General features: G+C 41.8%; 1 protein-coding gene and 1 pseudogene across 3 annotated transcripts; one reads left to right on the top strand and one right to left on the bottom strand.

Moving 5' to 3' along the window:
• Nucleotides 1–29,914: 29,914 nt before the first annotated feature.
• On the bottom strand, nt 29,915–111,361 carry SNAP25 (synaptosome associated protein 25). Of its 3 annotated transcripts, none has more exons than XM_020892798.2 (8): nt 111,206–111,361; nt 62,196–62,330; nt 60,229–60,270; nt 53,308–53,356; nt 42,815–42,932; nt 38,792–38,917; nt 36,267–36,411; nt 29,915–31,201 (listed from the first exon to the last, which is right to left on the bottom strand). In XM_020892798.2, the coding sequence occupies exons 2-8, from the start codon at nt 62,265–62,267 to the stop codon at nt 31,133–31,135; spliced, it is 621 nt and encodes a 206-aa protein (XP_020748457.1). In that variant the 5' UTR covers nt 62,268–62,330; nt 111,206–111,361; the 3' UTR covers nt 29,915–31,132. The 3 variants fall into 3 exon arrangements, with proteins under 3 accessions (XP_020748457.1, XP_020748454.1, XP_020748455.1); XM_020892795.2 differs by lacking the exon at nt 42,815–42,932 and adding an exon at nt 42,531–42,648 and having other exon boundaries at nt 111,206–111,354; XM_020892796.2 differs by lacking the exons at nt 42,815–42,932; nt 111,206–111,361 and adding exons at nt 42,531–42,648; nt 111,022–111,045.
• An 11,059-nt stretch (nt 111,362–122,420) lies between these two features.
• Nucleotides 122,421–125,995, top strand: LOC139036538 (pleckstrin homology domain-containing family A member 1-like; annotated as a pseudogene).
• The last annotated feature ends 18,184 nt before the right edge of the window (nt 125,996–144,179 follow it).

Here is a 144,179-nt window from a genome sequence, read left to right as displayed (position 1 = left end):
TCATGCATGCTGAGCACTGCAGAAACACCAGATGCTTGTTGGGGAAAAAAGTCTTCTGGGAATGCACTTCTTGAGCGGAGAAAATGGCTTCATAAAGAATGATGCAAACACTGTACATTGCCCTGCCAGCAACTTCTCTCTTTATTTGCAATTGTAGAATGAAATCTCCCCTACACCAAAGCTTCAGTCAGCTGCAAAAACAATGTGTTGTAATATGATATTTATTTTTGCTGAAATGGAGCCACAGCCCTGCTATTCCAGATTCTGCAGCCTTGCAAAAGCGTCCAGAGAGCCTTCGCTGACCTTGGGAAAGGGCAGAGGCTAATGAAACATCCTTGCTTTTGCAATTTAATTTTTCTTCAAGAATACAAGCCAGAGCTAGATGATTTTCCAGCCAGCTTTTGAAGTGAAAAACAAAAACGAATTAATTAAGATTATGAGACAGCCTTTACAAAATGTAATATCAGCCCTTTATTATGATATAGTATCAGCCAATATTTGCTTCACTTTCCCTGGGAGGAATCGGATTGGAGCTGCTGATCATGGAAGAAGTCATACTTTGTTGTCTCAATGCACATTCAAGCAATTTAAATCTAGTCTCCCAGAGACCTGACATCATAAAAGGAAATTATGTTCAGGTCTTCTAATCTAAGGAAACATTACCTCAACACTGTTCAACTCAGCCACTATCATGATTTTCTCTTTCCCCGAAGCACCAAACTTTTTGGCAGAGACATATTGTTTCACCACCTAATATTTCCTTAATTCTAAGATCTACTGCCACAGAACACTTGAATTATGTTGTTCTTTGGAAGGTCATCAAGGACCTCACCCTCTCTGATCCAGTAAGCATTCTTCAGTCCTGAGGGCTGCACCGTAGGACACTGCTTACCTGCTCCTCCTTTCCTACTGAAGCCTGTTTCCTTGCCTGTGGTGGGCACGGTGATTCTTTCTTCTGGGCATCCTCCCAGGTCTCCCTTGTGGTCTTCTTCAAAGGCCGTTTCTTCCAGCCTCTTGTTCTTTATATTCAATAAGCATCCATTCTCATATTTTTTAGCTATCACCTCCCTGATGGCTGGAGCTTCAGCAGCAATCTTGAATGTTGAGATCCCTTGAGGATGGAGTCCCCCAATATAGGATGCTGAAGAACACTTTAGAAGGAACTGGACTCCCCCGTGACTCTGTGGTCTGTGACATATTCGTTCAGCTTTGCACTTCCTGATTTCTTCTACATGCTAAAATAAACTCTATGTGTTTAAGCCATTGTTATCTCAGATTTTCTGTATATGCCATAGAATCTTAATTTAGGTAATAAAAAATGGGTATAATAATGCTTCTCACAAAGTCAGTGTGAGGTTGACTCGGTATAATATAGGTCATGTGCCTATATTATAGGTCATGTGCTTAGCCAGGCAGAGCCCTATGCAGCTGAAACACTGTAAGTATTATAGACTCTGTGCATGCACTCCCAGTTTCATAATGACCATACCACAGAGCCTTGAGCACATTCAGAACAAATCCCTACCAAACCCAACTCCGCTTCCTGATTACTTTATTCTTTGGTTTATGACTTCACTAATCTCTTGCTGTAAATCAAGGTTGCAATTCGATTCTCCTTATTCTTTCCCTCCTAATATAGAATTAGTTGCTAAATCTTATTGATCTAGTCCTTCAAATTTTCTCCAATTAATTTCCTCATTTTTCTATTTCTGTTGAAAACTCCCTGGTTGAAGCTTTTTATTATCACCTACCCAAACCATTGCAATTTTCAATTCAATTGTTTCCCCACTTCTCGCATATCTTCCTATGGAAGATAAGTTACCTTGTGGAAACCCTAAATGAATCTTCCAAAAACACCACTCTAATCTTATTACTCTTCTGATTAAAAAGCAGAGTGGCTTGTCATTGCCCACTGAATTAGACAGCTCATTCCTCAGCCTGGCACTTGAGACCCCAACCTATCTTCTGATCCTATTCTCCATCTCCCTCCATGCTCATCAATCTAGACTCTTTGATTTGCCTTCTGCTTTCTTAATGCTGTTTCTTCACTTCACTTCACTCACCCAGAATGTCCTCTTCCACTGCACTCCCTACATTTCAATACCTAGCAAACTTTCAAAGCTTAGTAGAAATAGTCAGTCCTGGATGTCCTCCTTGCAAACAGATGTGATTTTTCCTTTACTCAAAGCACTTTGTATCTCTCAAACAGTACGGTGGCCCTATTGCTTTTTAGCAGTGATTCTCAAAGTTTAGAGAGCATAATAATCACATGGAAGAATTGTGAAAATCGATTTCTGTGCCTGCCTCCCAGAGATCTGGACTCAGAAGGTCTCGGGGGGAGTTTGAGAACTTGCATTTCTAACAAAGTCCCAGGTGATGCTTTCTAGTTCTCCTTCCATCTTTGTAAACTTCTTGAGATCAGACAGTATGGTTTATTCTAATCATGTATTTCCTGAGGCTCCCAGCAATTGTAGATAGTTAATAACTTTATTTAAATGGAATCAGAACAAGAAACCAAGTTTCTATTTTCAAAGTTGGCACTGTTCAGAGTTACGTTCAATTTCTGGTATCCATCATTCAGATAGAACACATGTAAGTGCTTTTGCTGAGAGCATAGCCAAATTCTTCCTAGTCTTTGCTGTTGTTCTTGGTCTGGGCAAGTGCGCTCATAGCACATGCTTGGAGGAATATTAGGTTTCTAAGGCAATGACATGACATGGGTTCAGGAAAACAGTAGTTGAAGGGCTCCCTCAAAGGAATAGGATGACAGGAAACGGTTGGGAAATTAAGTATGAAGGTTGCCATGGTAAAGTAACAGCAGATTTCAAATCTATAATTGTACCTAGAGAGAGGCATGTTAAAGACTCCTCCATACACTTTTGTCCCTGCTGATGCTTTTAATGCTTCAAAAGTTAGTCACTCTGAATTCCAGTTGTGCTTCTAATTGCCTTTACTATTATTAGAATGTTATTGAGAACCAACACAATTTTTCTAAAAGGGAATTAATTACACCTTTTCTTGGTTTAGAAATGTGGGAGACTGGGTATTTTGGCAAATTCATGTCCTGTTTTCCTCTTCTATGTAGATAACAGACTGACAATCTCCTTCTGCTTGTCTATTCAGTTATCCAGTAAGGGTATTTTTTCGGGGGGTGGAGGTGAGAGGAAATTTTGCATATGGAAAGTATTTTTGAAATGACAAGAAAATAAAGAACAAGTCAGCCAAAGAAACAAAAACACCACAGTCATCCCCCAGAGGCCTTCATTCTTAGCTTTTAATATTTCACGTCATACTTCTCATGAAATAAACCCTACAGAAAAAACAAAGAATGGATGGAGACCATTACAAGAAAGGATTTATATCAAGGAAGGATATTTTTTTATTTTAAAGAGGCAATTCAGTTATACCCAGATGGAACATTTAAAAAAAAGTCGCATTTATGCATCATCATTTTTCAACAACTGAACAGATGGTCCTTTTTCGTTTGTGCTGGGCGCCAACAGCCAGTGCGTTCAGCAGCCGTCCGCCCCACCCTTACCGTGATTCCAAGTTTACATGGAAGGAGATGGGATGGTTGAGTTAACTCAGAGACCCCTAAAACTGCTGTGCCTGGAGCCCTGACTTTACTGTTTTATAATATTTCCCTCTTCAAGGAAGCAGATGGGATAGCCAGACCATGACTTTTATCTCCTGTTCTTGAGCAAGGTGCCCCAAGCCTTCCTGCTCCTTCCCAGAGACAGGCCACAGATCTACAGTGCTGGAGAGAAGCGGGCAACATCTGCAGACCTAATGTTAAAAGCTCTTGTTTGTTTAAATGTCTATTTATTTCTTTGTTATTTATGCTTCTAGTAATTTTACGGAGATGCTTGCTTATCCTTTCTTGTCCCAGTGAGGTTACATTACAATTGAAGCAGTTAAGGATCTATATACCCTAAGCAAAAAAAAAAAAAAAAAAAAAAAGAATGACAATACATCATCACCACCACCACCCTCACCTGACCGTTGGAATGGTTTGCCTGAGCATAGTAGTAGAAATTTTGCTTCCTCTAGAGAAACTACTATGGGCTTGGTGAGGCTGGGGGTGTGGGACCCAGGAAAATCTCACTCAGGGAAAAACAGTGAAAATCGCTCAGGTGTGTCTGACTCTGGGATCCCATAGACTATACAATCCATGGAATTCTCCAGGCCAGAATACTGGAGTGGGTAGCCTGTCCCTTCTGCAAGGAATCTTCCTGACCCAGGAATCAAACTGGGATCTCCTGCATTGCAGGTGGATTCTTTACCAACTGAGCTATGAGGGAAGCACTCAGGGAAGGCACCAGGTAAATAATAACTGAGAAGGACTTATAGTTTAACTAAAGGGAAAATCAAATTGTCTGCCTGCCTATCTCGTGTTGTCCTGTGATTTCTGCCTCACTGAGATAAAATAAATCTGGTCAGAGAGCAGAGAATACTGAATTTTTGGCATAGCCTTGGACCCTAAGGCATTTCACAGACTAGCATTTATTTAATCACTTTAATCCTTGGCTTCCTAAGTGACAGGCACTTATCACTTTCAACATTTCAGGACTATGCTAACCTCTGTTGTCTCCTGCCTCCAGCTGTTAATGTAGCGTTGCCAGTCCTTTGAAAAACTCTGATCTTCCTATTCTTCAGCCCTTCTGGCGTCCATGCCTTTGGCCCTGTGGTTTCCAGCGTCTTCCTTCCAGAGGCTGAGCTTGCTCCTCTGAGCTTTGACTGATTTCATCCATGTTACCTGACCTTAGCCAATGGGATATGAGCAGATGTGACTCAAGCAGAGGTTTGAAAAGGAGCTTCTTCCTTTCCACTGTGGTTTGTGTCTCTGCTGTCTTCAGAAACATATGCCCAGCTATCTTGCTGGAGAATGAGAGCTGTATGGAGCAGACCTGAGTTGTTACATTTGTCTCAGTTAGAGACAATCGAGATCAATCAAGGGCCGACTGACTCCCATACTAATCTTATATCTTTTAATCCATGGTCTAGTTCTGGTTTTATCTCAATGTCATTCTCAAGTTTGCTCACTCCTTTCCACCTCCACAGTCACTGCCCTAGTTTAAAGTATCTGTGCTAGGGACTCTTAGAAGCAGCCCCACTTCCCCTCACCGTTCCCCACAAGGCTGTTCCCACTCAGTAGCCAAGGAACCTTTTAAAAACCCATTTCAGAGGGTGTTATTCCCCTAGACAAAACTTTTGATTGTTGTTGTTATTCAGTCTTTCAGTCAGGTCTGACTCTGTGACTCCATGCACTGCAGCACACCAGGCTTCCTAGCCGTTCATCATCTCTTGGAGCTTGCTCAAACTCATGCCCACTGAGTCGGTGATGCCATTCAACAATCCCATCCTCTGTTGTCTCCTTCTCCTCCTGCCTTCAATCTTTCCCAGCATCAGGATCTTTTCCAATGAGTCAGCTCTTCTCATCAGATGGCCAAAGTATTGGAGTTTCAGCCTCAGCATCAGTCCTTCCAATGAATATTCAGGATTGATTTCCTTTAGGATTGACTGGTTTGATCTCCTTGCAGTCCAAGGGGCTCCCAAGAGTCTTCTCCAACACCACAGTTCAAAAGCATCAATTCTTTAGTGCTCAGCCTTCTTTATAGTCCAACTCTCACATCCATACATGACGACTGGAAAAACCATAGCTTTGACTATATGTATCTTTTTTGGCAAAGTAACATCTCTTCTTTTTAATATGCTGTCTATCTTTGTCATAGCTTTTCTTCCAAGAAGCAAGCATCTTTTAATTTCATGGCTGCAGTCACCATCTGCAGTGATCTTGGAGCCCAAGAAAATAAAGTCTGTCATTGTTTCCACTGTTTCCCCATCTATTGGCTATGAAGTGATGGGACCAGATGCCATGATCTTTGTTTTTTGAATGTTGAGTTTTAAGCCAGCTTTTTCACTCTCCCCTTTCACCTTCATCAAGAGCCTTTTTAGTTCCTCTTTGCTTTCTGCCATAAGGTTGGTGTCATCTGCTTTTCTGAGGTTATTGATATTTCTCCCAGCAATCTTGATTCTAGCTTGTGATTGATCCAGCTTGGTATTTTGCACAAGGTACTCTGTGTATTATCTAAATAGTCAGGGTGACAATATACAGTCTTAATGTACTCCTTTCCCAATTTGGAACCAGTCCATTGTTCCATGTCCGGTTACAACTGTTGCTTCTTGACCTGCATACAGGTTTCTCAGGGGGCAGGTAAGGTGGTCTGGTATTCCCATCTCTTGAAGAATTTGCCACAGTCTGTTATGATTCACATAGTCGAAAGCTTTCGTGTAGTCAATGAAGCAGAAGTAGGTATTTTTCTGGAATTCTCTTGTTTTTTCTATGATCCAATGGATGTTGGCAATTTGATCTCTGGTTCCTCTGCCTTTTCTAAATCCAGCTTGTACATCTGGAAGTTCTCAGTTTATGTACTGTTGAAGTCTGACTTTGAGAATTTTGAGCATTACTTTGCTAGCATGTGAGATGAGTGCAATTTTGCTATAGTTTGAACATTGCCTTTCTTTGGGATTAGAATGAAAACTCACCTTTTCTAGTCTTGCGGCCACTGCTGAGTTTTCCAAATTTGCTGGGCTATCATCTTAAGATTTGAAATAACTCAGCTGGAATTCCATCATCTCCACTAGCTTTGTTCCTTGTGATGCTTCCTAAGGCCCACTTTACTTCTCACTCCAAGATGTCTGACTTTAGGTGAGTGATCACACCATCATGAGTATCTGGGTCATGAAGATCTTTTTTGTACAGTTCTTCTGTGTATTTTTGCCACCTCTTCTTAATATCTTCTGCTTCTGTTAGGTCCATACAATTTCTGTCCTTTATTGAGCCCATCTTTGCATGAAATGTTCCCTTGGCATAGCTGATTTTCTTGAAGAGATCTCGTCTTTCCCATTCTATTGTTTTCCTCCATTTCTTTGCATTGATCTCCAAAGAAGGCTTTCTTATCTCTCCTTGCTATTCTTTGGAACTCTGCATTCGAATGGGTGTATCTTTCCTTTTCTCCTTTGCCTTTTGCTTCTCTCCTTTTCTCAGCTATTTGCAAGGTCTCCTCAGAGAGCCAGTTTGTCTTTTTGAATTTCCTTTTCTTGGGGATGGTCTTGATCACTGCCTCCTGTACAATATCATGAACCTCCATCCATAGTTCTTTAGGCTCTCTGTATATCAGATCTAATCCCTTGAATCTATTTGTCACTTCCACTGTTGAATCATAAGGGATTTGATTTAGGTCATACTTGAATGGCCTAGTGGTTTTCCCTACTTCTTCAATTTAAGTCTGAATTTTGCAATAAGGTGTTCATGATCTAGCCACAGCCAACTTGTGGTGGTGTTTTTGCTGGCTGTATAGAGCTTCTCCATCTTCAACTGCAAAGAATATAATCAGTCGGATTTTGGTATTGACTATCTGGTGATGTCCATGATGTTCTTAGGATAAAATCCAATATGTTAGCACAGTTCTCAAGACTGGCATACCATTCTTGCTCATCTGAGTTTGTAAACACTGTTCCATCCTTTTACTATAATCTATCCTACTGACCTGCTCTTTTTGTCCTCACATGAGCCCAGCCCCTTTCGTCTCCGAGCCTGTGCCGTGCTGCTCCCTCCGGAATGCCCTTTCCTTAGCAACGTGAGTCACTGTGCTGTCCATCCGTTGTGCTTAGGCATCGCCTCCTCCCGGAGATCCTCACTGTCCTTTATCAACAAGCCTCTCCCAAGCTGCAGTCAGACCATTTAGATCGTTTCTTTCATAACATTAATCACCATCTATAATTATCCTATTTATGTATTTGACTCTTTGTTGGCTGCCTTCTTAGAAAGTACATTTCTCATATACAAGAATTTGATGTTCTTATTTTCACTGATATCCCAGCATCTCACCTATAACCAGTATGTGTGTATGAGAGGTTAAAACTGGAGAACTCTTACACACGCACACACACACATACACAATATACAAGTAATAATTATTTGTGTGTCTATGTTAATGAATCCTTTAACTTCACATAATATGTAATGCATTTGTGGAACACACATAGGCAATGTATACCTATGTGTATAATGCACATATACATGCAACGTCTTTTATTTTTAACTACACACACACACACACAAACACACAATTTACTCTTCAGAATCTTACGTTACATAAAAATACAAGTTGACCATTTTTTTTTATAGCAACAGATATAAGCCCACCTCATTCTTCAGGTTGCACAGTATTCCTCTGTACCATGGATGAACCACAATTTATTTATGCAGTGTGAGCTAGTACTGAGATTATTCCCGTTTCAGTGATGAGAAAACAGAGGCAGAGGGAAGTCATTTGCTGAAGCAGCCTGTGTTGAACATGGGGTCTGAACCTCGGTGGCGGAATGGGGCGGCACTGGCCTGGCCCAGTACTCTTAAGGCAGAACACAGTTGGAGGCAAGTTTGGGGGCAGGGTCAGCTCCTGCTGCTCTTCACTTCTTTGTGGCTTTCTGTCCACAATTGTCTCTCCAATCTATCCATTGCTAGTGGTTTCCTGCTGGTTCTCACTCATGCAGATCTGGGCTGTGGGCTGAAACTCTCCATTTCTAACAATCTCTGAGGTGAATCTGGTGCTACCAGCCCACGGGCCACCCTCTGGGTATGTGAAATGGTCTGTAAACTCTAAAGCCCACGTAAACTCAGGTGGATGTGAACTTTGAGTGTTAGTGAAGCACCTGATTGAATGGCAGCTATGGTGACAGGCATTATGGGGGAAAAACCCTACCACATGGCCCTCATCCACAAAGACTTAAGAATTTAGTTACTGAAAATGAAACATGTGTTGCAAAAACAAATTTTCAGTGCAAGAAAGAATGAGATAAGTGCCAAAGGAATAGACTTTAATTAGAAACCAGTTATGGGGGAAAGGAAAAAACACTCTACTTTGTGCAGACCATCAAATTTTTGGTATCTACTAATACTTACTGAATAGCAATTTTGTTGCTAAAACTTTATTCCCTCATTTTAGTGGGTATAGAATTAGCATTCTCCCAGAAGTCATTGACAACTGTTTTGAACTTCTGCTTGCTGACCTGTTAGCTAAGATCCACATCATCATAAGGGGAAGAAGCTATCTTAGGTTGAGTTTGAGATGAGGATTCTTACTTAGGGCAGGCGCTAAGGAGGAAACTGACGGAGTGAGGAGAGCAGGGCAAAGCCAGGCAGGAGTGGGACGGGGATGTGGTCTCATCTGTAGCCTCAACCTGCGCCCCAGGGAGCTCTGGGGCAGGAAGAGCACTGAGAGACGTGCCACTTTAAGTCAGGGGACCACCCTTTAGTACCCCAATGTCACTCAAGCCTTGGGGTGGATTGCCCTGGGTCATGTGGCATCACTGGGTGGGGCACCTCCCATCAGGACTTTCAGTAAGAATTTGCAGGCCCTGGGGCCCCTCCACTGAGGTTCACTGACCTCCTAACTTTCCCCGATGTCCTTGATCTTTGTAAATACGTGCTTCATGCTCAGATGTCTGCCTTCCGCATTGCTCACTCTTCCTTCAGCTGGAAGGCTGCTAAAATACCCACTCATTGTGGTCTTAGCACATGTAGGTCTTTGGTTGTCGTAGCACATGGAATAATGGTTACTTGAAGATGTTAAGTACTAATCCCTGTAAACTGCTAGTCTTACAAGGAAAAGGATCTTTACAGAAATGATTGTTCAGGATCTTGACATGGATGATTATGTAGATCATTCAGGTGAGCCTTAAATGCACTGGTGTGTCGTTATAAGACAGGTAGAGGGAAATTTGACCCTGTGAAGATGGAGGCAGAGACCAATGTGGCCTTAAGCCAAGGAGCGCCTGCAGCCACCAGCAGCTGAATGGCGCCTCTGTGAGGGGCATGGCTCTGCCAACACCCCGATTTCAGACTTGTAAACTCCAGACCAGTGAGACAATAAAACGCTATGGTTTTAAGCCATCCAACTATGGTAATTTATTATAGAAACCATAGAAAAGTATTGCAACTGGAATATTACCTTTTTCTGGCATTACCTGTCCCCCCAACACACACTCCAAAAGAACGATGCCTCTCTGCAGCTCAGGTGCTGCCTTTCCAGGTAAACTTCTAGACCTCTCTTCTCACCACCTCCAGGCCCCAGTCTGAGTAAACATACCTCCTCTGTGTCCCACAGCTTCTTTCTTTTAAAAAAAAAAAAAATATTTATTTATTTGGTTGCACTGGGTCTTAGTTGTAGCATGCAGAAACGTCTATCTTTTTTATGGCATGTGGGATTTTTTTTTTAAGTTGTGGCATGTGAACTCTTAACTGCAGTTTCTGAGATTTAGTTTCCCGGCAGGGATGGAACAGGCTCCCTGCCTTGGGAGCACAGAGTCTCAGCCACTGGACCACCAGGGAAGTCCCTCTGACAATTCTTTGAACAATCCTCTCTCATCGCTCTTGCCCGATTATTTTCCCCCCATTCTCGTGTGTGAATATCCCTGAGTCAATCTCTCGGTTAAGTTCTGAATCCCCAAGGGCCTTATTAATTTTTATATTTTCTGGGTTAGATACCACACTGAGTGCAAAGGGGCATCTTAGCAAATGTTTGTTTCTTGGCGTGAGGTAGATGCTGCTGCTCTGGGGCTAAAGGGGAGATCTGAGGGTCCCCAAGGCCTCACATAACTGGCCAGAGCTGGCTGTACGTGGGTGGGTGGCAGCTGCCTGTGAACCTGCCCGTCAAGACCCCAGCTCAGCCTGCTTGGAAGCTTCCCGAGGCCTCTGACCTGGGGCTCCCCTCAGCTTTGCGCCTACAGAGCCTGCCTTTATTGTCTGCCGTCTCTTTCTATAGTCTCTCCTCTGTCTGTTTTCCTTCTCCCGCCTCCGAAACAACCGTGACTCACAACCACAAACGCGGATCCCTTTTCCCATTGTTTTTAGGAGCTTCACGGTTTCCCTCATTATCACCTTTGGTTTAAAACAGGCATTCTCCTGCAGCATTTCATCTCAGAGCCAAGCTAGGGAGCACAAAGCATGTGACAGTTCAATAAACTGGGCGTCATCTCAGAGTTCTGGCAGTCTAGTTGTTCTGAGGGGGTAGTGCATAAATACGGAATCTGCAAAATTAGGAACTGGGTTTCAGTCAAAGGGATGATGCTAGAGTTTTTTTAGTTCTTCTTCTACAAATTCAGTGCCCAACTCAGACTTCCTGGACAGTGTTTGCAGTCAGATTTAACAGTCCCTCCTAAAACTTGATAGTTTTCCATTAGCCTCCAAGGAAGGTAGGGAGATGTTTTCTCTCTCTCTCTCTCTCTCTTTTTTTAAAAAAATATTAGGTAGAAGTCTTCCAGAGACTTCCTAGGTGATTTAGCAGTATAGAATCCACCTGCAATGCTGGAGACATAGGAGACTCAAGTTCGATCCCCGGGTCAGGAATATCCCCTGGAAAAGGAAATGGCAACCCACTCCAATATTCTTGCATGGGAAATTCCATGGACAGAGGAATCTGTTGGGCTACAGTCCATAGGGTCATAAAAGAGCTGGACATGGCTTAGTGACTAAACAGCAGCAGCAGCAAAAGAGTGCTTCCAAGGTAAGGGTTTTGCTGCTGTGTTTTCTCCCCTTTATGCTGTTTAGAAGCCACCATAAGGTCGCAATTATGGAACCTGGTCGTTGGGGGAAGGTGCAATAATTTATTCATAATTATTTGAATTTGTTATTCAAATAACAAATATTTGTTATCTGTTGCTGTGTTACAGTTCAGTTCAATTCAGTTTAGTCGTGTCCGACTGTTTGCAACGTCATGGACTGCTGCACACCAGGTCTCCCTGTCCATTGCAAACACCTGGAGTTTACTCACACTCATGTCCATTGAGCTGTTGATGTCATCCAACCGTCTCATCCTCTATCATCCCCTTCTCCTCCTGCCTTCAATCTTTCCCAGCATCAGGGTCTTTTCTAATGAGTCAGTTCTTCATATTAGGTGGCCAAATTATTGGAGTTTCAGCTTCAACACAGTCCTTCCGATGAATATTCAGGACTGACTTCCTTTAGGATGGACTGGTTGGATCTCCTTACAGTCTAAGGGACTCTCAAGAATCTTTTCCAACACCACAGTTCAAAAGAATCAATTGTTCGGCGCTCAGCTTTCTTTATAGTCCAAATCTCACATCCGTACATGATTACTGGAAAAACCATAGCCTTGACTAGACAGACCTTTGTTGGCAAAGTAATGTCTCTGCTTTTTAATATGCTATCTAGGTTGGTCATAACTTTTCTTCCAAGAAGCAAGCATCTTTTAATTTCATGGCTGCAGTCACCATCTGCAGTCATTTTGGAGCCCCCCCAAAATAAAGTCTGTCACTGTTTCCACTGTTTCCCCATCTATTTGCCATGAAGTAATGGGACCAGATGCCATGACCTTCGTTTTCTGAATGTTGAGTTTTAAGCCAACTTTTTCACTCTCCTCTTTCACTTTCATCAAGAGCCTCTTTAGTTCTTCACTTTCTGCCATAAGGGTGATGTCATCTGCATATCTGAGGTTATTGATATTTCTCCCAGCAATCTTGATTCCAGCTTGTGCTTCATCCAGCCCAGTGTTTCTCATAATGTACTCTGCATGTAAGTTAAATAAGCAGGGTGACAGTATATAGCCTTGACATGCTCCTTTCTTGAATTGGAACCAGTCTGTTGTTCTGTGTCCAGTTCTAACTGTTGCTTCCTGACCTGCATACAGATTTCTCAAGAGGCAGGTTAGGTGGTCTGGTATTCCCATCCCTTTCAGAATTTTCCACAGTTTGTTGTGATCCACACAGTCAAAGACTTTGGCATAGTCAATAAAGCAGAAGTAGACATTTTTCTGGAACTCTCTTGCTTTCTTGATGATGCAATGGATACTGGCAATTTGATCCCTGGTTCCTCTAGTGTTTCTAAATCCAGCTTGAACATCTGGAATTTCACAGTGCACATACTGTTGAAGCCTGGCTTGGAGAATTTTGAGCATTACTTTGCTAGTGTGTGAGATGAGTGCAATTGTGCGGTAGTTTGAGCATTCTTTGGGATTGCCTTTCTTAGGGATTGGAATGAAAACTGACCTTTTCCAGTCCTGTGGCCACTGCTGAGTTTTCCAAATTTGCTGACATATTGAGTGCAGCACTTTCACAGCATCATCTTTTAGGATTTGAAATAGCTCAACTGGAATTCCATCACCTCACTAGCTTTGTTCCTTGTGATGCTGTCTAAGGCCCACTTGACTTCACATTCAAGGATGTCTGGCTCTAGGTAAGTGATCACACTGCCATGATTATCTGGGTCATGAAGATAATTTTTGTACAGTTCTTCTGTGTATTCTTGCCACCTCTTCTTAATAGCTTCTGCTTCTGTTAGGTCCATACCACTTCTGTCCTTTATTGAGCCCATCTTTGCATGAAATGTTCCCTTGGTATCTCTAATTTTCTTGAAGAGCTCTGTAGTCTTTCCCATTCTATTGTTTTCCTCTATTTCTTTGCACTGATCACTGAGGAAGGCTTTCTTATCTCTCCTTGCTATTCTTTCGAACTCTGCATTCATAAGTATATATCTTCCCTTTTGTCCTTTGCCTTTCACTTCTCTTCTATTCACAGCTATTTGTAAGGCCTCCTCAGACAACCATTTTGCCTTTTTGAATTTCTTTTTCTTGGGGATGGTGTTGATCCCTATCTCCTGTACAATGTCAGGAACCTCCGTCCCTAGTTCTTCAGGCACTCTGTCTATCAATCAGATCTAATCCCTTGAATTTATTTGTCACTTCCACTGTATAATCATAAGGGATTTGATTTAGTCCTATCTGAATGGTCTAGTGGTTTTCCCTACTTTCTTCAATTTAAGTCTGAATTTGGCAATAAAGAGTTCATGGTCTGTGCCACAGTCAGCTCCCAGTCTTGTTTTTGCTGATTGTATAGAAATTTTCCATCTTTGGCTGCAAAGAATATAATCAATCTGGTTTCGGCATTGACCATCTGGTGATGTCCATGTGTAGAGTCTTCTCTTGTGTTGTTGGAAGAGGGTGTTTGCTATGTTAGAAACTCTCCCCAGTCCTAGCAGGTTAAAACAACAAGCATATACTGTCTCACAAAACTTCTGAGAATCAGGGGTTATTCTGGCTCAGGGTCTCTCGTGAAATTCCTGTCAAAATGTTGTTTGGGACTGTAACTGAGCAGGACGCTATGGGACTTTCTGGGATAGATCCCACCCCCTTATCCTTTGCTGTAGCGCCTCTCTGAAGTACAACAGATAATAGTGCACACATGTGTGCTAAGTTGCTCCAATGTCTGACTGACCCCATGGACTGCAGCCTATGAGGCTCCTCTGTCTGTAGCACTCTCCCAGCAAGAATACTTGTGTGGGTTGCCGTGCTCTCCTCCAGGGGAACATCCCAACTCAAGGACCAAACCCATCTCTTTACAGTCTCCCTGCACTGGCAGGCAGGTTATTTACCGGGGAAGCCCACCCAGATAGTCATATCTCATGCATATTTCCTGAATTTTTCAGATGCTAAAACCACCACCAAGTGGAAGAAATTAACTACTTGAAGATCATGAGCACTTAGCCCCCAGACCTTCGGGCACCTAAGGATTAACAATGTTAATTGCCCAGTTACCTCACCATCAACCAGAGAATTGTGCACGAGCTGATCACAGGCCTGGTGGTGCCCCTCCCTCACCTGGCCTTTAAAAATGCTTTCCTGAAGCCTTTCCAAGAGTTCAGAGATTTGAGGGACATGACCACCCATTTAACCTTGCATTGCATGGCCCTGCAATAAATCTTTCTCTGCTCCAAACCCCAGTGTTTTACTGTTTGGCCTCACTGTGCACCAGGCACATGAACTTGTGGTTGGTAGCAGGATACTGCAGGCTTCAGAAGGAGCTGGGGGATCTGCTTTCAGGAGGCTGACTCCTGTGCCCCTGGCTGGAGGCCTCAGTTTCTGGTCACGAAGCCCTCTCTACAGAGATGCTTGAGTGCCCTCATGACCTACCAGCTGCCTTCTACTCCTAGAGCTGGTGATCCCAGAGGAAACAGGGAAGAAGTCACAGGCCTCTGACAAGCTCATCTTAGAAGTTACACACTAGCACTTCAGCCTTATTCTGTTCCTCGGCAGTGAGTCACTAAATGTCCACTAAAAGGGAAGAGAATTAGGCTTCCCCTACTGGAGGGAGCATCAGGGAATTTAAACCACCAGAGTGGCTTTCCTTCCAATAGCTCCAGAGAAGGCAAACAAGTCCTTGTTACCCTGTGGATAAAATACCAGAATGTGGGTAAAATACCGGTATGTGAATGTTCTGCTGAGAGGTTGCAAGGGGTAAAAAGTCTTACATCATAATCATGGAAATAGTGAAAAAAAGTCATACTTATGAGAATAAGAGTAGGGGGTACCGCTGGCTTCAGTTTAGTGCTTTCTGTTTAACATACTCAATATGAACTAGCTATCTTGCTATGTCCTTCAATTCAGCAATTCAATATCAGGTGCCATGATGAATGAAATCAAATCCTTACCTTCAAGGATAAGATGCAGATACAGATGGAACAGTGCTATCCCAGCTAAACTGTCCCAGCCAAAGTAAGCCAGAGGGAAATGCAACAGACCCACAGAGGCATGAGGGAGCCCAGCAGAAACCAGCAGAACCACCCAGCTCAGATCTGCCGAACTGAGTGTGAGACATTAATATTTATTGTTGCACGCCACGGAGCTGGTGTGATTTTTGTTACACAAAAATGGTAACTGATACAAGTTTATAGTGTCAAGAAAGAGACAAATACAAAGGCAAATTTTGCAGTGCAACATGATGCATGTCATACGTGAAGATTTAACAGGGTACTCTGGAAGAGTGAGAAGGCAGTGCCTCAATCTCCCTCAGAGCAGTCAGGGCGGTGGAAGACTTCAGCTCATGCCTGAATGAAGTCCTCAGCATGAGCAGGTGTTTTCCAGAGTGGGTTGGGAGATTGAGGTAGGTGCAGGGGAAGCACATTTTTTTCTGGAAAATTTAAGCATCTTAGTAAGCTAGGGAGCAATAATAATAAATGAGTCCTAATTCTTGGCAGCCACTGGGTCATGAGTAACTTCCTATGTCCTGTCAAAAACCTTGTTCTTTATCTCAAAGGTAACCGTTGAAGGATTGAAGGTACATAACATGAACATATTGATGGTTTTTTAAGTTCACTCTGGAAGTGATATGAACCCAAGCAACTATCCCCTGGGGGAGGCTAGTCTTGAATAAGTGATCTTCTAGATATGGCCACAGATAAGAAGAGGGCAAGAGAAGGGAGATATTAGGAAGTGGTGTAAACAAGGCTTGGCAACAGATTTAATGAGGGAGTGAGTGGTACCTGGCTTCAGTCCCAAGGAAGAAAACTTTGTAAGGGGGAGTGGCAAGCATTTCATTGTGGGTCATGACAAATTTGAAATGTCTGTGGGTGAGCTGGGAGGAGGTGTTTAGTAGGCAGGCAGATATGTGATTTGGAGCTTCAGAAGAGAAGCCCCAGTTTTAAACATCTAGTTTTAAACATCTGCCTGGAGGCTGTAGCTGAAGGTTTTACAGGGAAAGTTGGCTTTATGTAGAGTGAGAAGCGAACCAAATTTAGCACATTAGGGAAACATCAACTCCTAAAAGATGGGCAGAGGAAGAGAACATTCAGACACTGAGAAAAGAGAAAGGAGACTGAGAAGGTTCAGAAGAATGTGGTTTCTTAAAACAGAAAAAATTGAGTTTTGAAGTCAGAGGTCAAAAGTATCAAATATTCCAGAGAGGCTGGAGCATTGCAGAGTTTTTTTTCTTGGTTTTGTATCCAGAAACTAGGCTGAATTTCATGGTGTTCCTGCCCAAGAGTTGAGTTCAGGAAGGGTCACAGTTATACTGCAGAGAGTAGGCAACAAAATGGAGACAACAATGGTTGTTAACTATTCCTTAGTAGAAGATCCATCCATGGTCTCTTGGCCTCAACTTTGACTGCAGCCATGGCTGGGTCGATAGTCCTGTATGGTCTTTTCGAGCAGGCATTATCTTGCCTCTAGTTTCTACTTGGAGTATTCCCTTCTGTCCAGGGCTTTTCCAATGCCGTGTTCACCAGTGAGAGCTTGCTCAGTACAAGCAATCTTAGAAGGATTGGGGAATTAACACCTCTGTGGGGGAATCAATCACACCCATGTGAATGTGAACTAATGAATTAAAGGCTTCTGCTTGCATTATTCATAATTCAAGACATGGAAAAAATCCTAAGTATCCATCAGCAGATGACTACATTAAAAAATGTATTTATGCATAATGGAATATTATTCAGCTATAAAAAGAAGAAAATCGTGCTAATTGTGACAACATGACTAAACTTTGAGGGCATTATGTTAGACGAAATAAGCCAGATAGGAGAAGACAAATACTATGTGATCTCATTTATATGTGGGACCTGAAAAAAGCTGAATTCACAGAAACAGAGAACAGAATAGTGGTTGTCAGGAGATCCAGGTGAGGGTAATCAGGAGGTCTGGTCAAAGGGTCCATCTTGCCAGTTATAAAATGAATATATTCTGGGGATATAATATTCAGCATGGTGACTATAGTTAATAATACTGCATATATGTTTGAAAGTTGCTAAGAAAGTAAATTTTAAATGTTCTTACACACACACAAAATTATAATTACGTGAGATGATGGATGTGTTAATTAACTTCATTGTGATAATCAGTTTGCAATATCAAATATCACCTTGTACACTTAAACTTACAAAATGTTGTATGCTAATTATATCTCAGTAAAGTAGGAAGAAAAGAAAAGAAAAAACAGTGCTACTGCCTCTCCTCTTTTAGAGTGGAGGATTCTGAGAGGCATTCTGTAAACTTTTCAGAGGTGCCCATGGGACTGAGCTCCATTGTTGAGAGCGGTGATGTTGACAACACATGCTTGTATCGGCTTTTCTTCCTTACCAGATCCCTCAGTCCTGCTCATTGGGATGACCTCCCAAGTCCCTGACTCAGACTCTGTTTTGGGAGAATCTAAATTAAAAAATAAATCTTTTAGACTAAAGATTTAAGGTGAATTTATAGATATAAAAATAAATTGGGACTTCCCTGGTGGCTCAGATGGTAAAGCATCTGCCTACAATGTGGGAGACCCGGGTTCAATCCCTGGGTCAGGGAAGATCTCCTGGAGAAGGAAATGGCAACCCACTCCAGCACTCTTGCCTGGAAAATCCCATGAACGGAGGAGCCTGGTAGACTACAGTCCATGGGGTCGCAGAGTCGGACACGACTGAGCGACTTCACTCCCACTTTCATAGATAGAAATAGGTACTCACTGCACTGCACCCTCTTTCCTTAAAGCTCCTGCCACCTAGGTGGCCGTGTTTGCATCATGTGATCTAACTCCCCAGTAATGGCTAAGTGGAGCAAGAGCAAGCATGTGACTTAGCTCAACCAATTCAAATGTAGATGAGTTAGCAACCCATGGTGCTACTTGTTGTAAACATAAGAGAGAAGGTAAATAGATCCCCTGTTTTGGGAATCTTACTAAAAAGACTTAGAGAACGAAGCACCAAGTGATGAGGGCAGAAGCTGAAGGGTCGAGATGCAGGTTGGTCCCCGGCAGTAACCTTCAGTTTAGCCGCTCGGCCGTGTCCGACTCTTTGAGACCCCGTGGACTACAGGGCACCAGGCTTCCCTGTGGTTCACCACCTCCTGGAGGTTGCTCAAACTCATGTCTGTTGAGTTGATGATGCCATCCTCTGTCATCCATTCTCCTCCTGCCTTTAATCTTTCCCAGCATCAGGGCCTTTTCCAATGAGTCAACTCTTCTCATCAGGTAGCCAAAGTATCGGAACTTCAGCCTCAGCATCAGTCCTTCCAATGAATATTCAGGGTTGATTTCCTTTAGGAGTGACTGGTTTGATCTCCTTTCAGTCCAAGGGACTGTCAAGAGTCTTCTCCAATACCACAGTTCAAAAGCATCAATTCTTCAGCACTCAGTCTTGTTTATGGTCCAACTCTCTCTATACATGACTATAGCTGTGACTATACGGATCTTTTTCAGTAAAGTAATGTCTCTTCTTTTTAATACACTGTCTGTGTTCATCGTAACTTTTCTTCCAAGGAGAAAGCGCCTTTTAATTTCATGGCTGAAGTCACTGTCAGCAGTAATTTTGGAGCCCCAAAAAATAAAGTCTGTCACAGTTCTCATTGTTTTCCTGTCTATTTGCCATAAAGTAATGGGACTGGATGACAAGACCTTAATTTTTTCAATGTTGGGTTTTAAGCCAGCTTTTTCACTCACCTTTTTCACCTTCATCAGGGGTCGCTTTAGTTCCTCTTCACTTTCTGCCATAAGGGTGGTGTCATCTGCACATCTGAGGTTATTGATATTTCTCCCCGAAATCTTGATTCCAGCTTGTACTTCATCCAGCCCAACGTTTCACATGATGTACTCTGCATATAAGTTAAATAAGTAGGGTGACAACATACAGCCTTGATGTACTCCTTTTCCAATTTTGAGCCAGTCCACTGTTCCATGTCTGGTTCTAATTGTTGTTTCTTGACCTGCACACAGGTTTCTCAGGAGGCAGATCAGATTGTCTGGTATTCCCATCTCTTGAAGAATTTTCCACAGTTTGCTGTGGTCCACACAGTCTAAGGCTTTAACAAAGACAGTGCAGCAGAATTAGATATTTTTCTGGAACTCTCTCGCTTTTTCGATGATTCAGTGGATGTTGGCAATTTGATCTCTGGTTCCTCTGCCTTTTCTAAATCCATCTTAAACACCTGTAAGTTCTCAGTTCTCGTACTGTTGAAGCCTGGCTTGGAGGATTTTGAGCATTACCTTGCTAGCATGTGAAATGAGTGCAATTGTACAGCAGTTTGAAATTCTTTGGCACTGCCCTTCTTTGGAATTGGAATGAAATCTGACCTTTTCCAGCCCTGTGGCCACTGCTGAGTTTTCCAAATTTGCTGGCATATTGAACACAGCACTTTCACAGCATCATCTTTTAGGATTTGCAATAGCTCAGCTGGAATTTCATCACCTCCACTAGCTTTGTTCATAGTGATGCTTCCTAAGGCCCACCTGACTTCAAATTCCAGGATGTCTGGCTCTAGGTGAGTGATCATACCATCATGATTATCTGGATTGTGATGATCTTTTTGTATAGTTCTGTGCATTCTTGCCATCTCTTCTTAATATCTTTTGCTTCTGTTAGGTCCTTACCTTTTCTGTCCTTTATTGAGTCCATCTTTGCATAAAATGGTCCCTTGGTATCTCTAATTTTCTTAAAGAAATCTCTAGTCTTTCCCATTCTAATGTTTTCCTCTATTTCTTTGCGTTGTCCACTTAGGAAGGCTTTCTTATCTCCTTGCTATTCTTTGGAACTCTGCATTCAAATGGGTGTCTCTTTCCTTTTCTTGCAGCAACATTATGAGAGAGCAATAACAACAGACAGAAGAGGAACTTCCACAGAGCTCATAACTATGCTCCTTCTGAAACTTCAGTTTTTGTCTTATAATAAAAGGTAAAATCATGATAGTAAAAAGGAAAGGAAAAGGGTAGGCCAGAAGGTGTTCATTTATATTTGAAAGACCCTTACAGCTGGAGGAAGAGCCAGATGCATTTGGGGACTGCATTTTGTTGTTTTTATAACTGTTTTGAGACTTCTTGTTGAGGTATATAAAATACGTCCCCCAAATTGCACACATATCATGTACAGCTCAGTGAATTTGTGCAAACTGAATCACGCATGTAACCAGCATTGATATCAAGACACAGGACATTATTAATGCCCTAGAAACTTCCCTGTGTCCTGGTTAAGTTATTAACCCTTCACCCCAAGGGTAATTACTATTCCAAATTTGAACTCTGTGGATTGATTTTTTTTGTTTTTAAAATTTATATACATAAACTCAAGTAAAGTGTTCTTCAGACAGAAAAGAAGCGTATGGTTAGCAAAGGGAAAGAGGGAGGAGGGATAAATTGGGAATTTGGGATTAACGTATATATTCTACTATATATAAAATAAACAACAAAGACCTACAGTATGGCACAGGAGCTGTATTCAAGATAGGCTATCTTATGATAACCTGTAATGAGAAGTATCTGAAAAAAATACATAATATATATTTATATAAATATATATTTTGATTCATATAAATGAATCACTTTGCAGTACACTTGAAATAACATCTGAAACTAACACAACTTTGTAAATCTAATATACTTCAATAACATGTTTTTAATAAAAATGTTCTCTATACTTGGCTTCTTTCATCCTGCATTGAATTAGTAAGGTCCACGCATATTACTTTAGCATGTAGTTGTATCAGTAGTTTGTACATTCCTATTGCTGTAAGAATTCCATGTGTAAACAACCATAATAGATTCCTTCATTCTACAGTTGATGGGCATTTGGGTAAATCCCACTTTGGGTCTATAGTGAATACTTTTGTTATGAATATTCTGGTACATGTTTTTGATCAATGAAGGTACAGTACATATCTGATGGGTAGATATCTAGGAATGGAATGACTAAATCATAGTGTTTTCCTGTGTTTGCTTATGTTTAACTTTTGTAAATATGGTTGTTCCTCTTTATTCCCAGTGGATTTGTTTCAGGACCATGGGATACCAAAATCTGTGGGTGCTCAAGTCCCTTACTGAGAGATTTGTGTTTGGTTGAATCTGCAAATGCAGAATCCTGGATATGGAGGACCAAATATACTGCCAAACTGTTTTCTAGAGTGGTTGTACCAATTGACACTGCCACCTGCGTGCATGAGAGTTCTAGCAGGATCATTTGTTTTCATTGGCACCAGTCCAGGAATTTGTATGGTTTTACGTTGTGTTCCCAAGGACTTCATACAAGCGAGACCAGGCAGAGAACTGTATTATCCAGAGTTTGGGCTTCATTATCAGAGAAGGGCAGGAAATTATAGATATTAACACAAGAGTGGAGAGCATTGTATACCAAGCATCTTGGTGACATTAGGAAGTTGAACTTACTGAGAAAGAACAAAGGAGGAGCAGCTAAAAGTTTAGATGAATTTGAAGGGCATGAGCAGATATGTAAGAACATAAGACAATGACGTGTAAAGTTTTGGGTCAGAGATAAATTTTTCTCTGCTTTGGAGTGATATTAGGTGAGACTGAGGATGAAAGCCGCTTTGCAGTGTAGAAGCTTATATTCAAGGTCACACTGATGGCTGTGAGCATAAAGGTGGAGAAAGACCAAGGACTGCGGGTGAGGTTATTTTCAGAAGATGAGAGAGAAGTGGCAACAGGGACCCGAGTCTATAATCAGCCCCTGTCCTCTAATCCTTCAGGTAATAGTATTGCCTAAAATTTCTCTTTCGTATTTCTTTCTTGTTCCCTTTTGACTAGTTACATCATTCTCTGTCCCCACCCCCTCAATTTCTTCTCTGCTGTCATTTTGCCAGAATCACTCAGCTTTATCTTCTTTGGTGTCACTTTTCCTTATCTCCCTCCTCATGCTAAGCTTCCTGGCCCTTTGTCTTTGGGTCTTCAGGACTCAAAAACAAGCCTTCCTTATTACTTTTCTGCTGCCATCCAAAACCTTTGATCCACTACCAATATTTAGAACTTCATTTTTTCCCCCATTTATTCTTCAGTTTGGTCCTCCAAACTATTTCTGTTGGTCCTCCAAATTATAGTAAAACAGGAGCTTTAAAGACATCATCTTATATTATCTTTGCATTTTTTTTTTAGCAGAGGAAGCTTTTTCAAACAAAATCTCACTTGTGACCTTAATTATAAAGCAGGGAAATAGGGAGCTGCTGCTATGATGTGAAGAAGACCCCTAGAACTGAGCAGTATGCAACACACAGAACTGTATGCAATACACATCAGATGCTTCTTAAACATACCTTCCAATTCTCTCACCACAGCCACGGAAGTGGTGACCAATGTCATGCAGGTTTCAACCAGTTTCACACAAGGACAGACGGTACCCACCTCAACCCCACCTCTCACTTCTGCCTGGAATTCTTTGACCCTCTAGTGTGGGACATCCTTGAAAAGAACCTCTTGACATTCAAGAGCATCACTAAGAAGTACAAGGGAGTTGATGCTCTGCCCTGTGGCTACCCTTGACCAAAGGGAGATGAAAGCTGATGGGCAAATCTCTCCTGCTTGCCCTAAGAAGATGGCCCTGATGTGCATTTCACAGGGCTTCTCAGCTTCCCCATGGAAATCAAACATCCAGGTGCCTGTACTTGGCTAGTTGGTATGCTTTCTGGCATTTGCTTCCCTTTCTTTGCTATTCACTCTCCTATCCCTTTTTCCTGCTCTCTCGAAGCACACTCCCAGATAAACTACTTAGACTTCTGCATCAATCTCAGCTTTGTTTTCTGAGGAATCAGCCTGGAATGCCCCTGATTCAGCCCCTAGAGTTTGGGGGAAAGCATTTCCAAGGCACTTCGTGTTTCTTCTTGGTTTGAAATCACTGCTCTGGAATAATAATTATAATGAGATAGTTGGTAGGGATATCTTGACCGTTGTTCTCAGAGCTGAGCAGTTTCTCCATATTTAAGGTGCAGAAATGAAATTCTGGAGGCTAGGAATTCTGGTGGACCATTGCCATGGTCAAATTGACAAGTATCGAAGATAAAGTGGATTTTTCAGTGGAGACAGATAAAAGCTTAGCCTCCTGGAGAATCTCATTGGTTTAGGCAGGAGTTTTGCCTTTAATAGCAAATGAAGATATGGGTTTAGGTCTCTTGGGCTTTTTCTACCCCAGCCTCTGAAAGTCTAAAAACATATGCTTAGCACTTGCCTCATCTTTCCTGAACTGGTGGTTGTCACAGTTCCCTTAAAGAAGTAAGACAGTGTCTTGGAAGACAGCAGTCACCTCCCACACCCCCACTCCCCTAGACACCCAGGATACATCTTGTGTGTACTTAAGCTGTCTCTGACACACATAATTTCTTTTTCATCCCTGAGTAATCAGTCTTTTTTATCCTCTTAGCAAAGAGAAGAGTATATTTTTGTACAGAAAAGACTGGGAGGAAAGGAAAATTAAAGAAAACACCATCCTCCTGAGAAATTTCGGTGTAAATTCTCACAAAATAGCAACAAATAAAAGATGACAGGAAAAACCACAGAAGTTTCTAGAATAAGGGTATTTGCCAGGTGCTGGCCAAGGATCCAGTTCTATTTTGAACATTTTAAAGTGTTTTCTTTCCAGTTCTGGTGTGTAGGGGTTAATGACGGTGCTGAAACCCTATTGCTTTGAATAGGAGGGATTAGTTTCATTATTTCGGGATTAAGGTCAGTCTTACCGACTGGCTGCCACATCCTGTCATCAGTGCTTGGAACTAGAGTCACTCTGCTCTGGGTTCTCAAATCTTCCCTTGGGCAGCTGCATGCTGAGTCCTCCGTTATTATTATTATTATTTTTTAATATGACTAGAGGGGAAAAATGGGACTTCCCTGTAGCTCAGACGGGAAAGAATCTGCCTGCAAGCAGGAGACCCGGGTTCGATCCCTGGTTAGGACGATACTCTGAAGAAGGGAATGGCAACCCACTCCAGTACTCTTGCCTGGAGAATCCCACGGACAGAGGACCCTGGCAGGCCAGTCCGTGGGGTCACACAGAGTTGGATACGACTGAGCGACTTACACTACTACTACCACTAAAGGGGAGGAATACTGCATGGACCTACCCTAAGTTACACAGAGGGTCTGCCCTGAACTTCTGTTTCTCTGTGAGAGTAAGGATACAGCGGAGGAAAGGAAAATTCCATACACGTCATAGATGGCCAAGACAGCCGTGTTCGCTTCTCTCTGTATCCACACCCTTTGCAGTGTGACTTTAACCTTTTCCTAATAAGAAATGTATTTCCCTATCTCTTGAATCTGAATTGGTCTTGTCACTTGCTTTGGCTAATACAAAGTAGAAGCAATGAGCCTAGATCTCAAGAGATTTTGCCTGCTTCTGCCCTTTTTCTTAAAGGAAAACAATAGAATGGGAAAGACTAGAGATCTCTTCAAGAAAATTAGAGATACCAAGGGAACACTTCATGTAAAGATGAGCACAATAAAGGACAGAAATAGTATGCACCTAACAGAAGCAGAAGCTATTAAGAAGAGATGACAAGAATACACAGGAGAACTGTACAAAAAAGATCTTCACAACCCAGATTATCATGATGGTGTGATCACTCACCTAGAGCCAGACATCCTGGAATGCAAAGTCAAGTGGGCCTTAGGAAGCATCATGAGGAACAAAGCTAGTTGAGGCGATGGAATTCCAGTTGAGCTATTTCAAATCCTAAAAATGATGCTGTGAAAGTGCTGCACTCAATACGCCAGCAAATTTGGAAAGCTCAGCAGTGGCCACAGGACTGGAAAAGGTCAGTTTTCATCTCAATCCCAAAGAAAGGCAATGCCAAAGAATGTTCAAACTACCACACAATTGCACTCATCTCACACACTAGCAAAGTAAAGCTCAAAATTCTCCAAACCAGGCTTCAACAGTATGTGAACTGTGAACTTTCAGATGTTCAAGCTGGTTTTAGAAAACGCAGAGGAGCCAGAGATCAAATTGCCAGCATCCATTGGGTCATCAAAAAGCAGGAGAGTTCCAGGAAAACAACTACTTCTGCTTTATTGACTATGCCAAAGTCTTTGACTGTGTGGATCACAACAAACTGTGGAAAATTCTTCAAGAGATGGGAATACCAGACCACCTGATCTGTCTCCTGAGAAATCTCTATGCATGTCAGGAAGCAACAGTTAGAACTGGACATGGAGCAACAGACTGGTTCCAATTTGGGAAAGGAGTAGTCAGCGCTATATATTGTCACCCTGCTTATATGCAGAGTACATCATGAGAAATGCTGGGCTGGATGAAGCACAAGCTGGAATCAAGATTGCTGGGAGAAATATCAATAACCTCAGATATGCAGATGACACCACCCTTATGGCAGAAAAAGAAAAAGTGAAAGTGAAGTCACTCAGTCGTGTCCGACTCTTTGCGACCCCATGGACTGTAGCCTACCAGGCCCCTCTGTCCATGGAATTTTCCAGGCAAGAGTACTGGAGTGGGTTGCCATTCCCTTCTCCAGGGGATCTTCCTGACCCAGGGATCGAACCTGGGTCTCTTGCATTGCAGGCAGACACTTTACCATCTGAGCCACCAGGGAAGCCCCTATGGCAGAAAGGGAAGAACTAAAGAGCCTCTTGATGAAAGTGAAAGAGGAGAGTGAAAAAGTTGGCTTAAAGCTCAACATTCAGAAAATGAAGGTCATGGCATCCGGTCCCATCACTTCACGGCAAATAGATGGGGAAAGAATGGAAACAGTGACAGACTATATGTTTTTGGGCTCCAAAATCACTGCAGATGGTGACTGCAGTCATGAAATTAAAAGATGCTTACTCCTTGGAAGAAAAGCTATGACTGACCTAGACAGCATACTAAAAAGCAGAGACATTACTTTGCCAACAAAGGTCCATTTAGTCAAGGCTATGGTTTTTCCAGTAGTCATGGATGGATGTGAGAGTTAGACTCTAAAGAAAGCTGAGCACTGAAGAATTGATGCTTTTGAGCTGTGGTGTTGGAGAAGACTCTTGAGAGTCCCTTGGACTGCAAGGAGATCCAACCAGTCCATCCTAAAGGAGATCAGTCCTGAATATTCATTGGAAGGACTGATGCTGAACCTCCAATACTTTGGGCACCTGATATGAAGAACTGACTCATTAGAAAAAGACCCTGATGCTAGGAAAGATTGAAGGCAGGAGAAGGGGACAACAGAGGATGAGATGGCTGGATAGCATCACTGACTCAATGGACATGAGTTTGAGTAAACTCCGGGAGTTGGTGATGGACAGGGAGGCCTGGCATGCTGCAGTCCATGGGGTCTCAAAGAGTCAGACATGACTGAGTGACTGAACTGAACTGTGTTTCTTGGACTTATCTGATTTTGCCATGGGAGCAAATCCTGATTGATGTGGAGAAATGAGAGACCACAGAGAGAAAAGGAAAGCAGCCTCAGCAGACAGCTGCCAATTCACCCAGCTGACCTGCAGTTGACTATAGTTATCATTTTTTTAAAAATAGCATCTTTTCTCCCACCTCCTGCACTCTTTATCTCCTTCAGTGTTTTACACTTCTCTGGCACACTTATCATCGGATATACTTCATATTTAGTGGTTGACTTATCTGAGCAGATAAACCCTCCAGCTTGAATGTGTGTGTGTGTGTGTACTCAATCGCTTCAGTTGTGTCCCACTCTGTGTGACCCCGTGGACTGTAGCCCGCCAGGCTCCTCTGTCCATGGGACTCTCCAGGCAAGAATACTGGAGTGGGCTGCCATGCCCTCTTACAGGGGCTCTTCCCAACCCAGGGATCGAACCCACGTCTCCTATGTCTCTTGCATTGGTGGGTGGATTCTTTAGCACTGAGCCACTTGGGAAGGATTATCTTCTAGGCCTGTCTACAGCTTTGGAGGCACACATCGGCTAGAATCATGCCTACATCACGTATTAGCTTTAACAAAGTAAATCTGGTTCAGGTAATGTATTAATTTCTTCTGTAAAATGGGGCTAACAGTGTCAAGGTTACAGAATTTTTAAGAGAGTTTAATGAGTCATCATAAACGAGGCACTTCACACAGCACCTGGCATGTATTAGCTGATCAGAAGTATGAATTTTCGTCCCTTTTTCTCAGTTTCTAGTGTAGCTGTCAGCGGGCTGACAAAAGAGTGCCATAAAGCCTGCGGCGAGGTGGTCAGAGCAGAGGCCTGTGTGGATGGAGAACCAGAAGAGAGAGGCAGACAAGGGGAAAGGGCTCTGTCACTAGGACCAGGACCACCTTTATCCCTTCTAGTGTTTTTGTAGAGGATTTAGGCCTTGCGGTATTCTGCCTTGCCCCAATAATTGTATTTCTAGGATACTTCCTGAGTTGGTGCATTACCCAGATCTGATTCATCCCTGGGGAATATGTCTTCCTTTAGCCAAAAGGACCTGACTGCATTAGAGCTGAGGCTAGACAAGCTCAATTATCCAAGGAAATACGATTCAGAATGAATTATGTGTTGGACCTTAAAGCAGAATGCCCATGTCCTACTCTTCATGTATCCCCTATGACATTTTAATTATTCAAATGATGTGGAAATGCACTCACTTCACTAAGAACAGAGTTGGGAAAAGAATTTTCTAACACAGCCCATACATCAACCCCTTAGCTGCTTTGACATACATGGTATGTTTATTTTCTGCATCTTTGAGCATCCTCTCTACCACCTAATTTTAAGGCATAAATGTGTTGCTAGAGTTGGTCCTTAGAATAACTTCCCTGAGCATCTGGGTATCCCTAGAACCTGTTCTAAGACTTGGGGAGAAGCCAAAGAACTGCAAATATTTCCTGAGGATGACGAGTTCGTCATCACTGGTTTTACTTCTGAACTGCTCTCACCTAACCTCCGGAATTCCTGGTGAAATGACCTGGCAGCCAACCAAGGTGATCAGGACGAATTCACCAGCATCGTCTCTGCGGGGTAGGAGGGGAAGCAGTGGAGGTGGCAGAAGTGAGGAGATGGCGGTGGTGCTGGTGACAGCGGCGGCGGAGGAGGAGGCAAGGGCTGCGGTGACTGGGGAGGGAGCGGTGGGAAGGGAGGTGCTAGCTAGGATGGTTCAGAGGTGCGAGGTAGCAGCGAGGTCAAGGTGCTGGTAGTGAAAGCAGTGGTGGACGCGGAGCTAGAAGGGTACAGGTTATGATGGAGGTGACGGTGGCAGAGACAGTAATGGCAGTAAGAGTGGTGACATCAAAAGAATTGAAAACACATGTCTGCACAAAAACCTGAGCATGAATGTTCAGAGCCTCATAACTGATAAGAGTCCAAAAGTAAAAACAACGCAAATGTCCAGCAATGGATGAATGGATAAACAAATGTTTTCCATACAATAGATCTTATTTGGCCTTAAAAAGGAAAACTCTGATACATGCTACAACATGGACGAAATCTTGAAAACATGACGCTGAATAAAAGAAGCCAGTCACAAAGGACCACATATTGTACCATTCCATTTATAGGAAATGTTCAGAATAGGCAAATCTATAGACAGAACTTAAATCAGTGGTTGCCTATGGCTGAGGGAAGCGAAATGGGAATGACTACTCATAGGTATGGAGTTTCTTTGGGGGATGATAAAAATTTTCTAAAATTAGATTGCACAACTGTGAATATGCTAAAAACTATTGGATTACACAAATATTGAATATATTGGCTTCCCTGATGGATCAGATGGTAAAGAATCTGTCTGCAATGTAGGAAACCCAAGTTTGATCCCTGGATTGGGGAGATCCCCTGGAGAAGGAAATGGCAAACCACTCCAGTATTCTTGTCTGGAGAATCCCATGGACAGAGGAGCCTGGCGGGCTACAGTCCATGGGGTGGCCAAGAGTCAGACACGACTGAGCAACTAGCACTTTCACTTTCACACTGGATTATACGTTTTAAATGGGTGAATTTTATGATATACCAATGAAGCTGTTAAATAAAGCGGAGGCAGCAGTGGTGGTGGTCGTGGCGGGCTCAGTTTGGGGGGGTGATACTGGAGAGAAGGAAGATGAGAGTTGATTGACACCTAATATACCTCAATCCCTGTACAGCCAAGTCTGAGTACAGATTTTTTCTATGGATTTTTTTTTTTCCTTCGTGCCTTCTGGTTGAATTACATTCCCCCCATGGCCAACACTGAATCTATGCATAAGAATTTGTGAAACAGATTATAAAAATCAAGCCACGTTTCAATTGCCATTGGATCATGTGTAGAAGGGACACCTTTGCTTTTCCCATATGGTGTCCTTACCAGGCAGGACTGACTTCTTAGGAGTGATGGGACTGTAGCCAGATTTCTTCTTCTCATGTGAGTACAAACTCAGACAGGGTCCACGAAGAAATTGAAGCAGACATCTGGGGTCTATAAGTTTTAATAATTTTAAACTAGCTACAAAATGTCAATCACATCACAAACTGACAGAGGAGACAGAAGGAATTTAATATTACATGCCGTAATGATATTTATCTCATAGTTTAATCTATATTTCATTCATTTACATTATTTTTTTAAAGGTTTCTTTATCAGCTACTAAATATCTCAGCAATTTGGTGTGCATAGCTCTAGATTAAGCAACAGAGAATTGTACTGATAACAAACCACAGGGGAAATAGTGATTAATAAGAGTCAGCCTTATAAAATTTACATCTCCACACTGTTTCACAGCAAGGTTGCTTTCTCCAAAACACAGTCTTCAAAAGCAGCAAACAAACTCTATATTACATCCATTGGACATAATTTCGGTCAAACGTGTGTTTTGCTGGAAATGATTAAATGGTGAGTATGTCAAACCCATCTTTTTTTAAAATTATTTTTTTTTAAAAAAGGATGATTATGGTTGATAAGTTTAAATATTGACAGAAAGAAAGTGACACCACTGCAGTTTTGCTGGTATAACTTAATCTCGACAGTGCCTCAATATTGAGCATGCTTTGTTGCTGTTTTCTGTTGTTGCTGTTGTTGTGTGTGTGTTTTCTCATCAGTATGCTACTGTCATGGAAAGATTTTGTTTAAGTAGGAATCTAAAAATCTATTTAGTTCTCATGCATAAGTGCATAAATCACATCACTTTGAGTGCAATGCCTGTTATGTGATTCCACGTTGTCTAATCATGAAATCATAAAGACAGACACCAGCCATGAGGAGCAAAGACAGCGGGTTTTGAGTTTCAGAGCCTGATGCCTGAAGAAAGGACCGCGGCAGCAGCTCTGTGGAATGTCACAGTTTTACAAGAACAATACTGTGGATTGAAAGAATCAACAGCACATTGAGCATTCCTAAATTGTTGTCATTCGGCAAACACCACTGAAAAGAGAAAAGGTAAAATGAAACCCGAGACATCTTACATAAAGTGTTAGAGCCACCAAATGACCACTATATACAGCCTTCGGAAAGAAAGAGACCCAGGAAAAACAGAAGACACACAGTATCGTTGGGCTGATGGACGACACAAGACATTCACAATGGGGAGGGTGGTGTGTGCCTGTGTGCAGACCTACTAGGTTATACCATGAGAAAAGCATGAAGGTGCTAATCTTGCCCAACAGCATTTGGAAGAAGACACAGATGGGCCATTTAACCACTCCCCAGCATCTTTGTTGCACGTTGGTTGGCCTCATCAATTCTGGTTTTGTTGGAATCAGCCTGGAAAAAGGGGGAAGAAAAACAACTCAGTTTACCCATTAAAATGCTATTGGACCCCTTCAGGGTCCAGTTCAAATGCCTCCTATTGGGTGAAGGCATCTTGAAACTTTCCTTTTTATCAGAATGACCCATCCCTTCTTCTGTGTTCCCAGAACCACTGGCTGGACTTGAGCATGATCATAGAAGTTTGACCTCATGACCTAGTTCTCATGACTGTTTTCGCTACCACAGACTGTTCTTTGGAGGACAGACATATCATTTCTCTTTCTCTTCTGGAATGACACCCAATGACTTCTATGGAAGACACTCACATCTGTTAAACTGAGTTGAATTCCTGCTATTTGCACAGTTCCTAGCGTCACTTTGGCCAGGTTACTTAACATTTTGGGGCCTCGGCTTTCTGCGCTGTAAGCTGGGGGCAGTAAAGAACACTGCTGGCGAGCACAGTTCCACTACTATGTTCCACTCATTCAACTTGGACAACATCAAGATAGATATCAACACTGAGGTATATACTGTTACCAGCTCCTTTTTCCAAGTGAGGAAACTAAGCAGAGAGGATTTAGGCAATTTTGTCTAATGTCACAGCACTAATAAATGGGGAAACCAGAGTCAGAAGGCCTGGCGTCAGAGTCCACACGGTAATCACTGTTAGCATTTTACTACTTAGGTTTGCTATGAGGATGAAATGAGTTGCTACACATAATGGTCTTGGAATAATGTTTTGCAAAAATGAAGTGATCAATATATCTTATCTTACAATTACTGCTGTTGGGTGAAAATGTGGTTTGCCTTTGCAATATTAAATATCTTATAGTCCCATTTCTGAAGACTTACTCCTGTGAGCTTGATAACTGGCTTGTTTTAACAGAGACACACTTACTATCATTTTGTATTTTGACTGACTGCCTCACTGCGTGAGTTCTCTTTTGCTCTACATGCATCATGAAACCCAGGGCTACTACCTGGATATACTTTTAACCTTCAGAAAATGAACTATTCCTAACATCACTGAGGAACATATGAGCCAGCAAGCAGAAGAGAAGACAAAAATTCCTTCCTGGCTGTTGTTTTTGCTCTATTGTGGTTGGCAGTGTTGTTTGTCTCTCTCCAGCCTGGGAAGAGGGGAAGGGAACTGAGAGGCAGTGTAGGGAAACTGGGCTGTTTTTATATCAACCAGCACTTAGCCAGTGATTACTGATTTCACATCAACAACTGTGCTTGGTGCTTTGTAATCTCCACCAAGTTGTGTCTTCTTTATCCAGTTTAGTTGTGAATTCCCGGGACACTAGAGTTATCACTATTCAAATAGAGATTTGCCAAATGAAAGAAAAATATTTCTAGACTGTTCATAACTTTGAATTATCTGGCAATAGCTCCTTACCATCTGTTTGGATAGTTAAGAGTTGACTTCAAAACAGATAAGGCAGAACAGTAATTTTCCTTGATGGCTTTGATCTATAGACTCATAATTTTGACCTTGAGGTTTGTAATTTGGAAAATGGGTATTTCTCTCCAGTTTTCCCGAAGGGCTTTAGTATTCCCTCTTTAGCTACAAATCCTATCAGAAATAATAACACTTTGATCCAAAGGAAAATTAGAAGCTCAGATCAATGTGAAATGTTCCTTAAGATTGGATTATGCTGATTATTTTTCCAGACTTAACTTTGAGAACTGCTCAAATAAGGAAAAAACATACATTTAAAAACAGACAGCATTTCTGAAGGCAAACATTCTAGGATTTCTTGCATTACGAAGGCACTGGTGAGTCTTCATGTGATGGTACAAGAGGGTGTTTTGAAGTAGAGCATGAGGCTACTCTTTGGATACCCTCAAAGAATCTGGGAGGAGCTAGAACAGACGTATCGTCAATGAGCATCTGTGTTGTCCACCTCAATTCTTTCTGGAGCATATCAAAATTCCAGTACATATAATACCTGACACCAAAGGAGCCAAATCTTTATTATATTATATAACATATGTGCTTTTAGGAAAAAAATCCTGAGATAATCTTCTTTTAGTTGTCTTCCTGGTATTTGGAGAATGCATCTGTGTTTACTCTATTTATATCCTGTAGGACATATTTATGCAATATATCCCATCTCTGTTTTCACATTTCTATTTAGAGAATCCTAAACTCGCTAATACACTCAAGATACACTACATAACTTGCCTTTGTGAGGAAACCAGGATGCTGATGCAAAGAACCAGTGAAAGAGGTAGAAGGGCTGTTTAGGGGCTGTTCATGCTTCTGAACACTCTGAAATCTCAACTCCAGACCATGGCAAGTAGCTTTTAGAGCACAGCTCAGACTTCCAGAAGAGGATATCTCTAACTTACATGACAGCCTGTTCTGATACCAGATTTTAACTGTTCTCTTATTATCTTTCCCCTGGTGAAGGAAATAGCAACCCACTCCAGGATCAGATGAGGAACCAGGTCATGAGGCTGGTGAGCAGGAAAGCCTTGCTGGAACTCAAGATCTTAGTTTTCAAACACCATGCTTCCATACTGATGGGAGAATGTGAGCAATGCTCAATCTTCAGCTTTACTTTTAACCTATTTTAATGTGTGCATCGCATCTTGCACTGACAATTTTAAATCCAAGTTTGAACATTATTCCTTAGCAACAGTTACCATAAAGACATGACAGAAACTTGCCCCATTTTAATAGATTTCTAAAAGAATCATACAATTTCAACCTTAGAAGATTACCTATTTATAAATACCCTAAATCAGAAAAAATAGGGTTTTTAAAGGGACAAAGTAATTTCTTGACAGTCCATAGGAATGTACTAAAGGCTGCATTATTTTGGATTCCCAAAACTTTACTACTAATTGAAGTGAGGAGAAAGGATCATGATTGGTGGTTTTGGGTGAGGGTGGTTGTTTGGGTCATGAGAGAATGTGGGAGAAACAGAAGATTCTCTTTAGTCCTACAGTATGATTTTAATCCTAGATATGCAGAAGATCTTTGCACACCATTTTCTATGATCAGAAGTAAGAACTTGCAAAAGAAGGTAGAAGTCTACTAATTATCATGTAACATGTATCATTTGGGGCAATGCTGAATTGAAATGGGCTTTATATCAATCATATCCACATTGTTGTTTTGAGGAAAAAAAGGCTAGTTATTTGAAGGCAACTAGACCCTTGCCCCACTTCTTAAGCAATTCAGCATCCAAGGATGAGATAAATTATAATGGCTATTTCCTATCCTCTTGCCTGACTTTTGATAAAACCCTATATCTGCACAAGTCTCGGCTCTGGTAAACTAGGCCCAGAATGAAAACTTCCCCCCTAAAGAACAGACCTAGAAATGTGAAGTGGTAGATTAAGATGTCACCTGCCTTTCCAGGAAAACTGCTTGCTTAAAGCCCAGCTCTGTCAATAAAGATTTGACCCCTCTTTCTTAGTAGAAGTTCTCTTTCTAGGACTCTAATTGAGTTAGAGATACATTATCTCCCTACATCTGTGGGTCAATTGGGTCCTTTGATAGAAAAATGGCTACTTTTCTTTTTTCCCCCCCCAAATCATTTTCCTATTGGAAGGTGGTTCAGCAATTATTTCTTAGTTCATTTTTCTGGGCCATAATGGGTTAGATCCATTTCTGTTGGCTCCAGTACTTTTTGAAAGTCTCAATATTGTTCTAAAAATCTATTGATCTACACAGATTAAAAGCTTTAGCACATCAAAGGCTCTTACCAACAATAAGCATGTCATGACTTGTGAAGTAGGCAAAGCACAGGTATTTTGTCAACTACACTGACATTTGTGTATCTCAATATTGATTAGGCAAAATATTATGCAGTCAAATATCTTTATAAAGTGCATAGAACACAATAGGGCAAAGCGTTCCCTTTATGTCTACTCATTCCTTTCTTAAGTCAGTGGAGGATGTTCAGATACCAAGAAACAGAGTATTTAGCCTTATGATTCAAGAGAGCACAAAAACCATCCTTCCACCCCCAACCAAAGTGGAATGAGTTGTTGAAAAGAAACTCAGGGGTTCAGGCTTAAAATTTCAATATCTTCCAAGGAATAAACTCACATCATATAAGATTAGCTAAGTAGAATTGATTATAGATGCACAATTACCATTAAATTCATAATTCGTCTATTTCTCCCTGTTGGTATTTGGATATCTTAAGAAATTATAAGTAATATTTAGAGTCTATTGATTAGGGAGGGGATGGAATACAAAGACATAGAAACTGTATCAGATTTGCATAGTGTAGAATATCTGGTGTGGGTGCCCCAAATCTTGTTATAAAAGCTTTCCAGTGCTGCTTTCTGTTCCTTCCTAATCTGAAGGCCCCAACCCTATGTTTTACCATTTGACCGTCTGCCCTCTTTCTGACACTAGGGGGCTCAGTCTTAGCGTGACACCTGGTGTCCTTATATGAACTCCATTTCATTGGATTATGTTTTCTACTTTGAGATCTGGACGTGTGCACTCTTGAAATGGAAATGGAATCTGGGCCTTTTTGAACTATCATTTAAGCTTCCGCACTTATAAAATCAAAGCTCCTATTCATCTTAGGGCTAACCTAAAATAACTGTTCTTCCCTCCATTTCCTGATTCTATCCCTACACCATCTCTGACAAGCTCACCAACCTTCAAGACTTGATCCAAATTCAACTTTGTGGGTGAGATTTCCCCATCCCCTGACCCTTGAAATCTTTCCCCATCTAACCTGACTTAGCATTTGATGTGCAACTTTCTTGACAAATTATATTTTCATCTGTATGCTCACTGTATAGGCTGTGAGTTTCTTGGAGTGGAGATGGTGTCTTTCTCATCTTAATATGTCTTTTGAGGCTTAGAACAATGCCCGTAGTAAAGGTGGCCCTGAGGAATATCTGCTAGAGGAAATTCTACCCTATTATTTACTTATCTGTTGCTGTATTTCTGACTGGGAAAATTAAGGGGAAGATGTCTATCTACCAGCACCTGAATCCAAAGTCACGGTTTGCGGGTCTTGTTATGCCCTCCATGCCTCCTCGGTGGTTATTTCAGAGAAGGTGATGAGCAGCAGAAACCTGCTCACTGCCCCGTGCTCACCTTCTCCATGATCCTGTCGATCTGGCGGTTCTGTGTATCAATCTCATTGCCCATATCCAGGGCCATGTGACGGAGGTTTCCAATGATGCCGCTCACCTGCTCCAGGTTTTCATCCATTTCATTTTCTCGGGCATCATTTGTTACCCTGGGCATCAAAGAAGAGGTTTTAGAAGATAAGAAAAACTCAAATGCCCAGGACCCAAAGCTTAGTGAAAACCTATTGATCTCCAGGTATCAATCTGATCCTTTTAAAATCTCTGTTCAATATGAGAACATTTTAGCTTTTGTAGATAGGAAAATAATTTGTAAATGCATTATTGAACACTTAAATTTCTACTTTTAAAGAAGGCATATTAAGCAGATTAATATATCTACTTCTCTCAATTCTACCAACACATCATTTCCTCCCTTTATGATTATCCCAATTTTCATGTTTTAAGGCTAAAATCATTTTAGTTGGGAGGATTCCAGGTCAGAGAATGAAGGTGGAACCAGTTAGAAACTTTATTTTTTTTTTTCTGAAATGTCAATCAAAATTTCCAAGACTCAAATTTATAAGAAAATCTATTGTACTAAGTCAGAGAGTTTCTCCACTCATCTACTTCTCCATTTGGGACCAACATTAATGGGAAGAGTAATGAGAATAACAGTCTGCCCCTTAATCCTATTTGCTCCCCAGAACTCCAAAGGGAGCTACTTTTTCAAGATGACTTTTACTTGCTCAGGTTTCAATGCTATGTGGTTTTTAGTGACATCGTGAATAGGTGATTTCAAGGAAGAAAACTCTGATAAAATATTGTTTCGGCCTAAGTAAGGAGGGAGGAATTGGCTCTCAAAATGCCTTACCCAAAGGGAGTTCCTATTTTTTTCATAACTCAGCTTGAAAGTTAAGAAGGCACTTTTTTTTTCCCTTAAAAAAACTTTTAATTGCAATTTATTTATTTATCATTTTTATTAATAGTTACTATATAGCCACAGTTCACCCCCTGCACTGTATGGATCCATGCACTGCTCAAACTGTCTTTAAGAAAGAACTCATTTTTTTTAAAAAAGAAAGAAAGAACTCATCGCTCAGTTGCAAGGAGTATGGTCAGCTGACAGCTTCTCATTGTTCATTCCTTTAGGTCTGCCTTTGAGCTGAGGTCATGTTCTTCTCAAGGTGGCCCCAGCCAACAAAGCAAGACTTTTTACAAAGACTTAGTCATTTCTACCTACCATGGAATTCCTCCAATGAGCAACTTTGCTGTGGAACTCCCAACGAGTTGGTCGATTGTTTGCCAGCTCGGCCTGATGGTCTGACAGCTCTTCCCCAGTCTTACTTCCCCCCTTCCCCTTCCCAGTGTTACTCTCTAATAAACCTTTTGCACTCTCTCTCATTCTTGGCACCTGCTTTTGACCCAGCTGATGGACAAGAGCACATACAGCACTAACTCTTTATTGTAAATGGTAAATACTTATTTCAAAATGTCTGAGTTTTCCCCACCTCAGATGGCGATGGGCTAAAACTTGCTCACAGGGGTTGAAACCCATCCCTCATGGTAAATCCCAATGTAGACTGCTCCTGTAGGATTTTTAAAGCAATCTAGGCCAGATAAAGTTAAAGGGGAACTTCCCAGGTTTCGTATGTAGAAAAGAAGTTTACATAAATGATTGTCAGCAGCTACGACTTAGCTCTGGTTCCATAGTTCTCAGCCTTCTTTTCATGTTAAAATCTGAGGGGCTCTAAAAACTACTGACACCTGGATCTCACTTCTAGAGATTCTGATTCTGATTCAGTTGGTATGGAGTAAGCCCAGGCATCTCAACCTCTGCCCATAGCCATAACTACTGTTGGGTTCTGGTGACAGTTCTCTCCTGTCCCTTTAGGGTTCTTCCTGCCATTGCTAGTTCATAGATGTTTCACCATTCCTTATTACTGACCCTGCCCACATCTCTGCATAATCTTATAAATTCTGTCCGATCAAAGTTGTGGAGTGAAACATTTGTTGACTGTCACACTGGTGCTGGATGTGGTCACGAGGCTGGCTTTGTCCAGTGAAATGTGGGCAAAGGCTTGATAAGTGCTTGCATATGGAAACTTGCCCTTTGGTGCTGCCACCACCATGCAATAACCATGGACTTTCCTGGGGAGAGGTCGCGTAGAAGAGAAGGGACGCCTCATACCCACGGCCCCAGCCAACCACCAGACAAGGAAGCACTGCTGTCTTAGATCATCTTGTGCCCACTGGCATGTAATGAGCGAGCCCAGGAGATGCTCTCAGAAGATCTGCTCAGTCAACACAGAGATTCAGAAGTTAAAAAAAAAAAAAGGTGTTTTTTTTTCTTTTTTTGGCGGCACCACTCAACTTGTGAGTTCTTAGTTCTCTGAGCAGGGATTGAACCCAGAGCATGATGGTGAAAGCATTGAGTCCTCACCATTGGACTGCCAGGGAAGTTTCCAGTGCTGTTTTAAGAACCACTCAGGTTGGAGGGGTTTGTCACTCAAAAGTAAGCAACTGCCATAGTGCCAGCTGCACAAGGCTCACCTGCGGATGAAGCCACCGCTGATGGCCATCTGCTCCCGTTCGTCAACCACGCGAGCAGGCTGGCTGGCCACAACTCCATCCTGATTATTGCCCCAGGCTTTTTTGTAAGCATCACTTGATTTAAGCCTATGCAAAAAAGAGGGTGAGTGACAAGCAAAAGGGGCGGCGCATCAAGCTCACAACAATCATTACCTCTTCAAGCTCAGAACCGAACCAAGCAAATGAGTTTTAATTCGAGGCATTAGAGAATACCGATATATCATAATCCAGACCCAAACAGTTGGCCACCACCAAGCCTCAGCTACTCAGGATTTCATTTTTGTTAGTTTAGTTGGATTTAAGACAAGGATTAACGTAGTTGGAGGACATTCAATTCTATTTCAATGGTTATATTTTGAGACACAAAACACAGAAAAAAACATACTGGCAGACAGACACAAAACAAGACTGCCAAGTAGAGTGTGTATATCACACCACAGCAACACACTGTCATCAAGAAAAACATCCTGGACCAAGTTTTTACACACCATCATGCAAAGATTCCCGTTTTAATTGTTTTCCCCCAATGCATGTGCAGAACCAGGCATTCTCACTCTGCATGGAGAACATATAGGATTGGTGGCTGGCCAAGGGTGATGGTCTTTGAGTTGCCTCTAGAGTGATTTGAATTAGATAATATATCGGTACTTCCAAACAGTCACCATACATCCAGAGTTGATGTACAAACCTTTGTCCACAGAGACAAAAAGTAAAAGAGGCATAGTGAAATGAATGCAGGAAAATAGAAGAGAGAACAAGCCATCTAGCACCAAAAAGGGAAACCCCTCTATATCTTCTTCATGCACCAGCTACAGGCATGAGTAGAAAGTGAAGCATTCTCATTTAAGCCAAACTACTCCAGAAGTTGACCATTCTCAAAAAAGGCACTAGCAGGACAGTAATAGCCTTCAAGAGGATTTGAAACGCAGGTTCAATAGCTTCTTCGTTGGACTGAGGGGCAGGATGGGAGTGGTTACAGCTGCCTACTTCAAACTATCCTGGGATGTGGTAGGGGAAAGTGGTCTGAAACTGGTGTGGTCTCTGTGGGCCATATTTCACTGAGCTGCCTTGGAGAGAGACTTAAAATCCAGGCATACCTACTGTGCCCAATAGACACGTGTGCAGCATATTTTGGTGGGTGTGTTGTAACTGAGCAATCAAAGATGTTTTTATGTTCTTTGCATAGTAGAAACCACACGCTTTTTAGTCCAAGAACAGAATTTCTTTTGGTCCCTTTTTCACATTTTCTATTTTCTATTATATGACATCAGAATTTAACCTTTTTTTTTTTTTTTCTTTCTTTTACCAGAGGACCATAGCCATCTATTAAAACTGGCACTAAGACTAATACTTGCAGATTAGGGACCAAGAAACCCTGGAGACAAATTGGAAAATTGTACCGATGGAATTTCAGCAACTCCCACATCTAATGTATAATGCCACAGCCTTCAAGCAGTCAGACTTCACTGCTCTAAAGAGCCAGGGCCACTTAGTGGGACAGGATCCAAAAATGAATTTAATAGAGTTTAGAGTATGGCTTTGTTTTTGTTATTTTCCAAATCCCCATCCCCTCCCTCCTCACATTAACAGAAGTTATATGGACCTTGTGATGCTTTCTGCTATGTAAAATGTCTGGTGTACCATCTTTGGCAGTCAAGGGAGTGGGAAAGTTTGCGTTTCTGAACGAAGGCGAATCACTGCACCCACAATGCTGCACATAGACTCACATAAGTGCGGGACATCTACCATAGTCCCTCGAAACATGCCGAGACAGGGCGAAGCCCTCAGGGAATGCAGGGTACCACCCGCCACTGCGCTGTGACACATGGTTTTTAAAGCATTATTTACACACAATAGGGAACACTTCAGTCAAGCTTTGAAGCTCAGTTAGGGTCTCTTGTGTAATAAGGAATTAGCGCCAACTGGTAGGTGGAATTCCCAGGGGTCATGCTTTTATCTGAGCATTAGAATCTGTCACAGGGAGGGAGGGGGGCTGCCTCCACCCTTTGTCCACACACAATTGGTGGACAGGAAAATATGTCTATGAAATTCATCACAAAATACGTAGACATGTCACCTGGGGGCAAGTGGCCACTGAAAATGATGAACAGTTAAATCCTGACTAACTGGAATGCATAGGAATGCTATTTTGGTGAATTACAGGACTTTCTTAACACAGTGGGCCATGGAGGTCAATTTAGTTTCAAGAGTGATGGCTGCCTATCTGTTAGATTCTAGAGCCACTTTCCTGCCTTAGAGTTTTAGGGCAGGGAACATGATCAAAGCATTCCTTGGTTTTGGTTCTTTCGATATGTCTGATGGCCTTTCCCCTGCAGCTCAGCTTTCATTGCTTGGTCCACTTGGATGTGGAATTTACAGAACAAAGACTGAGTGAGAGAATGCAAACTGCCTAGACTGACCTTTAAGAGAAAGGCTTTTAAGTCCTTGATGGGATTTTCCCCTTTGTTTATTTATCTCATTTTGCTAAAAGTTGAAAGGAACAAGAATATAAATATACTTGAAGGTTCCGCTTAGCTAGATTCCAGTTAGTCAGGTTTTACTGTAGATCATTCTTAAAAAAAAACAAAAAACAAAAAAAAACCCCTTAAATTTATTTGCAAATTGAGCCCCTCCCCTCCTAAACAGGAAGTGGGATATTTTAAATCAGCCTCAAAGTTTAAAGGATGTGAATGGTCATATAATCAGCTAGAAATGACATTGATTTCTATTCTAAAAGCTAGGATCAGGAGAGCTTTTAGAAAAAGGCTTCTGTTCAAAGGGAAGTAGGAGGGGTGAGGGGGATCGGGTAATGGGTTTAATTTTCCAAATGCATGTTGGACAATCCGCTCATGCATTTTTTTTTTCTCACTGCTAGTCAAATAAGACTACCTTCCAGAACACTTATTTTCAGGTTCCTTCTGTTGCAAACCTTTATAACCACATGTCACATTTCTGCTACATTCCAAAAAAGCATTGCAGAACCTTAACAGTTGAAAGTTTTCTGATGTCGTGCATGCAAAATCTACACATTTCAACATTTCAGCCAGTGTACGGGGATCTTCCAAAAGGAAGAACTGGAGAGGGATGGGTCCAATTTGGCTAAGGCATGAGCACTTCTTGCTGAAGGACTCATTGCCTCTGCGTTCGGTGCAGCTGCGGCATCTACGGTCTAACCGAGGACCACATTTGGTAACTGGTGGGCGGTTGAAAGGGTGAATCTCTGTCTTACTCTCTAACTTATGGAATGTTTGTTTGGGCCAAATTACCTGTTACTTTTGCTTCTGAAAAATCAAACCTTGACACATATGTGTATCTCAACTTCCAAACTTACCCCCAGTCTTTTCTAAATCTGCAATTTTGGTTTTGGGGATTTAGAGAACATAAAATTCCCTGGCTGGTGCCTCTCTTTCTTGAGGTTAGTTTCTGTCTTGAGGTACACTTTCTGGAAAATGTTGAAACGTTCATCAATAAAAGTTGCTGACAGTGAAGCTTTCACTGTAGTATGCCTGATTTTTAATGCATCAACAGTTAACTCCCACTAATATCATCTATGCTATGAGATGAATGCATTAGATACGGTATTGATCTGTTCTGCATGCCACATACTCATCCTGCCTTTGCACCCAGCAGGAATGAGCTTGTCAAGGCTTGGAGATGGGCCTTGGGAAACCAAAGCTTCAGGCAGGCAGGCAGCACCTACTTGTTACAGGGACACACACAAAGCCCGCAGAATTTTCCTAGATCCGTCAAATTCTTTTCTGCTTCTTTCATGTCCTTATTGATTTGGTCCATCCCTTCCTCAATGCGTTCCAGTTGTTCTGATTAAACACAAGTATTTTATCCCCACAGAATGAAGCGGATGGAAAAGGACAAAGAAAAAAAAGACAAAACTTCAGACATTCACTTTGACATTAAAAAAAAAAAAAAAAGAAAGAAAGAAAGAAAATTGGACGCCACAGATTAGAGCTGGTACCCAGTACCTACTTGTTACAAGGACATATGAAAAGGCCACAGCATTTCCCTAAATCTTTTAAATTTTTCTCAGCCTCCTTCATGTCTTGGTTGATATGGTTCATGCCTTCTTCGACACGATCGAGTTGTTCTGGTTAGGACAAAGGGATGACAGTGTGGAATGAATTTTTTGGGGGTTTTCAACAGAACATGAGAAATGAAACGGAATTTGAAAAAGAGGGAGAGCTATTACAATGCATTGTCTGAGGAGATGCATTGCTAGAATCGGCTGTCGATGCCCTATGCAGCCAGGGGTGGAAGGAAATGAACAAAAGTGATGCTTATATAGTTTATAGTTCAGACATGATGGGATGGGGTAGGTAAGCCTGCTTGATTCTGAATGTCCAGGAAAACAGCACAGCATATTCACTTACTCAAACACCAGTGAAACCCAAGAGAAAGAAAATAGGGTGTTAGTTTATGTTTTAGGCGTTCAAATGCAATGGTACTAGAGAAAGTGTCTGCTTCAACTTTAAAACATCTCTCTCTTTTGGTTTTTAGCATCCTCAACCAGCTAAGGATAGAAAATAATCCACTTTCTCCTTTGGGAAAAATAACAACTATAGTGATAATTAGCAATAGGTACCATATCTTTTTCCCCCTAGCAGTGGCTGTCTAGCCAAAGCAGGCCATAGGCAGTTTTTGGTTTTGAATACTCAATTCACAGAAGCTGTTAAGAAAAGCAATATCAGCACAGCAACATTACAGGTACTGGAACATTAAATTCCTGGAGAAAGGTGATGGATTGGAACATGAAACAGTACTAAGTCATCACTGCCAGGAAAGCTGACCTCAGACAGTATCTTAAGATATAGGTTGATGGCCATAAAAACAAATCATACTTCTAGCTTGCCAGGGTTAATTAATCAACTTGATTAATTTTTCAAAAGTGGTGTCATTAAATTGAGTAAACTATAAGTTCCATGAAGTGATTTTTAAAACAGCTTTTATGACAATTAGGGCTTTCTAGGTAGCTCAGTGGCAAAAAAATCTGCCTGCCAATGCAGGAGATGAGGGTTCCATCTCTCGGTCGGGAAGATCCCATGGAGGAGGAAATGGCAACCCACTCCAGTATTCTTGCCTGAAAAATCCCATGGACAGAGGAGTCTGGTGGGCTACAGCCCATGGGGTCACAAAAAGTCAGACGCAGCATAGCCACTGAGCACATAAAACCATTAAGGCAGCAGTGGGATGTCCTGGCCTTCTATTTACAAAACCTAATTACATTTCTATTCCTCTTTTCAACTATATTTTCATGCATGCATGCCTATGCCTCTGGGAAGAAAGGCATGATTAGAATAAAACTGGTAAATACTTTCCTGTATAAAAGGGCATAAATAGTTACTTAAAAACAATTTCACATTAAACTGTCATTCCAAACTGGAGAGACTGTCTTCCATTTGGAAAATAAGAAGCTATTGTATTGTCCTTTGTGGGGCTGAGGAACAGAATTCAGCTTATTAGGAATCTGCTGTCTCTGCTCTGCTTTTCAAGAGACAGGGGAAAACAAAATGTTTATCCAGTATCTGATAGCCACAGGAAATAACAGTGCAGTGCTGGCAAAACTTTGCTGAATAAATGTAGGTATAGTCATATCTTTAAGAAAATTCTTGAAGGGGCTAAAAAAATGGATGACAACTCTTTACATTCCAGAGAATTTTGTACTTTCCCAAACACTTCATTCCAGTTTCCTTAAGGAATGCAATAAATTAGTCTGTTGATCAAAATAACTATCAAATGAGGGGTTGGTTTGGGGAAGAGGAGCTCAGTATCTTCAAAACACATTAAGAACAGACAGAATAGGGATGACAACCCCCAACTGAGGAATTGCTGGCCTGAGGTGGACTGAAGCACATATCTGCTTTCAGTTCAGTTCAGCCACTCAGTTGTGTCTGACTATTTGCGACCCTATGAACTGCAGTATGCCAGACTTCCCTGTCCATCACCAACTTCCAGAGCTCACACAAACTCATGTCCATAGATTTGGTGATGCTATTCAACCATCTCATCCTCTGTTGTCTCCTTCTCCTCCTGCCTTCAACCTTTCCCAGCATCACGGTTTTTTCCAATGAGTCAGTTCTTTGCATCAGGTGGCCAAAGTACTGGAGTTTCAGCTTCAGCATCAGTCCTTCCAAGGAATATTCAGGACTGATCTCCTTTAGGATGGACTGGTTGGATCTCCCTGCAGTCCAAGGAACTCTCAAGAGTCTTCTCCAACACCACAGCTCAAAAGCATCAATTCTTTGGTGCTCAGCTTTCGTTATAGTCCAACTCTCATATCCATACATGACTACTGGAAAAACCATAGTTTTGACCAGACAGACCATTGTTGGCAAAGTAATGTTTCTGCTTTTTAATATGCTTTCTAGGTTGGTCATAGCTTTTCTTCCAAGGAGCAAGCATCTTTTAATTTCATGACTGCAGTCACCATCTGCAGCCATTGTGGAGCCCCCCAAAATATAGTCTCTCACTGTTTCCATTGTTTCCCCATCTATTTGGCATGAACTAATGGGACCAAATGCCATATTTTTAGTTTTCTGAATGTTGAGTTTTAAGCCAACTTTTTCACTCTCTTCTTTCACTTTCATCAAGAGGCTCTTTAGTTCTTCTTCGTTTTCTGCCATAAGGGTGGTGTCATCTGCATATCTGAGGTTACTGATATTTCTCCCAGCAATCTTGATTCCAGCTTGTGCTTCATTAAGTCCAATGTTTCTCATGATGTACTCTGCATATAAGTTAAATAAGCAGGGTGACAATATACAGCCTTGACATACTTTCCTGATTTGGAACCAGTCTGTTATTCCATGTCCAGTTCTAATTGTTGCTTCTTGACCTGCATACAGATTTCTCAGGAGGCAGGTCAGGTGGTCTGGTATTCTCATCTCTTGAAGAACTTTCCAGTTTGTTGTGATCCACACAGTCAAAGGCTTTGGCATAGTCAATAAAGCAGAAGTAGATGTTTTTCTGGTATTCTCTTGCTTTTTCGATGATGCAGCAGATGTTGGCAATTTGATCTCTGGTTCCTCTGCCTTTTCTAAATCCAGCTTGCACATCTGGAAAGTTCATGGTTCACATACTGTTGAAGCCTGGCTTGAAGAATTTTGAGCATTACTTTGCTAGAGTGTGAGATGAGTGCAATTGTGTGATAGTTTGAACATTCTATGGCATTGCCTTTCTTTAGGATTGGAATGAAAACTGACCTTTTTCAGTCCTGTGGCCACTGACTAGTTTTCCAAATTTGCTGGCCTATAGAGTGCAGCACTTTCACAGCATCATCTTTTAGTATTTAAAAGAACTCAACTGGAATTCCATCACCTCCACTAGCTTTGTTTGTAGTGATGCTTCCTAAGGCCCACTTGACTTCACATTCCAGGATGTCTGGCTCTATGTGAGTGATCACACAGTCATGATTATCTAGGTCATGAAGATCATTTTTGTATAGTTCTGTGTATTCTTGCCCCCTCTTCTTAATATTTTCTGCTTCTGTTAGGTCCATACCATTTCTGTCCTTTATTGTGCCCATCTTTGCATGAAATGTTCCCTTGGTATCTCTAATTTTCTTGAAGAGATCTCTAGTATTTCCCATTCCGTTGTTTTCCTCTATTTCTTTACATTGATCACTGAGGAAGGCTTTCTTATCTCTCCTTGCTATTCTTTGGAACTCTGCATTCAAATGGGTGTATCTTTCCTTTTCTCCTTTGCCTTTTGCTTCTCTCCTTTTCTCAGCTATTTGCAAGGCCTCCTCAGACAGCCATTTTGCCTTTTTTGAATTTCTTTTTCTTGGGGATGGTCTTGATCACTACCTCCTGTACAATATCATGAACCTCCGTCCATAGTTCATCAGGCACTCTGTCTATCAGATCTAATCCCTTGAATCTATTTGTCGCTTCCACTGTATAATTGTAAGGGATTTGATTTAGGTCATACCTGAATAGTCTAGCAATTTTCCCTACTTTTTTCAATTTAAGTCTTTATTTGGCAATAAGGAGTTCATCATCTGTGCCACAGTCAGCTCCCAGTCTCCTTTTTGCTGACTGTATAGAGCTTCTCCATCTTTGGCTGCAAACAATATAATCAGTCTGATTTCGGTGTTGACCATCTGGTGATGTCCATGGGTAGAGTCTTCTCTTGTGTTGTCGCAAGAGGGTGTTTGCTATGACCAGTGCGTTCTCTTGGCAAAACTCTATTAGCCTTTGCCCTGCTTCATTCTGTACTCCAAGGCCAAATTTGCCTGTTACTCCAGCTATCTCTTGACTCCATACTTTTGCATTCCAGTCCCTTACAATGAAAAGGACATCTTTTTTGGGTGTTAGTTCTTGAAGGTCTTGTAGGTCTTCACAGTACCATTCAACTTCAGCTTCTTCAGCATTACTGGTCAGGGCATAGACTTGGATTACTGTGATACTGAATGGTTTGCCTTGGAAACTAACAGAGATCAATCTGTCATTTTTGAGATTGCATCCAAGTACAGTATTTTGGACTCTTTCGTTGACTATGAGGGCTACTCCATTTCCTCTAAGGGATTCTTGCCCACAGTAGTAGATATAATGGTCATCTGAGTTAAATTCACCCATTCCAGTCTATTTTAGTTCACTGATTCCTAAAATGTCAATGTTCACTCTTGCCATCTCCTGTTTGAGCACTTTTAATTTCCCTTGACTCATGGACCTAGCATTCCAGGTTCCTGTGCAATACTGCTCTTCACAGCACTGGGATTTACTTCCCTCACCAGTCACGTCCACAACTGGGTATCGCTTTGGCTTTGGCTCCGTCCCGTCCTTCTTTCTGGAGTTATTTCTCCACTGTACGTATTAGGCACCTACTGACCTGGGGAGTTCATCTTTCAGTGTCCTATCTTCTTGCCTCTTCATACTATTCATGGGGTTCCCAAGGCAAGACTACTGGGGTGGTTTGCCACTCCCTTCTCCAGTGGACCATGTTTTGTCAGAAGTCTTCATTAGGACCCATCTGTTTTGAGTGGCCCTACACGGCATGGCTCATTATACATGCAGGTGTTTTGTGGAAGATGAAAGTGGTTTCTGTGGTGAGATTTCACCTCCTAGAATTATCAAAGTAAAGGTTTCTCTTGATGTGTTCACTGTGGGTGGCATTAATTGTAAAGAATGATTTGAAATACTTACTGGTTTCTACATTGCGTCAAAAATCTGAAGTCTCTCAAGTTCACTTGAGTGGTCTTGGCTGAATCTTAGTTGCTCTCATTGAACTTGTGAGAGACTAGCTGAGCATTCCTCCTCTGGGGGAGCTTCAGTTCCACCAGCCTTCTGGGTTGCTCTGGAGCTCCACATTCTCCCCTTGTCCCTGAAAGTCTGCCCTCATCAGAGAGGAGCTGAAATGGTCCAGCAGAGTGCTTGAAACCAAGAGGACTGTGGGAAGGTAGGCCCACATTCCCGTATCTGGGTACAGAGGGCAAACATGCTGGGCTCAACTAATAAGCGGACACATGCACAGGTTATGGCATGCGACATACATTCAGGTGTTTGCCCTTCCTAAGGAATTTCTCAAATTAATATTTTCAGCAAAATATTAACTTTCCGACATCTCAGGAGCCCCACTCACTGTGTCTCTAGGGATTAGAAAATAATGTAAATAAAAGTAAATTGGTGCACAAGTGTTAGATTTCTGAACCAGAGAATTCAAATTAAAATATACAAACAGGCACGGTCAAATCCCTATTTCTCAAAGTGGACTTCTGCTAGGGGTTCCAGCTTGTACAGCAAAGATCATAGCAAAGTGGAAATCTGGAGCTCTTTCAGAACAGCTGATTCTGAAAACTATTTTATATCTACCAATATTGGCTGAATGTATCATATACAATGTAAGTCAAATCCTGAAAAAACATCATGGAACAATTTTGTCACAGATATTCTAATGATAACATTCTTTCCTTTTCTTGTCCCCTTTTAGAATGTGAATGCTATGAAGTCAGGGACTTTTGCCTGTTTTCTTCAGTGCCATGGCACATAGTAGGTACCCCAAATAATATCAATCTTTAGAGTGTAATTGAGTTATGTTTGTGAATATGTTTGGAGTATAGGGAATTCACAGCACTTCAATGATTTCTGTGAAGATATTTCTCAGGAAATGCTTGAAAGCAATCAATATCTTCATTCCATTCTGACATGGACAACATCTCAGAGACTGATGCAATGCAGTATTCAGGCTTGACTGCTCCTTACCTCCTTAAACTTACTTTCTGACTGTTCTCTGTTTATTCTTGGAGACTGGGAGGGAAATAACATTTTGGATTGGGGAGGTGTTTCAGTACATCACACTATCTGCTGGGGCAAGAGATTGTTCTTTCTTGTTTCTGCCATGATATTTGGATGACTGGTTATTTGTGATGGATACACCAATGGCAGGATGCTTAGGGATCTAAGTTTAGATATTGTTTCTACTAATAGCTCAGTTGGTAATGAATCTGCCTGCAATGCAGGAGACCCTGGTTCAATTACTGGGCTGGGAAGACCTGCTGGAGAAGGGATAGGCTACCCATTCCAGTTTTCTTGGGCTTTCCTTGTGGCTCACCTGGTAAAGGATCTGCCTGCAATGCAGGAGACCTAGGTTCGATCCCTGGGTTGGAAAGATCCCCTGGAGAAGGGAAAGGCTACCCACTCCAGTATTCTGGCCTGGAGAAACTCATGGACTGTATAGTCCATGGGGTTGCAAAGAATCAGACATGACTGAGTGACTTTTGCTTTCTACTAATATTACTTATGTAAAGCAGCATGGGGCCATTAGAATCTTCAATCTAGTAAGAAAAAAATAGAAGAATAGCAAGACCCAATGTATAAGCCTTCATGAGTATATCCAGTTACAGATGCTGAGTACATGATTTTAATTTTCCTGAGCACTGATGAACATATGGTAATTAATTTAAATAAATTTAAATAGTCATTTGACTAGTGGCTACCATATTGGACAATAGCTGCTTTAGTCATTCATAAGAGAGATTGGTGAGGGGACTTTAGCAAGAAGGATGTTTTCATAAATGCTCTCTTGTAGTGCCATGAACCATTTAGAAATGTTGGCAGACTCTCTGGATGACGGTTTACTTTGTCTTTACTCTGCCAGGCAGTGGCCAAAGATTTCACCATCTAGTTTGGAGTTTTTCCCATGGGATTTTCCCAAGAGCTACATTTTCAGCATCTAAACAAACATATAACCCAGCAAAAACCAACAAAGGGGACAAGAGATATGGAAGTGAAAGTTTAAATCATCCCACATTAGAGGTAAGGGTATATCAGGAGGGTTTCTCTTGTAGAACAGGAAAATCCCAGGACGCAGTATATTTCCAGGGCCAGCTGTCATGCTCAGCGTTCCATGGCCTCCTGATACCTGAGTATAAAACAAGAATCCCATAAGGAATTTCTGAGTTCAAGCATTTAGCAGGGCAACCTGGAATGGCTCTTTAGGAGGATGACTGTTTCTTGAGACTTCTGTGCAGCTGAAGGGTAGAAGCAGTCAACACTTTTGGTGTTCAGGCAAAGATAAAATTAGTAGAGCATAAATTGGAGAGAAATTTAAAGCAGTTACTGATCTAAACAACTAAACACAGCATATACAGCATCCAAATACATTTACAATGGCAGAGAAGATAGTTGTTGACTCATTTAAAAAGCTCCTGACCTCTTCTTACAGTATAAATGGAACATATACCACTTAAGACCAGGCAGAAGCCACCTACTTTTGAAGGTTTACAGTTGTGTGTTTCTCATCAATATCAATTATCCATCATGCATCTGGTAAAACCCAGGTTATCCTAGGAAATACGTTCAACTGAGGACTTAGCTGTGTGGCCATAACTGAAAGGTCTTAGCTGAGAACACTGACTGTCTTGTAGGGAATATCTGTACTTTTGCTTTGTTTTTCTGAGAATAATATAAAGATATTCTTGGGAATCATTTATGTTTAAGAATAATTTATTTTTGCATTTGTTTGGAGATTTTGGCAAATTTTGTCTCTAGATTTTCTTCATCAAAGTACAATGTAATTTGTAACTCAATATCTTACTTTTTTTTTTTTACTTCAGATTTATATGTATTATTTTTTATGTCTTTATGTCAAAGTTTTATAGTTAGGGACAAAATGGCATTATCCTGAACCTTTTTCAAACCTTTCTTTCTATCGGAATGCTTCTTTTCTACCCCCTTCATATGCAAATCATTAACTAAAGAGCATTAATAAGGTAGAACTCTATATTTCTTGAGTGTATATGTATCAATTTAGCACTGGAAATGAAGTACCACACTTCTATATGGGCACATGTTGCCTAATTAAATACAATTTTTTAAAAAAAAGCAGTGACAGTGCATCCTGAGTTTCAAAGTCTGGGACATTGTTATACAGATCAAATCAGCAAGTCTTAAAATTTATATCAAATTCATTTGACGAGTTCTGAAGACTGCTATAGCTATTGTAATCCCTTCAAAATACAACTCTACTAGACTTCATTATTTTTGTATTAATTTTGCAATTTATATCTTTTTAAATGGGAGGGCAAGTGTTGGGATTGATGTTCATTGTTTTTTTTAAAAAAACTTTTCTCTTGATTTTTAAAAAATGGTTAGCGTTTGTGTATTTGAGAGTTTTAATACAAATATACTATAATAGTATAGAGACAAATGTCTTTAATGACAGCCATGAGAGTATACTGAGATCTCCTTCCAAGAGGGGCCCTTCAGTTAGCTGACACCCCCAGCTGTCGCTCTGTGATCTCCTGGTATTTACATGGAGGCCACTTCTAGCCAATGACTGGGCGCGACTTACCAGCAAGGAGGCAAATCTGCCCAGCATGGGGTTGCCTCGCTGGGTCGTCTTTGCTCCTGGGCTGCACATCAGTCTGGCTGAGACTTTCTCAGAGCAGCACTGCTGCATGAGATTCCTACCCAATCCTCCGTCCACCCCATCCCCTCTCAAAAGTGTCAGGCTGACATCACAGAAGGCTCTCCCTGCCTACTCCTGCTCTCCTCTTCACCAATGTACTTCTAATTGATTCCTAGCAGTCGTTTCTCAGAGGACCCCTAAGAGTAGTTCAGTCCCTCCCAGTCTCTGCCCCAACTCCTCAGAGGTCAGTAAAGAAAGATTTATATTATATATTGCAATGGTTGCAGACACTTTATGCAGAATTTCTTTCATGGCCGTACCATAGTTGATGTTGTTGGCCTATTCACTGCCAAACACTTAGGCTGTTTCCAGTTTTACACTATTATAGGTAAGGCATGTATATTTTTCTTCACAGATTCGTCAATGAATATCTGCAGCATCTAATTCTAGGAGTGAAACATCTTGGTCAAAAGATGGGTGCACATAAAAATGTGTGTATATTATCAAATTACTCTTAAACGTTTGTATCAATCAACAATGCCCACATGTAGCTTGAGGGTTTCTGTTTTTCTGACATATTCACAGTATTGATTATTATCAGTTAAAAAAAGTTGTGCCAATCAGCTAAACAGTGGCATCTTATTACTGTTGTTGGGTAAACCATAGTTTCATACGTCTACATGTAAGCTGATGATTTACATATTAAGGCAATTTTCCTCTCAATTTGAGGTTTATTCCTGGAGTTTGTTTATGATGTTCCATGTTTTAAATAAATGTTGCCTTTTTATCTTTGACATTTAAAAATTTCTCATGATTGCTGAGAGTTTTCTAATGCTGACATTAAACACAAATAAAGAGAAAATATTTTGGCCAAATCTGTTTGTTATGATAAGAATTTAGAATGGAATCAGGTAACTAACTTATAGCTAGAATTAAAGCATCACTGAATGACTAGATGAATAAGTCAAAGGGAAAAATGTTAGTACTCCCTTCTAGATTCCACCATAGACTATAAAGATGCTATACTAAAATGTTCGTACTCTGATTTTCACTGCCTCTATTTTTATAATTAAATGAAAAAGTTCAAATATTTTAAGTGGTTCAATTTTCCATTTTCCAATGATTTCCCTCAGTTTATGTCCTGTTAAAAAAAGCTTCTAGTTATTTAAGGAACTCTCATAATGACTTATAAATCAAAACTGCCAGATGCTGAATTAGGATGGTCAAAATACATGGGCAATGTGGTACACGATTCTCTCATTCTATCTAGGAATTATTAGAAGAACACCAAATTTATGGGAAAGATTGGGGCTGAGGGGGAGAATCCCCAAACTGTCCAAAATATTAAAAAAATCCAAAAAATGACTTTTGCCTTCAAAATTCTTTTACCCCAACACATATAACAGGGAGTGTAGTACCATTTATTCAACCATGAAGACATTTCTATACATATACCAATTTCTTTGAGAGAAAAAAGAACAAAAAAATAAGATGAAAACTAGAACTCTTACACTTATATATGTGCATAACACATGCAATGAACACCTGTGGATGCACAAGTCATTTTTAAATGCATTTTATTCAGAGGAGGAATTGTTCTTACTGAAGAAATCTGAACTTACCTCCTTGTTCATCCAACATAACCAAAGTCCTGATACCAGCATCTTTACTCTACATTCCAATAATGGTAGCAAAGTGGAAAAAGAGTTAGAGAGAGAGAAAAGAGAGAAAGAGAAATCAGTAAGGCGACAATTGGCCCTAGAAATGGAAAATGAAGAAGGATCAAAGGGAAAAGAGGAAGGAAATATGGCGAAGAATATTCAGGGCTGGGGAGGGACTCAGAGGAGCGGGCCACTTATGGACTTGATCCATCAGTGATTCTCAGATAGAAGATGGGGATACAGCTCAGTCTCCAAGGGGCAGGACTGGGGTTGGGGCTGGACATGCACTTGGAATACACATGTATCATACCGTGATTTTCTGTCTGGAAAATAAAAATGCCTATAGTTTTGGTAATACCAACCACAGAAAGAAAAGTCTTTCAAAATCTTTGAGACTAAAACTTCTCTGGCTTGATATAACAGAAAGTTTCCATCAGTGAACTGGGGAAGGGTGGTCCACTGGGAAGATGTGTGTGGAATCTTGTGTGGGAGGTGGGGTGAGATTTTTAGGGTTATCAAAAAAGATGAATGCATCACAAAGGTTGAGAAATACAGCTCAAAAGGAAATGCAATCTTCCATTTATTTTTCTCTATGGAGAGGTTTTCTACAAAATTTAGAAAAGGGATTGAAAGATGAGAGATAAGGGCTTTTTCTAATGAAATCTAAAATTCTGCACAACAACGTAGTGTGAGAAAATAATTCATCCACAAGTTTTCCTGCAGTTTCTTGGGTCAGGAGAAGTCTATAAAAGGCACCCACACCTCACTCCTTATGATCTCAATATGTCCAATAGCCCTGAACTATTCGGTGGAGGGAAGTGGGAGCTGGTGGTAGGTGGGAAAAGGAGCAGAGATATTTCTATTGCTCATACTTAGGAATCATCACTTCCAGGAATTCTAACTAGTTAAGTAAAGGCCTTCCATTTCACAGGGTGACTGTTGATAGGTATTAAATGGTACTGCTTACGGTATGGATTAATTGGTTTTCCAAGGAACACTCATGACAGCCCTGAGAATATATTCTAAAATAACACAACTCTCATGGCTCCTTTTATTTTCTACTGGCTTACAGTAAACTAAGAGAGGGAGAGAGATGTTACTGGAGGTCAACAGAAGGTTTGGGTTGTTGTTGTTGTTGTCTGAATAGTTCTTCAATGATTCAATACCAATAGTGCTTAAAAAAATTAAAACAATGAAAATTATTTCTGTGAGCTTTTATAAACTCACCATTTCAGCAAATGTGTGCAGTTAACTCTCCCAGACAGAAAAGTCTATTTTGCTTTAAAAAAAAAAAAAATTGAATGAAAGATTCTTTAAAGTGCTGTATAATTTTCACAAGGTTCACATACCTGATTTCATATAGCTCATAATGGCCCCTTTTGCCCCCATCCTTATATGGCCCCTTCCCTTTTCTCACTGGCAACCACTAGTTCGTTCTCTGTACCTGTGAATCTGTTTCTTTTTTGTTCTAGTCACTAGCTTGTTGTGTTTTTTAGATTCCACATAAAAGTGATATCATACAGTATTTGTCTTTCTCTGTCTTATTTCACTCAGCATAATTGTTGCAAATGGCAAAATGCCATTCTTTTTTATGATGAATAGTATTCCATTATGTGTGTGTATACATATATACCATAGCTTCTTTATCCATTTATCTGTTGATGGACACTTAGGTCATTTCCATACCTTGGCAACTGTAAATAATGCTGCTATGAGCACTGGGGTGCATGCATCTTTCTGAATTAGTGTTTGAACACATTTTGATACACTTTAGCTACAAATTCAGGATATAGTTTTGAGAGTGATAGCTCAGCGTGACTTCAAGAGTCATTGACAGCACAGATTCTGTAGCTAGACTCTGCCCTGGAATCCTGGTGATTTTCTTTCCTCGCTATGAGTCCTTGGGCAAGGGTCTTAATTGTTCTGGGCCTCAGTTCTCTCATTTGTAATATAGTGATCATAATAGTTCATATCTTACTGAGTTGTTACTTGAATTCAATGAATTAATAGTCAGCACGTGCTAGAACAGTGCCTGGCCTATACTTAGCATTATAATCGGGTTACTAAAATAAACACCTTCACAAACTGCATCTATAGCAGGATATCTGGGCAAACTAAAATATCATCATTACCAACTACTGTAAGAAACTTCTAGATCACTGCTTCTCAAACTCTGATGTGCATATGAATCCCCTGCATAGGAAACATCTTGTTAAAATACAGATCCTGATTCAGTAGGACTGGGCTAGAACATTTTGCATTTTGCATTTTGAACAAGTTCATTGATGCTGGCTGGTGCAAGGACGTACACTGAACAGCAAGATTCTAGACCCTAGAAGATACTTCAAAACCTTCTTCTTCAATGTGCTATAAATCGAAACTCATCTACACTAGCCTGAACTTTAACAGGGGTTTCCCTTGTAACTCAGTTGGTAAAGAATCTGCCTGCAGTGCAGGAGACCTGGGTTCAATTCCTGGGTTGGGAAGATCCCTTGTAGAAGGAAATGGCAACCCACTCCAGTACTCTTGCCTGGAGAATCCCATGGACAGAGGAGCCTGGCAGACTACTTTAATTTCTGTGCCCCTTTTCTGAAAATTTTAGCCATTGCTTATGAGAAGAAATTTTAAGAAGCAGACAGCTCATTCAGACATACAGATGTGATAATGCAAGTTCTGGTGAGGACAGGGTCATCTTAGGAAGCATCTTCTTTTGCGAGGACCCAACTCAAGGTCATATATGAGATCTCTGTTCCATTCTATTGGGAACAGAGGGTGGGCAACAGATGAGTGATTTCAGTTTAGTCAACCTAGCTCTCAGCTGCTGACCCTTTTTGCTCTACTCATTTATTTTATATGAATCCCTGTAAGTATAATTTCCTTTTTGTTCAATTTGGTGCTCAATATTTCAGTGCAGGAATGATTCACTGAACAATCCAGATTTGCCCCAATTTGGGAGGACAGAAGTGGTGAGTACAGATCAGAAAGTCAAGAATGCTGGACCGAGTTAGCTCAGCCACCAACTGAGACTGGGGAACAGTCACTTGACCTTTCTAGATGCTTCCCCATGTTTTTCTTTAAAAAAGAAAATTAATTAATTTAATTGGAGGGTAATTACTTTACAATATTGTGGTGGTTTTTGCCATGCATCGACATGAGTCAGCCACGGTGCACATGTGTCCCCGATCCTGAAGCCCCCTCCCACCTCCCACCCCACCCCACCCCTCTGGGTTGTCCCAGAGCATGGGCTTTGAGTGCCCTGCTTCATGCATGGGACTTGCACTGGTCTAGATGCTTCCCCATGTTTCAGACAAGGACAGAGATGCTAAATAAAACTGGGAAGTTCCTAGGTTGGTTCATTCACTCATTTGTTCATTTACTAAATGGTTATTAAGCTTCTACTCTGCCCCTGGAACTAAGGTAAGGGCCAGACAAATACACAGCTGAGAAGACAAGTATTATGTTTTAATAGCAAGGAGGGAGAAGAGGTGGTTCTATATTTGTCTTAGTCCAATTCTTGGGTCTTGTTTGAGATTCCTGGGAAACCTGTCTACCCAATGACAGGGGGAGTTGGAGATGTCAGGGACTTTTTTTTTTGTTTCCTTTTATTTAACTTTAGTTCTGTTTTATTTTTTTCTTGCTGATGAACTAAGACAATGTTTATAGAACATTTTATAGTCTTTCTGTTGTCATCCTAAAATGCTTTCTCCAAAGTCCAATATACCTGAGCTAAAACTAGGCCAGTCCGGGCATTCTCTCAACCACTAGAGTTCCAAAACACCCTCCCATCTGTCTACCTGAAAAGAACTGTGCAGCCTGATTTTCCCCCTTTGGTAGAAAGTATGGCATAATAAAGACATAGCTTTAGAATACTTTCTTCTTGTGGCCAAAGTGTTTCAAAAGATAAGTTGGAATGAAAAGAAAAATGCTAAAACACCCATCAACGTTGGGGAGCCCTCAATAACCACCACTGCATGAAGCTCTATGTGGGGCTTTAGGATCAGCCTGCCCTATAGCAGCTTGGTTTTTCCTGGCTTAGTTTCATGGCCTGAGGCATTAACATGTAGACACCATTTCCTGCAGTTAGTATTATGACTCTCTCTCTAGAATTCACTGTCCTCTCCTTTGCGCTCCTAAGACAGGTGTAGTCTTGACTTTGGAGAACTATTTTCATAAGTTTTCCTGCATGATATCCATTTCTATCTTCTACCCCCAGAGTCAGGCATTCCGTAAATACTTGTTGAAATGCAGCCATCAAAACAGCCAGTTCCCAACTCCAGCCTAAGAAGCAAGTGCTATGTGATTTCCAATCTTTTTAAGTGTATATGGTATTCAGCTTTTCTGAACTTTCTCCACTGACCTCCATGTGACTTTACATTGTCCTTGACAGGCACACGGTAGCTTCTATTAAAAAGTAAGCCTCCCTGCTCCCACTCTGATACACCCTGAAGTGCACGAGGGATGGCACAAAGTCCTATATTCCACTGAAAGTGGAACTGCTTACCTTGGGGAGACTTCACAAGCTGAGTAACCTTCCCTGTCTTTAAGACTGAATTTCAATAACCATTCAGCTCAATTCAAATTATATGGCACTGATGTACTTTGGGATCATGGGCAAGATCCTGGTACTCTAATGCTCGAATTTTCCTAATGATTTCTGCCCTTGATGAATATTTAATGATGATTCTCTTTAAAGAGAATTTCCTTCTTGATTGAAAAGCAGAGTATCATCTGACTAGCCAATGCCCTAGACATAAGGGGTGTCTGACCATCAATATAAAATAACCCAGGAGGACATAAGAGCAATCAATCTAGTCTCATTATGCCTTGCTCATAACTTCCTAAGGATCGAAAGTCTAATAGCCTCCTCTCTCTCATTAGATGTAGGAGATAGCATCCATCTGCTTCATCCCCTGATCTAAGATGCAGCTTTATGCTTGATGCAGAGACACTTAGGAGAAACAAAAATGTATGATTTGAGAATCCTACTTCAATCAGTAGAGCTTTTGAGATGTTTTCCTCCAGAATAAATTAGAGAATTAGAGCAGATGCTTCTTTTCCAAGACTGGCCAACACTGCCTGCAATTTAAGAAGACACACAAAAGAGAAGTGTGTGCTGCCCAAAGACTCAGGTTGGGGAGGGGCGGGGGGAAAGGTGTGTTGGATACATTTCTCTATCACTTGTCATGTTCTAGGCAGTGTTCCAACGTTGCACAGGTGGGCAAACTGGTGATAGTTTCTGTAGATTAGAAATTTGCTTCACACGTGCATACACACAAATGAAATGAAATATGAACTTGGAGGCCACAGTTGAAGGTCATACAGATGTATCATTACACATCAAGATAATGACATCAGCTGACTTCCAAGCTCCCTTCCTTCCAGTCACCGTGATAGCTCATGTGGGGATGTTACTCAGATTTGTTCCTTTCACTCGTTCTCATGACAGGTTGAGGGGAAACACGTTTATTCAAGAAAGCCTTGCCAGCACTCTTAGTATATCTGCTTCCTTCTTGGTCCTCAAGTATTTCCACGTGAGTGGTGTTCCCAGGATGGAGCAAAGAAAACATTTCTCTTCATTAAGAGAGCGAAGGTTGCCTCCTTGTGTGCCTGCCGGGGGCCCTTGGCTGGCCTGCCTTCCTGTGGGACCAATTTTTGTTACACTGTAGGCTCACACTATCATTTCTCATGACAGCAGGCTTCGTTGGGCAGCCCGCCCCCACCCTCCCGGGAGTCGTCCGAGCTCTTGGTTGCCACCTTCTCCTTCCCTTCCTGTGACAATTCACATTAGCTTTATTTCATTCTTAGCTGAGAAGCTGAAACTGCAGAAATACAGGGAAAGGATGGCTTCTATAGTGTGAGAGATGGCTGCCCTTCCCTTTCGCCTTATAAAATTTATCTTTTCCTCCTTTCATTCATTGCAGAAGCAATTAACAGCAGCACGAGGCCAGTAGGCTCATTTAGTCATTCTGCTAGAAAACCCCCAAGATCTCTGAAGATGATGACCACACGTGAATTCACACGTTGATAAGCATTTTCAAAGCATAGCTAAAACAGCAACTCACTGAATAAAAATGATTAGACTTGTTTTATTCAGTTAAGATAAATATAGCTCATCCCATTCTTTTTCTACTTCATCTCTCCCAGTGGACGAGTTCAATTAATCCATTTATTCTTCCTGGTTGACTGCTGCTCTCCCAAATTGGAATAAGTGGAGTTTATTGCAAATGCCCTTTTGATTCCATTATTGCTATCTGCCCTATTTTACCCATTTAAAAATAGGCAAGGATTCATTAACCATGCCTTGCAAATGAATGTTCAGTCCAGAGTCAGGAATGAAAAAAGAGCTTCTATATTTACATGACTAGACTTAATGCTTCCTTTTATTAAGGAATTCTCTTATTATTTCATGAATTTTAGTGCCTGACTCTAATTCTAACAATTTTTGAAAATATGATGCCTCTATGGAGACATATTTTTAAAAATCATATGTGTGGCTAAAGTCAGAACAGAAAACCAAGATTAGATGCAATTTAGAGGCATCAAAATCAGTACAAATGAAGATTTTTACATGGAAAATTCTTTTGTATATTAAAAAAAATATCACTCTGATATGTTTTTGAGAGAAATCTCAAAAATCTCAAAAATTTACTTGGAAATACTATTTTCCTCTGCTTTCCAGACTTAGCTTGGGCTGGAGGGAGAGTGAATACTTTGATGTCTACTTGGCAGCTTAAATACAGCATCTCCTTCATTATATGGCTTTCTGGTACCTACGTTCACACTGAAATCAAAGGGACAGTGGCCAAGGGAAAGACAAAGGGCTTAGGCAAACAATACGTCAGCCAAAGGGAATGTTCATCTTAAAATATGCTCACTCCTTACCTCTTCAACCAGTTGTAGCATACGACGGGTGCTTTCCAGAGACTAAGACAAAAAAAACATAAATATTATGAGTGCAGGATCCAGAGGTCAAGGAAAATCAGAAAACTTTCTTCACTTGGGAAACACATAGGGCCATTATCACATGTTCTTTGAAGTTTGTAACAGAAACACAATTTCAATCTCTTTCCTATCAGGCTTTCTACATAATAAGATTCCTTAAAGCAATTACATTAAAGCTGATTGTCATAAAATCAGAACCATATGAAGCTGATCTTGATATCAAAGACAAAGCAATCTGGAAAAGATAATTCTGCATGTGGAGGAGTCATGAAAAATTATCTCAAATACTCAGAAGACTAATTTGATTTCCCTGGATGAAGAATATTGAATTTTAAAGACATTGTTTTTCATGAATTGAGATGAATCTAACATCAAGTTTCTTATTAAGCTCCTAGAAACACAATTGGAAGTTCTTATCAGTACAAATTAAGTTGTTGCCCTAGGGTGGAAAAAAAATCAAGCGTGTTTGAAATGACTAGCCTACAGGAGACAGCTATAATTATCTCTGTCCTGAGATAAGAAAAAATGAATTCTGCATTTTTGCAGAAAAAATGTCCCTTGGGCATAGTGTGGTCACTTTTTTCTCAGTTCTTTTGAAATTATTAGAATTCAGCAACGAGTGTGATTTCTCAAAAGCTGTGCTTTTAAGTGACAAACTTATTTGGAAGAGTTTTCGGGAACATGAAGCATGTTCATTTTCTGGGAAGAACTGTCAGCAGGCTGCTTTTTTAAATAGAAGAGCTGTAAGCAGTGGTGTGCTGGTAAATGCCTAACAGTAGGCTCACCAGAAAAAAAAAAGTGCGTTATTTTAATGATATAAAGGATGGATATAAATGATATAAAGGATGCTATTTATGTAATAGCATAAAACTTACCACTAATAATAAAATACATAATACTCTTCATTGAAAATTCCATAGAGCCAATGGATTTTCCCAGAAAGCTTTGTTTATTTTGCTGAACTCTTATGTCCACAGCTAAGCAGGCAGACAGCAAGCACAGCTCTGGCATGAACACTGGTTGATATTTTCATTTACATTAATGAATAAAAGCAAAGTGAAGGAAGATGTATGTTGCAATTCTATTCATTTGTCAATGATGCAAGTGGCTTCTCTGTTGAAGACAATCATAGTTTTCAAATACTGGAAGATTTTCTCAGTTCTTTTGTGTGTGTGTGTGTATTTTACAGTGTAATGGCTATGAATGTTCCTACTTCAAAATTTAATCTGTTATTAATGTTTTTCCACTTTCTTAAGTCTAGAGGATCAGTAAAACAATAGGTCAAGTCCTGATTTGTAGTGTTTGCAGATTCCATGGTCTGAATATCTTTTCCCTCTCTGATTTCTAAGTTCCCCATGGTGTCACTTGGGAAGTGACACTTGTGAACTTGGGACGGTTCAATGATCACATGCGGGTAGACCATATCCGCACACTACAGATACTGCACATGGCAAGAGCTTAGAAAGCATAGATCATAGTAAAATCATTAGGATGCGATGAGATTTAAGTATTTATTAACTTTGATTTTAATAGAATCTATTTAATTTCAGTTTATATAATTCAATTTTAATACAAGCTTGCAAAGTTCTGGACAATGTAACAACCAGCTTTCAGAAGTGAGCCATCTCCTGCACAGCGCTGGCTGTAAGACATCCACAGGCGTTGCTTTTCTCAGAGGGCCTTGATTTCTCTGGATTTCTACAAGTTGGGAGTTTGGGCTCAGTCACTGATCTGCATGTAAGTTTTATCACCAACCCATTCCTATCTGCAGAGGCCTTAGGTATACAGGAAATCAACGTTTCCTCTTCTGAAACACGAGAAGCAGCTCTTTCCCCACCTCAGCCTCACTAAAACAGACTACGGGGCTGCCCATCTCTTGCATGCTTCCCGGGGCTGGGTTCTGTCACCTCATCGGCCAGCTGGTCAGCTCTCCGCTGCATCTCCTCCAGCTCATTGCGCATGTCCGCGTCCTCAGCCATGGTAGTGGTGTGGGCTGGCGGGGCACCTGGGGCGGGGCGTCAGGGACGGGTTGGCCGCGGAACCTGGAAAGAAGCAGGTTTGACCATATGAGTGTTTCCACGTATACACGCTGTTGTGCCCTATTAGGGGAAGCTCTAAATGGTCCACACTCTCTGTCTCCATGCCTCAGCAATCTTCTGAGTTGGAAGCGGTACTCAGACAGGGGGGCAGAGAATTACACTGCTTCTCCGAAAGCCACGTGAGCGCCTCGCTGCCTACTTACAGCGGAGCTAGATCCCTGACTACCCATGAAGCATCCTGAAAGATACACACCACCCACGTTTGGAAGGGAGGGATGTGGCTCCGGGTTAGAATTCATTTAACCTTGCATTCGTTTATTTTTATTTTATTTTTATCAGCTTTATTGAGGCATAATTGGCATACAATAAATCCCACATCTTTGAAGTATACAATTTGAGACATCTTGATACATACTCCCAAGGAAACCATGATCATAGTTAAGAAGATAAACATATCCATCACCCCATTCCTCTCAGTCCTTTTGTAATCCTACCCACCCACTCACTCCATCACACTGTACCCCGCGTACCCACCTCCCTCCCGGTGCTAAGACAACGGCTTATCTGCCTTCTGTCACTATAAATTAGTTTGCATTTCCTACAATTTTACATAAATGGAATGATACAGCATGGACTTTTATTTGAGTAGTATTCTATTGTATTTAGAAGCAAAAGGCAGAAAATCTTTAGTCTCTTTGTTATTATCACAGATTGTTGGGAGGGCTTATGTGGGGGGTGCATAGGAATTTTTCCAAAGAAGAATGGGTCCTTGGTGGTGAAACGTGACCTGTACGTTTTCCTGGCTATGCTCTTGAAATCCTGTATGGTGCAAATTACAGGTAATCAGACTGCTCCCTCCAACCAATTGGCCCCTTCCTTCCCCTTCCCACCTCTTCCTACATGTTAGTCACCAGGGTAAGTTCTCATGATACCATGCAGAGTTGTAAACGCTTTGCGTTTTAGCATAAGTCACCATTTTAGAAATTAGGGGTCTAGGAAACAGAAATCGGAAGCAATTTTTATACCAAACCACTCCTGAACCTTGAGATGAGCAGAAACAAAATTCCCATGATACTCTGTGGCTGGGATCTGCTCTCCAGGATAAAGTGGTGACCTAGCGGAAACACCGAGTACATCGTAGGTTGTAGCTGTGATGTTGGAAAGGCCTAGGTGGACTGTTGGCTCTGGCACTCAGCTGCTGGGTAACTCTGGGCAAGTGTATCAACGTCTCTGAGCCCCAGCTTTCTCAACAGGGCACATAATACCAGTCTCCTTGGCTTCTGGGGGGGGGGCATATATTATAGGAAGTTCTGATCAACCTCATTTGTAAGGATGTGGGAGCTTAATAATCAGAAACGCTTGCGCCTTCAGGATAAACCTGCAGCCTTTGCCAAAAGTAGAACCAATCTAGTGTTTCTTAATTAGCTTTCCTTTACTGATAGGTGGGCAGGAGGCATGTTGCTGCAGTGCTGAGCACCCATGGAACCAGCAGAGGGCCTGAGCCTCCAGTCTCCAAGCAGCACCTCTCAAAGGATTTCCACGTGGAGACAAACACAAGCGCCTTCGCCCCTGCTCTCATCTTGGTATTTCTGCTACCTTGGTGGAACTTCTTTCAGTCTACGCAAGAAACCTACCTTTCCTTTGAATAGGCCAGTTTGTTAGAAGGCAGAAGTCTGTGTGCTCTCACATCTGTAGCATTGCTGCTGTTTCCCACTCCTCTAATCTGCTTGCTTATGGATGAGCCCTGTCTCTCTCAGTTACACACACACACACACACACACACACACACGTCTCATGTGTTTCCTTGGCAATCTCCTCTTAAAGCTGGTATTCTCAGCACTTGAAGACCAGCTGCAGGGACCACTATGCTCAAGCTCATGGTCACCTTTAGGGATATGGCGAATGGGCAGTTGGCACAGTGGCAGCAAAACCATGTGATAGACACCTTTTTTTTTTTAATCACTTTCACAATCCCCCCTCCCTAGGTGCAACCAGCCCTTGTCTCGCTCTAAAGAGTGTGGGTATGTCTGTGATTGGGGGGTTGATGCATCTGACAGACCTTAGATGCACAGTATTTCAAAGCTGAGATAGCAGTGTCCACTCTCCTGGTAAGAATGGGGGGACGAAAGCATGGCATGAACCTCCAGATCTTCTGTTGGGATGTTTATTGTTGGTATTTGATAAATTGCCCCCCTACACTCCAAACCCATGCATATTAGATTCTAAGAGACAGCACCAGAAGAAGCATAATGATACCGATTAGCAGTAATTTCAGTAGCTGAAAGAATGTTAATAGTGAAGTGGCATTTATTATCCAGGTGACATACAACACTTCACTCAGATTAGCACATAACCTCCATCCTGGGTGTTGCCCGAGTTGGTAGTGTGGCCTCAGCCAGCAAAGCCTGTTTAGTAAGTGAGGAAATTAGAAGCAGAGCCTCTCAAATCTGTTCCCCGGGGCTCTGATGTAAAGTCTCTCTCCCAGTCCATTAAAAGCCCAACAGTATCCTATTAATTAGCTCAAATCACTAGCGTTTATCAAAGGGTCTGGTCCCTCATAGGTGTTCAATTCACGTTAAATGACTTGTTGAATGAATGAATGGACTGTTCTGACACCCCTAGGTGGCAATTGATGCTTTCAAGATAGCGATTTTTCAGATGTGGTCCAGGGCGGTACCTCTAAAACTTCAGTGGACATCAGACTTACCACAAACCTTGTTGAAACAAATCACTGGCTCTCACTCTCAGAGATTCTGAGTCAGTTAGCCTGAGGTAGGGCCCCCGATTCTGCATTTCTAAGAAGCGTCCTGGCGATGCTGGTGTTGTTGGTCCACAGAACGCACCTGGAGTCGCTCTGCTCCTCAGATCACTCCCCCGGAATGTTACCAAGTGTCCCCAGGTGGGGTGGGCAAGGCCCTGTTGTTGTTTAGAGCTGGAGAAACAGTGGACTCAACCAGGGGCTTCCGGAAATCATGCTCAAATCCAGATCGCTGCCTGCTTTTGTTCTGGCTGTGAGTGAAGGGTGGTTTTTACATTTTAAGATGGTTAAAAAGACTCAAAGAAGAAAAACATTTTGTGTATGTCAAGTGTCAGGGTCCATAAACAAGCTTTGCTGGAGCGCTCCCACACTCATTTGCTTCCCTGTCCCCCACGGCCCTCTTAGGTCACTTTGACAGAGCTGAGTGGTTGCCAGAAACAACAGGGCACTCAAAGGTGAAAATGTTTACTCTCTGGTCTTGTATGGAAAACAGTTGCTAATCCCCAGGCTAAATAAAGTTAAACAGAAATCCTCAGATCAGTTCTTGTCCATGGGCACCATATATTTGCCATAGACGGCTACCGGGTGTGTGTGTGTTTCTGTTTGTATTTGTAGAATTCCCTCTACCTGGAGCTTCCTGTGATGGGGTTTGTGCCTCCGGGACCACATTTTAAAACAAGAAATGGTGCATGGAGTAAAATATTAATATGAAAGTGAATTTGCCGTTGATAAGAGTTTTGGGACTGCAAGTCATATACACGTGTGATTAATCTGGGATGGGCGCCCTCATAAAGACGCCTAGCTTTCATGACCAGCTGCAGACCAAGGTTCCTAGCCTCAGCTGCAGCGCTGGTTTGCTTCAGAGACAGAGATGTCTTGAGGATTTGCTGCTGCTGAGGTGCTCAGTAGAGAGTGGGCTGGCTGCAGTTACCCACTGACATCAAATGTAGTTTGAAACGCTCTCATTCTCCTGCATGCAAGTCTGTTTGAGACCCACGCTGGACACAGGACAGGTGGGCTTTGGAGAAAATCTTTCTCTGTCACGAAGGGGCTTACTTGCTTACGTGAGTTAGGTTAAGACTGGACTCAAATATGGGGTTAGGAAGCATGGGTGAGTATGCGTATGTAGATGTGTGGCTTTGATGTCCAAGGCTGACAGAGACACAGATGGCCATTATGCTGGGAACACCAGCTATCAGTCCAAGTGCCAAAGGGCAGCAATGTCATGGAGAAAGTGTGAGGGAGTGTACCCTGAGCTAACATCTATTTCTCTTCATGTTTCACACTTTAATAAAAAAGAAAAACCCTACATACACCAGTATCCATTGGCTGAATTATTACCAAAAGCTGAATCCAACATCTTTGTGTCTCCTCACACCGCTAATCGTTTGAACGAAGCTTCTATAGGACACGTCTCTCTCCTTCTGCAGCTCTTGCCAGGCCAGAATACTGGCGTGGGTAGCCTTTCCATTCTCCAGGGGATCTCCCAAACCCAGGGATCGAGCCCCAGTCTCCCGCACTGCAGGTGGATTTACCCGCTGAGCCACAGGGCGCCTGCTGTTTATCTATTTAATATGCAGCCGTGTGTATCTGTTCATCTCAAACTCATGATTTATTCCTCTCCCCCTACCCCTTTGGTAACTATTAGCTTGTTTTCTATGTCTGTGAGTCTGTTTCTGTTTTTTAAAATAAGTTTCTTTGTATCATTTTCTTTTAGGTTCCACATATAAGTGATATCATAGGATGTTTGTCTCTGTCTGACTTACTTCACTTACTGTGATCATCTCTAAGCCCATCCATGTTGCTGCAAATGACATTATTTCACTCTTTTTTATGGCTTGAGTAATATTCCATATATATGTGTGTGTGTATATATATATGAACATTATATACAGTATATACATACATATATATATAATGAACACTGGAATGCAATTAATTTTTCAAATTAAGAATTTTTTTCTTTTCTGAGTATATGCCCAGTGGTGGGATTGCTCGATCATATGGTAACTCTAGTTTTAGATTTTTAAGGAACCTGGGCTTTCCTTGTGGCTCAGCTGGTAAAGAATTCACCTGCAAAGCAGGAGACCTGGGTTCGATCCCTGGGTTGGGAAGATCCCCTGGAGAAGGGAAAGGCTACCCACTCCAGTCTTCTGGCCTGGAGAATTCCATGGACTGTATAGTCCATGAGGTTGCAAAGAGTCAGACATGACTGAGCAACTGTCACTCACTCACACTCACTGACAGGTATATCTCACATATATTCCAACTTTTGATATTATTTATCATCTCTACTTATGTTTTTAATCTTCAATTCTTTTTTCCCTTACCTTTATTCTTATTTTACTTCTTTTCTTCCTAAGATGTCTTACTGCACTGTTCCTTTTATATCTTCTTGATAAAAGATTCATTTTACATTTTTTATTATTTTTGGTACAGTATACTGCTTATTGCTATAAATTGTCCTGTGTGTTATTGTGGCCCTTTCCTACATGTTTTGACATATAGAGTGGTCTTTGTTATTTATTTCTAAATAGTTTCAGATCTCAGTTTTGATTTCTTTTATAACTCGAGTTATTTGAAAATTTGATTTTAAAATTTAAATTAAATTATTTTTGGTAATTTCTAATTTTACTTTCATTATGATCAATGAAGATGATCCATACAATTCTTGCTTTTTGAAATTTGCTGAGATTTTCTTTGCACCCTAACATATGGTCAATTTCTGAGAATGTTTAATTTGTGTTTGAAAAGAAGGTCTATTCCATATTTGACACTGTTTAGCTACCTACTCCTATCAGATGGAACTGAAAATGAAGGTGTGTAATTTGAACACTCTGAAATTCTTAGTCAGCTTGATCTGTTGATTCCTGTGTATTCACATTCTCCACAGGAGCTATCGCTTTACTCCTTTCTTCTTATGTTTCAGCCCATTTTTGCTTCTTCTGTTTTGCAGCTGTGTTATCATACATATAGACCCTGCCCAATGGCTGCATTTTCATGGTGGACTGCAGCTCTCATCAATGTGAAAGAATAGCATTGTACCTGTGTACCCCATTTCATTATGTTATTTATATTGCACAACTTAGGTCAAACTCAAAGGAGGGACTACATATCTTAGCCCATCCATTTCATCTTCAACAAACAATAAATAAACCCAAAGGGCTACAACAACAAGAAGCCAGTATCACACATCCAAGTGGTGGGAGCTCTCACTCGGCTCAGGACTTACAGTCTACCAGTGGGGCAGCCCTCTGCTACTCTGGGCTTTCTTCCTCCCCTCCAGAAGGGGTCAGTACTTGGACGTGGTTGGAGGCAGGTCTCTCTTCCCAACTGTATAAGAATGTGATCAAGGATGGGCCCAGTGCTATTATCTTCCCAGTTGAAATTTCTCCTTGAGGTTAATGCAGCTATAAGCTCTAAAGTGCTCATTCTAAGAGAATGGTGAGCACAGTTGTTGCTGCTGAGACAAGTCTCTAAGATTCCTCAAGCACAGTGGGAGCATTATTTATTCTGAATTATCTGAATTAAGCCTAGGTTTGAAGCAGCATATCTTGATTAAGATAAATCAGCTACAATTATCCAACATTTTATGTCACATAACTCTTTTGTCAAAATATCAGATGTAATAATAGTCATTTATTGAGAATTTAATAAGTGATAGAAATCAGGCTAGGAACTTCACATTAAACTTTACATGGGGTTTATAAATAGGGCCCCCCAAACCTTTGCTACTCCAAGTGTGGTCCCCAGACCAGCAGCATCAGCTTCGTCTGGGAGCTTGAAGATGCAGAATCTCAGGCTCCACCCAGACCTAGAGAATCAGATCATCTGCCATAGAAGATCACTGAGCATGAAAAGTTTGAGACGTGCTACCCTAAACACACCATCTTCACATTAAGCATGAATGATGTGCCAGCTGATAACCAACCAAGATCAGAGAACTGCAGTGGAAGAGACCGAGAGCCCCAGCTCTGGAGCCTGACCCTGCCTGTCCCTCCATGCAGACTGGATGCATTACTTCACTCTGCTCCGTCTATACAACCTGAATATACATCCAGCAGCATTTGCTTCCCAAGAAGCTTAAAGCTCCATGGGGCCATGGTTCTAAATGTCTCATAGTAGAGTCCTGTCCTTGGAGGTGGACAAACTGGCTGATTTCAATGAGATTAAGTCATTCAGAAAGCCCAGAGAAGATGCTTATAAGAAAAAGAGCACTGGAGACTTTTCATCTTCCCCAAACTAATAGAGTCTGTAAAGGCTAAGACTTATTGTTTAAGATCATTAGAACTCAAAGAAGAAAATGTTGGGGATTTTGAATATTGGAGACTCTATGGATGGTCCTGATAAACTCTTCTTCTTCTTCTTCAGAAAATGATGATAATGCAAATGCATGTCTTAATGCTAAACTCAGGACCAGAGCAAAGAATAATTTCAGCAGATGACAGGCAACAAGATTCTGTTTGCAGTTTTATTGTTAAAAATGGCCATTTGTTAAATCTGCTGGGCCCATGGCTATATAAGTTCTTCAAAGTGTGGACTACACTTGGCTCCCTGTTACTCTGTTTTGAACATTCTTGTGCATGAAATTTAACCTCTTTTCACTATTGGTTTTAATAAATGTCTTAGTTGAATGAAAAGAGTATCTTTCAAATATAAAGAATAAGTGGCTCATGAATGAACTGACTTACTATCTTACGTCCATTTTATATCTATTATGTGGTTCACAGATAAGTCACAAGTGACTTAGGGCTTCTCAGTAGCATAGTCTGAGTTCTCCTTGCATCTAAAACATTTTAGTTGCTTATTGAAATACAAATTCCCAGTCACACCAGCTATGGAACAGGATCTATGAAGGTGGGGCTGGCATATGCATTTTAAAATGTGTACCATTTTAAAAGTCTTTACTGAACTTGTTATAATATTGCTTCTATTTTATGTTTTGTTATTTTGCCCCCGAGCCATGTGGGGTTAGCTCTTTGACCCGGGATTAACTTGCACTCCCACTGGAAGGCAAGATATTAACTGCTGCCAGGTCTCAGAATCTGTATTTCTGACGAAACCACAGGTCCTTCTTATGCATCCAGAATGGGAGGATCCATGTGCAGTATCATGTAAGACTGAAGGGTCCTGCAAGTACTCAATGGTCTGATAGCTCTATGATAAAACCATCTAGAAATGCAAGTATATGGCTGTCCAGCGTTTCAGAGGTCATCTTGATCTGAAACAGCAGTCTTTGCTTCTCCCCACCATGTTCTCAATATTTGATAGCATAGTATGTGCTGGGTTAGATACCATAATACACTCCTTATAGGAGAATTTGACTTAAGAACCATCTCAAGTGACAAATATTTCAACCAGCTTGCAGAAGTGTCATTGTGTCCCTTAGTGTTTCTGAAGGATGGCACTGACTACCATTAGGGCCCAGTTCTTTTTAAGCTTGGTTTATTTATCTTCCAAACCGTTGCATCCCACACTATTCCTAAATGTGACTCTATATTTGTACATCTGGTTATATGAATACAGTCCTGATCTGGTTTCCTTTCATAAGGGAAGTCTAACTTCCCAAATGAGCCCCTTCCTGGCCTATTCTGGAATTAATGACATCAAGGCTGACAGGCGGATTTGGCTTGGTTTTTGTTTTTTTAGGGACCTGGGTCAGGGGTGGCCTGGCATTTCAATGCAGCCAGCTTTGGCATCTCTTAATTGCAACAAGGCAGCCAGCCACAACCAACACTGATTATGCCTAAATTTCCCCTTTTCAAAAATGCCAATGTTTCCTTTCTCTGTTTTGCAAATGTGGTCAGATGGGTATTTAGCAATGAGGTTTGTATTATGCAACAGTTTCTGACTGTTTACGTGGGAGCCACACTGGGAGGAATCACTGACCAGGAGAGAGGGAACGGCAGAACTGAATCTCATCTCATTCATTCACCCTGATCTTGGTCAGAGCAAACCACAGGAACTGGTTGGTCCATTTAACCAGTATTTGCCGAGTGCTCAGGTTAGTGCAGCCACACCCAGCCTGCAGCTGGAGAGGAATGGCTTCCTCTAAAGGGTGGCTGTAGGAGCTTGAGCTGGAAGTCTTCACTTTCAGGTCTCTGCCTCTATCTTGCCTTCAGAAGGAACTGATGAAAATGTTTGTATTACAAGGTATCCGGCTTGGTTTCCAAGGGAAGGATAATATCCATGTAAGACTAATACTTGGCCACATGAAAAACAAAATGTACTAAATAAAACGATCTCACTCAGGAGCACATGAACAAATAGAAGCCAGGACCAGGCAGAAACACCTTCATTCTCATTGGAACAAATTCTTCTTGTGTCCACATGACTAATCAGCAGTTAGAAGGAAGCCATAGTATGTTCTGTCTCCTGACACCTTGCCTTCAGTTGCAGATGCTTTTGGGGCTCTGCTTGTCCCCCCTGTGACTTCCAGCCATTGTTTCCATGTGGTCACCCCTATATCTGTCTGTTTCACTCCTGACTCATGCATGTGACCCTCTTCATAAAGCCACCCTAATGTGGCTTCACCTGATCCGCTTGATCACCTGCAAGTCCCCAGGTCCCTCAGGGCAGACCACAGCTGGCAACCTGCTGGCACAGGAATACAGAAGCCCAGCTTTTTCTTTTTTTGTCCTAAAGCGAGAGACATTCTGAACTCAGTGGATGCTCCGCAAGTTTGCTCAGGGTCGCACCTGGAGACCTTGCCTGCCGTTGTTCCACTGCCAGGCTTCCTTTCCCCGGAATCAAGGAGCCCAAAACCAAGTGGTATCTGTCAAAATTCACACTCATCACTTTGGGGTTAACTTGAGGTTGGGAGGAGTACAAGGGGGTCAAGAGCTTTGAAATCATATTATACTAAGGATGAAGGAAGGCATGAGGGTGTTTAGCTGGGAGAGAAGAAAGCAGAACAAAATGTGATGGTTACAAGGAAGAAATGTGATGATGGTCTTGGTGAACCCCAGAGGCCCACCTTCCTGAAACAGCTCTTCCAAGTGCTTCAGTACTCTTCATCTGGGATCTACTGGGAGGCTTGCTAATTAACATACTGGATATTAGGGATGCTTTTTCATTGGTGAATAAGTGTTCAATATATGAGAACTGGCTAGAAATACAGGCACTAATATCCCACATCATATAAAGTGTGTGTATATATGCATGCTTACTTGCACACATACATACTCACTCAGTCCAGACCTGTGCCATTGGCCTAAGGTTGGAATTTGGTCTTTGATTCTGTTATGGTTAGGTAATTCCCTTGCCCACAGACTCTCACCTGAAGAGCTTGCAAAAACAGCTTGTTGAGGTAGTAAGTAACTCTGGAATAGGATCTGATAATTTGTATTTGTAAGAGACTCCCAGGTGATACTGCTACTGACGGTTCAGGGAACACACTTTGAGAATCACTGATATGGCCTGATTACAAGGTCACGTGAATCCTTCCACTAGAATGTTTGGCAACCTCCTGGATTAAGCTTTTCAGGCAAGGTACTTATTGCAGTGTCCAGAAGAACAGAAAGTTGGGATATGCACTGGTAGAACAGGTTGTCCATCTAGGGTTGTGTCTTTTTTCTGATAATATTTGTAGGAAGAGAACACTTCATCCTGAATCTTGTTTTCTTTCTAATATAATATCTAGTTTCAAAGTCATGTCAGAAGAGACCCACAAGCCTAACTATTGGAGGCTGTGACTATCTACGAAATAATTGTCAGAAGACAATGAGCAATGGACTCCAAGGAACAAAACCACAGCACTGGGGGGAAGTCATAGGAAAAGAGAGTTTGGCTCAATAAAGAACCTTGGAGCCTAAGGTCTGAGTTTGACATCTGGGATGGACTGAATTCCTTTTCTTGGAAATACTCAGGGAAAAGGTGGTGGCCCATGGTGGATGGATTCAATCAAGGGGGAGGACACTAGATTAGGTGATGTGTAAAATTTCTTTTCAAATCTGCATTCTTTGGCTCTATGAGGGAAGTCAAGGTGAATTTATGGTAGTGATGCTGCAAGGCCCGGTCCTTCTCCAGAGTGGGGTCTTTGTGGCCACGGCAACTGGGAGTCACTGATCAGCAACACCATCTGCTTCTGTGTGTTAAAGGATACGAGGTGGGTAGAAACCAGGAAAATATTTCCTAAGTGCTTGAGCTCCCAGGAAGGAGCTGTTTCACTAGCGAAGTCCACTTTATGGAGGTGAGAGAACCCAAAATTCCTACCTAACGGTTATTTCTTAGTTTTGTTGATAATCTCCTATCAAACAATATAGGCATTTTCTCCTGGACTATATAATTTTCACCTCTGATGGATAATATATTTTTTTTGTTGGCCTTATATAAGAGCTCTGTCCCTTCTTGAAGCAGCCAGCATCTTCAAACTCAAGCCCACTCCAAGCACACCCATCACGGACCAACTTACTAGGCAATTAAACTAAGAAACTCATGGAAAATTACTTGTTCTAGAAATGAATTCACTTCAGGGTTTCTTTAAATAGCAAAGCTCCTGGCTTACAGTCTACCATTTTCCAGATCATTAAGTACTTGACAGAGAGAGTGTGAACAAAAAATAAAAAAGTCTGGCCAGAGCATCAGGGATCTCAGCTAAATGCAGAAGGACTCCAAGAGATGGTAAAGTGTCTCTGATGTGGTTGTGTAAGTCTTTGGTTCCCAAAGACTGATTTGTAGTATGAGATTTACTCAAATCTCCAGGTGCTTAGAACAAGTCACTAGAGCATAGATCTGGTTTCTTCAATGACTTGATTTGGCATTCCCTAACATTAATATGGACTTCCCAGATGACTCAGTGGTAAAGAATCCACCTACAATGCACGAGATGCAGGTTCGATCCCTGGGTCAGGAAGATCCGCTGCAGTAGGTCATGGCAACCCACTCCAGTATTCTTGCCTGCGAAATCCCATGGACAGAGGAGCCTGGTGGACTACAGTCCATGGGACTGTAAAAGGGTCAGACATGACTTAGTGACTAAACAATACAACACAACAACAACATTAATATGGAGTGGGTGTAAAAAGCACTTTGGATTAAATCTTGTGGGTAGAGGTCCTAGGAGTTTTTTTGCACATACTGAGAACATCAGAGAGAAAGAAGCTTCCTGTGCCCAAGTACTAAGATATTCATGCTGGATTAAGTCCCCACTCAATGTATTTCCAATGTTCGCTTCTATCATTGAATCTGTGTCTGATCATGGATAAATCCAATGCAAAATTCCAAAAAGTTAAAAGCACAACTCTCATGAAAATACAGAGTAAAAATATGCCAAATATTTATTTAGGGACTTCCCTGGAGGTCCAGTGGTTAAGATTTTGTACTTCCAATGCAGGAGGTGTGGGTTTGATCCCTGGTCAGGGAACTAAGATTCCACATGTTGTATAGTATGGACATAAATAAATAAGTAAATAAATAAATATCATAACTTAATAAGCAATTTTCTAAAAATCCATTTGCTTTCAGGTTTAAAAAACAGATTTACTTAATTCATTAGTGAGGGAACAACTAGATGAAAAAGCTTGTTCACAGATAATTGATATATAATGAGGCTGGATTGAGATTGCTAAATTAGATACAAGCTGGTTTATATCTTATAGGGCAGTAAAACCATAACTTTTATACTAAACAGAAATCATTTAAATCTTTGGCACACAAAAATCTCCAAGCTGATCTTCACAGGGTCTGGAGCCTGATCAGAAGTTAATAGAAAGTCATACAAAGAGAAGTAAGTAATCGTTGGGTGAGTCCCTTAGACTTATATCCAATTTCTTGTCTCATTTCCAAGTTTTGGATAATTTTTCTTATTGAATAGGTGACTTATGCCATGGGCATTATGCCATGAAATCTGTAGCTGCCACCAGATGAATTTCTTTTGCTTTGGAAGGTGGAGTGCTTCCTCCCGGTGTACTTAGTGAAAAGGAGTGTTTTTTTTTTAAGTTTCTCAGATCTGAGGTGGGTGGGGAGGCACATTTGTCTCCTATAGAACTTAAAAAAAATCCAGATGTCTGGGGAACACCGCAGAGCAATCCGATGAGAATCTCTGAGAATGGATCTAGATAGGAAGATATATTAACTCTGTCTGGGTGATTCTAACTGCAGGAAGTTTGAGAGCCACTGAACTACCTAGAATCGATATATATGTTTGTATATCTATAAATAAGTTTACCTTTCGGTTAGAGTATAATGATATATATCATTCTGTTTTTTCTTTTATTAATTATAGTTTGAAAACTTTCAGTAATCATTAAATGTTTCTCAGATATCATTTTAAAACACTATATACTGTGCTTCATCATATAAATATGCTATGATTCATTGGATTTATCCCTAGACATTTAATGCTCTTTACTTTTTTTCTTTTCCTGTTAGACTGTCATGAACATATTTACATAGAAACATACATATTACATACAAACTTTATCTATTTCTTGGATTATTTCCTGATAATGGATTTCTGGGAGTGGGTTTACAGGTCAAAGTAAATAAATAAATGTTTCACAGACACTTGAGACTTATTACCAAAATTGCTTCCTATAAAGTCTTATCAATGTATACTCTTAAACTGATGATCTCTTCAATTTTTTATTTACAAGCTATTTAAATATTCTAATAACAGTCAAATATTCATTTTCTTTCAGTCTTTCTCAGTGGTTATTTTTAACTTTTTAATCCAGCTTAAATTTATGTTAGAGTGTATATAGAAACAGTTAAAACTCTAATTTCATATGTTTTCCAAACAATCCCTTTTCTCAACATTCTTTGTGGAATAATTCATTCTTTCTCTATTAATTTATATAAAATAAAATATGTAGGTTAGTTAACTGTGCTTTGTAATGGGTGATAGACTCACAGATATTCATGAAGGTTTAAACTACTAACAAACTATTTTGACTGTATTCTTGTCTCAATTCTAACCATCACTATTTCTTAGAGATACTGAGTTCTGGTTTTAACGCTCACTCAGAGAACTCTTAGGTGTTGAAAAGCAACTCAAATCTCATCCTTCCTAAGATGGCTTTAATCTGTCTGCAAGCAGCTTGTAGCTTTGCCAGTAACAGGCCTGTCTAAATCCATCTGTTCTACTTTAAATATTCTCCCTCTGAATGTTGGTTATACTCTTGCATTACCTATGAAGAAAGGTTTTACTATGTAATGTCTCTGATTGACTTATTACCAATCCTGAATTTAGTGGGATCCCTTTTCATATATTTTTGTTTACATATATTTATTTTTAATATTATTTCTATAATAATTATAGCCTTGTTGTTCTGTGCATAATAGCCTTATTTAAAATAGTTAAACGAAGACCAAATCTATCAAAGTCATATCACATAAAAGAAAAGGAGTCCAGAATTTTTAATTATGCTCAAGAACACAGAAACATTTCTGATGACTGCAGGACATGAATTTCTCCTTCCTATTCCTTAAAATTCCTCTATTAAATCATAAGAAAGGTAGACTTCCCTACTCAGTCTTTTTCTTTTTTTTTTTTACTTTTTATTTTGTATTGGGGTATAGCCGGTTAACAATGTTATAATAGTTTCAGGTGAATAGTGAAAGGATTCAGCCATACCTACACAGGTATCCATTTTCCCCAAACTCCCCTCCCATCCAGGTTGCCACATGACATTTCCTACTCAATTTTTTAATGAGCTGCACTTCATTAGCAGTATCACTCTTTGTTAGCTTTGTTGAGTCTGAGACACCTTCACTATGCATCTCCTATTTCCAGACATTGTACAGACCCCTAGTGACTGTGTGTTACAAAGAGGAACAGCTGACCTCAGCATACTTCCATTACCTTGAGAAGGCGTGTGTGTGTGTGTGAATCATATGATACTGTTTCAGAAACTGAGACTAGCTTACCCTAACTCATCGACCCTCCCCACCCAGCCTCTATCCTGATCAAGGAGTTACTCGCTCCTCTGAAAGATACACGAAAGACAGTTGCTGAGATTAAAGGTGTCATCTGGGGCCAGGGGAATAAGTATCACTTAGAGGTGCTTCCCAGCACCAAAAAGTCCTGGTGAGACCATCCAGCGTTTGGAAACCTGGCAGGGTGGTGCTCATGGTCATTGCATTAACCCAAGGGCCCCTGGGGATGTGTGATCTGGCAAACTCAACCCAGCAAACTTCCAGGTCTTTCCCTTGCCGTAGGACGCGGGCTTCCCTGAGGTCACTTCAGGGACCCTTAGTTGGCAGATGGCTGGGCTGAGGAATCCCACCACGTCTCAGCCATCCCCTCACTTCAAATGAAGAAACAGTAGGAAGCCCAGACACCCTGCTGTGGCTGAGTTCATGGAGGAAGCTGAACAAACTGTGCCGAGATCAGTGAGGCTCAGAGCAGGCTGCACCTGTTTGGGGAGAAGCTCCTGAGGCTCTGGGCCTCCCCGTGCACGAGAAAAACCCCCCAGCAACGCAGCTCTGAGCAGAAGGCATCTTGCCTTAAGGACACGTCGTCTGTCCCCTGGAGGGTTCTGAATGCTGCACTCTTCACCCACTGCGACCCCAAGCCTCCCACCCTGCTTCTCCTCCTGCACCCAAGGGTTAGTCACGCAGTCGTGCCCGACTCTGTGCAATCCCATGGACTGCAGCCCACCAGGCTCCTCTGTCCACGGGATTCTCCAGGCAAGAATACTGGAGTAGGTTGCCATGCCCTCCTCCAGGGGATCTTCCCGACCCAGGGATTGAACCTGCGTCTCCTGCATTGCAGGCAGATTCTTTACCACTGAGCCTCCAGGGAAGCCTCTCACAGTGCTTTTATAAAACCAGTCTCTCAGAGTGGGGCCAGTTGCTCAAAACAAGCCCTGACTTTGTAGGAACTTCAAAGTTGGACTCCACATGTACACACTGCTACATTTAAAATGGATAACCAACAGGGACCTACTGTGTAGCACAGGGAACTCTGCACAATGTTACTGGCAGCCTGGATGGGAGGGGAGTGTGGGGGAGAAGGGATATATGCGTATGCATGGCTGAGCGCCTTCGCTGTTGACCGGAAACTATCACAACACTGTTCACTGGCTATATTCCAGTATAAAACAGAAAAAAAAAAAAAAGCTGGACTCTCCTCCATAGGGGCCCCACAAGTTCTGGGCAGAAAGACACTTCTATACTGGTGACAAAGGGAGACCGAAGGTGGTCCTGGGCTGACTCCTCCCAGGAGCCAACCCTGAGCCAAGAATCTGTGTACAAGACTCTCCTGGGGAAGAGTCTCAGCAGAGACCTGGGAGAGAACAGAGGGAAGTAGGCTGAAGAAGGGGAAGACGTCACCCAACACAGGCTCACCCCGCAGGGAGCCCCGAAGTGTAAAACCAGCCTGAGATTATGTGCTGCCTCGAGGCCAGGGAGCTGGGCTTTCGGACTCCCACCCCAGTTAGTAATGGGCGAAAGCCTCTGCTTGGACAAGGGGCGCGGAGACTCCGCGGGCGTTTCTGAGACCCTGTCTGACTGAGGCGAGCTTCGCGGGGCTGTACTCGGGGGCTGCCTGCAGCAGCAGAAGCTGCGGACACTGGGTAAGGAGCTGGTGAAAGGGACCCAGGATCTCACGGCGGGCCCGCAGCGCCTGGGCGAGGAGCCTCTGGGGATGCATCTTCCAGCAGCTCCGGGCAGAGCAGTACCCCAGAACCAGCGAGAAGTCATCTGGCCAAAAGCAGGTGGGAAGCCATCTGTGGGCTCTGTGGGAGCACGAGGCGCATCCTGCTTAGGGATCCCTGCCAGTCAGCGGGGGGAAAGCCTGGCCGGCTCACCCTGAGCCTGCCTGCCTGGGCCCTGTGCAGTGTCCACGCCTTTCCTCCGGCGCCGGGCTGTGCATGATCACCAGAACTTCAGTGTCATTAGACTGTATATGCAGCCGGCAGTCTGCGTTGGTAACACAAACACACCTTTGTATCTGTTACTGAATGACAGCCCAAAGGGAAATGGTTCTGCATCTAAAACTGTCTTCAGTCCTCATCCCTCTGAGAAGGGCGACAATGCTCATCCGCTCTGTTAACACATCCAGGACCCTGGGCTGCTCCGCCATTCATTCCAAGGCCCTAATAAGGAGGCGAGGGTCACTGAGCATCTGCCCAGCAGGGTTGAGATGCAGGGCAATAACCGACTCTGTGAGGAGGGTGCTTTATTGCCTCCATTTCACTGATAGGGAACCAAGGAACAGAGGGGTTGAGTGAATGGCCCAGGGTTCCGTGGCTGGAAAGCAGCAGAGTTGAGATTTGAAGCCAGAGAGTCTGAAGCCAGAGTCTTTCCCCTTGACCACCGGCTTACAGCCTTGGGGGCCAACAGTCCTAAGAGCTGCGCTAAGCAGCTCCAGGATGAGAAGAAGCCAGACTTCCTTCAGGATTTGGCCCAAGGCCTGGTAAGTGAGTTCTACTTTAAGAGTTAAATCCAGCTTGGGCGCTCATCTATTCATCTCCCAGTCCACAGGTGAGAAGTGAGACATAATAGGGTGAAGGGAGGTGACGCAGTTCTTTACTCTTGGTGCCTCATTCTTGGTCCGTGTTCTTTCTATCCACCTTATTATCTCATTCAGGCTCCTCAGCTGTACTGGAGTGGGGTGCCATTTCCTTCTCCAGGGGACTTTCCTGACCCAGGCATCAAACCCTGGTCTCCTGCATTGCAGGCAGATTCTTTACTGATCGAGCCAGGGAAGCCCTTTCTTCCTCAGAAACAGTAACTAAAAACAGTGAACATTGACTAGGTCCTCAGTATAATACGTACCAGGTGTTTTGCTAAGCATTCCACATGTATTATTTCCTTCAATCCTAGTTATATAGGAGGCTATTTTTAATCTTCATTTTTTTTTTCCAGATAGAAAGCCTGGGTTTTAGGAAGGTTTAAATATTTTGGCCAAGGTCACACAATTGGCAAGTGACCAAAACCTAAATCTCTTTTATTCTAGAACCAGTTGTTTTAATTGGTGTCAATAAAAATTATCCAAAATTTGGAAATAAAGGAGAATGATCACATCCTTTTCTATCAGACTGGAGAACTGTCTAACATTATAGAGGAATGTTTCTTTGTTTGGCTTACTATTTTTTCTCTTTCTCTTTTAACAGCTTTATTGAGGCATAATTGATATAAAATATATGTACATATTTAAACTATACTGTCACATTGTCCATGAAACCAGCACCATGATCAAGGTAATAACTATATTCATCACCCCCCAAATTTTTACTCTTTCCTCTTAATTAGAGAACAGACTATCAAGTTAAATGGCACTTTATAGACAACTGAGCAAATGAGTTTTTTGTCCAATAGAGATACAAATGATTTCTCTTTAGTAGAAAAGATAATCCCAAGTATTAGTTTTATTGCCCTATAACACATTAATCAGTTTCATACTTAACTGAAAGCATTTATTCTAACATCCCTTTCCTGACTGTTTATATAAATCTTTGTTCCTCAAGTGCTCTGTGAATGTGTTTTCCCAGCCTACTGGTTCTCACTAATGACATAAATAAACCTTTAGAATATAGTTACTATGGGCTGAGAGGACAGTCATGCTTTAACTCTTTGGACACTACTGAGTTTGCACGTGTGATTTGAGAATGTGTTGATGTATCCCTGTGTCTCCAGACAGTAAGTTAAGACACCCGTTTTCTTATCCACTTAAGTATGGTAGAACTCCAGATGGTTCTAGAAGGTCATGGAAGCCATGGCAGAAACAAGGCTTACATTTGTATTTGGCGTGCGCTGGTGGAATAATCTGGCAGACACAAGAGTACTGAGAATGCGTGCCTTGAGCCTCCAGGTTCCTCTTCCTTCCGTTCCTCCAGGTTTGAGATTTCTTTTTCTGGTAGCTGCACAAATACCTAAAATTTCCATAAATTCACTTTCTAGGAGGCAGGGATTACAGGCAAACGGGCTTTTCTGGGCCCACTGTTCAGTTCACTAGAACCTCAAAGGGATGTGATGGGAAATGAAAGATTTCATGAATAACAAAATGGAAACAGAAAAGCCACCCAGGAAAAGGTTGGCCTGCTTTAATCAGAAGTGCAAACATAGATCCTTTCAAATCGACTTACGTGTACCTTTTTGGAGGTGGCAGCAGGTTTGTTTAACATTTTCCAAAGAATCTGTCTCATACTTATTAATCATTGCTCCCTCAGGAGCAAGCTTGATGAAAATGCTTACCTACTTTTACTGTAATCCTCCAAATCCCTGTGATTTCGCTTGCCACAATACCAACTCTAGACTCTGCCCTGCCTGCTTTATTGGGTCAGCTTCTGCCCGGCCTTCAGAATTCAGCACAAGTGGTATCTCAGGGAGGAGGCTGGTAGCCTGGGCCAAGGCCCCCTCTGACTGCTGTGTGCCCTTAGGTGTCCTGTCCTAGTATTTCTCACTTCATGTTACACTGGCCTCTCTATGTTACCGACATCTCCACTACCCTCTCATGGGTCCTCAAAAGCCACCCTTTGAGGGAGGCTAGCACAGAGAAAACATCAAGTGCCTGATTTTGAGGACCAGGGCCAAAGCTCAGCCTTCCTTGTAACAGTCTTGTTGATTGACGCTGGGCTCTCACCCTCGAGCAGGCACTCACATACATGTTGCTTGTTTCCTGCGGCTTTTGGGCACCAGTCTTCCTTTGGCCATTGAAGGCAATATGTCCTTAATTAATTTGAGTATGTTAATATTTATTGGAGAATCCAATGAGCAAGTTAAGAAATCACACACACACATTATCTGACCTCTGTCATAGACGGTGGAGGGACTGTGAGAGACACAGAGACCACTCTTGGCCATCAGGTGTCACTTTTGTAGGGCCTGACTAATGTGCCCAGAAAAGGGAGCGCAGCCGTATTTGCCAGTGACTCTGGTTCTAATGAAACCAGTTGGACCTGGCACCCTTCTACTCACTTAGACTCAGCCAGCTCTTTCAGAAATGCCTCTGGGCACCAGAACTAGCTTTATTTCAAAACAGTTTTTGTAGTCGTTGTTCAGTTGCTCTGTTGTATCTGATTCTTTGCAACCCTATGGAATGCAGCACGCCAGGCTTCCCTGTCCTTCACTATCTCCCAGAGTTTGCTCAAACTCATATCCTTTGAGTCAATGATGCCACCGACTTTGGTTAAAAAAATAAGTTTTAAAAATAAGTGGTTTTCTGAAGAAAGTGAGTTCCCAAATGAAGAAAATTTCCTTTTAAAATGTAACTATAGAATCAGAGATCTCAAAAAGTTCTTGAAAGTTGAGGTCAGTTTTCTTTTTTTTTTTTGGAGAAGGGTGTTGGCTAAAGCAGTGCTAGCTGGAGTGTGACCTAGGGCTGGCAGCATCGCAGCTCTAGGGAACTCGCTGGGAATACAAATTCACGAGCCACACCCCAGGCCAGCTGAACTGGAGTCTCTAAGCACGCAGCCCCCAAAATTATGTTTTCATAAGCTCTCCAGGTGATCCTGAGGGTCACTAGATTAGCAAACTCAAAACTCTCCACAGGATCAGTGGTCTTCCTTGGGGAGCAAATCAATCCATTCTACAGAGCTCTCAGAACACCAGAGCTTCTAAAAATGTAGCTGAGTGAAAATCACCAGAAGAGCTTGTTAAACAGAGATTCCTGGGCTTCAACCACAGAGATTCTAGTCCAGTGGGTTTGGGGTGCGGCTTATGAACTTGCCTTTCTGTCAGGCTGCCCAGTGGTTCTGCCGGTCCCTGGACCACACTTTGAGTAGCAAGGACAGACATCCAGAAAGCCATGAGCTGATCATACATGGCTACAAAAGCCACCTCCACGCAGTCAGCACATAGTGATGCCCTGGCAACCACAAGGAGGGTTTTGATTTTTCCCTTGTAAGAAATCCAGTGAAACAAAAAACAGCATAGAAGGTTTTGGAGCAGGTTCCTTTCTGTAGCTTCAAAAGGCAAAACCTTTATGCAATTTTTTTCTTTCACCTCTTTTGATGAGGGAGGCTGCTGGGAGTGGGGCTCATAAGCTGCACATCTCAGGGCTTCCCAGCTGAGCCCCTCCCCAAGGAAAGGAATAAATAAATGAATGAATGAATAACTACAGAAATCACACATATATACACACACACACTATGTAATACTGTATAACTAATAGTGAATAACAACCTCCACATCTCACAGTAATGCCTGGTTATCAGAGAGCCTGCATATACATAATAAATAATTATTTATAATTATTGCTTAATTATTGCTTCTGGACTGTGAGATCATTGTTGACTTTCTTTTTTATACTTTTCTTTACATACTTTTTCTGCAATTAAAATTAATTGTTTTTATAACCAGAAGAAATATTATAAAAAAAATGATATGCATTAAAGAAGTGAAAGTGTTAACAACTGAATTGGATGAGGTGCTGGGTTGGCTGTGGAGTATTATATGGGTCCTCATGGGTCTCCTTATTCTTAGAGCCAAGCATATATTTTATTGGCTTCTGTACATGTGTACACATGTGTGAGTTTGCTCATTCCTATGCAGTCTCTCAGGAAGAAAAACATCTTAGGCTTCATTACCCATGCGCATGGGCGCCAGATGATTGATTAGATTGGGATGACTTCTATACCTCCTTGTATCCATGCAACCACTATATGAACAAACCCAGGCTGGTCTAGTGGTTTATAAGATAGACCATGTGAAACAGAGATAAGTCATCTCGGCTAAGACTACTCTAGACCAACTAGCTGACCTAGAACTGACCATAGAGTGCGCCCAACCAAGGGCAGAAAAACTGCCCAACTGAACTCAACCCAAACTACTGACTTAGAATCATGAGCTAAATAAATGGTGTTGAAGCCACTAAGTTTGAGGGGGCTATTTGTTACCCAGCAAAAGCTAACTGATACACTGGGTATACCTTGAGTTTACTATAATGCCATCATCCTCTCTCCATACCCAGAAATCATTTTTTTTTTTAACTCTTCTATGTTAGGAGTTTTACAGATAGTGGTACTATCAGGATGAGTATGCAGCAGGCAGCAAGTAGAGCAGAAATAAAGTGTGCTCGGAAGGCACGTCAGTAATGGAAGGTGCTGTCTTCACATCCTTAATAAAAGAAAATAGGCCAAGAGGAGAAAAAGAAGCCTGACTTAATATAAATTTTTCATATGGCATTTCAGGAACAACCAGCCATTCTATTCTTAACCTTTTCCTCTATTGAAGCTGAAATGTATTTCCAGTTAAACATTTAGCTTGGTCTGAAAGGCAATACTGAAGTTGTGGGCCAGGACAGGAAGAATGGAGTTGGGAAGATAAAATGTGATAATCTCCATAGCAACTCCATTATCATTTCCCTATCTCATAAGTGAAGAAAATGAGGAACAGGAAGATTAAATAACTTCCCCCAGATCTGAGGCTGGAACACCCACCATTTAACCCTTACACTAGATGGCAGCCACATGCCAGGACAGTGCCTAGGATGTAGCAGATGGTCAACAAATACTGTGTGGGACTGATCATGTGAGCCCTAATAGGATGTTGCACTTGGGCCTGGTGTAGCAGCTTCTGGAGAATGAATATTCGTGATGAGTATTGATCGACTTGCCTCTTTTATCCCCACCTTTCTCTTTATAAGGACACTTTTAGCATATCTATTCTTTATGGATATCAAAGAGCCCATGAAATTCTTTATGGTTTAAAAAGTGGTGATTTGGTAGGAAGTTCAGGAGACTTGTCTGGAAAGTGAGTTTTCCTAGCACACATACTTTTCACTCAAGTTCAGTGAGTGCTATGGATGACAGCTGGGGGACTGGTGGAGATTTTGGGCATGGTGGGTAGGAAAAGCATCCCCCTAGACACACCTGCCATTGTCAAGGTGGTTTGCCTCTTTCCTCTCGTCTCTATGGTTCAGCCAAACATTAAAATTTCTTGGGTCTAGCTGACCATCCAATCTCCACTAAAAACCTTGCAAGCACCAACTGTTTTCCCTCCCAATAAATTGGTCCGTCCTTCCACCTCCTGTGCCCACCCCACAAACATGGACAGATGTGCACAGAGCATACATCGCATGCCCACCACCCACTTTTTTTTTGCTCTCAATCAGGAAAATTCAAGTAAGACTCTATCTGTGGAATATAACTGCTCAGAATCAGTTCAGCATCAACATGCCCCTAGTGAAAGCCCTAGAATTCTGCATTTTCCCAGTAGGCTTCAGACGGAAGTGGAATCAGCACAGTAAAGTGCAAGATGAATTCCAATGAGCTCCACAAAATAAAGCCAAACCTCGAGGATACTCATTACCTGGGCTGAAGGGCATGAAGCTTTGAAGTCTCAGATGTAGGTAAAGGCATGTTTAAAATTTCAGTCATGATGTGAATTAATATACTTCTATTCCTTGCCAAATTTGGAAGCAGAAAGATGATTTTACATGGGGACAAGAAAGGACAAGAGAAAAGACAGCTTATGGTTTACATGTGCTTCTGTGGCTTCAAATAGGCTGCAGTGGTAAGTAAGCAAATAGACTTATTCATGAGTCTATTTAATTATAAATTCATTTTAAAAAAAGTACCAAGCACCAGCTGTGTGGGAATTGTCAGTGCTGTGTGCGCGAATGATAAACAGGATAGCATTCCTGTCACCAAGAAGTTTGTAGCCGAGTCCAGATGCAAGAACGTGGATCTGGAGACATAACTCAGGGTGAGGGCCTGGCAGTACTCAGAAACCCACCCATCTAGGAAATAATACTTTCTTTAGATTCACAAATTTAAGAGAATATTCATTCTCCTGAAACATAGCAAATCTAAGCTTTCACAATCAGAAATTTCCTTTGTGTAACCAAACTCTTGACATAAAAATGAAAGCCAGATTCACTTTCTTAAATGAGCAAGACGGAGCACAAGGATGCGTTTTGAATGGTCCAGGTTCTTTCATTCTGACCACCAGTTTGAGTTATTGAAAGCAGTGTCCTCCCCACTCCTATCTCCCCAACATTAAAGACCTGCTGAATTTTCCCAAGTGCATACTCAAGAATTGAGAAAGCAAGTCAAAAAGTGAGAAAATAAGGAGACTTCCTGTGAAAAGGATACTTAATGTCAAATGGCCTTAGAGAGAACCAAACCTTACCATACATCTCTGCTCTCCTTCCCCTATCTCACTCCCAACTCACTTTCCTGGTATAAGTTTACCCAAGATTTCACAGGTACACTCCCTGATGGGGTCCCCTTCCCCAACCAGGCCATGCCCCATTTTAAACAGTCTCATAACACTCCATACATTTGATAGTACCATTTCAAATACTCTAGTGGTTTTAAGTATAGACTCCAAAGTCAGGCCTCCTCAGTTCAAATCCTGGCTCTGCCACTTTCTGGCTGTGTCCTTTTAGGCGAGTTGTTTAACCTCACTGTGCCTCAGTTTTTCTTATCTGTAAAATGGGGTTAAGAGTAGTTCCTACCTCGTAGGCTTTTTTTGAAGACCAAATGAGTTAATATTTATGAAAATGATTAATTAGAACAGTGCCTGGCAGATGGTAAATACTAAATAAGTGTTCATTTAATACATAAACATGATGGAATGAATTGTTTAATATATTCCTTTCAAATATAAGTTCCCACTTACTGTTTCTCATCACTGAAGTGAATTACCGTGGTACTAGATATCCAATGCACATGGGCAGAGTAAGGAAGGCATTCCTGCTTCTATTGTTACTACTGATGTTGATACCTAACATTTATGGAATATTTGCTCTGTATCTGGCAGTGTAGTCAAAACTTTGTAGGCATTATCTGATGTAATCTTTACAATAAATCTTAGAAATAGATATTAATACTCATTTTTCAGATGAGGAAACTGAGGCTTAGAGGTTACTAAACAATTTGCCCAAGGTAACATGGCCAGGAAGTGCTGATTCGGTCCCAGGGGGTCTGAGGAGTATGCCAAGTCCTGGCTCATTTGAGAAGTCTGCATGATAGTGACTGGGAACTAAGGCAAAGAGATGAGGGCAGTATGGTGGGCATGGAAGTGTGCCCCTCAGGTTCCTGCTGTGAGTGGGGTCTGGGTACCACACACACACAGACAGCCCCCTTAAGGATGGGCTAGATTCAGTGATGCGTTTCTACAGCGAGCATACGGAAAGGAGAAACGGTGACTCTACAGGGAGAGACTTGCCAAGCACTGCCCTGGGCAAGTGGGCTTCCCCAGAGGCTTAGCAGTAAAGAATCCACCTGCAGAGCGGGAGGCACAGGAGATGAGGGTTCCATTCCTGTGTCGGAAAGATCCCTTGGAGGAGGGCATGGCAGCCCGCTCCAGTACTCTTGCCTGGAGATCCCATGGACTGAGGAGCCTGGTGGGCTGCAGTCCAGGTGGCCGCACAGAGTCAGAGACGACTGAAGCGACCGAGCGCGCATGCGCCGGCCTTGGGCAAATTCTGCAGTAGACATCACCAGTGATACTACGTGGATTTACCGTCCCTCCTGCCAGGAGGGGATGCGCAGGACGCTTCACTTCTGCCATGTTCTTTCCCAAAACGCACAACTCAAGTCTAATGCTAAGAGCAACAGCAGACAAACCCAGATTGGGGGACATTCTACCAGGTACAGCGCAATGTTCCTCAAGACTACCAACGTTTATAAAAATCAAAGAAAGATGGAGAAACCGCCACAGATCGGAGGTCATGGGGGAGACGTAACACCTAAGTGCAGTGTGGTACCGGGCTTAGATCCTGAACCAGGAAAACAGCGTTAATGAAAAAGCTGGTAGGATCCAGATAAAATCCGGACTTCCATAAATAGTAACGTCAGTTTCTTAGTTGTGACAAATGTACCATGTGTCAAACGTAAAACGTGAAAATGTAAGGTGTTAACAGTGGAAGAAATTGGATGGGCAGTGTAATAGCCTTGCGATGTGTCTGTAGACCTAAAATTATTCCTAAATAAAAAGTTTATTTTAAAATGCTTCCAGAAATTGTGACTTCATTGCTCTAAGATATGGCCTGAGCTTTGGAATTTTATAAGAGCCACGGGAATTCTGATGTGCAGAAAAGTTTTAGACACCACTGATCCACACTTTTAGGAGTTGAGCAGTAAAGCTACTTCTTTTAGGTAAAGTCAAAGGGTCAGCTGTCTTAAGGTGACTCTACACTTGAGCTACTGCTTCCTCCTCTGGTATCTCAGTTCGGTCGTGTCCGACCCCATGGACTGCAGCACGCCAGGCTTCCCTGTTTATCACCAACTCCCGGAGTTTACTCAAACTCATGTCCATTAGTTGGTGATGCCATCCAACCATCTCATCCTCTGTCGTCCCCTTCTCCTCCCACCTTTAATCTTTCCCAGCATCAGGTTCTTTTCAAATGAGTCAGTTCTTGGAGTTTCAGCTTCAGCATCAGTCCTTCCAATGAATATTCAGGACTGATTTCCTTTAGGATGGACTGGTTGGATGTCCTTTCAGTCCAAGGGACTCTCAAGAGTCTTCTCCCACACCACAGCTCAAAAGCATCAATTCTTTGGTGGTCAGCTTTCTTTATGGTCCAACTCTCTCATCCATACATGACTACTGGAAAGACCAAAGTGATGTCTCTGTTTTTTAATATGATGTCTAGATTGGTCAGAACTTTTCTTCCAAGGAGCAAGCATCTTTTAATTTCATGGCTGCAATCACCATCTGCAGTGAGTTTGGAGCCCCGCAAAATAAAGTCTGTCACTGTTCCCCTTGCTTCCCCATCTATTTCCCATGAAGTGATGGGACCAAATGCCATGATCTTAGTTTTCTGAATGCTGAGCTTTAAGCCAACTTTTTCACTCTCCTCTTTCACTTTCACAAGAGGCTTTTTAGTTCTTCTTCACTTTCTACCATAAGGGTGGTGTCATCTGCATATCTGAGGTTATTGATATTTCTCCTGGCAATCTTGATTCCAGCTTGTGCTTCCTCCAGCCCAGCATTTCTCATGATGTACTCTGCATATATGTCAAATAAGCAGGGTGACAACATACAGCCTTGATGTACTCCTTTTCCCTATTTGGAACCAGTCTGCTGTTCCATGTCCAGTTCTAACTGTCGTTTCCTGACCTGCCTACAGATGTCTCAAGAGGCAGGTCAGGTGGTCTGGTATTTCCATCTCTTTAAGAATTTTCCAGTTTATGGTGATCTACACAGTCAAAGGCTCAGTGCAGTGGTTCTTTCTGAAATAACACTCCTTGCAAATGTACTGTCATATTTATTCTCAGAAACAGAATCATATCTCTTTGATGGGAGATTCTAATGTACTGGTTAGGTGGACCTAATCCTAATTATGCTGGCTAAATGGGTATTCAGACCTCCCTTTGTAGGACCAAACTAAAATGGGGTTGCTCTTGTCAGGGATGAAATCAAGATGGTCAAAACAGGCATGCAAAGGAAACGTAACAGCCTTACAGGGCTTTACAGCTCTTCTCAGAAATCAGCAGAGGACACCAGCCAATCCCCAAACTCTAGTTCTGTTCCCGTAAGCTCTAGATTTCCTTGTGATCCTGACTCAGCTGCCCTGATCCAAATAACAGTCACTGGGCAATCGATCAGCTGAAAAAGCCAAATAACTTCTGTATCGATCCCATAAATCCCTCAGTCTGTGAGCAACTTAGAACTCTTTGCTCCTGGAGCCTTGAGCTTCCCAGTTCACAGGTCAAAAGCCTTGCGATAAACTCATCCTTCTGCTTTGTTTTATTCAGAGGGTAGAGCTTGTTTTATGACACCATCCAGCATGCCAGAAATTTATTCCTGAGGAGCTGAGTGAATGGAACATCCGGGAATCAATTAAGTGCCTAGTGAGAGCTGACTATTTAAAGGCTTTTTTGAAGAGAACCCATTGACAATGAGAAGTTCCTCCTGTAACAGACCTCCGGTATTAGCTCACTTATTTATATTTGGTTCCAGTATGTTCAGACAGCAGGGCACTTTATGGCCTAGTCACCCCACTCCCTCACTCAGGTGAGTCGTGGCTGCCCTAACGGATGCTGGAGGCGCCCTGCCTAGATCCCAATTACTCTGTACTGGGAGGTGTACCAGTCCTCAGAGGCCAAGCTTGCTGTGCTTACAGCTTACACCCTGACTTCTCCTGAGCCCTGCCCCTGGCTCAGGGGCCACCCCACCCTGAGATGCCTGGGAGTCCTGCCCTGCACTCCAGGCTGCCCAGTGACTGGCTGATACGGAGCTACCTCCGTGCCTCAAGGCAGGATGAACTGTGATGCCACTTGCCCTCCGGAGCTCAGAACCAGGCTGAGGCTGGTCCCCAGCTGAGATGGCATCCTTGCTCAGCTCTTTCCCCTTCCCCATCTTGCTCTCCTCACACTCTTACAGGCTGACCTGAGAATCCCTCCTCTTCAAATCACTTGCACTTGAGTTCTGTTACAACCAGGGAACCAGACTTATATCTGCCCGCTCCCACTCCAAGTGGTGACCAGGGGACAGCAGTTAGGGTCCTCCCACCCCGATGCTGCTCACCAGCCACGGTCCGCGTCTCCCTGGGAACCCCTGGTATGGCTGTCACTGGATCTCAATTTCTGCATCCACAGCCACACTCAGGAGACGCAGCTGCCTCCGACTGGGCTCGCTATTTCCACTCTAGTTTCACCTCAATCCAGAGTGATGCTGGAAAAAGATAAAGCCCCTCCGTGGAACCCTCCAGAGCCTTCCAGTGCTCTCCCACCAAAAGCCGGACCCTCCTCGAGGCTCCGCGGCCCTGGCTGACCTGGCACTTCCCAACCCCCGGCCTCTCCCCACATCCCTTTCTTCTCCACCAGCTTTGACCCCTTGCTGCTGAAAACTTGGCTCCTGGCTCCTGCCTCAGGGCTTTGAACCACCGCCCTGAAACACGCCCCCACCAGGGCTGGTGCCTCCGCCTCTGGGGCCGGACTGCCATCCGCCCTCAGAGAGGCCCGCGCTGACCCCTCTTTCATTTCCACTTCACCCTCTCTGAATCTCCTGCTTAGCCTCTGTGCCATCGGATACCGTTTTTGGTCTGCCTGCTTGTTGGATGCCTGCCTCTTCCTGCTAAAACGTTATGCCCCTGCCGATCTTGCCTGACTCTTCGCCCTGTTCGCCTAGAGGAGCGCCAGGCACCTAACATGCTCAGGAAGTGCGCGGAAGGAGGGAAGCTGAGTCCACGGAGCTTGGTGCTCCAACATCGCGTCGAGGGGATCTAAGCCCCCCGACGACCTCTGAGGCCCAGGAGGCGTTACCACACAGCCTGTAAATCACAGAAAAGGAGGCCACCCTTGCGCGGCGACGGCACTCCTCTGCCAGACGGCCCGCTCCAGGTCTGTTCCAGTCCCCGTCTCTCTGGCCACGTCCTCACTGCTCTTCCTGGCTCGGGGCGCCCCAGCTTTGGTGGGACTCATGTACCGAGGGCCCACAGCCCACCCCTTCGAGCAGGGTGAGCGGCCCCAGATCTTTTGCTCAGCTTCACGGAGGCTTAGCGAGGCCGCGGGGCGTCCTCCCCACCCGCAACAGCTGCTTCGCAGAGGCGTCTCCACAGCTCGCGCCAGCGACCCGAGCGCCTGCCGTGACTGCTGGCTCCACACCGTGGCTGAAGCCTTTGCATCAGTCCCCAGGGCTGCTAATGGCCAACACGGAAGGGCATTCCTCCAGAGCCCCCCGCCTGCTCTTCCAGGGCTCCGCAGGCCTCGTCTCCTTTGGAACAACGACTCTGGACTGAGGCAATCAAGGTCAGAAAAGTGCATGCGGGCCCCAACTCAGGCAGGCTCCAAGTAACCAAATTACCCCGTTCAGAGCGAGAGCGAGCTGCTGAGAAAGGGTTGTTTGGGAGGCTGCTGATGGACGTGGGTCTGGGTGTCCTCAGGAGAGGAGCCTGTGGACAGTTGAAGGGCTGCAGGAAGTGGAGCTGGCCTTTCCCCAGTTTGGGGGCAGGATTCTAAGACAACATTTCCCTGGTGGCACATTCTAAGACCTCACCTTACAATGCAGGGGGTACGGATCTGATCGCTGGTTGGGGAGCTAAGATTCCACATGCCTTATTGCCAAAAAGCCAAAACATAAAACAGAAGTGATATCGTAACAAATTCATTAAAAACTTTAAAACTGGTCCACCTCAGGGGGGGAAAAAAAAGGCAGAGCTGAAGATTCCACCATAAGCTGTGTGTAATCACCTCCCACTGGGCACTGAGTGTGGGCATTTGTGAATGTGATAGGATAACACATAACCCAGTGATTAGGTTATGTCAAAGGAAAAGGTAAAGGGATTCCGCAGAGGTAATTAAGGTCCGTAATTAGTCGATTTTGAGATCACCTGGGGGTGGGCCTGACCTAATCAGGTGAAAGTCCTTAACCCAGGGAGTTGGTTGGCCCTTCCTGAAGAAATTCTCCTACTGGCCTTGAAGAAGTAAACTGCAGCTTTCTGAAAGGGCCTGTGAGGGGGCTTGCAAAGAACTGAGAATGGCTCCTGGTGGCCAGGGAACCGGGCCTCAGTCCTTCAGCCCAAGGAACTGAATCCTGCCAACCACCCAAACAGGCCTGGAAGAGGCTCTCAGGAGGGTGCGGCCAGTTGACCCTGGACAGCAGCCAGTGAGGCCCCAGGCAGACAGCCCAGCTACCCAGCGTCCAGACCCACGGGACCATGAGATGCTCTATGCCACCCAGCGCCCAGACCCAGGATCCATGGAACTGTGAGATGCTCTATGCCACCCAGTGCCCAGACCCACCAGGACCCACAGGACCTGTGAGACGTTCTATGCCACCAAGTTTGCAGTAATAATGTTACACAGCAATAGATAAGGAGTACACCTGGGTTTCAGAGAGGCTGTTGTGGGTTTGCAGGCTGCCTCCCCCAGACCAGAGGGCTTCTGCTCCCTCATCTCCCTCAACAACTCTACTTAGGGAGGGCTCACGGGTACTGCAGTGTAGCATGGAGGCTCTACTCATAACAAAAGTCCCAAACTGTCCTTACTTGTGAGTGAGGGGGTTGAATCGAAGGCTTCTCAACATTTTCTCCAGCTCAACATTCCATGATTCTACGATGGAACCCCACCCTTGGGGGCACTACGTTGAGTGGTTCAGAAGCAACTAGATGGGATTCAAACTAGGCCTGAATGACCCCAGGTGCCCTAGCTTTCATCTCCATATCTCCATTAAAGCACTTTAGAGTATGTCATTTAAATGGGTTCCATGAACCCATGGCATGAAATTTACATTCATTGATCTATACCAGGGCATTTTTCCATCAGAGACCCTCACCCTTCACCACCCCCCCACCCCCCCCAGTTTGTGTTCTTTCAGGTCCAACTTTATCTTGTTTTTGTCTGGTGAGGGGTGGAGAGTTTTAGCCATTCACCAATACTGGCTTCAGAGCAGCACTGATATGCTATCAATAATGTTTTCCAAAATGACAGTAAGGCCCCCCATGAAGTCAGATATGCGGGTTCTAAAATGGAGTTGTGCACCATCATTATGCACCCCACATGCTCCCCTTCCTATTTTTTTTGCCACCTGGAGGCTGACGTTCTGTGCCGGTTGCTGCAGCATCCTTCCTGGGACTGCGAGAGCTGCCACCTCCCTCCCACTCCCCGGCTGGCAGGCTGGAATGAGTTATTCCCTCTCCTGGTCCTCACCCCATGCCATTTTATTTTTTAAATGTTAACAACGATAAAGTGGGACTTACATTTTTGGTTTGATGCTTAAAAACAAACCGTTTGATTCCATCTGCTTGGGGCCCATTGGGTGCAATCAGCCTTAAGATCACAAGAGGCCACAGAGAGATGGTTCTCCGACTCCTTCAGTAGGAAACCGGAAGCAGCAGGACCAGACAAAGCACCTAACAGATGCTGGGTGGGGAGCATAGATCACGGGTGGGTGTGGGCTGGAGAAGGTTTAAGGACCCAGGGATTCAAAGATGTAATGAGCTTAGAGAGAGTGGTCACAGGGCCCAGGGTAGGAGGGCCTGGGAGATGAGAGGCACAGCCCACTGCCCTGAGAGAGAGGTTACCTGGATGAGAATGTTAGTTCTGCCATTTTCAAGTCAAGAGACTAAGGTAATTTACTTACCTTAAATTACTTACTGAACCTCAGTTTTCTCAACTGTTAAATGAGACTAATAATACCTTGTAGTTTATCACGGGAATCAAATGAGATGATGTATGCAAACAACTTAGTGACTAGCACAGAGATGCTGAATAATGGTACCCGGTTGGAATGCAGTGAATACATGTTGAATAAATGAAGGGTTGTAGTATCTATGTGCCAAAGCTGGAGACAGCTGTGATGCTTGGGGTGTCTGGGGATGACAGTTTGCAAAATTGTAGCAGTCATTCTTGACGCTCTGCCTACATCACCTTGGTACTCTCCTCTCCTTTATATTCTAAGAGCCTCTATGACAAGCACTGATGTGCCTTAGGGGATTTCTGGATTCTCGGGAGTAAGCTTGGCATCTCGCAGGGCTGTGGTGCAAGTGTCACTTAGCCACTTAAGGACGGGAGTTGGTACATAAATACCCCCAGGTTCCATGCCCTTCAGGTGGGGCAATTCAGGCATACTGTACACTCCCTCTGAGAGAGGTCCTGCCAGGACTGAACCCCTGCAGGCGGTACTCTGCTCTCTGATGCCCCTTGTATTGGCTTCCTTCCCATTTGAGCTAGTCTCCCCGCACACCACCCTGCTTCCTAGGATCACCTCCCAAATAGAGAACTACATCCTTTTCTCGGGCTCTGCTTCTAGGAGGACACTACCTAAGAAAGCATTCCAATTAAAACAGAGAGCATTCCGATTAAAACATTTAGAAGCCTGTGCATTTTCCTTTTTCTTTCTTTTTTTTCGCTTTGGGGGTTCAGTAAACTAAAGCTGCTGTAAGACTGAACAAGTGGACAGCTCTTCTGCCTGAGGTCTTATCCTCAGGAGCCTGCCATCTGCCATCTGAAGTGGTTTGAGAAAATGAACAGCCAGGTTACAGAATACTCTTGGGAAGTGCCTGACCAGAAAGTGGGGTGAGCCAGACGTCCCCTGCTAATCTGCAGAAGAGCTAAGATGAAGTTTCTGGTGGGGCTGCTGCGAGATCCCGATGCAGGTATCTGGCTTGTTTTCCGTGACGCAGCAGCACGGCTGAAAAGCCTTCAGGGTTTTTTCCACTGCCTCCTCCCTCGGGTTCCCATTTCCAAAGCCCTCATTGGATAGTGGGTTGGCTGAGGGTTGCTTCTACCGTTATGGGGAGCTTTTGCAATTAGAGGACAAAGCAGGGTTTTTTGCATACAGAGGAGACTTCTGGAAGGACAAAGAAAAAACTTCAAATACAAATTCACTGAAACAAGCCCGAGTGAAATTTCAGATAAAGGAACATCATCACAAAACAGTAAGAAACTGATGTTTTTCTCCAGTTGGGCCACAGAAATGCTTACTCATCCTCAATGTTCAGAGCAGAAAATTTTCCCTTTGCCTTCTGAATTGACTAGACATCTGGGTCTGTGACTTCTTGGCCACCTTGGAGAGATGCAGTAAAAGGTTACAAGTACCTTCTTGACCCAAGGATATCCAAGCTTAGGCCAAGGACTCTGGCAGAGGAAGGGACTGAGGCCTACAGGGTGGCAGGGTCATAATCACGCATTCTCAAGTTCCCTGCTTTGTAGAAATGAGTAGAAGCCCCTAGATGGACAGGCAGAGCCTAGAGCCCAGCCTGTGGCGATGGAGGGGTTTCTGTGACTTAGGCTCCCAAGATTGGTGGGGGCTGTGGTTGATAATTTTATAAAAATGGCTGAAATAATTCCCCTTTTGTATCTACAATCTTGGGTGGGCCCTCCCCCACTCACTGTGTTTGGCCACGTGACTTACTTTGGCCAATGGGATGACAGTGAGTGTGGCCTCAATGAACTTGAGAAATGTGAAACATGGCGGCCTGCCCTCTCATGCTGGTTTTGGATGATAGGTGGTCCAGTCACTCCTATTGCCCCAGTCAAGAGCCAGGACCCAACACCATTCACAGAGGTGAAGACATCATGGGCCAACAGGACTCCAGCCAATCTACTAGCTGAATAAGAAACCACTCAGGTCACCCACAGACCCATAAGCGATCAGAAATGGTTGCTGTTTCAAACTACTAAGTTTTAAGGTAAATTGTTTCATAACAAAGACTAACTGCTTCAGGGTCTCCCGGCTGTCATGGGTGCCTCGATGGCATGTAGACCCCCCTTGCTCCCTCCATCAGCCTCCTCCCACCCCATCAAACCCTGATGAGCCACCAGAAGAAATCTTAGGACATTTTCATATTACTTTAAAGCTGTTGAAATTATCTCAGAATATTATATTCTCAGTACCACTTTGAAATTATGGTAGTTTTTGGACCGAACATTGTTACTTAATACTTAAATACTTGAAAGATTATATATTGCTATCCCACAATTTAAATATTTTGATAGCTATACTTTAGTTGATTTCCTATGAAATCCTAAGTATTTCATTTTATGCATGAAAACACGTCACCCTGCAAAGGGATCCAAAGACTTCCTTAGATTGCCAGGAGGGTCAGTGGGGAAAAAAAAAAAAGCTAACTCTATCCAGATTAAAAATCAAAAACAAAAAAACTCGGTTGGACTATTTAATACAACCAATCTAGTCTCCAAATACTGACATCACTTATGAAGACTAGGAAAAGATAACCCAGGAAATTTCTAGCTGTATCTGATTCCGACAGGATCATAGAACCACCAAGAAAACCACAGCTTTTAGGTAGTAGAAACAAAGTCAAACGCCCTTACAGGCGGGGAAGATAATAGATGTGTGAAACTGAAGCAGGTTTATAAAGACATTTAGTGCTAGGCTCTGTGGCAAATTCAAACAGAAATACTCTGTGTTAAGGCACTCAGATTTAAAGTGTTTGCAAACTCAGCATTGGCCCAATAAAGCAGGTCTGTGGACAGTATTAAGCCTAGGGGTCGTTAGCTTGTTAACCACGGATTAAAAGCAAAACCAGCCATCTGATCAGTTGTTTTCCTTGAGCTGGCACTGTCATCTACTTTAAGTAGGTAGCTGATGTTTCCCAGGGTGGTCAAATTTCTGATGCCTCAGTTTGCATAGCTACAAAATGGTTACTTTTTAAATAAACCACTTTCCTTTCTAGAGTACTCATGAAGTTAAAAAATTAGGTCATATCACGGGAAGCAATTTGTAAAAAAAAAAAAAAAGTCTTTAAATATTGGTCTTGGTTTGGTTTGGTTTAGCCGCTAAGTTGTGTCCAACTCTTGCGACCCCATGGACTGTAGCTTGCTAGGCTTCTCTGTCCCTGGGATTCTCCAGGTTTGGTAAGTGACCTGATAAAAATTAAGTCTGATAAAAATTATAGGACACACTGTGGCTTATCATACCAACAGTGAACCCGGTTCTCCCCTCAAATGAATTGTGTGGTTCCAGCACATAAAACATAATCTTGCATGATGCTCACACCCACAATCAATTGATATAAGCTGGGCACCTGGCCCAAGCTGCACCAGCCAGAGTTGTCCTGAGATCTTTTAACAAGGGGTATAGACAATAAAAGGCAGTCTGTTTTCAATAGTGGATGTGCAGGGAGCACACACTAGGCATCCATGTTTCTGCTATACGGAGGGAGGACCTGACTTTTTATGGAGAGAAAGTGCAGTCAGTGTACAGAAGGAAGCACAGACAAGAGGCAGCAGGGGAACCTTGGAGGTTCTTAAACACTAGGTTTGCGTTGTTCCAGAATTCCAGCAACCTCTCTGTCCTTCTCATGGTTTGACTGTTCAACATTTACTCAGATTCTTTGAGCAACCATTCATCTCCATTTTTGCCTAAATAACTTATATTTGGGCTTTTCTGTCATGTGCAAAACCCAAATAGATACAAACAATATAGCCAATCATTTTAGGATGCTCTACCTGGCAGCTCAGAATCCAAGTGTTCCTCAAATGCTTTTATAAATGTTGGGTCAGCATTTGAAGCCTGCGACCTCTGAGGGGAACAGCAGATTGAGACGTCTCCTGAGTGGAGAGGAAATTTGGAAGAGCTGAGGCAGGAGTGGCAAGGAAGAACAGGGCAGGAGAGGAGCACTGAACTGTCAGGGGTCCTGCGTAATGCTCACCCTGTGGCTTGGTAAATAATTTAGCTCTGAGCCTGGTCATTTGTCATTTTTTAAAATGCCATTTGTACGTTCTGCCCTAGCTCAAACCTATGGTTCTATGTGAGCTGAGGACAGAAATCACACAGATCCTGATGTGAGCCATCAGGACCTTTTTCCTAAGGACAGTTGGTGCTCTGATCCAGAGCAGAAAACAAAACATTGCAGGATGAGTGGGAAAGGTCGGGTCCCCTTCTTGCACCTTTGGCAGTTTATTGAGGCACCTAAAGCAAAGGCATGGAGGAGTGCTTTATGCTTTGCACAGTGGGTAGTTTTCTCTCTGGTATCCTTCAGAGGCTGCAGGCTGGAACTACTAGTTCCAGGGGCTAGTAGGAAAGAGAAAGAAGGGGTTACTCTGTCATTTGGCAAGATGTTAAATTTTTCTAAGTTTAGGGAGGGAGAATCTGAGAGCCAGAGATTGTTGCAGGGGGAAAAAGATAACAAAAGAGCCCTATGTTCCCCCCCCCCCCCACCCCAACAACCCCTGTCTTCATTTGGTGGACACTGGTCTTCCTCATCCTTCAAACTCATTCTGATGGGCAATAGCATCCATATATTACTACCTAGGTCAGAAGAGTGAGTGGAGACTTCTAACCAGGGGCCCAGGACAGGACTTCTCTCTCTAAATACCTAGTCACAGCTTTTGTGTGGCAGAGAACAGGGGAAATGCCTCATCCTCATTCGACCCAGTTCAAGATCAGTGTGAAAACTTGAAGGACCTACTAAAGCCTATTGGTTCTCAAACTGCAGCATGTATCAGAATCACTTTGAAGGTGATGAAACAAGAAGACTCTTGCCCCATCCCTAAAGTTTCAGACTTAGTGGGATGGGATGGGGCCTGAGAACTGCATTTCTAACAAACTCGGGGGACGCTGATGTTGCTGGTACAGAGATGACAGTTTGAGAGCCAATGTCCCAGAGTAAAGAGCCATTGACTGTGGAGGGTCAGCAGTATTGCGCTCAGGATCTGAAAACTCGTTTCCTCTCTTATTAGCTGTGCGAAAGGAGGATGCATTCTCTGCCTCTCAGACTCGTTCATTCCTCCCTTGTCCCTTAAAATGGGAACCTTCACTCTTCGGGAAGATAGTTTCCACCACATTCCCTCCACGTCTTCCTTTATGTGCTCTTCCAACACCCAACTTACATGCTTTGTAAGATGGGAAACAGGCAGTGAGCAAGTACAGCCCAGTCCTCCATTTGACTTTTCATTTTCTTATCCATAGAGAGGTTACATTTTGTGCTCCTCCAAGTTCCAAATCTTCTGAGGCACGTTCTGCATCTTGGGAGGGATGAGGGGGAAGGCAGGACCCAAGGTACTCTTGCTGTGCCTGACTACACTTATCTCTGAAGCCCTTCTCCCTTTCATGGGTTTCAATTTGCAAGAATTCCCCCAAAATGTAAGGTCGCAGCTGCATAGAGAATTGCTTTGGGAGCATTTTCCAACTTTGGAGGGAAATCATTCTGTGAATGTAGGCTGGAGCATACATTTTGCAGTTCACATGACTTGTTTTATTATATATTTGATTTTATATTTATTGGTTTTCATGAATAAAGGTAAAAAAGGTTTTGATGAGGTGACACATGTAGGAATCTTGTATCTGGAGCTGGCTGCGAGACAGTCTGTATTTGAACCTCTCTGCCTATATATTATGTGCACATACAAAAACACACATGCTCACATACAATATTTAATAAGGAGCCCAATGGTCCCCAACAAAAAACATTAACACTCAATACAAAATGAAGCCAACAGACGTAGCTTCAGCAACAGTTCACTAACTTAGAGCAAATTTTTTTTCTTAAGCTAAAGCAGAGCAGAGAATCTTACATATCATCTCTTTCTAGCTCCTCAAGGGTCTTAACACCCAAGGCCTTAAGCAAGAGGGGACCAGTGCTTTGATAAAGCATAGCCCAAGTTTCTTCTTTTTCAAAAGCTATCCTGAGACTCACAAAGTCATTCCCAAAGCGGAGGTGCTATTAAAAAGCATTTGAAAATTCCTTCCACAAATAGGAAAACCAAAGACTGTTGGCACGTTTTCCCATTTTACCGTGCAAGTTGCTGAAGCTAAAAGAATAATGCGGTGGTGTGACCTGTTGTTTCCGTAAGCAACACCAACACTACAAAGAGGAACAGAAGCACACGGCCTTTATGTGGCCTGCAGTAAAGAACACTGCACATCTGGCGCCGAAAATGGTGGAGAGTGGAACATGAAGACGGCAGTTCCTTCTTTTCCTGGGGGAGGGAACAATACTTCACAAGCTCAGCGTCACATAGCATCACAAGATGCATGCATGGCAGCCACTGCTTTCTTCATACAGATTTGGAAACTGAGGCTCTGTCCAAGCTGGGTAAGTTGGTCAGGGTGATATAACTGAAGTGGCAGAGATGGGCTAGGTATGCAGCCCTCTGACACTTGATTCAGAGCTTATTGAGTTTCTCCAGTTACTGCGCATCACCATATCTCACCTGAACTTTTTTGTCCAGAGGACAGAATTCTTTGGGTTTTGCTGCCTCATGTTCTGTACATCAGAGCACATTTTCTAAAACAAGATCTCAATGTATTGTGTGTGACTCATGAGACAATTCATGAGGTGGTAGGGAAAAACATGGGCTTTGCAATCAGAGAGACAAAAATTCCAAAGGCTTTTAAGGTTGCCATGGAAATGAAATGAGATAACGTATGCCAAGGCCTAGTACAGTGTACTGTGGGCATTCAACAAGTTAGTTACTTTTTTCTTGTGGTCAGTAAGTGGTACCTTCACTCTCAGCTGGAGAAAGTAGGGCACAGAGTAACTGACTAGTGGTTTTAGACTTGTTTCAAGAGAAGGACTGGCAGGGGAGGGGTAAGAAAGAAGAAAGTGAAGTCGCTCAGTCGTGTCCGACTCTTTGCGACCCTATGGACTGTAGCCTACCAGGCTCCTCCATCCATGGGATCCTCCAGGCAAGAATACTGGAGTGGGTTACCATTTCCTTCTCCAGCGGATCTTCCCAGCCCAGGGATCGAACCCGGCTCTCCTGCACTGGAGGCAGACACTTTAACCTCAGCCACCAGGGAAGCCTGGGCAGGGTAGGGGGATGCAAAACTCAGTGCTTGGTTGGTAATGGCTTTTTCTTAATGATTGTTGCTGCTTAGTTGCTAAGTCGTGTCCACTGTCTTGCAACCCCATGGACAATAGCCTGACAGGTTTCTCCGTCCATGGGATTCTCCAGGCAAGAATACTGGAGTGTGTTGCCATTTCCTTCTCCAGGGGATCTTCCCCACTTAGGGATCAAACCTGAGTCCTGCACTGGCAGGTAGATTATTTGCCACTGAGACACCAGGGAAGCCCTTTCTTAATGATAAATGGGACTAATTTACCACATCATGCCCCAGTTTATTTTTCTCTCCTAGGCAAGAGGACACTGGATATTTGAAAGGACAAGTTAGAAATGATTGTTTGGAGGACATTTTCTTGGAAGTTAACTCAACATAGACAGTTCATATACACAAGGCCACCACTCCATCACAGCAGCGACAAATACGTGGCCTCAAAGGCAAGAGTGGGCTGAAGCCACCAATCTGTCTCCACTGACTATATGTCTCAGTAAACATGCAGAGAGAGACAGCAAAAATATCCTTTCTATCCTAATGAAAAGTAAAGAATTTTAACAACTCATATATGTTAAACAGCTTGGCTATATATGTGAAATTGGCCTGAATCACTCATAGGCAATATTCTTCACATTCTTCAGTGGTTCTTCATATCCGAATATAAACCTGCTTTCAGTAATGTTTTTCTTGAGACTCTTCTGACTCTTCATTAGCATTTTAACCCTTAACTCACAGGTGATAAAACAGCAGTTCAGAAAAATTAATTATTTGCCAAACTTTGGCAGCTAGTTGGGATGAACAAACGTAATTCTCTAGGACATAATTTTATTCCAACATTTAGGGGGAATCTGCATTTCCAAGTTGTTCTGATCATAATATCTGATCAATAAAAGAAGAATTACTTACAGTGGTAGTGCTCTCTACAAAGCGGTAGCTGGCATCCTCATTCACTCATTCTTTTCCTGTGTACCTGGTGTGTGGCAGGAACTGTTACAAGTGCTGAGGATTCAAAGATGGTTAAGACACTGCCCTTGCTCTCAAAGACCTTTATAGTCCGTTAAGGTAGAGAAATGCACAAGCACAGAATTACAAAGCAATGTGATAAATCTTATAAGGAAGATGGGAGCATTGCTTATTGGTAAGGAGAGGTAGATTCTGAAAAGCAAGAGCTGGGAGATCATTACATTCTTCTGTTTGTTCCTGAATCTCTGAAACTTGTTTAATGACAGGGGGTTTTCACAGGAGGGGAATGGATTGGCTTGCGAGGTCCTGTCACCTTAAAGATGTTGTTTTTCTCAGTCACTCTTTTCTGGCATTGTGCCATGAATTTTATAGTTGGGATTAGGTTTTCTGGCCTAGGAAATACTATGTTTCTTTGAAGCCTGACCTATTCTCCCCATGAGTGGTGGGAAATGGTCTATATAGGGAGAGACTGGGGTACTGTAATATAACAGGTATATAAAGGAAATTTAGTGATATCTTAATTTGTTGCCACACAAATAGAGACACATTTGCACACAGGCATATCTTAGATATTTACTAAGTTCCTCAATGGCTGAGGATGGTTCTTAATTTACATTCTGCTTATGATGGCAACCTTTCCACGGACAGTGATCACTACGTAGAAACTTTCAATCAGGTGCATGTTTTGGACAGAGCCAAATGCTTTTCTAAGTTGGGTTAATGTCCTTGAGTCTAAAAGGGAGTCTATGTGAAATGTGTCTTCTAAAAGAAAAATACATCAAGAAGGGATGCCCAGCAAAAATACACTGAAGGCAGAATCATATATGTTTTATTCACTGCTCTATCTTCACTAACCAGTACTGTTTTCCTGGGACATGACAGATGTTCAATAATATTTGTTGAATTAATTAGTGAAGAGTGCTATAATGACAACTGATTTATGTTTGAGGAATACAGGGATAGTCACTCTGAAATTGGAAAAAGTTCATATATTCAGCAACTTCTCAAGCATAAATCAGGAACACTATCTTGCTTTCTAGTATTATAATGAAGTTATAATGGACTTACTTTCCTTTGAAAATGAAAAAATTCACTCGATAGAACTATTGCATATTGAAATCTTTTGCCAGTGTTCTTCCTAGCAGACTTCCTGGCATTTATTTCCCTCTACTTTCTGTTTATGCTGCAGTGTGATTTGCCTCTAACTAACTGTCAGACCAACCTCAGCAAAATTTAAGAAATATACTGCTTCACAATTTGTCAGTCACTACTCTTTGAAACTGTACAGAACATGAATAAAAGAGACCAGCAATTTGGTTTGAGATTCTCCATGGAAAGGGAATTCTGCTCAACTTGCAGGACTCTCTAGGCTGCACTGAGAGATTTCTCTAGAATAGAGATGAGGCAGGAGCACAGGGAAACTCTGGTCTCTGGGGGCAGCTAAGAGGCTTTGTTTTCTTACCTGTTATCAGTAAAGGACAGAAACCACTCACTCAAGCCTGTAGGCATAAAAAATCATCTCCCAAGTTAAAAATCTATAATTAGGGTCATTTGGATATAGAAAATGATGGGGAAACTGGGACAAGATAGGCATTTTGTTGAATCTAGAACCATTCCAGAAGGAAAACAACCTTTTCTTTAAGTATGAAATGGACCATTTTGGAAAATGAGGTGAGCGAACAGAAAGTGCAGTCCCAATTTTAGATATGAGAATTAGCCATCTCTGGGTAATATAACACAATAGTTGCTCAGTTGTGTCTGACTCTTGCTAACCCATGGACTGTAGCCCACCAGACTCCTCTGTCCGTGGAATTCTCCAGGCAACAATACTGGAGTGGGTGGCCATTCCCTTCTCCAGGGGATCTTCCCAACCTAGGGATCAAACCTGGGTCTCCCACATTGCAGGCAGGTTTTTCCCATCTGAGCCTCCAGGGAAGCCCCTTTCGGTAACAGGAACCAAACAAAATCAGTAACAAAAACCCAACAATAGAATAAAAGATAAGTAAGTTGTTTTAATTTTCCCTTCACAGGGATTATACTTCAGCTTCTTTAACTAACTAAGAGGATCAAATTTATTTTTCAAAACCACAGAAAGCAATTGATAAACCTAGCGCAGCTGTCATTCAGCACCAATCCAGTCTGAGCATTGTTAATTCACTTTGAGTTCCTCCAGAATGGTTGTTAAGCATTTAAAAGGAAGCACTAACACTTAAATAGGATTTTTCCCCATCTCTTTTTGGGGATACAGATTTGTTCTTCTCATTAGTTAATTGCTGCTGAAACTAACCTCAGTGAGTCAGTAGTAAGAAAATCAGTTAGCATCTCCTCTTGTAATATCATGCTTTACTTTGAAGGAAAGATGCTGAAGTCTGCAGTAAGAATGAGGTTATAGCAACAAGGGGAACAAGGCTTTCTGGAACTTGTGAATTTAATCCACACGTGACTATGAATTTAATTAACATATATTGTACCACCAACTGTAACCTCTGAACTTGACATCTCATAGCCTTTAAAGGTTCCTTCTCTCCTAGTCCCTCATCCTTGAAACTTTTTTGTAATGTTATTTCACCACCTTCTCCCTATCCTCCAAATTTTATTAGTTTTTGAGCTAGCTACTTAAATCATGTAATTCAGTTCATATGAAAATGTTGCTTTTTAAGTACTTATGATCTCACAGACTCTATAAAAAGCTTCTGTATTCCCTTTTCTAAGAGGTAGGAGAGAAAGAAGAATGAGGATATAACAGCTAATAAATTGCTTTAAATCAGACAGAAGACAAGATCAAAAGGGAAGAAAGAAAACTTTAAAAACAGTTAATTGGGTTGAAAAAAGAGTTATAAAAGGTTTAGCAGGTTGAAGAAAACAGTCTGTGCCAGACAGCAATAAATCTGATTGAGAAGGAGGGGAGATCCCCCAAAGCAGTGATGACTCGGATTAGGGCTTTGAGAAAAAAGTCAGGATTTCTTAAGTCTGACCAGAAAGTCCTCAGAAAGATGCTGTCAAAGAAACTATTGAGGGGAAAAAAAGAGAGAGAAACACTGAGGAGCAGAGGGGTGGTGGATATAATTAATCTTACGCTGAGAGAGGCAGTCAGGTCAGTTACTGCAGCACTATGAGGCAGCAGCCTCTGAGACCACCAGGTAAACCGTCTCAGACGCACCACCTAGACTTCTCACCACTGATTTCATTAACTTCATTAATATGGTAAGGATATTGGAAAACATTCATTCAATTCTGTCATTCAGTAGATGAAATTGAGTTCCAAGTGGAACTCAGTTCCACCATTCAGCAGTGGTTGAATGATTCATTTAAAGAAAATAAAAAGCAATTGCTTTGGGGCTAAATCCAGGTCTCCTGGCTCCTGATCAGCAAGCATCCTTGCCATCATGCTCTGCCATCAAACTGAAAGGGGAAAGATCCTGCAAACAAACAAAAGAATCATCTGTATTCTGTGCCCTATTTGGCCAACATGAAAAATGTAGATGATGCAAGAGGTCGCAGAGTGTATAGCTTAGACTGAAATCACACGGACTGCATTTAAACCCTGGCTCTGCTCTGTCATGTTAGCCAAGTTATTCAGCCTTTCTTTGCCTCAGTTTCCTCTTCTGTAAAACGGAAACAGTAGTGGCACCCTGATTACAGGACTGTTATGAGGATTCAGTGAGCTAGCACAGGTAAAAGCTTTTGGAGTTAGAGGTTCACTCTTCTCCCCCACAGATCTATTCTGGTTAATCACAGCATTGGATATCTCTAGTCTCAGATTTATGGCTTACTAAATGTTATTTAATATCATATATGAACTGACTATGGTTTGCATCATTTATTTAGACATTAGAAACTGCTTGGAGTTTTATACTGGGCGAAGTGCTTTGAGCTCCTTGTGAAGAAAATTATGTAGAAACAAGTAGCAATTATCATTACAGCAATGACAGTAATTCTGAAGAGTTCAAAGTGCAGACAGCATTCTCTGGAAATTTCTCTGAAGCGTCTTTCCTCTTGTAAGATTACTTTTTAAAAAACTCTCCACTCACCATGTTCTGCTTCCCCAGAGCTCTGTCCTGTCTCCTCCCTTCTACTTAATAACTTGGAAGGCCCTCTGCACTCAGTTTAATAACCATCAGTCTGACCTTCTAAAGCATCAAACGTCACTATCTGCAATTTTGCCCCAGGGAGTCAACTTGGAAATCAACATGTTATCCTAAGGATGTCTCTCCTGCCAGTGTTTTGGTGAAGAACAGATGAGGATAGTCCCTTGACACTTCAGAGCGAGAATTGAAATAGCAACAAGATCTATGTCTGCAACTGCCATTTATTCCTCCACATGAAGCCAGGGACTATTTTGGGTTCAGCAGTTCCTTCAGAATTTCGAATTGTGAAGCTCTGCTGTGAGAGTAGCAAGAACAAGATTAAAAACAAAATGGTTATAGCTCAGACCTCAAGCCAGCCCTGGAGTGAGAGTAATCAGCAAAATTCAGCTAGGATGGCAGGGAAAGAAATAGGATATACTGCCCACCTTACCTCAGTTTTCCAAACTTTTATCATAGCATCTTTTATTCCTTCCTTTCTTTTTTCTCCAGTTTTAGCCACTGGGAACTGGCTCTATGTGTCATGCTGCCTGAAACATGAATAGAAAACCTGGCCTCTTTCCCCATCTATCCAGTTAGTGCATTTGACAATACAGAATACTGAGAGTCCATAAGACTGTTCCACATGTTTATTATTCAAGTGTACCTTCTGGATACCTCTCATCCCCAGATTTCTGACCCGATTCTCAACCATCTTGGTAGACACTCATCTTGAATAATTTGTTCCAGTCAGTAATTAAAATTTGAAACTTAGAGTTAACTTCTGGATAGGACTTAGAAGCCCATGCCTATACTGTAGGATGATCTTTCTTAAAATTTCTTATTTTTTGATATCTGGTTTCCTTTATGTTTTTATTGGAGGAAAACTGCTTTACAATATTATGTTGGTTTCTGCTGTACAACAGTGCAAATCAGCCATCATTCCACATATTTCCCCTTCCTCTTGATCCTCCGTCCCCTCCCCCCATCCCACGGCTCTAGGCCATCACAGAGCACCAGGCGGCTCCCCGCGTTACACAGCCACTTCCCGGCTATCCATTTTACACACGGTAGTGTGTATATGTCGATGCTCCTCTCTCCGTTTGTCCCTCTCTCCCCTTCTCCTGCAAGTCCATTCTCTATATCTGAGTCTCCATTCCCTCCATGCAGGGCGATCTTAACAGATGACTAAATGAGGACTGGCTATTATTTTTTAAATTTATCATCCTTTACAATGACACTTTGCTACTGTCTATTTCTGAGAGAATGCAAATTTAATTCCATTCAGTCAACAGCAATTCCAAAGTGCTAAAAAAAGACATGGCTACTTGGTACATCAGCTTCTGCTCAGAAATCATCTTCAAAGGATAAAGCATTAACTCCTCAGTGTAGCATTCAAGGCCTTTCACAGATGGCTCTAACTCACTGTTCTAGCATATTCCCCTTTACAAGCTTCCCACTCCACCCAAATAGATGGGCATTTTTAGGGTTTGCTGACCATAACTTGAGCTTGTTTAACTTGTAGTTCTACCTATGCTGTAACTTTTACTTGGCAGACTTCCCCCCACCTTTCTCCAACCTCCAAAAGCCAGCTCAGGTTCTGTTTCTTCTCTCAGACCATTCTAGTCCACTGAAATATTGTCCTAAGAATTTTCATTCCTTACTTTTGGTCACATTGACTTAGCAAATAATTATATACTCCCTCATGATTTTCCTTCTGCTGTTTTATTTTTTCTTTCTGGTATTTACAAATGTTTGTTGTTTATTGTTTTCATTAAGAGTACAAGATGTTAAACTTATTGAGATCAAAAACCATATAAGCATGAGATTTCATATCTTCAGTGGGGTTCATTTATGTATCTGGTGCTCACTGATTGATCAATATCTTTCAATCAGGTTTGTCTCTGCTGACAAGGGATGACATTGCAGAAATGTACCTAGCACTGAGGCTGAAAACACCAATTTTCTTCCCTTTTAGAGCTGTAAATTAGTTCCATGATGTGAGAAAAATAGTTTATTCATAGTGCATCATATAAAAAGCAGATTCATCTAGTTTTAATCCTTCATGTCTTCTTTCTCAACTTCTCTCTCATTTCTCCTAATTGCCAACACCTACATGATCTGCTGAAGGCTGCCTGCTACAAGAAGAGGTGCTACTGGCAGACACCTCAGTCTTCTGGTTGATGGTCAATACTTAAGACTTTAGAAGTGTCTGTATATAATCTAATTCAGGGGCAGTTTGTGCTGTGTTTGTGCATGTGTGGTCATGCATGTTTAAGAAAGTGAAAATAAAATAGTAAATTCTTGGGAGACTTTACCATGGAGAGGTTAATAAGATTACAAATTGCTTCATGTTCTGAATGCCAAGGTGGTAAAGCAGAAAATTCCAGCAAGCAAACAGGCAGGTACCATCAGAAGGTCTGTGTTAATATTTCCTGGCAAGTCTTTACATCCATCTGCTTCTGCCTCTTCTCACTGTATTGCCCTGGATTTTTTTAATTTAAAACTTAAGACAGGAAATATCTTGATTTTTTTCCCCCTGAAGCTTATCTATAATGTAAATGTTAAAATTCATGTTTCAATTACGTTTCTGTTTAACTTCTCAGTAAGCCATTAGCTCCATAATTGTGCACATCAACACTTCCTCCCAGATCTGTGCCCTTTGCCAGCTTCACTGCAGTCCTCTACCTCTGCCCCCACCGTCCCAGTCTTCCACTAGCAAACAAACCCAGCAGTAATTGCTAATGACCAAGCACGTAATTCTGGAAGCGTTGAGCTTTTTCATTTGTCGCAACAACGCAGAGAGCTGTCTGGACATGCAGCATAAAGTCAAAGCATTTTTAAAGATTCCTAGCCATCTTGTCTCCCCTCCTCCCACCACTAAAACACAGTTGTTTATTTCATCTGTAGACTGCAGAGTTATAAAATTCATCTATGCAGTTACACACACTTAAATAATAATTTTACATTTGTATCCAACAACAGTTGAATATATACTTATATGGAAACACAGAGTTATTCATAAAAAAATGTAAAACAGTAGGAAATAAATAGCCAGGAATGAAAGTACTTTCTCTATGTGGATAGGGTATTTGAGCACCTCTAGCATATAAATGATTGGACTTAATGACTAATTAGCTCCAATATAAGATCTTATTTTAAGGCTTTTCAAGGGATCATGCTAACATTTATTTAATGTATGGTATCTACATTCTTACATATGATGCTGTTACTCTTATTTAACAACTACTTAGTGAGCACAGTTTTGTTCCTGGTTGTTTTATACTGATTTTTGTCTATACCAAATGGCTGGAAGTATCCCTGTAACAATTTTTGTTCACTCAGAGGCTCAAAATGTCAGAATAGAAAATAGTTAAAGTACTTATCACTGCCTCAGCAAAATCCCGCAGTGCTGTAAAGGAAACCGCAGTAGATCTTTAGGTCAGAGTCCAGTTTCAGTCTAACACCACAGTCCTTCCATCTGCATCACACTGAAGGACGCAGTTGGATTCTTCTGAGGAAAACCAGTCTTAATGTTGTCAAAATCAGGAAATTATCCTGAGATAACCAATGTCCATAGGAAACACTTCCTCTCATTCTGAAACCACGGCCAAAGAGGTCAAGTCTATACCCTACAAGACCCATAATATTTCTTAGAGATGTATTTTTATTGGTATGTGCTTATGTTCATGCTTAATTACAAAGATGAAGGAGAGGAAGAGGGATTCACTATTGAAGTTGATTCTGCTCAGTTCAACTACCCCCATATTTTTTTTATCAAATAGATACATGTCAAGATATATAACACTCCTATAAACAGATCGTGTTGGCATCTTCATATATACCCTATCCATGATCACCTAGGATCTGTAGACAGATCTAGTCTGTGTAATAAATACGTAAATAAAACCCCTGACTTCCTACTGGAAGATAAGTACAGATCTTAAAAAATGTGTTTGTTTTCTACCTTAAAAAGGCGGGGGTAAGGAGTGGGAGAGGGCAACACAGAAAATTTTCACAAATAGACTTTCTGAAGCTATACAGGAGCTAAGGATGGGAACTGGTAATTGCCCGCAGAGGGGTCCGGTAGGCAGGATTCATTTTTTCCTTTTAACCTACTATGCCTGCTCTATTAGGGACATCCGAGAGACCGGAGTCTGAGAGAAGCGGTTTGGCCTGCAGCGCTGAAACCTCTCGCCCTGGCCAGGCGTCTCGGCCCCAGGTGGATGCGGCGCTGGGGCCGGACCGCTATCCGCGGTGCTGAAAGGTCGCGGGCGCCCACGCAGTCCCCTGGCGTTGCTGTCCAGGGTGCTGAGCGCCGGCCGCCGCAGTCCCGGAGGCCAGCCCGAGCCCCCGCCCCCGCCAGTCTTCTGCAGAGCCCTCCCACCCAGCACGACCCGCCCGCCTTCCGCCAGCCTGCTGTTGACGTGGAGCAGGCGGCATAAATCAAGTCTGTGGGGCATGGAGGCTGCTGTGGCGGCTGGAGCTCAGCTTGCCCGGGGCGGGAACTCCCCTTTCCTTCGCCTCGCAGCGCCCACACCCTGCCTTCTCCCTAATTCTTCCCTGGATGATAGCACCCTAACGACAGCAGTCCTGATAATAAGGTCAGAACGACACGGTTGTTTGTTTTGATCTACAGAAGGGGAGAAAAAAACAAAAAACAAACAGCAGCCTAAACATCTCTGAAAACTGCATCGCAAAATGGAAGAGACAGAGGGTCCCACTACTGTTTCAAAAGAGTAAGTTATTCCGTACGTATTCTTGCGCTTCCACCCCATCGCTCCATCTGCACTATCCCCATTCACCCCTTCCCCAAGCAGCTCACCTCGAAAATACTTTATAAAGCCCTAGGCGGGAGTCTAGCCGGACGCGCGCACACGGAATACCGCACCCTGGGTGCACAAATTATTGCATTTGCCCACGCTCACTTGCTCTGCCCAGCTGTGGTCCCTTCTGGGTTTGCAGCCAGCCAGTGCCAGAACCACGACCTGGGGAGGGGGTCCCCTTACCTTGTCTTCTCCAGAGGGTGGTGTTCGCCCGGCCCCTGCAGGTTCCAAGTGTGGAGGAGCCGCGGAGCAGGGAGGGAAGGAAAGACAGCGCCTGACCTCCCCGAGGTTTTGTCTTCAATGCAACGTGAGCTCTGCCCTCATCAAAGATGGCCGTCCCTTTTGACGTCAGCAGCTTTTAATAGCCATCTCCTGGAGGGGCGGGGAGGAAGTGTGTTGCGGGGAGGGCGGGGGGAGGACGCGGGCGGGGGTGGGAGGGGAGGAGCCGCGAGGTATGAGCGCTTGACTCAGCTCCCAGCTCGCTTTACTGCAAAGCTTCGTATTTTAGTCTTTTATAGACACCCGAACGGGACTATTCTTATGATTCCACTTTAACACCCGGGAACGGGCAAATTCATTTATCTCGCGACTGGTCTTCTGATACTGTTTTGTTTGTATAGGTGTGTGTCTGTATGTATATGTGTTATATACATGGAATATATGCGATTATATGTATGCAAAAATTTTCCCCTGCTGAGCTGAGTCTTTGGTTGAGTCATGAAACGGAAGGGGAAGGCAGAGGAGGAGTAAGGGGGTGGGGGATTTCAGCTGCAACTTGCTTTTTCTAAAAAAGCTGGTCCGAAGGGGCATCCCTGTCAACCCCCACCAGCTCCATATATGGTCAGGCTACGTGGGTTGCTATTTTTATGAGTGATTTCTTCATTTTATCAAAGTAGCATCGAGGGCTTGGAGTTCACATTAATGTGGTCAGTTGCGGAGAGAGACTAGTACACGTTATTTTAAAGTACGTCAGAGCAATCACCACTGAGAGATTTCAAAGGAGTTGGGGGAAAGGGTAGGGAATGGTAGGTAGTTAACCCAACCAGCGTGGGTTTGCTGAGTTCAAGGCTTGGAGCTGAGAGTTGTTTGAGGAGGGCAAAATAGATGACGCTGTTTGGGTTTGAATTTGCAATCGGAGCCTAGGGTTTGATGTTGAACTTCTTAGGAATAGTCCACAGAGGCGCCGTAGATGCCTTATAGGATCGACTAGGCTTCTGGGGAGCGGGTAGTATGTGGACAGCTACAGGTTCAAGGACTGCTGGGACGCTACAAAATTCTGCTGGTTCATTCAGTGCGCAAACCCTGGGTACCAGACGAGGCTGGCCTTCCGATGCTCAAACCAGGATGTGGGCGAGAGAAGCTAGTAGTGCTGGTCATAGGAGAGATTAAAAAGAATAATCATAAAGCAATAATCTTGGCCTTTGTTGTGTGCTCTAGGCGCGGTGGAGGGCGCTTATGCAAATAGTCCCGCGGTGGCAGCCTCTCGGATGATTCAGAGGTGTTGGGGAGGCTGTCTCGGGGCTCTCCGCGGGGAGGGCAAGCTGGGGAGCGCGTGGGAGGGGGACCTCGGCTGAGGAACTGTTTGTACTTTTCCGGGAAGGATGAGATTAGAAGTCGTGCTTCGCAGTGTTAAAATTTGATGGCCCCTTTTACGCGACGGAAAATCCTTGTCTGGGGGTTGGGTGGGGGACAACGTAAGACTTCCACCCCCCCAGACCCCGCAACACACAACCCCGCTCTGAGGCATGAGAGCCAGCTTAGGTTTTTAATGCACAAGGAGAGAGAGAGACAGAATGAATCCCAGGAAACAAAGGAGAGAAGCAGAGTTGTAAAGGGAACATTTATACCGAATAGAACTGTAAGAATTTAATAAACAATACCTTTAATTGAAATAAGTGGATGTTATTGTCTCTTTAAAGACTTCTTGACCAAAGGGTATTTTGAAATATTAATGTTTTCAACAATAATTAACAAATAGTGTTTGGGTTTTTATTAAAGCTGGATTCTGAAAACAAGACGTGTTGCTGAAATGTGTTTGCTTCATTAAACATTTAAGATTCTCATACAGTTAAGAAGAAAATCTGCCTGGTCCTCCGATACTTGGCCATGAAACTCCTAGTTACAACTGTCACCTTCATTGTAAAGCAAGCTGGTATGGGCTGGGAGAAGTGAAGGCGAATGCACTGCTGTCACAGCAAAACCCTTTATGATCAAGATTCTTTTCCTCTAAGTGTGGCTTTTTTTTTAGCCCATAAAAGTTGAGGGGTTGGGGAGCCTGCAGGGGGAAGAAAGGAAATATGTGTATGGCCTTCAGTCTGAAAGTCATTCAGACAGAAAATTTTGTGCAGGAATGGAGGAGGTGGGGGATTTTCCAGATTAAAAAAATAGTGAGACTGGAAAAGTACCCACGTCAGTGATGAAGGCTCACCCTGCGGCCGACAGCTCTGTGGCAGTCACAGGGGAGGACTGGCTTGGTATTCTGAATTTTCAACTGCGGATGCCCCACACTGACATCTTTAAGAATTACATACTGAGGAGGGAGTCAGGCTGATTCAAAACATCACAGAAAACACCTCAAGCTCTCCAGGGTTATGCTGGGTGGAGGCAGCATTTCCCATTCTCTTGTGCTTCTGTTAAAAATGATGCTGCTTGAGATGTTCTTCATTTTGTTCTGAGAAAAGAATAAATTTGGAAAACGTAAACATTGGATAAATATAAGTCTATTCAGGAAAAACAGGCCTCTTTAAATGCATTTTAATGTGATAATGAGATTTCCCCCCTAGGGTTTTCTCCTTGCTTGATTAAAAAAAAAATCCATAGTCATCCTTGCCAGTAGGGAACCAGCATATTTATGTTATTCAAGATCCGTAAAGGCCTAAGCCATACAGAGAAGGAAAGTGACGGAAAATTTGCTCTGAAATGATTCAGCTGCCTGTGAGTTATTTCTACAAAGATCCAACATGTAGAGTAACGAATGCTTAGGAACTCATTTGATGAGTAATGAGAAAATTACCTGCTCTGCTGGATGGATATTTACACTATGCTAATTTAATCTCTGAAGCTTTTTCTGGTACACCATGCACCAAAGTATCCTGGTTTGCAGTAACTCCAGATGTAAGATATTTAGTTTATATCTCCCCGGTAAGGTACAAGATACAAACTTCCCTGGTGGCTCAGATGGCAAAGTGTCTGCCTGCAATGCAGGAGACCTGGGTTTGATCGCTGGGTCAGGAAGATCCCCTGGAGAAGGCAATGGCACCCCACTCCAGTACTCTTGCCTGGAAAATTCCATGGACGGAGGAGCCTGGTGGGCTGCAGTCCATGGGGTCACTAAGAGTCAGACACGACTGAGTGACTTCACTCTCACTGTCTCTCACAAAGAATAGTTATAAAAAAGTTTTTATAACATGTTATAAGGTCTTTCCAAAGTCAGTTTGCAAGTAGTTTAGAACTAGCCCAGCTCAGAACCCTTTTCTCCAAGATCATACCTATGAACAATATTTCAAAATATTGTGAGTGCACAAGAATACACAATTTGACAGATCAACCATTTTAATTCCTTGGTTTCCTTTCCATGTGGCTTACTTGCCGTTTTCTCTTTATACATTTTTCCAGCTCTGACCCCAACCCCTGCCCCATTTATAGACAATGACTTAATAGTACCTGGGGAAAACGTAAATGCTCTAAATCTAAACTCATTGTTCCCTGAAACCTCTGAGGCAGAGACATATCTTGTAAGATGCAGAAGGAGGACTAAGGAGATTGGTTTCTGTGTCTGGCTTGCTGCGTTGGAAAAAAAAAATAAGACTGAACCTCAAAATTTCAAATAACTACCTCATTCCTCACTAAGAACAACATTGTAGGGTGGAAGGAGAAGTACTTAGCAGCCAGATGTTGAGTGCTTCCAAACTCCTAGTCCTTAATGCATCAAAATTGTAGAGTCTCTTTTGTACATGAATGCCCCCTAGGATGCTCTCCAATACTGAGATAATGAAGGTGGTCAAGCAGGGAGGAAGGACCCTGTGACAGGAACAAAAGGAAGGAGAAAATAGTAGCTGAAATTAGCAAATTTTCAAAGGGCTATTTGAAAGTGATCACAATATTCCTTCAGTAAGTCTTTCAAGAATTTTATTAGGTATTTTATAAATTTATTAGGTATTAATTTTATTAATAATATATTACAAAATAAATTTATTATTTAGGTATTAAATAAATTTTATAAACTTATTTATAAAATTATTTAATTTTATTATAAATTTATTTATTAATTTTATAAAAATTTATAAATTTATTATTTATAAAAATAAATTTTATTTCTAAATTATTTTATCTGTAACTTCTCTGTACCTTGGTCCTCTCAAGGGTTAAATGGGGACAATAATTCTAACCAACTCACAAGGAAATTCTGAGGTAATGATTCAGTAAATCTCTCAATTTGATGAGACTTATAACTTTTCCTCTAAGTAGTGACATAACTCTGCTTTACTATGAAGGGTTGATTTTTTTCATGGCTGCTAATGAAATATGTATCAATTAATGACTCTGGTTTCTTCACCTGTATTGGTTCATTCATTTACCCAACATTTACCTGCCATATGCTTGACACTAGAATATATTGGGGTTTTAGTAAAACAGAGGGGGGAATTGAGGATTAGAGAGGTTAAGTAATCTAACCATAGCTAATAAATGATACAGCTGGAATTTGTGCTTTGGTATAGACTGGAATCACTGTGGTTTAGTACAGATTCTGCCAGGCCCATTGAACTTACTCCATCTGTATCTCTCCAGAGAAACAGAACCAATAGATAGTGAATAAATATAGAGAGAGACATACATTCTCTCTCCCCCATACTACCCTCCTCCTTTTTGCTCTCTAATATGTATGTGTGTGTATATGTATCTGTACTCTGTACATATATGTATGTATGTGTGTGTATATATATATATAAAGACATTTACTGTAAGGAATTGGCCCACATGATGATGGAGCCTGACAAGTCTCAAGACCTGCAGGGTGAGTCAACAAGCTGGAGATCAAAGACACCAAGCCAATGATGGTGTAGTTCTAGACCAAAAGCCAGCAGGCTCAAGATTCATGGAGAACCATTGTTTCGGTTTGAATCTGAAGACAAGGGAAAGCCAGTGTCCCAGTTTAAAGGAAGCCAGGCAAGAGGAATTCTGTTACTTGGGGGAGAAGCAGCCTTTTTGTTCTACTCAGGGCTCTAGCTGATTGGATGAGGCCCACCACGTTAGGGAGGGCAATCTGCTTCATCAGTCTATTGATTTAAATGTTAATTTCATCCAAAGACACTCTCAGAGAAATGTTTGACCAGATAGCTGGGTACCCTGTGGCTCAGTCAGGTTGACATAAAAAATTAGCCCCCATACCCTCCCTTTTCAGGTAACATCAACATATTATGGTTTCTGTATGACTAATTTCTTTAGCAGCTTTAAGGTTCCATCTGCTAATGGGCTTAGCAGGTGGCACTGGTGGTAAAGAAGCCATGTGCCAATGCAAGAGACCCAAGAGATACCAGTTAGATCCCTAGGTTTTGGAAGATCCCCTGGAGGAGGGCATGGCAGCCCACTCCAGTATTCTTGCCTGGAGAATCCCATGGACATAGGAGCCTAGCAGACTACAGTCGCAAAAAGTTGGACGTGACTGAAGCAACTTTGCACGCATGCATGCTGCTAATGGGATGAGTCTATGGATCACTGACCATAGGTTTGGTTGGGATGGATTTCAAGACAAGATCTAGGCTGGAAAGATGATTACTTAGAATAAGCAGAAGAAATGCAGTCCAAATAAAAGGATGCCAAGTACAATCAAGGAGGGAATTCAGAGATCAATACCTAATAAGGAGCGTAAATAAAAATTGGGTCAGAAGAAACACTCAAAATATACTTGAGAGAGTCAGCCAGAAGTCAGAACAGAATGTCGATATCAATGTCAGCTACTGTTTTTCAGGGGATGATATGAGATCTTCAATAAGAATTGATTCCAAGAGCCAGGAACTCTGGCAGTGAAAATCAGGTTGGGATAGGTTGGTTTGAATAATTCAGGATATGGGTGGGATGGAGCAAGGCTCTCTGGGGCCGTTCTGTTAGTGTTGGCCATGAAAAGCAATGCAGTTCTGCCAGCTAACAGGTACCAGGCTGGGCAAGGCACTCTAATATCTCAGCAGATAGCATCAATGATCTATTGCTCATATCCGACGGACTTTCCATCTTTTTTAACCTCTGACTTCACTTGATGATTTGTACAACTCATTCCATTTCCTAAAGTGCTCTCTCATGTGCTCTCATCTGTTTGTACCTTCTCTGTTGACTGCCCATTTTCTGCAGCAGAAGAGTAAAATTGTGGTGTCCCACATGTTAAGCTGGACATTTCCCTGAGCCCTGCACATATACCCATGGAACATGTCCTGACTCTACATCATGAAAACTTTAATACTCTAAGCCAAAGAGAAGAATATTGAACGGTTCACATTTGTACAAATTGTAAAGCACTGTGACACATGTGATCTCTTTTTATTTTCACAATTCTCTGAGATATGGGCTTCCCTGATTGCTCGGGTGATAAAGGATCCACCTGCAATGCAGGAGACCCTGTTTTGATCCCTGGGTTGGGAAGATCACCTGGAGTAGGAGATGGCAATGAAGTCCAGTATTCTTGCTTGGAGAATTCCATGGCCAGAGGAGCCTGGTGAGCTCATGGGGTGAGTTCATGGGGGTCACAAAGAGTCAGACACAACTAACTCTTTCAAGTTTCCAAGTCCCACCTTCTTTCATGATCTTCAGAAACATATTCCTAGCTTCTTATTGAATACTCTGTCATCTGAAGAGGCAAAGGCATTTTGAACTGAACATATTTATGCATCAATTGATTGCATCCACCCTCTTCCTCTTAAATCCTTTTTATAAAATTCTTTTCTTTAAAGAGGATAATATGAAGTATTTATCTGGTCTAGTCTTACATCTGATGCATAGTCCTATTCAGTTCAGTTCAGTTCAGTCGCTCAGTCATGTCCAACTCTTTGCAACCCCATGAATTACAGCATGCCAGGCCTCCCTGCCCATCACCAACTCCCAGAGTCTACTCAAACTCATGTCATCGAGTCGGTGATGCCATCCAACCATCTCATCCTCTGTCATCCCCTTCTCCTCCTGCCCTCAATCTTTCCAAGCCTCAGGGTCTTTTCAAATGAGTCAGCTCTTCGCATCAGGTGGCCAAAGTACTGGAGTTTCAGCTTCAGCAACAGTCCTTCCAATGAACATCCAGGACTGACTTCCTTTAGGATGGACTGGTTGGATCTCCTTGCAGTCCAAGGGGCTCTCAAGAGACTTCTCCAACACCACAGTTCAAAAGCATCAATTTTTTGGCATTCAGCTTTCTTCACAGTCCAACTCTCACATCCATACATGACCACTGGAAAAACCATAGCCTTGACTAGATGAACCTTTGTTGACAAAGTAATGTCTCTGCTTTTTAATATGCTATCTAGGTTGGCCATAACTTTCCTTCCAAGGAGTAAGCATCTTTTAATTTCATAGCTAAAATCACCATCTGCAGTGAATTTGGAGCCCCCCAAAATAAAGTCTGACACTGTTTCCACTGTTTACCCAACTATTTCCCATGAAGTGATGGGACCAGATGCCATGATCTTAGTTTTCTGAATGTTGCGCTTTAAGCCAACTTTTTCACTCTCCTCTTTCACTCTCATCAAGAGGCTTTTTAGTTCCTCTTCACTTTCTGCCATAAGGGTGGTGTCATCTGCATATCTGAGGTTATTGATATTTCTCCCGGCAATCTTGATTCCAGCTTGTGCTTCTTCCAGCCCAGTGTTTCCCATGATGTACTCTGCATAGAAGTAAATAAGCAGGGTGACAATTACAGCCTTGATGTACCCCTTTTCCTATCTGGAACCAGTCTGTTGTTCCATGTCCAGTTCTAACTGTTGCTTCCTGACCTGCATATAGTTTTCTCAAGAGGCCGGTCTGGTGGTCTGGTATTCCCATATCTTTCAGAATTTTCCACAATTTATTGTGATCCACACAGTCAAAGGCTTTGGCATAGTCAATAAAGCAGAAGTAGATGTTTTTCTGGAACTCTCTTGCTTTTTCAATGATCCAGCAGATGTTGGCAATTTGATCTCTGGTTCCTCTGCCTTTTCTAAAACCAGCTTGAACATTTGCAAGTTCATGGTTCACGTATTGCTGAAGTCTGGCTTGGAGAATTTTGAGCATTACTTTACTAGCATGTGAGATGAGTGCAATTGTGCAGTAGTTTGAGCATTCTTTGGCATTGCCTTTCTTTGAGATTGGAATGAAAACTGACCTTTTCCAGTCCCATAGCCACTGCTGAATTTTCCAAATTTGCTGGCATACTGAGTGCAGCACTTTCACAGCATCATCTTTCAGGATTTGAAATAGCTCAACTGGAATTCCATCACCTCCACTAGCTTTGTTCGTAGTGATGCTTTCTAAGGCCCACTTGACTTCACATTCCAGGATGTCTGGCTCTAGGTGAGTGATCACACCATCGTGATGATCTGGGTCTGCTTCTGTTAGGTCCATACCATTTCTGTCCTTTATCAAACCCATTTTTGCATGAAATGTTCCCCTGGTATTTCTAATTTTCTTGAAGAGATCACTCGTCTTTCACATTCTGTTATTTTCCTCTATTTCTTTGCATTGATTGCTGAGGAAGGCTTTCTTATCTCTCCTTGCTATTCTTTGGAACTCTGAATTCAGATGGAAATATCTTTCCTATTCTCCGTTGCTTTTTGCTTCTCTTCTTTTCACAACTATTTGTAAGGCCTCCTTAGATAACCATTTGGCCTTTTTGCATTTCTTTTCTGTGGGGATGGTGTTGATCCCTGTTTCCTGTACAGTGTCACGAACCTCTGTCCATAGTTAATTAGGCTCTCTGTCTATCATATCTAGTCCCTTAAATCTATTCCTCACTTCCACTGTATAGTCATAAGGGATTTGATTTAGGTCATACCTGAGTGGTCTAGTGGTTTTTCCTACTTCCTTCAATTTAAGTCTGAATTTTGCAATAAGAAGTTCATGATCTGAGAGCCACAGTCAGCTCCCATCTTGTTTTTGCTGACTATAGAGCTTCTCTATCTCTGGCTGTAAAGAATATAATCAGTCTGATTTCAGTGTTGACCGGTGATGTCCATGTGTAGAGTCTTCTCTTGTGTTGTTGGAAGAGGATGTTTGTTATGACCAGTGTGTTCTCTTGACAAAACTTTATTAGCCTTTGCCCTGCTTCATTCTGTACTCCAAGGCCAAATTTGCCTGTTACTCCAGGTGTTTCTTGACTTCCTACTTTTGTGTTCCAGTCCCCTATAATGAAAAAGACATCTTTTTGGGGCGTTAGTTCTAAAAGGTCTTGTAGGTCTTCATAGAACTGTTCAACCTCAGCTTCTTCAGTGTTACTGGCTGGGGCATAGACTTAGATTATCGTTCTGTCATTTTTGAGATTGATTTACAATTATTGAGTACTCGCTATTAGGCATTGTGATGTGTGCTTTACATGTATGATAGCTTAAAGTGAACAGTGTTGGATTTGTGATTCCTGAAGATTTAGCTTCGGGATCAGGGACCAGGCTTGATCACTCTAGAGCTTTTGTGTAGCAGAGCTTTATTAAAGTATGAAAGGGGACAGAGAAAGCTTCTTACACAGACATCAGAAGGGGTAGGGAGAGTGTCCCCCTTGCTACTCTAAGCAAAGGAGTTCTATACTTTTTTAATTAGTTATTAAATAAATAAAAAGAATGTCTCAAGGTTTTCAAGATCTGTGGAGACCCACTGTCGTAATTTACATTTTAAGATAACAGGATTAGCCAGAATGTTTTCAGAAAGGAGAAACTGTCCTTAACAGGATACACTGTTGTTATATAATCCTTAGTACAGAGTTTAAACTGAATTGTTTGTTGTGTAATCATCAGTTACAGGCTTAAAGAAAGGAATGTTTTATGTGACTAAGACTAAGGAATGTAGAGAGAGAGAGAGAAAAAAAAAAAGTTTGTCGTTTCCTCCTCCTTGAGAATTCCAGACCCCTTTCTCCATTTTGAGGGCCCTGGACCCCTTTCTTCCCCTTGGGGACCCCGGGCTTCTTATCAATCTGCCTAGGAATTGACTCTTTCATTCCCCCTTTTCTTTTAGGAGAATTATGTTGCCAAGAGAATGGGGCACCATTTTCATCCCATAACTACTTTCTGGTGTTGAGAGGCGTCGTCCCTAAATTGTTTACGCAGCATATTCTCCTAACCCTCATGTCGAGGGTCTCTGATCCAGCAGCCCCAAGTAATAGTTGGAGGAGGTTGTGGCACTTCTAGGAGCCTGGACGACCGTTTGTAACTTAAAAGCCTTCAGACAGTTCGAAACATACCCCATTGTACAGTTACAGATGTAAGGCAAAACAGTCATTAAGCCAAGTTAAAACATAATCAAAATTAAAAGTCACATTATGTCCATAGTTACATCAGTCCATCTTAGGATTGTTAGATGTCATCAGATCAAGAAGAGGCGTCACATATGATTGTTGTGGTGAAGGTATTCTCAGAGTTGAAGAAAGTCCTTTCCTTGAAGTGGAGAAACCCACCATGGGAAGCCTTCAGTTGATGAGGAGGTTGAAAAGCTGAAAGCTGAGTCACATAGTTAATTCTAAGGCTTCAGGATCTATGACAATATCTGTGCACAAAAACTGTCTGCCATAGAAATAGTCCCTTCTTAGCGGCAGTTCGAGCCCTCCTTAAAGCCATGGCTGAAACTTTATTTATTTATTTATTTTTCTGTGTTATCAGTCCTTATATTTATTTTATTTTTTTTTTAAATTTTTTTTTTATTAGTTGGAGGCTAATTACTTTACATCATTGCAGTGGTTTTTGTCATACATTGAAATGAATTAGCCATGGATTTACATGTATTCCCCATCCCAGTCCCCCCTCCCACCTCCCTCTCCACCCGATCCCTCTGGCTCTTCCCAGTGTACTAGGCCCGAGCACTTGTCTCATGCACCCAACCTGGGCTGGTGATCTGTTTCACCCTAGATAATATACTTGTTTCGATGCTGTTCTCTTCAAACATCCCACCCTCGCCTTCTCCCAGAGTCCACAAATCTGTTCCATACATCTGAGTCTCTTTTTCTGTTTTGCATATAGAGTTATCATTACCATCTTTCTAAATTCCATATATATGTGTTAGTATACTGTAATGTTCTTTATCTTTCTGGCTTACTTCGCTCTGTATAATGGGCTCCAGTTGCATCCATCTCATTAGAACTGATTCAAATGAATTCTTTTTAATGGCTGAGTAATATTCCATGGTGTATATGTACCACAGCTTCCTCATCATGGGTGAAACTTTAAACTCACTGTCGGCCGCTCCCGGCAGCTGTGGGTGCCTGTGGGACCACCCCCGCCGCCCCACTCCCCGGACCGTGGTGGCACGGGTGCTCCGGGGGCCGAGGGCCGCCGTTGAAGTTCGGCGTGAGGAGTGTGAGGAGCGGCGCCGGGGCAGGGGTGAGCGGGGCCGGGCTCCCGGAGCGCGGCGCCGACTGAAGCGAGCTGGGAGGCTCGAGGGGCCGGCGGGCGCCGTGTAATGTTCAAGCTCAGCAATGCCTTATGTGGATCGTCAGAATCGCATTTGTGGTTTTCTAGACATTGAAGAAAATGAAAACAGTGGGAAATTTCTTCGGAGGTACTTCATACTGGATACCAGAGAAGATAGTTTTGTATGGTACATGGATAATCCACAGAACCTACCTTCTGGATCATCACGTGTTGGCGCCATTAAACTTACCTACATTTCAAAGTTATGAATGCAGGGATGAGGAAATATTTCCTACAAGCCAATGATCAGCAGGACCTAGTAGAATGGGTGAATGTGTTGAACAAAGCTATTAAAATTACAGTCCCAAAGCCGTTAGACTCACAGCCTCATCCTGATAACCCAAGTCGCCAGGGCGAATGTGGAAAGAAGCAGGTCTCTTACAGAACTGACATTGTTGGTGGTGTGCCCATCATTACCCCAACTCAGAAAGAGGAAGTAAATGAATGTGGTGAAACTATTGACAGAAATAATTTGAAGCGGTCACAAAGCCATCTTCCTTACTTCACTCCTAAACCACCTTCAGATAGCGCAGTTATCAAAGCTGGATATTGTGTAAAACAAGGAGCAGTGATGAAAAACTGGAAGAGAAGATATTTTCAATTGGATGAAAACACAATAGGCTACTTCAAATCTGAACTGGAAAAGGAACCTCTCCGTGTAATACCACTTAAGGAGGTTCATAAAGTCCAGGAATGTAAGCAAAGTGACATAATGATGAGAGACAACCTCTTTGAAATTGTAACATCGTCTCGAACTTTCTATGTGCAGGCTGATAGCCCTGGAGAGATGCACAGTTGGATTAAAGCAGTCTCGGGTGCCACTGTAGCACAGCGGGGACCCGGCAGATCAGCGTCTTCTATGCGGCAGGCCAGAAGGCTGTCGAACCCTTGTATACAGAGGAGCATTCCAACAGTCCTTCCGAGCCCAAACACACTCTCCGCTCTGCCAGTGCCGCAGCAGCCACCCCACATTCCGCAGCCTCTCGCAGCAACTCTTTGGTCTCAAGCTTTCCCATGGAGAAGCGAGGATTTTACGAATCTCTTGCCAAGGTCAAGCCAGGGAACTTCAAGGTCCAGACTGTCTCTCCAAGAGAACCAGCTTCCAAAGTGACTGAACAAGCTCTGCTAAAACCTCGAAGTAAAAATGGCCCTCAGGAACAAGATTGTGACCCCGTGGACTTGGATGACGCAAGCCTTCCAGTCAGTGACGTGTGAGGTGGAAGCTCGTGGAGCCTGACCCGCCTCATCAGCCCGCGGTGTCCTTTTCACAAGGCTTTTCGCCAAAGATGATAAAGGGGAAGTGGGTTTTAACGCGTAGAGTATCCTGCCTCGTCGCTGTCCTCTTTATAAGCTGGTAAGCCAAGGAGCTAGCAAGTGGCCAAACTAAATGTAATTTCTTTAAAAGAAAGAAAAAAGCCCTGTTAGTATCAACTGTCTGAAGCTTTGTTCTCATTGGGATGATAAAAATGTGTGTGTGTGTGTGTGTGAGAGAGAGACACTTTTTCCTAATGAATTTGACAATTTAACCGCTTCACAATTTAAAACATGAAAAATGCTTATTAATTACTTTGGTTGTTTTAAAAATGCTACTGTGACTTCCTATTAGATGTTCAGTCTCTACACATTCTTACTGGTTAATATTATTGATTGAAATATTGTCAGACAAAGATGTCTAAACTCATGACGTCTGTGGTGCTGTAAAATTTATACTACAGTGTGGACAGTTTTGAAACGATAACCATTTTTGATGCTCTCGATCTCAAGGTGAGCAGTGCATTTTGATTAGAGGGTATTATTGAACTGTTAGTGAGGGTTGTGGGTTGTACTGTTGGAGAAAAGGGGAGAATTAGAATTCAGACAGGTATATCTTGGACATTTGTTTGTAAAATCTTAGTCAAGATGTGTAGCACAGTCATTGCTTTTATTCAGTGAAAATTATTTGGTATGAAATTTCTTGGAGGTCTGATTTTCTTGTCAAAATCTTGTAAATAGTTCTATATTTGAATCAGTGGAAGACCTCGTTTATATGTAAAGATACTGCCCTTAGTCATGTGGTTGTAGCCTCTGCTTTTTGTCACTAGTAACCTGTATCCAAGTGTTCATCTTGTTTAGGAATGTGTTGAGATTAATGTGCTCAAAAGTCCTATGTGATTGGTTTTAAACAATTGGGATAAAATTAATTTTTAGTAGCATAAGTTAATGTGTTAAGTAGCATACCATTTTGTGTTAGAGATACCAGAATGTTGTTATTCTACTATCTGTGCAATACATGTTTTAAGCACAAATTGGAGTATACATTTAATCATGAGGATGTCAAAAATACAAGTTTCTCTCAAAAATGTCGTTAGTTTCAGGTGTTGAATAATAGACCAGTTTGACCAAGTACTGTTTCTACGGTTCAGTCTTAAACATTTGCTTTAAGAAAATAGTCTTGAATTTCATATGCTGCTATTTTTTATGATATTTTGCCATATTACAGTACTGTTTTGTTTTGAATTCATACATGTCACTGTTTCTCCTTTTCATTTTCTCAGATGACTTTTTGTTTGAGAGCGAGAAAGTGGGAGTGGATTTCTTAAATCAGAGTGGAGTCCAGAGGTTACTATCTGTTACACTAGAATTATCATAGCATCAGTTTAAAAATCCAAATGCATAAAGAATGCACCACTCAACATTTTTATTCATAAGCTATTATTTTTGAAACTTATATTTAGATTTTTCTTCTTTTTTGCAGCTACATTTGAAAATGATAGAATGAAAAGGTTTTAAGTTGTTATTTTCTCTGCGGATGCATCCATTTCGTCGGCTCTTTTAGAAAGCTCTTTTCTCAAGAGCACACCTAAGAAATCTTGTGCAGACAGTTGGTGATACTCAGGAGCTGAATATTCAGGAGCCTAATGCTGTTTTCTTTGGTACAGCTTCCACACTGCATGTTCATTTTAATATTTTGGTATTGGTAATTTGATATATTTCATAGTGGCAAAATATTAGCTCTATTTTGGGACTTTTTATAGAACTACCCTTGCATTCAATAGCATAGGAAAATGTTCTTGTGATTGTCAGGGTCTTCTAATATTTATCTCAATACTTTTATAATACTATGAAAATTATTTAATTATTTTAAAACATATACTTTTCTTGTAAATATGTCCACATCCGAATTGTCAAAGAATTACTTTGAATACCTTAATATTTGCTGCATTTTTTTCTGTGTATATAACATGTCTTCTCTCAGAATGGGAATATATGTGTGCTTCCTGATGTTTACTTTTATGTCTGGTATCTTTATACATCAAACTGGTTAAACACTGTAATGCTTCAAAATAAACTCAGAATTAATTCTAACTTATTTCTCAGGAATGATTCAGTTCTTGTGTAAACAAAGAAATAAAATAAATACAAAATATGTTTCATTAAACTCACTGTCTTGTGTTTCCAGAGTTAGCTTGTGCAGATGCCTCTTAATAATGTCATTAGCCTTTTCAACTTTTTCTGAAGATTGGGGTCCCCAGGAACAGTGATATTCTGTTCCTCAAGCTTTTGACACCCCTTGAGTTATAGCAGCTTTAAAGGTGGAGTATTGTTGCTCTGAATTTTAAAGTTTAAGATCCCACTTACATCATAAGACATCAGTACAGTAAGATTTTGCCCATTCATTAACCTCAGGCTTTAGTGGATACTGCTTTTGCTATGAAAACAGGTGAGGGTTATTGAGCTTAATAATAACAGGAACAGCATTTTGTGCTCGACCCATAGTTTTTTCATCAGCCCACACTCTAGGATTTACATTTTGTTCAATTAATGGGAGAGAAAGAGCAGGCTCCATGCTCATGAAAACAGGCCTAGACCTTGTTCAGTATGTTTCCCCAGCAGGAGTGAGGGAGACTCCGGCACGAATAGAAACTCGTGAGAAAATTGGTACAGAGTCCCAGTTGCAGCTTAAAGGATGACTGAAATAATAACACTTGGCTCATACAGAGAGTCCCATTACATTACAGTAGTGTATCAGAAGAAAAGTGGGCAAGGGGCTTCAGTGAGGACAGAGGAAGTTGCCCCCAGTGCCCAAAAGGAAATCGACTGGATTGGCCCCCCACCGTTATTAACACCTGGGTTTCCTCAGATGTTATTAGAACAGGGGCTTGTGAGGGGACCCTTGTGCACCTTCAGTCCTGATTATTCTGAGAGTCTGACCCCTGGGGTCTAGGCCTCAGAGGGCTGTCTCTTCTCCAGTGCGGTCCTTTACAGACTGGACATGGAGCCGGGAGCGGCTTCAATGCCTGAGGGCAATCTCGCTTGAGGTGCCCCTCCTTTCCACAGGAATAACAGGTCTGTCCCTTTTCACCTGGGCATTTTTCTCTTCAGGCTGATTCTTAGCAGTTTTCACAGCCATCACTAGAGAATGGGCCTTGTCTTTTGTTCTTTTCTATTGTCATTTATCCTCCTCATATTCTCTACTGTAATATATTGTCTGAGCCAGATTAACAGTTTTTCTAAAGACTGATTTGGTCCGAATGCCTGTTTTAGTACCTTACGGCAGATATTCGGTGCTGACTGAGTGAGAAATTAGGAATCAATGTCAGTAAACTTGTGGAGAGCCTCCCTTAGTCTATCTAGGAATTTACCAGGAGTTTCCTTCTCTCCCTGTTCTACATCAGCCAACTTAGCATAGTTTAAAGTCTTAGTGTGTGCTTGCTTAAGTCCTTTAAGAATACATCCAGCAAAGCCGTTCTGTTATTGGAACTGCTTGGCTCCCAGTAGGAAGGAGGTCTATTTCCCCTTGTCTCATGTTCAAGCCATTCATCTCCAAAAGTAGCAGCTTCCCCCAAAACTTAAGTTTTTGAGTTGGGAATCAGTGTCTGTACCAAGACAAGTGTTCCGCCTCTCCAAGTAGGATCATAAAGTAAAGCTAGTCCTATAAAGCCTTATGTATACTCTTTGGATCCTCTAAATAGCCTCAACCACAATTGGGACTTTGAATTTCTACCTAGACTGAGGCAACCCCTCCTGGAAGGGTGCCCTGATTCTCATCCTGTTCAGTTGGGAACCCCAGATATAGGGGCAAAGTAAGAGGAGAGGAGGGAGCTGAAGGGGTCACACCCAAATCTGCACCCTTAGGACATAAGTCTGGCATGTCTCACGGAGAGATAGAGCAACACATATGGCACTTCTACTCATTTCCCTTGTTTTCTACAGAACTGATGTAATTGTAAAACAGTATTATTATTGAGACCCTTCAACAGCAGGTTAGTGTTCCCAATCTTCCAAAGGATACTGTGGCAATTCAGCATCACAGAAGAACATCAGGAGTGTCTTTTTTAAATTCTGGGGATTAAACTTATCCCAGTTTTTAAAAAAACATTTTAAAGGAGTGGTTATAGAACTGTTAGCTCCCATCTGTAAGAGAGAAAAAAGCGGCATCCCCAGCTGTGGCTTCCTTCCACCAGAGGCATCCCTCCCTGCTCTAGATGGGGGTACAGACAGACTCTCCACCGAAGGTTTCCTCCCCTGGTTGGACTTGGTCTGTCCCTTACCGATGCAGGTGCCTTACTTGTCCCTCTTGGTTCTACCACCGAGGTCTGGTGGAGATGCACCAGGGGTAGAGCTGATGGCGTCCCAGATTGATGTCCAGTGCCTCACCATTAAGAACTTTGTCTGGTTTTTGCCCCCTTTCCTCTGATGCCACCCAGGGTGGAGCAGAGTAGCCTTGTGGAATGTTTCCCAAGCTAGGACTCCTAGGGAAAGCATCCGTGTTCCACATGCCTATGCACCTTCTTGAGTACAGTGCTGATTGCAGTAGAAGTGGTGAGTCAAGCCACATCAGTGTATATGATGGTGAAAGGGTTGGCCAGCGAGGAAAAAGTGATTTTTGTCCTCAAGCTACTAGGACCAATCCTTCCAGTTCATTTCCATAGATTCCACAGAAAGAGTATCTAGGGAGTTGAGACCGAATTCATCAGAGAGCCTCCTCTGGTCTGCTAAGAGCTAGCACTACCAAAGGAAGAAGCCCATTCCGCTTCCAATCTGACCAAGTCCTGCAATTCAGGATCTGGGTCCTCAAAATCCTCATAGTCACCAGCAGTGCTTTCATCCACATAGATAGGAGGCACAGACATGACAAAGACTCACTTTCAGGTCACTGGCCCCTGAGGCAGGCAACCACGAGAGTGACCTCCAGCCTGAGAGACGTTCCTGGAGCTAGAACTCTGCCAAGTTCCCACACATGCTGCTGGAGCTAGAGCTCCACCTCGCCCCAAATGTACTCCTAGTGACTTTCTAGCAAAGCTTGCCTATCTAGCAAGGCTAAGCACGTCCATCCGTGGGGTCTAAGTAGAAGTACACAATAACAGCATGGATCACAAGTCTATGATTCAGCAGATTATGTTAGTAGTTCTAATTCCCCATGCAATCATGAAATGGTCAAAGAGACCAGGAAAATGTGACCAAGAAAGGAAAGTTCGTTCTACATGCTTTGCCCATCTCTGGCTGCTCCCCTTGCAGGGATATTGGGTGTCTCTTGGCATTGGCAGGTCAATATAAACCCTCAACAAGGTTCCCCTTTCTGGGGCTACCTTCAGTCATTACACGGCACTGCGAAACTGCAGAGCAGGGCTCATCACTTGCTTTGCACAGGGCATGTCATTCATTCACACAAGAAGCAGAAAACGTGTATACTGAGAAAGCAGAGAGGCTAGAGCTCTTAGTGTTCTTATCTTCTCCTGAAGATCCGGACAGCTCCCAATATGATAGTTTATGGTGAACAGTGTCAGGTTCATGATCTCCGAAGAAGATGATTTAGCTTCAGAAATAGGGACCAGGTTTGATCACTCTGGAGCTTTTGTATAGCAGAGTTTTATTAAAGTGACAGAAAACTTCTGACATAGACATCAGAAGGGGGACGGAGAATGCCTCCCTCACAAGGGAGTTCTATACTTTTTAAATTAGTTATTAAATAAATCAAAAGAGTGTCTCAAGTTGTAAAGATCTTAGGAGACCCACTCCCATAATTTACATTTTAAGATAACAGGATTAGCCAGAATGTTTTCAGAAAGGAGAAACTGTCCTCAAGCATTGTTGTTGTATAATCCTTAGTCCAGAGTTTAAACTGAATTGTTTATTGTGTAATCATCAGTTCAGGTCTTAAGGAAAAAAATGTTTTATGTGACTAAGACTAAGGAATGGAGAAAGAGAGAGAGAGAGAGAGAGAGAGAGAGAGAGAGATGTTTGTCCTTTCCTCCTCCTTGAGAATTCCAGACCCCTATCTCTGCTTCAAGAGCCCCAGACCCCTTTCTCTTCCTTGGGGACCCCAGACTTCTTATTAACTTGCCTAGGAATTGACTCTCTCATGTATAAGCACGTTACATCCTCACAACAACCCCACGGGAATACAGTTATTGGCCCATTTCAGATGTAGAAACTGAACTGAGACAAATAAGTGACATGGCTAGAAATTGGCTTAGCTGAGATTTGCCCTCTCTGACAATACAGCCATGCTTCTCACCCCTGCATTATAACTCCGCTTCATAAAGATCCTGTGCTAGAGGGCTTCTTAAGCTTTGATAGTCAGTGGTCTTGAGGAGGAGCTTGAAATTCTATCAAGCCCCCAAGTAGTGTCACTGCTGCTGATCCATGGATAACACTTCAAATAGTAAGACTGATTAGTTTGGCCAAGTGGTAGTCCAGCTCGTACTTGAAACCTGCAGTTGTACGGGACTCACTGCCATTTCAGAAAGGCAAGGTTTTTCACACACAGATGGCTTTAATCACTGTGAGACTTCCCCTTTTGCATTTTATTGCTCAGAGTGGCCCAAATCCGGCTTTCTCGAGGCAGCACAGTAGAGAGTCACAAACCAAATGGCCCGTGCTTATACCCTGGCTCTGCTCTCAACTGAGTGACTTTGGACAAGTTATTCAGCTATTTTTTTCTCAGCTTCCTCATTTTAAAAATTAAAGTATCATTGACCCACACTACTATGTTAGTTCTAAGCACATAACGTAATGATTCAGTATTTCTATATATTAAGCAATGATCATCATGACAAGTCTAGTTACCATCTGTCACCAAAGTTATTACAATATTATTGACTGTATTCCTCATGCTATACATTTATTTTGTACTATAATCCCCATGACTCATTTATTTTGAAACTGGAACTTTGTACCTCTTAATCTCCTTCACCCACCTCCCTCTGACAACCACCTGTTTGTTGTCTGTATCTAAGAATTTGTTTCTGTTTTATTATGTTTGTTCATTTCTTTTGTTTTTAGATTCCACATATAAGTTAAATCATACAGTATTTGTCTTTCTATAATTTATTTCACTTGGCAAAATGCCCTCCACGTCTAGCCATGTTGGTACAAATGATAAGATTTTATTTTTTAATGGCTGAGTAATGTTCCATTGTATATATTTATAAAATATTAATATATATGTGTATCATACCTTCTTCATTCATTTATCCATCAATGGACACACTTTGGTTGCTTCCATATCTTGGTTGTTGTAAATAATGCTACTATGAACATAGGGATGCATATATCTTTTCAAATTATTATTTTTATTTTATTCAGGAAAATATCCAAGAGTGGAATTGATGGGTTGTATGGTAGTTTTATTTTTGGTTTTTTGAGGAGACTCCATAGTGTTTTCCATAGTTGCTTTATCAATTTGCATTTTCATCAACAGAAAAATAGGGTTCCCTTTTTTCCACATCTTTGCCAATATTGTTATTTATTGTCTTTTTGATAATAACGATTCTAACAGGTGTGAGATGACATCTCTGTGGTTTTTATTTGTTTTTCCCTGATGATTAGTGATGTTGAACATTTTTTCATATGCCTGTTGGCCACCTTTATGTCTTCTTTAGAAACATGTTTATTAAAGTCCTCTTTCCATTCTTGGTTGCATTGTTTGTTTTTTGATGTTGAGTTGTATGAGTTTTTAAAAATATATTTTGGATATTTGCCCCTTATCAGATATGTCGTATACAAGTATCTTCTCCCCTTCAGTAGACTGCCATTTTGTTTTGTTGATGGTTTCCTTTGCTATGCAAAAGTAGTTTAGTTTGATGTAGTTCCATTTGTTTATTTTTGCTTTTGTTGCCCTTGCACAAGGAGACATACCTCCAAAAATATTGCTGAGACCAAACAGCATACTTAGGTGCTTAATTAACAATATCACAAGATGTCTTGTTTACTAAAGTAATACTCAGACGCATCTTAGTATTCTCCTTTTCTGGCTTTTCTTCATCTTTTCAACTCTCTGGGCTCAGGTCAAGACCTTTCCTGCTCTCTATACACTCATTTCTTGGTGATTTTATCCGATTCTTCACAGGTGGCGCTAGTGGTAAAGAACCTCCCTGGCAACGCAGGACACTTAAGAGACACAGATTTGACCCCTGGGTCGGGAAGATCCCTTGCAGAAGGAAATGACAACCCACTCCAGTATTCTTGTCTGGAGAATCCCATGGACAGAGGAGACTGGAGGTCTACAGTCCATAGGATCGCACAGAGTCAGACACGACTAAAGTGGCTTAGCACATAGCACACATAGCACATAGAACCTAAAGTAGCATTTATCTATTAATGCTCTCATATTTACATGTTTAGTCCTATTTATCTCTTGAACCCCAGCTTGTACTCCACACATGCACTTAAATAAAAAGTAAATATGGATTTATAACCTAGCATGAAGAATTTGTGATTTTTAACTCGAAAATGACTCCTCTCCCTTTGTTCCCTATGTTATACATGGCAACTACATTCACCCACTTTCTCAGGAAGAAGATGAAAAATCTTATTTCACTCATCTCTTTCACATGTACGTCTAACTCGTAAGCAAATGTTCTATGGTCAATACATTTAAAAATTCAGTGACTTCTCAGCTTCCCATAGATCCTATCTTAGTTTAAGCCATCATCATTTCTCAGTGAATGATTAAAAGGAAGTTCCTAATTTGTCTCCTAGTCCCTATTTCTCCACATAGCTGCCACAGTGACACTTTTCAAAGGCAAGTCTTTCTCAAAAATGTTTGATGGTTCCTATCGCACTTAGAGCTCTTCCCTTGACCTGTAAGATCACGTTGCTGGCCAGCTCTCCAAATTTCTTTCCCAGGGCTCTCTCTCCACTTCTCTTCATTGCAGTCATACTGGCCTTATTATTCACTGTACAATCAAACTCACTCCCACCTCTGGACCTTTGCCTTTGCCTTACCCAAAACACACCCGAAACACTTGTTCCCACTCATGTCTCATTTTCTCAATTGCTACCTTTTCAAAGGACCCGTCTCTGAAAATCCAAAGTAGCTGAGCTTGGTTAATCTCCAGTTCACTATCATTCTTTACTTTTTCACTCTGAATTATTTTTCTTTATAACACTTTTCTGCTCTTGACTTTATCTATTGGTTTATTTATCTACATCTTATTTTGAAGAGGCAACAATTGTCAATGACATTAGCTTTTCCTTTGGGTAAATTTTTTTGTTTCTAAATAATATGAAGACATTGTTAACTCATTTTTTTAATTTTTAATTTTGGCTGCACTGGGTATTCACTGCTGCACACAGGTTTTCTCTAGTTGCATTACGTGGGCTTACTTGCAACCCCACCCCCAATGTGGGATCTTAGTTCCCCAAACAGTGTTCAAACACACATCCCTTGAGCAGGAAGGCAGATTCTTAACTGCGAAGGGAAGTCTCTAACAATGTTAATTCTTGATTTATAAAATAGAATATCATTTGACTTCCTGTTATGATCAATGATAGTCAACCTCTCTTAGATTTTCCTTTCCCTATTCTTTCAATATCATGAGTTGTCTTTATACAATCACTTAGCCATTAATATGACTAGGTAAGTATCTTTCACTGACAAGTTAGCACCACACAATGAATATGCTGTTTCTTTTTAATAATTTTCCACTTTCCTTGGGGAAGATTTTAAGAGCTTCTGTAGAGGAGAAAAGGATGTTTGCTTACAAAGAAATATGAATCACATCAACATCAGGCTTCTCATCAGTGAATCCAGGAGGTAGGGTCAATGGGATAAGTCTTCAAATGTTGGAAGAAAGATAAAATTTAGTCTGTAAGTCTATACCAAGCCAAAGTGTTCATAAAGAATAAAGGACAAAATAAAGACCTTTCCAGATATACACAAAATCAGGATGTTTACTTGTGTACTGTCTGTGAAAAACAATTTCACAGCATTGTACCCTAATAAAATATATTCACAAAGGAATCCACAAAATGCAGGTAGATTAAAGATTTAAGAAATATTAGAACTAATGTAGAATTTCTTTCCTAGTATTAAAGCTAGGAAGCAAGTATAGAAATAAATCATTGCAAATTTTATCATCTAACAAATAGTGTAATTTAAAAGATGGTTGATTATGATATTGGTCTGACAATGGCATTGAAGCTGTTGTTCAGTCATTAAGTCATGTCCAACTCTTTGAGATCCCATGGACTGCAGCACACCAGGCTCTCCTGTCCTTCACCATCTCCCAAAGTTTGCTCAAACTCATGTCCATTGATTCGGTGATGCCATCCAACCATCTCATTCTCTGCTGCCCTCTTCTCTTCATGCCTTCTATCTTTCCCAGCATCAGGGTCTTTTCCAGTGAGTCAACTCTGCACCAGGTGGCCAAAGAAAGTATTGGAGCTTCAGCTTCAGCATCTAGTCCTTCCAATGAATATTCAGGGTTGATTTCCTTTAGGATTGACTAGTTTGATTTCCTTACAGTTCAAGGACTCTCAAGAGTCTTCTCTGGCATCACAGTTCAAAAGCATCAGTTCTTTGGTGGTCAGCCTTCTTTATGGTCCAAATCTCATACCTGTACATGATTACTGGAAAAACCATAGCTTTGACAAGATGGACCTTTGTTGGCAAAATAATGTCTCTGTTTTTGAATACACTGTCTAGGTTTGTCATAGCTTTTCTTCCATGGAGCAAGTGTCTTTTAATTTCATGGTGGCAGTCATTGTCCATAGTGATTTTGGAACCCAAGAAAATAAAATCTGTCACTGTTTCTATTTTTTCCCCATCTATTTGCCATGAAGTGATAGGACTGGATGTCATGATTTTAGTTTTTTGAATGTTGAGTTTTGAGCAAGCTTTTCCACTCTCCTTTTCACCCTCATCAAGAGGCTCTTCAGTTCCTCTTCACTTTCTGCCATTAACGTGATATCACCTGCATATCTGAGGTTGTTATTTCTCCTGGCAATCTTGATTCCAGCTTGTGAGTCTTCCAGCCCAGTATTTCACATGATTTTCTCCACATATGAGTTAAATAAGCAGGAGGACAATATACAGCCTTGTTGGACTCCTTTCCCGATTTTGAACCAGTCAGTTGTTCCATGTCCGGTTCTAACTCTTGCTCCTTGACCTGCATACAAGTTTCTCAGGAGACACATAAGTTGGTCTAGTATTCCCATCTCTTTAAGAATTTTCCACAGCTTTCTTCTAAGAGCAGTAAAAATAAAAAGCCCCCATTTAAAAATACCAGGAAAAGCAAAACTGCAGCTTAGATTTTTGGTTCAAATATGAAACAATTCTGAGAAATTTTTGATGGAGCTTAAAGAAATATTTTCCATTTGTTCTTTCTCTTTATTTTCTTGTTATTATGGTGAAGATTTGGTGCCATAGGAATATTTTAAAACATACTATTTTATCTGGTTTTGTAATGGATAATAATTATATAATCATAACACTTAAGTGCTATTTATTAATTTTCAAAGTTTACAATCAAGTTGTATATCAAGCACAGAAGATATAATTATTTATCTAACAGAATCTAAATATTATAAAAAAGTGACAGTAGAACTTTCAGAATGTGACTGTTAAAGGAGGTGCTTTAACAGGAAGAGACAAGGTGGAGAGAATTTATTTAATGTACAAGATCCAATTCGTCCAATTTTATTTGGTAAAGGGTTAAGAAAATAAAGCTGATAGAAGAAAACAATAAAGTTTAGGGGCAAAGCCGAGATGACAGTGAGGGAAGACGGGGAGTTCATGTCTCCCCACACCTAGGATGCTCAGGAGATGCTAGTAGGGTACCTGTAGTGGACAGGCTGATGGGAGCAGACCCAGGAGTGACCAGATACCAGGTAAGGGGAGCGGGAGAAGGTCTAGGTTGGGGGATCGATGACTGAGGGGCTGCTGGAGGAAGGGGAGCATAAAAATTGATACAGCCACTATGGCGATTCCTTAAAAAGTAAAATAAAACTGCCATATGACCCAGCAATTCCACTACCGGGCATATACTCTGAGAAAACCGTAATTAAAAAAGACACATGTGTCCCAATGTTCATAGCAGCACTATTTATAATAACTAGGACATGGAAGCAACCTAGATGTCCATCGGCAGATGAATGGATAAAGAAGTTGTGGTCCATATATACAGTGGAATATTACTAACCATAAAAAGGAATTCATTTTTGTCAGTTCCAGTGAAGTGGATGAGCCTGGACCCTGTTATGCAGAGTGAAGTAAGTCAGAAAGGGAAAACCAAATTTCATATATTAGGACATATCTACAGACTCTAGAAAAATGGTACTGATGAACCTAATTGCAGGGCAGGAATAGAGACACAGAAGCAGAGAACGGACTTGGGACGCAGAGGGTAGGGGAGAGGTTGGCCCGAGTTGAGAGGAGCACTGGTGTGCACACACTACCCTTCTAAAGTGGGCAGTGGGCAGCTGCTGCGTGAGGACAGGGAGCTCAGCCCCGCGCTTTGTGACCACTTAGAGGGGTGGGGTGGGGCGAGGCGCTGGGGCAGACGCAGGAGCGGGGGTACACACGGGCACTCGATCCACGCTGTTATATGGCAGAAGACGACACAATATGGTAAAGTAATTACCCTCCAATTAAAATGTTTAAAAAAGAAAGGAAAGGTAATCATATTATATGATTACATATTGAGTTATACATAAAATTAATCACCAGAAAGCCAAAAATTAACAGAAGTAACAAAATTTAGGTGTTGGAATAAGGGAGAAAGAGCCAATTAGATCATGTTCTAACCTTTAATAAGAGAGAGTTAATAAATATTATTTGAAGTTGGTAAATTAAGAAATAGAATTATATCACTTAAAATTAAGGTTATAAACTAAGAAGAACTTATAACTGAAATATTTAAAGATGGTTACTTTGGAGAAGGGTAAACACTAAAATGCCTGATTTTATTTTATTTAAAAATTTTAATTGAAGCATAATTGACTTTATATTAGTTTCAGGATATAGCATAGGGATTCAATATTTTTATATACTAATAAATGATCACCACATAAGTCTAGTTACCATATGTTACCAAACTTGGTTATTATAATACTTTTGACTATATTCCCTATGCTGTGTATTACATCCCCATGACTTACTTATTTTATAACTGTTTGCACCTCTTAATCCTCCTTCCCCTATTTTGTCTATCTTCCCACTCCTCTTCCTTCTGAAACTCACCAGTTTGTTCTCTGTATTTTTGAGTCTGTTTGTGTTTTGTTATATTTGTTTACTTGCTTTTTAGATTCCACATACAGTATTTGTCTGTGTCTGTATGACTTATTTCACTTTGTGGAATACCCTCTATGTCCATAAATGTTGCCACAAATGACAAGATTTCATTCTTTTTTATGGAGAGTTTATTCATTCATCTCTCAGTGGACACTTAGGTGGCTTCCATATCTTGTCTGTTATAAATGCTGCAATGAACATTGGAGTGCATATATATATATATTGAATTAGTGTCTTTGTTTTCTTTGGATAAATACCCAGAACTGGAATTGCTGGGTCTGTCTCCTCAGGCAAAGACAACAAAAGCATATGTAAACAAATGAGCCTACATCAAACTAAAAAGCATTTGGACAACAAAGGAAACCAATAACAAATGAAAAGACAGCCTACTGAATGGGAGAAAATTTTTGTCAATGATATGAGGAGTTAATATCCAAAAATATACAAAGGACTCATACAACTCAATATAAAACAATTTGATTAAAAACTGTACAAGGAACCTAAATAGACAATTTTCCAAAGACATACAAATGTCCAACATGCACATTAAAAGATAATCAGCATTAGATAATCATCAGGCCAATGCAAAGCAAAATCACAATGAAATATCACCTCACACCTGTCAGTGTGGCTATTATAAAAAGTCAAGAAATAGCAAAAGTTAGCAAGGATTTAGAGAAAAGGGAATACTTATGCACTAATGACAAGGGAAGTGATAGTCGCTTAGAGATGTCTGACTCTTTGTGACCCACGGACTGTTGCCTGCCAGGCTCCTATGTCCATGAAATTCTCCAGGTAAGAATACTGAAATAAGGAACCATGTCCTTCTCCAGAGGATCTTCCCAACCCAGGGATAGAACCCTGGTCTCCTGCATTGCAGGCAGATTCTTTACCATCTGAGCCACCAGGAAAGTAAAAATATTATGGCAGTTTCTCAAAAAATTAAAAATAGAACTATCATGTGGCTCAGCAATTCCACTCCTGGAGGTTTTTTTTTTTTTTTTTTTTTTTTTTAAATGAGACTGCATTACTGTTCTTAAAAAGGATGGAGATAATAAAAATTATTTCAAAACGCTTTTAAGCAGGCACTCCTTACTTGGGTGGGCTGCAATGCTCTATCTGAAATGTCTATCTCATAATGCCTTGGCAATTCTAAAACCTTGCTTGTTCTGTCTGTCAAAATGGCATCCATTTTTAGAGTGGAGAAGAAAAAAACATTCTTGAAGTGCATTTTTAATCTTTCTGTTCTTCTGGGTAATGCTAAAGAGAGAGTGTGGATTAAATGTGAGATGGGGGGCTGACATCTGGGCAGGAGTCCTATTGGAGTCCACATTTTAGTAATAAAATAGTAATCATAAAAAAGTTACTTTTGGGATGATGTGGCAGTGATTTCCAAAACCTGCTCCTTGACAAAAGCAATAAGAACATTTGCAAAATTTTTCTAAATCTTTTTTTTTTTGCCTCTGGAAATTAGCCAAAGGTTTGCAACAATCTGATTTAAACAATTTATTCAATAAAAATGGCTGAATCTAGGAAAGAGCAGCAAGTTTAGTGGCATTTAACTTTTCTTACTTCCATTCCTCTTTCCATAGCTCTGTAGTACCCTTGCAAACCCCTGAGCTTAGAGGCCAGTGGAGGGACAAATAATTGGTTTGGAACTTCCCAGAAGCTCCTTCAAGAGAGAGTTGTCATACCTTCCTCCAGGGGATGAATCTTCCTAAACCAAGGATGGAACACATGTCTCTTACATCTCCTACATTGACAGGCAGGTTCTTTATCACTAATGCCACCTGGGAAGCCCCACACAATATTGTAAAGTAATTATCCTCCAATTAAAATAAATAGTTTTTTTTTAAGAGAGAGAATTGTTACTATTTGAACAGTTAGAACTGGACATGGAACAATAGACTGGTTCCAAATCAGGAAAGGAGTATGTCAAGGCTGTATATTGTCACCCTGCTTATTTAACTTATACAGAGTACATCATGAGAAACGCTGGGCTGGATGAAGCACAAGTTGGAATCAAGACTGCCGGGAGAAATATCAATAACTTCAGATAAGCAGATGACACCACCCTTATGACAGAAAGTGAAGAACTAAAGAGGCTCTTGATGAAAGTGAAAGAGGAGAGTGAAAAAGTTGACTTAAAACTCAACATTCAGAAAACGAAGATCATGGCATCTGGTCCCATCACTTCACAGGAAATAGATGGGGAAGCAACAGAAACAGTGACAGACTTTATTTTTTTGGGTTCCAAAATCACTGCAGATGGCAGTCACCATGAAATTAAAAGATACTTGCTCCTTGGAATAAAAGCTATGACCAACCTGGACAGCATATTAAAAAGCAGAGACATTACTTTGCCGGCAAAGTCCATCTAGTCAAAGCTGTGGTTTTTCCAGTAGTCATGTATGGATGTGAGAGTTGGACCATAAAGAAGGCTGAGTGCCAAAGAATTGATGCTTTTGAACTGTGGTTCCTTCATTGGAAGGACTGATATTGAAACTGAAACTCCAATACTTTGGCCACCTGATGTGAAGGACTGACTCATTTGAAAAGACCTTGATGCTGGGAAAGATTGAAGGCAGGAGGAGAAGGGGACAACAGAGAATGAGTTGGTTGGATGGCATCACCGACTCAATGGACCTGAGTTTGAGTAAACTCCGGGAGTTGGTGATGGACAGGGAGGCTTGTTGTGCTGCAATTCATGGGGTCACAAAGAGTCGGACACAACTGAGTGAACTGAACTGAACTGAACTGACCTGTTTGAAACTCCTGCTCTTAGGGCTTGTCTGTATTTGTCATGCACTAGAATGCATCAACGTGAATAGTGTTTTCCCCAGGGCATTTGTCAAAAACAGTCAGCAGCAAATGTTTAACATACCAGCTGCCTGAGGCGGTGATAACTGTTGGGGCAAACAAGGCACTGACCAATAAACTTAAAAGGAAATACTGAGAAATGAGATGTCCATAGGATCTTTGAAAAGTGCCTATGATTCCTGGGAATCTAGAAAATCATGCACAGACATGGGGACGTGCACATGGCCATGAAAGATCTGATATGGCTCTATTCTCTGTTCTTGAGACGCTACAAAAGCTGGAAGCAAAGGCTAAGGCAGTCTTGTAAACCATTTGCCAGAATGTTGAAACAGTACCATAACACATGGACAGAGCTTCTCAGCAAAGACTGTGACTTAGGGTTGAAAGACATTTAAGGAAATCTATCCATTCATTAGCTGATCACTAAGTTGACTGAGCAGAGATTTTAGGACACATAGAGCAAAGAATATAGAATTTATAGAAGTAGCTTGGAAAAGCCACTAAACAAGCAAACAATGGCAGCCACAAATGCTGGGGCTGTGTGTGGCAGAATTTGATTTCCAGAGTTGCCATGTTACACTATTTTGAATGTTCAGTTTTTAAATAAATATTGAGACATGCAAGAAAGTATGACCCATAAACATAAACAGCAGGAAAATCATCAGTAGAAACTATTCCTAAGGACACTCAGGCATTAGGCTAACTGGATGAAATTTTAAGTTAGTGATTAGAGATATGCTGAAGAACTAAACAAATTCTAAAGAAATAAAAAAAGTGTTAGAAAAATGACTTACCACATAGAGAATATCAACAAAGAGAGTTGTTATTTTTAAAAATAACCAAACAGACATATTGGAATTTAGAAGTATAATAACCAAAATGAAAAATTCACTAGAGGAGCATAATAGTAGATTTGAGCTGGTAGAAGAAATAACCAGCAAATTTAAAGATAGGACAATTAAGATTATTCAGTGAGAAACAGAATAAAGAATGAAGAACTGTAGGGCACTAGCATGCATCAGTTCAGTTCAGTTCAGTCACTCAGTTGTGTTCGACTCTCTGTGACCCCATTGACTGCAGTAAGCCAGGCTTCCCTGTCCGTCACCAACTCCGGGAGCTTGCTCAAACTCATGTCCATCGAGTTGGTGATGCCATCCAACCATCTCATCCTCTGTCATCCCCTTCTCCTCGTGCCTTCTATCTTTCACAACATCAGGGACTTTTCCAGTGAATCAGTTCTTCACATCAGGTGGTCAAAGTATTGGAGTTTCATCTTCAGCATCAGTCCTTCCAATGAATATTCAGGACTGATTCCCTTTTAGATTGATTGATTTGGTCTCCTTGCAGTTAAAAGGACTCTCATGAGTTTTTCCAACCCCACAGTTCAAAATCATCAACTCTTCAGCACTCAGTTTCTTTACGGTCCAACTCTCACACCCATACCTGACTACTGGAAAAACCATAGCTTTGACTAGATGGATCTTTGTCAGCAAAGTAATGTCTCTGCTTTTTAATATGCTGTCTAGGTTGGTCATAGCTTTTCTTCCAAGGAGCAAGCAACTTTTAATTTCATGGTTGCAGCTACCATCTGCAGTGATTTTTGAGCCCAAGAAGTTAAAGTCTGTTGCTGTTTCCCCATCTATTTGCCATGAAGTGATGAGACCAGATGCCATGATCTTCATTTTTGAATGCTGAATTTTAAGCCAGCTTTTTCATTCTCCTCTTTAACTTTCATCAAGAAGCTCTTTAGTTCCTCTTTGCTTTCTGCCATAAGGGTGGTGTCCTCTACATGTCTGAGGTTACTGATATTTCTCCCAGGAATTTTGATTTTAGCTTGTGCTTCATCCAGCCTGGTATTCCCATGATGTACTCTGCATATAAGTTAAATAAGCAGGGTGACAATATATAGCCTTTATGTACTCCTTTGCCAATTTGGAACCAGTCCGTTGTTCTATATCTGGTTCTAACTGTTGCTTCTTGACCTGCACACAGATTTCTCATGAAGCAGGTCAGGTGGTCTGGTATTTCCATCTCTAAGAATTTTTCAGTTTGTTGTGATCCATACAGTCAAGGGCTTTAACGTAGTCAATGAAACAGAAGGAGATGTTTTTCTGGAATTCTCTTGCTTTTTCTGATTCAACAGATGTTGGCAATTTGATCTCTTGTTCCTCTGGCTTTTTTAAATCCAGCTTGCACATCTGGAAGTTCTTGGTTCATGTACTGTTGAAGCCTGGCTTGGAGAATTTTGAGTATTACTTTGCTAGCTTGTGAGGTAAGTGCAGTTATGTGGTAGTTTGAACATTCTTTAGCATTGCCTTTCTTTGGGACTAAATTGAAAACGGACCTTTTCCAGTCCTGTGGCCACTGCTGTGTTTTTCAAATTTGCTAGCATATTGAGTGCAGCACTTTCACAGCATCATCTTTTAGGATTTGAAATAGTTCAGCTGGAATTCCATCACCTCCACTAGCTTTGTTCATAGTGATGCTTCCTAAGGCCCACTTGACTTTGCACTCCAAGATGTCTGGCTCTAGGTGAGTGATCACACCATCATGATAGTGATCACTCTCCTCTTTCACTTTCATCAAGAGGCTTTTTAGTTCCTCTTCACTTTCTGCCATAAGGGTGGTGTCATCTGCATATCTGAGGTTATTGATATTTCTCCTGGCAATCTTGATTCCAGCTTGTGTTTCTTCCAGCCCATTAGATAGTGACTTAAATCCACATGAAAAAAGATGTGAAGATTATCAGTAAGGGCAAATACATGGTTAAATATAAAAGTCAGTAGTTTTGGTTTGTTTGTAACTCTTTTCTTCTATTATGAGAAGACATCTGCATTAATCCATATGTATGAAACTGTGTTGATGGGTTTATAATATATTAATATAAAGGTGAAATTTGTATTACCATTCATAAAGGTGGAGAGAGGGGATTGGAGATATATCAGAAAAGTTTTTGTGTACTATTGAGATAGTTTCAATAGCAATATTAATATTAACTGGCATCATTAATTAAATTAATCTTAACTAGATTCTTAAATATGGTAATTGTAAATCACAGGGCAATTACTAAGAGAATAACCAGAAAATTACAGTTAAAAAAATGAAAAGAAAATTAAAATGGTATACTAGAAAATATCAATTTAACACAAAAGAAGGCAGTGATGGAGAAATTGAGGGGAAATACATAGGATATATATACAAAACAAATAGCAAAAAGTCAAACATGAATCCTACCTTATCAGTTATATTAAATGTAAATATTCAAGACACTAATCAGAAGGCAGAAGCTGATCAAATGGATTTTCTTAAATCTTAAAAAAAACAATTGAACTATCTGCTGCCTATAGGAGACCCAGTTTATCAAAGACAAACATTGAAATTTTAAAAGATGGATGGCTGCTATCCAAAAGTCTACAAGCAATAAATGCTAGAGAGGGTGTGGAGAAAAGGGAACCTTCTTACACTGTTGGTGGGAATGCAAACTAGTACAGCCACTATGGAGAACACTGTGGAGATTTCTTAAAAAACTGGAAATAGAACTGCCATATGACCCAGCAATCCCACTTCTGGGCATACACACTGAGGAAACCAGATCTGAAAGAGACACGTGCACCCCAATGTTCATCGCAGCACTGTTTATAATAGCCAGGACATGGAAGCAACCTAGATGCCCATCAGCAGATGAATGGATAAGGAAGCTGTGGTACATATACACCATGGAATATTACTCAGCTGTTAAAAAGAATTCATTTGAATCAGTTCTAATGAGATGGATGAAACTGGAGCCCATTATACAGAGTGAAGTAAGCCAGAAAGATAAAGACCAATACAGTATACTAACACATATATATGGAATTTAGAAAGATGGTAACCATAACCCTATATGCAAAACAGAAAAAGAGACTCAGATGTACAGAACAGACTTTTGGACTCTGTGGGAGAAGGCGAGGGTGGGATGTTTCAAGAGAACAGCATCGAAACATGTATATTATCTATAGTGAAACAGATCACCAGCCCAGGTTGGATGCATGAGACCAGTGCTCAGGCCTGGTGCACTGGGAAGACCCAGAGGGATCGGGTGGAGAGGGAGGTAGGAGGGGGGATCGGGATGGGGAATACACGTAAAACCATGGCTGATTCATGTCAATGTATGACAAAACCCACTACAATATTGTAAAGTAATTAGCCTCCAACTAATAAAAATAAATGAAAAAAA

This window comes from Odocoileus virginianus, chromosome 9, assembly GCF_023699985.2.
Source record: "Odocoileus virginianus isolate 20LAN1187 ecotype Illinois chromosome 9, Ovbor_1.2, whole genome shotgun sequence".
NCBI lineage: Eukaryota > Metazoa > Chordata > Mammalia > Artiodactyla > Cervidae > Odocoileus > Odocoileus virginianus.
The sequence above is the reverse complement of the archived record's forward strand: the minus strand, read 5'-3'. Positions and strand labels throughout refer to the sequence as shown.

Coding starts and splice junctions, on each gene's coding strand:
- SNAP25 (XM_020892798.2), bottom strand. CDS start 62,267: ATGGCTGAGGACGCGGACATGCGCAATGAGCTGGAGGAGATGCAGCGG. Junction 53,357..60,228: donor TGCTACAACTGGTTGAAGAG/GTAAGGAGTGAG, acceptor ATTGGAATGTAG/AGTAAAGATGCTGGTATCAG. Junction 42,933..53,307: donor TATGTTGGATGAACAAGGAG/GTAAGTTCAGAT, acceptor TGTCCTAACCAG/AACAACTCGATCGTGTCGAA.